Source organism: Salvia hispanica, chromosome 1, assembly GCF_029641045.1.
Source record: "Salvia hispanica isolate PSC_SH4W2 chromosome 1, Shi_PSC_v1, whole genome shotgun sequence".
Lineage (NCBI taxonomy): Eukaryota > Viridiplantae > Streptophyta > Magnoliopsida > Lamiales > Lamiaceae > Salvia > Salvia hispanica.
Genome location: NC_142692.1, coordinates 16234611 through 16354535, shown reverse-complemented (window position 1 = coordinate 16354535; position 119925 = coordinate 16234611). Strand labels below are relative to the sequence as shown.

The following is a 119925-nucleotide window of genomic DNA, read 5'->3' as shown; positions in this document are numbered from 1 at the left end:
TTTCTAAAAATAAATGGTCCAGATTTAATCCAGAGTTCATGTAATTTTTGTTTGTTACTCCTAGCATATAATTTCAGTGGTATTTTTATTGTGACAGGAAAAAAACATCAGCAACTATAATTATGTCAAAAATAAAAGTTAACTACTTTCAATCTTTTAAAAATTATTTTAAACTTTAAATTTTATATAACTTTTTCAATTGAAAATATATTTATAAATATCAAATTAAAGGTAATTTAATAAAGATTTTAACAATATTCTGATTAAATATGTTCATATGAAGTTTTTTCCTATAACTCATTTCAATCACATTTTATTATAAAACTATTATATGAAAGTAGACATCACATTCCACTAACCTTTTTTACCCACTTTATATTATAAAGTCAAACAATTTCTTAAAACTCGTGTCGATCAGATATGAAATATTTAATCATGCATCAATAACAAAAACACAATATTGTTTTCAACAGAATATCAATATTGTTGAAGTCGAGATCATTTTCTCTTCATCATAATTTCATTTTGTTAGTGTTTGTTTTTATTTTTGATCAAATTGAAAAAATAATCAGAATTCTGAAAATAAGGAAAGTAGTATAGTAAATTTTTTCATGATTCTGATTCTCAACTTTTTAAGATTCTTGCATATTTAACAATTTAATGGAGTACTTATAATTTTTATTTTATTTTATGCAATTATTATTGTTATTACTATTATTATATTATAAATTTAATAAATATTTCAATATATAATTTAAAATTATAAATCATACTGGTACTTAGTTATAATTATATATTTAATTATTATTATTATTATCATTATTATTATTATTATTGTATTAATAACAACTAATGTACTAAATAATTTTATTATAATTATTTAAATTATGAACATATAATATTAAATAAAATAATTATTGATGTTATTATTTTATTATAAATTAATAACTAATCAAATTAAATTGGAAATTATGTACTATTATATTCAATTATAATACCAATAAATACTAGTAGTATAATTTTAATAATAATCATGTTATTATTATAATATTATTTATTATTATGATGTTATTACTTATTAAGAAAATATTAATCTAATTATTTTAATTAGATTTACAAAATAAAATATAATAATGAATTATTATCATTTTATTTTTAATATTTAATTTATTAAAAAATCTTATCATAATTTTCAAATTATTGATTATATGATTATTATAATTAATTATTTTTTGAATGAAAAATTGAATTATATTTTAGATTAGTATTTAAAAGTATAAACTTTTTAATCTTGATAATTCCAAATATGGAAAAGTGAAGTTGTTAGGTTTCATATTCTCATGATTCATTTTTCTAGAAGTCATTTTCCCCAATAACTTTTTTTTTCATCAAACAAACATGATACTACTTTAAACTCAAATCTTTCCAATAGTATAAAAGCACTATGCAACACTTATCTTTTATGGGCACAAAAATTGGGACGCAATTACTAGCATCTGGAAATTTTATAAAATAACCATGATATAGAATGCAAAAGAATGCGTTCTTAAAGTTGAAACACTTATCTTTTATGGGCACAAAAATTGGGACGCAATTACTAGCATCTGGAAATTTTATAAAATAACCATGATATAGAATGCAAAAGAATGCGTTCTTAAAGTTGAAGGTAAATTATCTTAATCTTTTACTTTTTTTTACTATACTTCTATTTGTGTCCCCTAATTTTAGTTGGGACACTAACAATAAGGACACTTTATGAAGCGTTTGTAGTATGATTAGAAACACAATTAGCGTTCTTAACAGCAATAAAAAGTGTCCTTATCCGATTTTTTATTTTTTACTCCCTCCGTCCCACTTTTGGAGTCACTTATTGTTATGGCTTGAATTTTAAGAAAGAGTTGAAGTGTGTAATAAATGAAGTGAGATGGTGGAGTATGTAATAAATGAAGTGAGATGGTAGAGTGTGTAATAAATGAAGTGAAATGGTGGAGTTGGTTGAAGGTGGATCCCTTTTGACTTTTGATTTTTGTTTTGATTTATTTTAATGTAGATAATGACATTTTTATGTAATTTTGATGAAGAATGTGGTAAAATTATATGATCAAATATGGAAAATTCTAAAAGTGACTCTTAAACTGGGACAGACTTTTATGGCAAAATGTGACTCTTAATCTGGGACGAAGGGAGTATTTTTTATTTTTTTTTGTAGTGAAGTAAAGGTAAACATTACTTTGATGGTTTTCGTTAAATGAATATTAACAATAAGTTAATTAATAAGGTCAAAATAATCAATTGGGTTTTACTTGATAACAAGATCTAGTTAAGATTAGTGTGTCTCAGCTTTAGCTGGAAATGTAGAAATTACTAGGTTAAAGTATGGGAAATTTTGAGTCTTTTTACAAAGATGCATTGTTAAATGTATATATTGTGCTGCTCCATACTTTATTTCTTTTGTAACTCTGTCTACTACACCCAACACAATGAGTATAGTCAGAAACCTTGTTTTGGAAAGTAGGGACCTATATGCTCCACGGCTCCACCACCATACGATAAATTATATTAATAATAAAATGGCAATAATATATAGTCAAATTATTAAATATTAAGAACATTTTCTTGATGTCACCCTTTTAATCCCCAAAAGGTATTATTCCTAGTATTATACACGCATGTGGTCCTACTATACTGTAATTCTGTAAACTGCATCTTTCCTCCAACATACAAACACACCATTAGACTTCCAAATTAGATGACAATATATGAGTAATAATGTCAATAAAAATTGTCAATCAATTGTGTTAATATATATTTTTTTAATATTATTTGGCATCTGTTGACATTATATATGAAAATTCAATAATTTAGATTACTGTAATAAGAAAGATATTATTTGCAATTAATTACACCTCTATATGAATAATAATATGTGTAATCAATATATTTTCTATTTAGTAAAAAAAATACTATATCCTTTCAGTTTCCGGTTATATTATATTTTCTACTCTAATAATTTAATGTTAGACATGCTAATAAATAATAATTAATGTATTCTTTATTTTTAATGATTTATTTTATAAGTAAACAGATCTCATGTGATTAGATTATTAAAGATGAAATAAGTCGATTTCTTAAGTTTTACCGTATGTGTTGTTTTGCTTACAAATGTAGGACTACGGCTTGTTTGATCAATTAGCAAAGTTCTAGCATGAAGAAAAATATTTGACCGTCGGTTTTACTAAAGCTATAATTGTTATTATTATAACATAGTAGCATTTTGTTTAAATGATTAGGATTTCTTTTAATTGGGGGACGATAAAGCACGTCTGAAAATTTCAACTAATAAGATGTTCAATTCAATCATAAATTTGGGATTCGAATTTGAGACAGCTTGGATACGTGCCATTAAAATAAATTATGTGGCACATATATATAAGATTATAACACTGATATATTATCTACCTATTATTAGTTATTGGTTCGTATATAAGAAATAAAATCGTATCAGTGACGTCCTTTATTTGATCCAAGAACAAATTCTTCGATACGCTTCTCATCTCCCGATTGATTTCAAGTCGGGTCCATCAAATAACTCATGGCAAAATACTTTAGTGAAATATAGTAATCTTTTAACATTTAACTCTCTCTCTTTTATCGCGTAGAATAAAGTAGCTTTATTAACCTACACTTTAAAGGAAATACTAAATTTAAGAAAATATATACAGTATCCGAAGGAAAGCAAACTATTCTTGACGCTGTCACACCTTTTTCGCTTTTCTTACTTTATTTTGGGTAGCTTAAAATTATTTATACTAGTATACATAGGAATTTTTGAAAATATAAAAATTTTAATGCAAAATTAATTAAGTAAGAGAATAAAATGAAAAGTGTGTTAGTAGAAAAAATTTCATACCTCATTAAAGAGAAATAAATTTCCTAAAATAAAAAAGTTTTATTTTTGTGAATAGACAAAAAAAAAAAAAAATTCTGTTTTTGGAGAACGGATGGAGTAATTAATTTCTAAACACGAACAGATTATTCAATTATGCATATTTATTGCGAGTTTCTATGGACCACAATTCCATATTCGGCCCAAATTCAGTCAAGATTCATTTCGGCCCACAATTCCATTATTTTTAGCCATACCACCGACAAGCTAGTTTTTAATTGCACAAGTTATTTATTATTTTACAATTTTATTATAGTATTTATTTAAATCATGACATTTGTAAAATAAAACCTGTATATATATAAATGGGAGTTTTGAGAATATTTATAAAATTGACATTTTAAATTGAAAAATATCATTTAATAAAACTGAATTTTGTTTATGGATTTATACTCCCTCCGTTTCGTTATAGTTGGGGCGGAACTTTTGGGCATAGAGTTTTAGAAATGAATGTTGGGTGTGTTAAATAAATAGATAAAAAAGTAAGAGAGATGAAAACGTAGAGAGAATAAAGTATAAAATGAATAAAGTAGAGAGAATAAAGTAAGAGAGAGTAAAGTAAGAAAGAGAAAAAAGTTTCCAAATATGGAAATGACTCAACTATGAAGAAACTTCCCGAAATAGTAAAATGACTCAACTATGGCGATGGAGTACATTTCAACCGCCGGTTTCACATCTTTCGTTGAATGTGATGAATATTTAAGAATTGAGTTTATGATTCTTTATACATTTCAATCGGCTGTTTCGCATTTTTAATTGAATGCGATCGTCATTATGCCACGAGTATCAAACATCAATACAACTTGCAAAATATGTCAATATAATATATGGATAATATCAATATAAAATTGTATTTACATTTTCATGAATGTTGACATATTTAATACACTATACGATTTGCAAGATTGTATCCAGGATTAAATTTGTAGTGTGTTTGGTTCATGAGATTCAACCCCACAACTCAGTCTTAGATGGATAATCATGGGATAATTAGTCATAGCTAACCCCCCTATGACTAAAATAATCTAACAACTCAATCCTAGATTGTATCTTGGTATTATTTTATCTTGGAAACCGAACACCACTTATATTGAAAGAATGCTCCTCAACACTAAATTTGATAGTTATTCTTATCTTTTTAATATTAAAAAATAGAAAAATAATATTACACATGACAATTTATAGGCCATTAATTCTCCAAACTTCTATGGTCTTATATTAATTGTAGTTAGCAATTAAAGAGTGTGTTAGCAATTAATCACATCCCTAATGATATGATTTCTTATATCAAATAAATATTTCATATTTTGAGAAAAATAAAATGGGTCTTGCTATATACGGGAGTGATACTGGTTAGTAACTAAAACCGAAAACTACTTAATTAGAATTTGAAAATCACATTAATCAAATATTCAAACTGACATAATTTAAATTACTTAAAATTACATAATTAAAGACTAAATAAACTTCAGATTCAAAATGAGTTAAAGCGTGCCCAAATTTGTCCAATGAAAACTTATTGGAGCGGGCGTGAGTTCTTGCTGTTCAACCATCCCTTGCATGGCGTCCAACTGTCCTATCCACCATTTGCAACTTGATAGTAGTTGGCTTTAGTGGACCTATGTTCAACTGCTCAGAGAAAGATAGATGCATTAAATTCATTATTCGTAGTATCACATTAATCATGTATTTACATATGCAACTACAATATGGTGTCAAATAGACTTCCTCATATACATTTCCATGTTTCTTTTTGGTGACAACCTTTTTAAGAAGTTTTGCATATTAGAGAATTTGTTAGGGAGTTGCTAGTACTAAGATAATATTAATGCGAACTATTAGAAATGGACCACTCACCCCTTAAAAGGCTTTACAAGAGGGAGGATTATCTATCCTTATATAGATGAGATAGGATCATTACCAAGTTAATGTGAAACAAGATTTAATAGTTTTAAGACGAAAACATCGAGGAACTTTGTGACTTGGCCAAAATTCAACCACTTTGACTTCTTATTCAGAGGGAATGGAATTGGTGGTTGATAGGCGATTGCTACCTAATCATGCTTCTTCTTTCCCTTTCGATTTTCCTTTTTATCAATAATTTTAGTGACTTGAATTTTGGGTATCTTGGAATGGTCATGTATGCACCACACTAAAAAAACTCTGCAATTTAGTGATAGCACTAATCCGTGAAATTTAGGCACTTAACAGATTTAGTGATAGGTTAAGTATCAACAGATCCGTAAATACAAAGCTAGTCAGTAAAAATTATTAGTGACAGAAAAATCCGTCACTAAAGTTACAATGACGGAAATGCCATGGTAATTCGGATTAGTGACGAACGATTCTTTCACCAATTAGTGATTGAAGCTTTTCAGTCACTTATCCGTTACTACTTCTTGAAATTTCCGCTGCTGTCACTAATTCCGTCACTAATTTGAGTTTTTTTTGTAGTGGCACCTAAGATAAAGAGCATTCCAGTGCTCTTTATTTTTGCTCCAACTCTTGTTGAATTTGCACAGATGTCACATCTGATTGACTTGTGTCTCTATCATCTTTGAGACGTAATTACATTAACTGTTCAAGGTAAAACACACATCGAAGAAAAATATAAAATTGGACATAACATAAAACATCTGCTTCAAAAATATCCGAATCAAATCATTCACCACCATTCAAAACCAAAATTTCAAATGCCAAAATACAAAAGGAAACAAAAACAACATAGAATTGAAAAAAAAAAGAAACAATAAAAAACAACACCATTATTTGCAGTAGATTGAACACTAGATCAAAACTATCTCATCGTTCCATCTAGCTCACATAAACTTCTCACGCTCCTTCAATAGATGGATGATTTATCCGGCGACGATTCCGGCGACGTCAGGCCCCGGTTATTCTCTCCCGGAGGCTTGCCGCACACGCATTGGCACTCATATCCAAAAACATTCCCAAAGCACGTAAACATCCCGTCTTTATCTTTATCCCCCTTAGACCGCGTCGCCGACGACTTGTAGCTACTTGACGAGTAATCCGCGCCGGCGTTGTCGTACAACGGCGGCAGCTCCATCCGCCACCTCTCGAGCTTCGACCGGAGCCCTTCCACGCTCTCGTCCATGCTCCACCCGTCCAAAACCGAGCTCTCCTTGTCGTCCTGCAGCGGATACCGCCTCTCCGCCATCACCGCCGCCACCTCCGACGGCGACGGCCCCACCTCCGAGTCCGACCACTCCCCGTTGCCCTTGTTGATACTGACGAACATCTGTTGCTCTTGTGGCTCGATGGGATCCTCAACTGCTTTACCAATGTCGTCTTTAGGTTTTTCGTTGGCGGGAAGGTGCGCGATCGCGTCGTTGGCGTCGTACATTTTCGCTAGCTGTTTGACGTCGACGTGTTTCGTTGAATTATATTTCGTTGAAATAGATTCGGCTTTTTTTAAGCTCTTGACGGAATAGCTGACGACTGAGCTGGCCTTGGTTTTGGTGGAGACGGGTCTTCGCCTGTCGTCTCTGAGCTCTGCGCCACAGATGACGGAGCTGGCCTTGCCGACCTTGCGTACGCTCTCAACGGGAACCATGCACTCTGTGATGCTCAAAATCGAGGCCTCTTTAGTTTCGATTTTGGGCTTCACTATGATGATGGAGCTACCGGGAGAGAAATTGCCGAACCCTGTCATCTCGCTGCGTTCGCTTCTTGTCCTGCGCAGTGTAACCCCATCATCGGAATAATCTTCAAGCAACTCCGGATCCTCCATCAGGTCTTGGTAGCCCACGGCCGACATGGCAGGTTGCGTGTATAACGGCATGCTTCTCATTGAGCTATCCAGTAACGCCACTCCAATGTTCAGGATACCCTGTGGCCGCCCTGATGGGCGACGTATCTGTTGGAATATGAAAATTATGTGTGATTCAGAAAATTATATAAAGAGTTGGATGTATAATGTAGTTTTATGATTTCTAGTCTTTCATTTTCTGTATTCTATCGATATAACATAATCTGTTGGAATATGAGAAATATATAAGTACGACTCAAGAAAATAATCAAGGCTTAATAGATTGATTGAACTTTAAAACTATAATGTAGTCTTATGATTTTTCTAGTCTTTTATTGTCCGTATTATCTATTGGAATATGAGAAATATATGTGATTCAAGAAAGTAATCGGGCTATATAGATTAATTGAACTTTATACTATAATCTAGTCTTATGATTTTTCTAGTCTTTTATTTACGTATTATATTTATAACACATTATCAACTGAAATAAATATCGAAAATGAATGTACCTGAAGAGCAACAAAGCGCATGCCAATGTAAGGCTGGCCATTGTGAGAGCGGCCGGTCTGAGGGATGAGATTTCCGACGAGGCAGCGGACAGTGCCAACGAGGACGTCACGGAACCAATTGTTGGAATAGATTTCGATCATGATTGCAGAGTTGTCCTGCTTGAGAAACTCCTCCTCCACCCTAAACACAAACTTCTCATTCCACGTAGGATTATTCTTGCCAAGTTCGTCCACGCGCGACGTGAGCTTTCGCTTCGGGTTCATCCACGCCATGGCGTACGTCTTCATGGATTTCGACACCAGCTCGAGATCCTGGGCCGAGATGATGTTGATCTCCAGGAGCTGATGCGTTTTCGATGGCGGCGCCATTTCTGTTTTCTCTTCTAATCCCACCGTCGCCCTCAAAAGGGTCGACGAGGGCTGAGAGGATGAGGATGAGGATGAGGATGAGGATGGGGATGAGGAAGCTAGTACGGTGGAGAAGATTAATAATGGAATGAGGTGCAAAGGGGAGATAAGGAATCAAATTGGGATTGCTTTTCTTCTAATTTCACTAATTTTGGTACTTCTTCAATTAGTGGATCTCGACTATTCTTCATTAGGAAGCATTCATTTCACTGTCAACGTAAAATTTTGTGGTAATTAAGAGGTACATGTCTTTTAATAGTATATTAAAAAAATTCTATTTTCGGCTATTGAATTTTAAATGGTTAGTTTATAATTTGTTAATAATTAAGAATTGTTTATAAGGTTTATAATAGTACTACCGTACATGTCATTGGTTAAGGGATAATATTTTGGCTGTAGAGCCTTCTAATGATTCTAGCAATAGGACGAGAAAAAAAGCTTATAACATGTGGGTTCGCGATGGGAAGAAGCAACCTGGCTGTAGTTGGAACGAGTCGTTAGTGGATGTAGATTATAGATGCCCAATGTTTACGGTTTGGGTGGTTAACCGCGAAACCATCACTTTTGGAATTGTGGGCCGGTTCAGGTTCCAAAATTCTAGAATCGAAATCGTGTCAGAACCGCTGGTTCAGGGAAACTCCAAATTGGAACAGCAAAAAATTATCGAAAAACCGTAAAACTGTGCCATATCTGCAAAAAACCACTGGAAACTAGCGGTTCGGAATCGTAAAAAACCGCTGATTCGAAACCGAAACCGTAACCGCGAAAACACCCTTGCGGTTCAATTACGGTTCAAAGATTTCTAAAACCGTAAACCGATTCCGGAACCGTGGGCATCTCTAATGTGGATCACGAGTTTGAGATTGTCTTTATGTGTGTTTAGCTTGGTTCATGATAGGGCCCTCGACTTTCAGCCAGATGAGCCCCCAATATCATCCGATGAATACCACAATAGCCCAACCCACAATTCTTGAGCGCCAGTCAACCCAACACACATCAAAGAGGAGGATGAATCCCATCCCGCGTGATATGGGCCTCATGCTAGCAAATCTAGCTCAAGATCACATCTTAATAATCCCCAATATATCTTCTTAATTTTATTTGATTTAATATACTTCCTCGATCCCTGAAAAATTTGTCACTTATTTCCATTTTCGTCCGTCCCTAAAAATTTGTCACCTTTTACTTTTACAATATTTGGGAGTGGACCCCATATTCCACTAACTCATTATCACTCACATTTTATTATAAAACTAATATATAAAAGTAGGACTCACATGCCATTAACTTTTTCAACCCACTTTCTATTACATTTCTTAAAACCCGTGCCGGGTCAAAAACCTTATTCTCCAATTCACATTTAGGACATTTCATTTAGCGAACTTGTCTCCCTTCTGAATTGGAGCAATCCTTATAGAGAGATACTATTTGTTAAGATCATGTAACATACCCATGTCATTTGCAACAAGCAAAATATCATCAACATATAAGACTCACTTTATAAACTTGCTCCCACTGATTTTTACATAGATACATCGATCAATAATGATCTCTACAAAATCATATGACACAATGGTATAATTAAACTTTTAAAATACCATTCCCAGGAAGCTGGTTTTAGTCCATATATTGACTTACTCAGCTTACATACTAATTTTTCTTGTCATGTGGTCAAGAATCCTTTAGGTTGGCCCATATATATTTTCTCTACAATTTCTCCATTCAGAAAAGTGGTTTTTACATCCATTTGGTGAAGCTCGTGATCATAATGAGCCACCAAAGCCAAAATAATTCTTAAAGAATAGTCACTTTTCATGGCTCGTTGGAATGAGTAAATATTTATCACGGCTTATGTCACATTCACTTTTAATAGTGTAAACCACAGTAATTTGAAACGACATATTTTCTTTTCCTTACTGATCTTTTCAATATTTATTGTGGTTCACTATTCTCTTCTAGAATTGTGATAGGTTCATCTACTTCATTTTCGGTTAGTGGGTTTTACACATCATCATGTTGTTCTATTGTGTCTTTAGATTGTGTCACAATAAGAACGTCTTTCGATTGTGTCACAATAAGAACAACAGCCTAAGGTGCAACAACATGTGGATGAAACTTATCTTGGATTTCATGAACATCCACCTTTCACCACTCCCACAGTTTTCACCATTTTTAATGAACCTAGCATTTCTCGTTTAAAATATTCTCGTACTATGGTTAGAACAATAAAGTATATACCTCTTTGATTTTTCCGAATAGCCAATAAAAAAATTCACTGACAATTCTTAAATCAAAATCTTTTCATGTAGACTATATATAACATCACTTATGCTCGACAACACCAAATACGAATATGCCTTAAGCTAGGTTTCCTTTCCGTCCCCAGTTCAAAAGGAGTTTTAGGAACTGTCTTACTGGGAACCTAATTAAGCATATACATCGCAGTCTTTAAAGCATAAATCCACAATGAAAATGGTAAAGTATAACAACTTAACATACTTCTAACCATTTTCATTAATGTACGATTCCACATTTCTATTACATCATCCTGTACCGGAGTATTAAGCATTGCATACTGTGCACAAATGCCTCTACTTCGAGAAACTTTACAAATGAACATGGATATTATCCATAAATTTCCATAAAAACTCAACATCTTTATCCAACCTCACAATTTTAACTTTTCTATCTAACTGTCATTCCACCATGTCAATGAATACCTTTAGGACATTCAATGACTTAGATCTTTCATACAGTAGACATTTATTCCATAACGTGAGTAATCGTCCATAAAGATGATAAAGCATTTCTCACCAACCTAAGGAGTATCAAAAGAACCGAGTATATTAGTATGTATTAACTTAATAAGCCGAGTGCTTCTCGTGGCTGATTTCTTTATAATGTGTTTAGTTTGTTTCTCTTTAATACAATCTATACACATATTTAGGACACTAAATTCCAATTTTGAGGAAAACTTTCAGACTTTACCAACCTCATAATACTTTCTTTAGAAATAGGATCTTATCTTTAATGCCACAAGAACACCAAACTTTTACTTGACGAACAACGCTTAACGCCTCGACTTTCAATATTAAACAAGGATTCAGAAAACTTTGCATCAAGATTGTATCTATTATGTGAATCAAATAATGCACCATTACCATAATAGTTGGGTACGATGTGGATACACCATAACCAATCTTGTTATTAAAAAACTTAAGTTATCCAATCCACTTACAGAAACAATATTTATAGCACACTCAGACACATAGAGATAACCATTAAGATCTATATGACATCTTATGTCTAAGATCAATCTGTAAGTTGTAATGTCTTCGTTCCATGCCTTTATCATGTTTCTTATGAACAATTAATGTTCAAATCCTTTTGTAGATTGGATCGAATTGAATCCATGTTTAACATGAGACATATAAATTGTAGCACCACACTAAGTATTATAGGTTCTTCGATAAGGTTTAATTTAAAGTAAACAAAACTGTTATGTTCAACTTTCTTATCGAATCAAGCCTTCCTTTTAGGACAATCTTTTCTGAAGTGTTCTGTTTGCTTGCAAATGAAACACTTCTTTTCCTTATGGATGATAAGCCTTTCCAGACCTTTCAGAAAATATTTATCCTTCCTTTTGTCTTACTTACTTAGTATTCCTTTACTGGTGCCTACACTTCCAAGACCTCTGAGATTCACAACTTGATAATTTATCTTCTTTAATCTCCCTTCTTTTTATACCAACATAGCCTTTAATTCTTTAAATGTCCCATTTATCTTTAATGGTGTTTAATTTACCTGGAACTGGCTAAATTCAACATGTAGGGAGTTTATGATAAATTTTGGCCGACGATTGCTCATGGACCTCCATTCTTAAGGTCGTTAACTTTATTGTCTGTCAAGTTAGACATTTTTGTCACATGATCGTGAATCGGCTTACACCAGTCAAACTTCTTTGTAGTAAGCACATTCATTATGCTTCTACATTTAACTTATCAGTCAAACACGATTGTGAACACTCTTTAATTTTTCTTAATAAATTCCCTTGCTTTTTCTGTCATGAGCAAAGATGAACTCAAATTTTCTGTCATCGTCATACTCATACGGCTCAACCTGTTTGATCACTCCCAAGTCTCACATTGAAATTTTTAGTTATAGAGTTACATCTAATGGTTGAGGATTCCTCTTCCGTTAGTATGACATGGTCCAATATCTTTACACCCAGCGTAAGCCGGATCTATTCGGACCATTCTCCATAATTTTGCCCATTAATTTAATGACAAAGCCAGCATATGTATACAAATTTTATAAAACTGCAACATTCATACATGCTTATCGATACGTGCTTGAGTTCTTTAACACAAATTCATAAACAATAATAAAACTTTAAATAACATGCATTCAAGTAACCTTTGGGTAATACTTAATCACATGTACTTTCAGTGATGCTAAATATATACTTTAACAATTAATCAAACTAAACATATATCAAATAAGCATGTTGCCTTTGGGTGTACATACTAAATGACTCATGAATAAATGATTAATTCACTTCGTATTTATTAACTATATACAATGATCCACCTTTGGGTGATCTCCCAGTATATAGATAATAAAATAATTGATCAATCAAACTCTTATGTCATTTATAGCATCTCTATAATCATGATCATTTAATTAACATTTATTATTTTCAATAAATAAATGCAATATAACAAGACCACTTTAGTGATAAACAAGTTATATATTATTTAAATATTGAAATCTTTAATGGGTAGAATATCCTAATATTGTTTTAACATTTCATAAAACAATTACCCAACACAAGCGGAAGCATATTTACCAAAATCGAAAAATCCAAGACCATTCAAATTTCGATTTTGAAATCACATAAATGGTGAATTAACCAAATCTAGATTGACTCTGATACCAACTGTAAGCCATATCTCAACTTTAATGATTTCAATATTGAAATCTAATTCTAGATTTGAATTAATTCAACCACAACATTTATACTATAAAGTGGGGATAAAAACACCAACCTCCATCCATGCTTTCTTCATTTGATGTAGAGGTTGAAATCCACCAATTGATGTTAGTCCTTTCTTTGACTGGATTCTCCAATTGATTTTTATCTCTTCTTTCAACTCAAGCCTTTAATGATTATTTTGATGGATAAAGAATCAAAATACTTTATATACTATATATGTGTATATATACCGAGACAGGCGAGACTCTTATATGCGCATGTAGTTGTTATTGTTGGTGTATTTTCATACATGAGAGAACACATATATATAGGCGTGGAACGTCCCTTTATGAAAGATTGTGTCACTTCGCATACAATATGCTAGACCTGGCCACGGTTCAAAAACCGCTGGTTCCGGTTCGTCGAATGCTTGAACCGTAACCCGCCCGGATACCGGTTATCCGGTTTCCGATTTAACCGCCGGTTCCGGTTACTAACCGCCGGTTTTTTAGCGGTTCGGGCGGTTTTGGGCCGGTTCCGGTTCGGTTCCGGTTCTTTTTTCTTTTTTTTTTAAATCTTATAGTTAAAACTTTTAAATTCTATAGTAAAATCCAAAGAGACTTTGAAAACGGTCAAAAACCGCCGGTTTTCTGACCGAACCGCCAGTTTGTGTCAGAAAACCGGCGGTTTCTGACCGAAAACCGGCGGTTTCCGACACCTTTTCAGACCCTACGCTGCAACCCTACGCCTACGCCTGCAACCCTAGCCCTGAACCGTCAGGAACCGGCGGTTTTGTGTCAGAAACCGGCGGTTTTCCGATGCAAACCGGCATTTTTCCGACCGTTTTCAGCCGTACGCCTGCAACCCTAGGAACCTACCGACGACGGCTACATTTTCCCGGTTAACCGCCGGTTCCGGTTTCATATTTTTTTGAACCGTAACCGACCCGTTATAAACCCTAAACCGGATTTCGAACCGGAACCGTCCCGCCGGTTAACCGCCGGTCCGGTTGGGTTTGGCCACCTCTACAATATGCTATGCCACAACCGTTTCTAATATGGCGATAGGTATTTAATGGAATAACTTAGATTAATAAATAATCATTTTACGTTATCCATAAATAACCACCTCACACATGCACTGCAACCGATTTCAACTACCATCGGTTTCTAATTTTAATTAGTTTACAAACTATAATTAGCATTCTCACAATTCCACTGTCACATACATGCATACTAACATATGTGTATATCAATTCCATAAGTCACATATATGCACATTAAGTGCTAATGCATTTCACAGTACACATATATATAAATACACATATAAATATTCACATGTAGAATTCATACATATGTATACATGAATCCTTTCGTATACATATTTATACATTTATACGTTTATAATTAGAGGTAAGAGAAGAGGAGGTAAGAGAAGAGGGTTATCAATATATTCAATTCTAATTATATAATTGAAACCAATCCATCATGGTATCATCTTTTATATTAGAATTCTTTGAATTTAGTATAAACTTGATCCTTATAATTAAATCAATAGATATATAGGTAACATAAAAATATAAATATTCTTAAGGACGGAGGGAGTATCTTTTATTTAGGAATCATATGTTTATGTAATATTTATCTTAATCGAGTCATTAGTTAGTACTAGACTACTAGTAGTATTCTATATGTTCATTGAGAGATACTCCAAGTAAACATATTTCATAAACTTTGCTTAATAGTTTTAAAATTTTGTTTCAGACTTGGAACTCCTAAAATGGCATGGATAGAGTAGTAGTATAAAACATTTAAATAACTAGTAGGTATATGATTAATCAAGTACATTAATTATGTGGAGGATTTGCACACAGCTGGATTACAATCCCTGTGGTTGGACTAGTGACGTTAATGCACTTAAGCCCGCAATGTGGGTCCCAACAGTCTAAATCCACGTCGCACGACCATAACCCACATGGTATATATTCCATTGTTCCTGAAATACATTAAATTCCAAATGTCACCATCGCATCGAGTTACTATATGCAGCAATTCACATGAATACTAGTCGATTTATTCTCTAGTAGAAAATTATACTGAAATTATAGTTTGTCTATAGAGGTATGCTAAATATATTACTTACTATTCCAAAAATATGTGCATCTCTTTAGATTGAAAAATAAGGCACATTAATAATCAATTAATTTTTTAATTTTCGATTTTTGGACATACCCATTTTCGGTTCTGCAATTAGTGATGCCAATTAAAAAGATGCGTGGAAATTGTGCTAAAATTTTCCATCAAAATTATAGTTGCCATATCATAAAAGAATCCGTTTTAGATATGAAAGAAAAGTTAATAATATTGGTATTAATCCGCCAAAAACGAAACTATTAGATTAAATTAATAAAGAAACGAATTATACTTTGCTCTAGAATACACAACATGAATTCGTTGACATATATAACTCGGTTTCGATATGAATAAAACATATTAGTTGACAATCAACGTAGAAATATGACTTACCAGACGCAGTCAGAAAATACAAAGCTAAAAAAATTAAGATTCCAACACCGGTGTTCCCCATGTTTAAGAAATATGATCGATAAGTTATGGTTGGTTTGTATTGGGGATATGTTTATTAATTCCACAATCATGTATATGGTGCTATACAGACGGTTGAGAAGTGTAATAATCATTGATCTTTTGTGCTGATCATATAATATACATGGAGTTATAACTTTTTGACACGCTCATTTATTTAAGAATTGAATAATAGTTAAGTTGATGTTCGACAAATGTTTCAAAAAATGGACAACTGAGTGAGTCAACACACAATTGGTTCATGATTTGATCGGTTGGACCGATTCGATTAAGAACTAGTCTGGACCACTAATTTTAAAATTTGAAGGATGCAGATAGAGTAAAAAGTTATTAGCCCGGACATATTTTCATGTGGTATCGTTCTATGCCTTCACGATTGTAAATGAAGCAATGTCTATATTCCTATAGATTTTCCCTACTATGAATCATGGATGTTACAAACTTACAGTAATCTTATGAAGATACCATAGTAAAATGAAATAAATAAGTTGGAGATGCGGGGTATCGATCCCCGTACCTCTCGCATGCTAAGCGAGCGCTCTACCATCTGAGCTACATCCCCAATTTACAACCCGCAGACTTAGGTTCATATTTTATTTAATTTAATCAGTGCAGAATATATTTCTTTTTAGGTGAAATGAACAAAATTCATTAGGCCTATATATTAAACTTAGTTGGGACCTTTCACCTTAAAATGTTGATGGACTTATTTAATTAAATAAGTTGGGTCCATTATAGAGTAATTAATGTTAAATAATTTCATAGTTTCCTTTTCGTGTAGTAAATAAATAAGATGACTTGTCAAGATTGTTGTGCAAATTAGCTCTTTAGAGATGAGAGGAGAGCATTTAGGAAAATATTAGAGATAAAATGGTATTAACACCGTGGCCTCCTACGTGAGAATTGTTCTTCAGTTTTCATTTCGTCTTTCAATCTCTTATAAATACGAGTTCTTCTTTCTTAAATTACAAAGTTCTTTTAATTGAGTTGGAATCCAGTATTTACTCTTACAGAAACTCTCTCAGAGGATCCTTTTTAATGTATTGAGTTTTAAAATAAGAGAGAGAGGGGAATTAACACAAAAGTGACAAAACTACATGCATAGAGACAAATAAGTAAAGGAGGGGAATTAATTATCAATAGAGCAACTCTTCAATCATGAAAGATAATGTTCGACATATAGTTCTAGCATCAAAATAATTGGCCCATGAATTGAGTGGATTAGCAGAATTATTAAAAACTCTAAGCCTCTTGCACGATAACCTCTACGATTGTCTTAAATCTTGATATACACATTAATATAGACATTAACTAAAATAAAATATAGAGAAATAGAAAGATACAAGCATCATTTTCATACTAAAAAAAGAAAAAAGAGTCCACGAAGAAGCCATAACTGGTAATTAATGGACGCCATGTCTTGCACATACAAAAATCATTGAATAAACAAGAGAAGCTTCTTTTTCACACTATATAAGGCCACATTCCCATCACAATTCATACAAACAAACCTTCATAGCTTCATTTTCCATTATTTAGCTCTATTTCAAGCTTAAAAACCAAAACCATGGTTGCCATCACTTATGATATGGAGGTCACTTCCTCAGTCCCAGCTGCAAAGATGTTCAAAGCCATGGTGCTCGACGCTGACACTCTCATTCCCAAGATCATGCCTCAGGCCATCAAGAACGTGGAGATCGTGGAAGGAGATGGTGGCGTTGGCACCGTGAAGATCATTCATTTCGGTGAAGGGAGCCAGTATAAGAGCGCTAAGCACCGTGTGGAGGCTATTGACAAGGAGAACTTGACACACACCTACAGCATCATCGATGGCGATGCTCTTGTAGGTGTCCTCGAATCCATCACTTATCATATCAAGATCGTCCCAACGGAGGACGGAGGATGCATCTGCAAGAACAGAAGCATTTACAACACCAAAGACGAGGTCGAGATTGATGAGGAGAAGATAAAGGAAGGGAAAGAGAAGGCCATGGCTATGTTCAAGGCCATTGAGGCATATGTTCAAGCCAATCCTGATGCCTAAGTGTCAACTGCAATTTTCCCTCATTTGTTTTATTCCCTTTTAATGCTGAAGTTTGTGTTTGTTCAATTTTTTTTGTTCTGTTTTTGTAATGTTTTTATTTTCTTGAATTTCAAGTTAATGAATTTGATTTTTATGATGCAGAATTGCAAGTTTGCAATAGAAAGTGATAATATCTCTCCATGTCATATTCTTCTGAAAAACAAAATAGCAGATTGGTAGTTAATGTACATGAAATCAACTATTGTTAGATAAGAAAATCGAGTGGCGGCTGCTACCATGCTTACGCTGCTGCAAGAGAGCGGCCATCAACGTAGACAGTGACATTGTTACGCCACTCAGAATCAATACATAACTCGGGACAACCTTTAATTTCTAACCAAACTAATTTAGTCAGGGGATTTAGTGCATCCACAGAGGGTAGATGACTCAGTTTTGTTGCAGCTATAGAGTGACAACCTTGTTAGAGATGAGAGGTTCCAAAACCATTCAGGCAATTCTACCAATCCTATGTTCTCTAACCTTAACCAATCAAGAGCACTGAGATGTTGAATTGATTGAGGTATCCACTCCACTTTTGCATTCCCTTCAAATTTAAGTGAGAAAGTGAGTTGCAACATCCTTCCAATAACACATCAACAGTACGTTTGATGGAAACACTCTTCTCTTCTGACCACTCCACACTCACATCTATCTTTTACTCCTTCAAGCTGCCTAAACCCGAACTCTCAAAACCAGGACTACTAGCCATAAAATTTGGAACACCAATTGTCATTTCAGCGAGACGAGGTGATGATTTGGACAGACAGTTGATTAGCTCCGGTAGATTATTTAAGCTTCTTAACCCCCTCAATTCAAGATATTCGACTGAGGGCGCCCACGACTCTAGCATTTCACGTGGAAATTCCTTCAGCTCTCCGCACCCTGAAACCCACAGCCTCAAACTAGTGAGGATTCCCTGTGACTGTACACTTGGATTCCCGATCGACTTCAGATTTGGACAATCCCTAATATATAATTGCTCTAGAGAATTGAGGGTGTCCAGTCCATCCGGCAACTCTCTCAACAGAGGGCATTCGTATATCATCAAGTTCGAGAGATTGCGACGCCGCCGTACTTTGTTTTCTATGCTATTTTGTCTTCCTTCTAAATATATTGCTTCCTTCATGACTTAATTAGTGTAAATGTTAACAGAAGTAGTTAATTAGCCATTTTAAACCACATTATTTGCAACAGAGAAATATAAGCCTACAATTGTTTTACTCCATTAACATATACCAAAAGAGTTGCACTACCAGTGCTGCAGCGCTCTCGGCACTGCACAGCTTTCCACCACCGCCGCCCTCTACTGCCCAACCGTCGCTGTCCATCACTGCTGCCCTCTACCACCGCTGCCCAATCGGGATTGGATGTCGAGTCCGGTTTCCGTATACCCGAAATCATTTTCGGATCGGGTATAAAGTATTAGTTTTTGGGATATTCGGGATCAGATACTCAAAATTTTCTGATTGGGTATCCTCGGGTACCCAATTTGCCGAGAGATTTCGAAAAAATGTTTCAATTAGCAAACCTTTTCGAAATTTAGGGACCTTTTGGAATATGAGATCGTGGCATGCGAATTTTTTCGGAATAAAGGATTTTCTAATTTTTATCCATTTCCTCTTTCTTTTTCTTAATATCTCTCTCATAATATTTATGACTTGACCAAATTACCCTTTAATATTTTCACAACAATTTTACTCCAATTCTACTAATTTTGCAAATCACTATGATGTAAAGTAATGATCAATTGATTTGTGTTTCATAATAATTGGAGCTTCCATATTCTATTTGGCAATGATCGTCGTCGTGTTCTCCTTCACGTTGTTCCTCCTCCTCTACGCCAAGTTCTGCCACCGCCTCCACCACCATTCTCCTCTCCCTATCCACTTCGAAAATAGCCCTCCCCTTCTTCCGCTTCAACTCCCTCCTCGACCTCAAATGCGCCGTTTGTCTTGCCAAATTCGACGAGCCGACGTCCTTCGCCTCATCCCCAAATGCAACCACACCTTCCACATCGGCTGCATCTACTAGTGGCTCGAGAAGAACTTCACCTGCTCCTTCTGCCGCAGCCACGTCACCACCGACAACCTCTCCGCCAGTCTCCGGTTTTGACACAATCCGTCGCCGGCGCCGGATTCCGATCTCGAGCTCTAGGTAGAGAAAGAGAGGAGAGCTGTCGTGGATCGTCCAGATTCTGCATTGGCGGAAGCGAGGAGGCGCCGATGCCAGAGAGCATGCCGCAACTGCACATACCGAATGATAGGGACCTGATATTCTATTTTATTATGGAATGGAGCTGATATTATCTCTGTATATTTATTTAGTTTATTTATGTTTTAGTATTATTTACTCCATCCGTCCCGCTTAAAATGACACGTTTTCCTTTTTAGTTTGTCCCAACTAAGATGACACATTTCCTTTTGTGGAAACTTTCTCTCTCCAATTAATACACTCAACCACTTTTTCCCACCTCTATTAAAATATTCACCTTTCTTTCTCTCTCTATTTTAATACTTCCCCCCACCTTTTCTCTCTTCAATTAAACACATTGACCAATTGCTCCTAAAACCCCGTGCCGGCTAAAGAATGTGTCATCTTAGCCGGGACGGAGGGAGTAGTTGTTATGATTTTATTTACTTTCCATAGTGGTTAGGATTTGATTTGCTTTTGATTTACTTTCCTAGTTTATAGGAGATCTTTTTGTACCACTGATGCACTTTTTATTAGCACTAAAAATACCTGCAAATATACATGGTAGATCTAGTATAGCTAAAGGTTAGTACCGGGATATCGAATACGGAGAATAGAATCACAGATTGGCTACCTTCTACTAAGCTTCTTTCACTATTTGGAAGAACAAGCATTTTTTGAAAACTTTTTGAAAACAAGGATTTTTTGAAAACTTTTTGAAAATAAGAACACTGAAAGCGATAAACAACTAATTGCAACAAATTATAGAGATAAAAATAAAAGAGATAAGAGAATTCCAGGGATGTGCGTTCACAGTTATGGTTATACAAGTTCCAACTACAATACCCTAGCACAGTTTATACTTCGATAGAACGAGTCACACAAGTTATGCCCATGCGGTACAAGCGTAGATTACTAACACTAAGGTTGTCAAGCCTAGATTCGTAACTCCTAAAAGCTCCTAAGATCCTTGAAAAGATCTCACTCTCAATTAACAGTGCCGTTTTAAGGGAAGCTAATTGTAGTGTCTATTAAGTGGATCTAACTCGCCAACCTCCTTACGATTATCTAGCGAGTTATATTAAATCTTCATCGAATGTGTCACTCAAGCATAAAGTATTACGGAACAACTTAAGGAAAAAATGAAGTGAAAAGAAAATGGATATTAAATAGAAAAATGAATTGTATAACCAAAGTCGTTACTAACACATCCCTAGAATCCTATGAGTTTAGTTAGACATGATAGAATAAGCTAAAAACATAGAATGAAGGGAAAACAAAGTGAACATAAGAACTAAAGCAATAAAACTCAAAGGTTGAATCCTTGTAGCCTTAATTTTCTCTTGATCCCGTCTTCAACCTCTTGCACAATGAAAAACTCTCTCAATTTTATGCTCTAGAATTATGAGGCAAAAAGAAGATCCTAATGAAGAGATTTGATGGGGTATTTATAGGGGAAAAGTCGAGCCCTATGAGAATAAGGTAAAAGGTGGCTAAATTTGGTAAATTTTGGAGAGAAAGTAGGTCAAATCGTGCGCTGCATTTTCGCAGCGGACCGCTGCACCATGGCCAGCGGTCACTGTGCGTTGTCTGTAGCTTCTGCCCTTTTGGATAGCGGTCACTGCACGATGTTGTAGTGGTCGCTGCAAATATTCCAGTAACTTCGGGAGCTTCTCGAGCGGTCGCTGCACGCTCCACAACGGTCGCTAGGCGTCTTCTGATTTTTAGCACAACTTTCTCCGGAATGGACCGCTATAGATGTAGCGGTCGCTACGTATGTTGCAGCGGACCGCTGGACGACATGATCGCTCCAGATTTCTAACTTCGACTTTTACTGTCTTTTTAGGCTCAAATATGCAAAAATCTCACAAAACGTGTCAAAATACCAAAATAGAGAAAATATGCAAAATATGAACATCAATTGTGATTTAGACATTAAAAACAGACCAAATAAATGCCTTAAAACAGTGTCAAAATCCGAGCGTATCAACCACACATATTATAAATATGTGTGGAGTCTTTTATTATTATTAAGTAGAATGTAAAATTATACTCCCTCCGTCCCAAGATAAGTGACTCATATTCCTTTTTGGGACGTCCCAAGATAAGTGACTCATTTTCTTTTTTGGTACTCTCTCTTCTCTCTACTTTATTAACTCTCTTACTTTATTCACTTTACACTTTACTAACAAAACCTCATTTCCTTAAATCCTGTGCCAAAAAGTTTGTGGTCACTTATCTTGGGACGAAGGGAGTATTAATAATCTCGTTCTCTCCTTCGGTTCTCCCTCTTGGAGAAACCGCCAGTTCTCTACAAATGTCACGCTATTTTCCTCTTCTTCAATATTTTCTTATTTAATTTCTTCCATAGGAATTAACCTCACGTTAATTCCTATCAAATTGGTGCTTTCATTAGGTTATCATCCTCTTATTGATTTCTACCACCATGTCCGTCTTGCTGTCAAACTCTCCTCCTCGGTTTTCTGGTGTTAACCCAGTGAGGTGGATTTTGGATATTCAGGAATATTTTGACTATCACTTGTTTTCTGATGCTAATCGTCTATTTTTTGTGAGTTTTTTTTTTACCACCCAGCATCCGTATGGCTCCACGAGTATCGATGCTCGAATCCTGATTGCTCATGGCAAGAATTTATGGATGCTGTTTATCATAATTTTGTTGAGGATGCCATTTACTTTGCCGAGACGAATAAACTTCTCAACAAAATTACGGAGGCAATTGCATATTTAGCCAAAAAGGAGGCCACATCTGATTCTATCATCGAGCCTGTCACAAAAAACAATATGAGCCAACAACAAATGTAAAGTCTGATCCCTTCATCGAAGAGATGATAAAAAAATGATGATGAATCGTCTTAAAAGCTAGATGAGCCAATGGATTTGGTGGAAACCAAATTTCCTCCAAAATCCCATAGCCTAAAAATCAATGTTGTCATCATTGGTTATGTCAATGAAGTCGCGGAAGAGATCTCGTGCCAAAGATAGTTTCTCCATCACTCGTTGCGATCCCAAAAGATACAATTTTGTTTGCAGACGAAGATCCAAACAAAGACAACGCCAACGAGATGGAAGATTATTTTTCTGACTTCCACCTTGAGGGCAAGGTGGTTTTCATCGATGTGGGAGTTGATAGGGACCTGATATTCTATTTTATTCCGGAAAAGAGCTGATATTCACTCCGTATATTTATTTAGTTTAATTATGTTTTAGTATTATTTAGTTGTTATGATTTTATTTACTTTCCATAGTGGTTAGGATTTGATTTGCCTTCCTAGTTTATAGGTAATCTTTGTGTACCACACATATTTATAATATGTGTGGAGTCTTTTATTATTATTAAGCAGAATGAAGAATTAAATTATTAATCTCGTTCTCTCCTTCGGTTCTCCTTCTTGTAGAAACCGTCAGTTCTCTACAAAAGTCACGTTATTTTCCCCTTCTTCAGTATTTTCTTAAATAAATTCTTCCATAGGAATTAACCTCACGTTAATTCCTATCACCGAACCACAAGATCTTGGTACTGAAGAGCCGGTGAGGAGGAGGATAGGAAATTTGGGTTTGAATCGGGCTCGCAGAATCCCAACGAGAAGAGACCCATGTCGGAAATCGTGGTTCATCTAAGATTCCATGATCATAGGAATGAAGATTCTTGGATTGAAGAAATGAATGTGACGAGGGAGAGAAAGAGAAGGGTATTTCCGGTTGCGGAAAAAAGTGCAGTAGTAATGGTGATTAATTGATTTTAGTATCAAAAGATTGGGTGAAAATAGGATCGGAGTGAATAAATAAAAAATTTTGTGAAAATGTTAATGGTATTTTGGTCAATTCATCAATATTATGAGATAAATAAAAATAAAGAAGAAGATAAAATAAATAAAAATTAGAAAATCCCTTATTCGGAAAAATTTGCATGCCACGATCTCATATTCCGAAACGTCAACGAATTTAATCCTAAATTTCGAAAGGCTTGCGAATTGAGACCATTTTTTACGAAATCTCTCCAATTTGATAGGCTTGTTTGGTAATGAGTTGAAAACGTAAATAATATTATTAATTAAAAGATGTAGTAGAAACCAAAACAATGTTATTTCAAAGCACTTAAAAAAATCCTAGGGCTTCAAAAGGTAAAAAAATGAAAACTAGAATATTACAATTAAAATTAAACCAAAGAAACTGTAAATTATCTTTTCTCCCTCTAGACGATGTCATATGGCCAAAATCAATCGTTCATCTCCACTGACTAATTTTTAAGCTCGATTCTCAAGCACCGTGCGAATTTCTAAGCGTCGTGCGAATTTCTAAACACCGTGCGAATTTCTAGTCATTCCGATACCAAAATATTTTTGACGCGTTTTCGGCGTCGCTGACGTCTACTACTAGGACTGCATCACTATGCACCCCGAAACACCTTTATGTATCCTTCTCCAAGTAATAGTACGTAATCTTCTCCTAATTCACTATATTTTTTCCTCTTCTTGAATATTTTCTTAAATAATTTCTTCCATAGGAATTAACCTCACGTTAATTCCTATCACTGAACCACAAGATCTTGGTACTGAAGAGCCGGTGAGGAGGAGGATAGGAAATTTGGGTTTGAATCGGGCTCGCAGAATCCCGACGAGAAGAGACCCATGTCGGAAATCGTGGTTCATCTAAGATTCCATGATCAGAGGAACGGAGATTCTTGGATTGAAGAAATGAATGTGACGGGGGAGAGAAAGAGAAGGGTGCTTCCGGTTGCGGAAAAAAATGTAGTAGTAATGGTGATTAATTGATTTTTGTATCAAAAGATTGGGTGAAAATAGGATTGGAGTAAATAAATAAAAAAATTTGTGAAAATGTTAATGGTAATTTGGTCAATTCATCAATATTATGAAATAAATAAAAATAAAGAAGAAGAGAAAATAAATAAAAATTAGAAAATCCCTTATTCAGAAAAATTCGCATGCCACGATCTCATATTCCGAAAGGTCAACGAATTTATTCCTAAATTTTGAAGAGTTGAGACCATTTTTCTGCAATCTCTCCAATTTGACAGGCTTGTTTGGTAATGAGTTGAAAACCTAAATAATATTATTAATTAAAAAATGTAGTAGAAACAAAAACAATGCTATTTCAAAGCGTTTAAAAAAATCATAGGGCCTCAAAAGGTAATAAAATGAAAACTAGAAAATTATAATTAAAATTAAACCAAAGAAACTGTAAATTATCTTTTTGCCCTCTAAATGATGTCATATGGCCAAAATCAATCGTTCTTCTCCGCTGACGAATTTTTAAACTTGATTCTCAAGCACAGTGCGAATTTCTAAACACCGTGCGAATTTCTAGTCATTCCGATACCAAAATGTTTTTGACGCGTTTTCGGCGTCGCAGACATCTACTACTAGAACTACGTCACTATGCACCCTGAAACACCTTTATGTATCCGTTTCCAAGTAATAGTACATAATCTTCTCCTAATTCACTATATTTTTTTCTTTTTTCACAATAAATTATTTAATTGAAATAATAATATTTCATATTTTTGCAGTGGCAATATGGGATCCAAAACTACATGCTTGACCCGTATAACGGAGTCTTTGGTATCAGGATTGTAATAGCATGAGTATATAATAGTTACTAGAATAGTTGGGAAAAGGAAACTTGAACTATAGATCCAGAGAGACTTACGAGTACTTTGCTAAAGATTCTACTTACCTAAGGATTGTAAGTATATTCAATATTTTTTGGATTTTTAATTTCAATTCAATTTTCTTTGTAGAAGTTAATTATGATCTCACATTTCCTTTTGGTTTGTGGCAGAAATGTTTTTTCCGGCAATTCTTCCGGTCTGTGACAAAGGATCACTACTTCACTCTGCGCCAGGTTAGATTTTTATTTATTTGCCGTCTGAATTTCTTTTCGTGATTGTGTAATAATTAATAAATGCATATGATTTACCTAAATTTGATCGTGGCGGGCAAGAAATGACTTCTTCAATTTTCGAAAGCATATGCAACAATCGTTGGAAGATGATTTCAAAGCTATCGTTGGCATTTTAAAATATGTACTCAATTTCCATTTTAATTTTTCCCTACAATAATATTTTATTTATTTGTGAACAGTCCAATCATGTATATGTTGGTGGTCATATTCCATTTTGATAATATACTCGGTAAGTTCAATACATCATCAGTATTTATAATTTAAATGATCATTACTTATATTTAATTTATCTATTTATTTGCAAGTATATAGTAATAGTATATCATTAGCATTTATTGCTAATCAAATTTATTGTTATAGGATGACATGTTTTATATGGTTGTGGTTTCCATTTCTACCTCTGCTCGTGGGTATATTAGTTATTTTCTCAAGAGAAATTTTCTATTTTTGGAATAGAAATGATGACAAGTACTAATATTATACTAGTATTATGTTTATAATCATGTAGGCAATGCTACTTGTGGGAGCAAAACTGGAAATAATAGTGGCAAAAATGGCTCCAGCTCATCTCGATTCTTCTTCATACAACAATCTCTTCTGGTTCAAATGTCCCAAGCTTGTCTTGACTCTTCTGTTTCATTCTCTTTATGGTAAATATAGATTGAACTTTCTTAGTTAATGGCTTCAGCTCATCTCGACTCTTCTTCATACAACAATCTCTTTATATTTTGAATTATGTGATGCAGTTCCATACATTTTGTGTTAGAATGACTTGAAATTCGCTCGGTTTGCAAATCGAGCTGAGAAGGCATACCATAAATATAAGGCTAAACCCAAATAATTAATAATTAATGTATGTTAATTTGCATTGCGTCTATGAAAGAATAACTTGAAATTTACACGGTGACTTGCATGATGACTTGAAATTCGCACGATGACTTTGAAATTTGCACGGTACCATATGTACAAACAAAACTTTTAGATGTGGACTACAATAGTATTCGTTTTAAGCTAACGTAGTACTCCCTCCGTCCCTAAAATATAGACAACATTTGAAACAGCTCGAGTTAATGAACAATTGGTAAAGTAAGAAAGATATAAAGAAAAAATGATTGAAGTATTGCTAGTGAAGAATAAGATTTCCTTATCAGATAGAAAAAAAAATTCTTAAATAGGATTGGTCTATTTTTACAAATGGCAATTATAATATATTTTTAAGGGATATTTGAATATTTTTTGGCTGAAAAAAATAATAAGAAGTCCATTAATTTGACTGTATGAATACTATGAAGCAGTTAGGCGTGGATATTCAGATTTTAGATTTAATTTTGCTAAATTCAAATCGAACTAAAGATATGAAATTTGAGACTATAAATTCAAACAGGTTCAAGTTATCCATTAGTTTAACACTTGAAATTCTGTAAATTAATATGAACTGAATCGAACAAATTTAATTTGTTTTCTGAAAAGTCAAAAATAAAAATTTAGTTATGGAGCATATATACTCCCTCCATTCTCGGTTCACTTTTACCATAAATGGTAATAGAGTCTCACATTTCACTAGCTCATTCCATGCACGTTTCATTTAAAATTAATATATACAAGTGAGACCATTGTTCTACTTACTTTTTCCATCCACTTTTCTTAACATTTCTTAAAACCCGTGCCGCTAAGATATGAGATTCCTAATGGCGGACAGAGGGAGTATTTACGGAGGGAGTATTAAACAAATACTCCCTCCGTCCGACTTTAGGAGTCCCGAATTACTATTTTTGGATGTCCCACTCTAGAAGTCCCGGTTGGAATATTACATAAATGGTAATAGGCCACACATTCCACTAACTTTTTTTTACTCACATTTTATTATAAAACTATTTTATAACAGTAAGACTCACATTCCTTTATATTTTTTCACCAACTTTCTTTTACATTTTTTAAAACTCGTGACGAACTCCAATGGGACTCCTAAAGTGGGACGAAAAGAGTAATATTTAAATAAAATAATATTTCAATAAAGTAGTATTTATTTAAATATGATTTTAAATAAAGTGTTGTAAAAATAGTTTGAAATTTTAATTTTTTTTAGAAAAATCATTCTAAACCAAAAATGCGAACAAAATTTTATAACATTAGTTTGATTTGATTATGGATTTTTTGCTCACCCTAATAAAATGAATATTAAAAATAAGATCTTCTATTTATGATAAAATTTTATATAATATGAGATGGTAATTTTATAAACATTTATCAAGATTAATTCAATTTCACGATCCATCTCAAATATATTTCAAATCGATATATTTTTTAAAACAATAAATCTTTAATAATACTTTTAAGAAAACAAGAAAACTTCAAGCTCGTGGCATTTCAAAAAAAATATAATCATAAACCACATGTTCACATACTTCTATCAAATTATTGGAAAATGGGAAAAGAAAACAGTAAAATACGCAAATGGTCTCTAAACTATAAAAATATTATGAGTAGTTCCTGGACTAAAATGTAATCACATTTATGATATTTTTTTACTGTTCATCATTAAAGATATTTTTAGACTTTCCTATCTAGATACCGGATATAATTCTCTTTATCTCTCTCTAGCATTAGATATGATATATTCTTATATTTTGAGTGTCAAAACTAATACTTTCCTCTTTCACTTTTTCAATCCATTTATTTCAGATTCTTAATTTTAATTTTGATTGTAATTTTATTATTTATTTAATATTAAAAGTTAAATTTTATAAATTTAATTATTAAAATAAGTTGTAGCTAACTTTAATTTTGATTGTATATTTATATTTTTATAAATATAAAAAAGTAAAAATTTTTAATCAACCCTAAATTTTTTATTTGTCATTAATCTCAAATTTTTAATTTTAATATTAAAAAAACAATCGAGCCGTAATCAAAATTAAATTTAGCTACAAGTTATTTGACATTTAAATTTATAATTTATTTTTTATAATTAATATATTTAAGTCATTTACGAACTTGATGATATACGAATGCCCTCTGTTGAGAGAGTTGCCGGATGGACTGGACACCCTCAATTCTCTAGAGCAATTATATATTAGGGATTGTCCAAATCTGAAGTCGATCGGGAATCCAAGTGTACAGTCACAGGGAATCCTCACTAGTTTGAGGCTGTGGGTTTCAGGGTGCGGAGAGCTGAAGGAATTTCCACGTGAAATGCTAGAGTCGTGGGCGCCCTCAGTCGAATATCTTGAATTGAGGGGGTTAAGAAGCTTAAATAATCTACCGGAGCTAATCAACTGTCTGTCCAAATCATCACCTCGTCTCGCTGAAATGACAATTGGTGTTCCAAATTTTATGGCTAGTAGTCCTGGTTTTGAGAGTTCGGGTTTAGGCAGCTTGAAGGAGTAAAAGATAGATGTGAGTGTGGAGTGGTCAGAAGAGAAGAGTGTTTCCATCAAACGTACTGTTGATGTGTTATTGGAAGGATGTTGCAACTCACTTTCTCACTTAAATTTGAAGGGAATGCAAAAGTGGAGTGGATACCTCAATCAATTCAACATCTCAGTGCTCTTGATTGGTTAAGGTTAGAGAACATAGGATTGGTAGAATTGCCTGAATGGTTTTGGAACCTCTCATCTCTAACAAGGTTGTCACTCTATAGCTGCAACAAAACTGAGTCATCTACCCTCTGTGGATGCACTAAATCCCCTGACTAAATTAGTTTGGTTAGAAATTAAAGGTTGTCCCGAGTTATGTATTGATTCTGAGTGGCGTAACAATGTCACTGTCTACGTTGATGGCCGCTCTCTTGCAGCAGCGTAAGCATGGTAGCAGCCGCCACTCGATTTTCTTATCTAACAATAGTTGATTTCATGTACATTAACTACCAATCTGCTATTTTGTTTTTCAGAAGAATATGACATGGAGAGATATTATCACTTTCTATTGCAAACTTGCAATTCTGCATCATAAAAATCAAATTCATTAACTTGAAATTCAAGAAAATAAAAACATTACAAAAACAGAACAAAAAAAATTGAACAAACACAAACTTCAGCATTAAAAGGGAATAAAACAAATGAGGGAAAATTGCAGTTGACACTTAGGCATCAGGATTGGCTTGAACATATGCCTCAATGGCCTTGAACATAGCCATGGCCTTCTCTTTCCCTTCCTTTATCTTCTCCTCATCAATCTCGACCTCGTCTTTGGTGTTGTAAATGCTTCTGTTCTTGCAGATGCATCCTCCGTCCTCCGTTGGGACGATCTTGATATGATAAGTGATGGATTCGAGGACACCTACAAGAGCATCGCCATCGATGATGCTGTAGGTGTGTGTCAAGTTCTCCTTGTCAATAGCCTCCACACGGTGCTTAGCGCTCTTATACTGGCTCCCTTCACCGAAATGAATGATCTTCACGGTGCCAACGCCACCATCTCCTTCCACGATCTCCACGTTCTTGATGGCCTGAGGCATGATCTTGGGAATGAGAGTGTCAGCGTCGAGCACCATGGCTTTGAACATCTTTGCAGCTGGGACTGAGGAAGTGACCTCCATATCATAAGTGATGGCAACCATGGTTTTGGTTTTTAAGCTTGAAATAGAGCTAAATAATGGAAAATGAAGCTATGAAGGTTTGTTTGTATGAATTGTGATGGGAATGTGGCCTTATATAGTGTGAAAAAGAAGCTTCTCTTGTTTATTCAATGATTTTTGTATGTGCAAGACATGGCGTCCATTAATTACCAGTTATGGCTTCTTCGTGGACTCTTTTTTCTTTTTTTAGTATGAAAATGATGCTTGTATCTTTCTATTTCTCTATATTTTATTTTAGTTAATGTCTATATTAATGTGTATATCAAGATTTAAGACAATCGTAGAGGTTATCGTGCAAGAGGCTTAGAGTTTTTAATAATTCTGCTAATCCACTCAATTCATGGGCCAATTATTTTGATGCTAGAACTATATGTCGAACATTATCTTTCATGATTGAAGTATACAATAATTCAAGCCAATCACACATTAATTAATTTTAAAATTTGAAATTCCATCCTTCAAATAGTTAAGTTTGTATCAACCTATATTATCACTCAAAAGTAAATTAGATTTATGGCACACCAAGATTGTTGACGGTTTGTAAGCAATCATATATATTTATCCTTATAGTTGCTTCTATCATGGATTTGACATAAACAGTAGATGTCTTTTTCTGGCTAGGGTCATTTGAGAATGAAATTTGTGAAAAAATAAAAATAGTCTAGAAATAAGTTAGGATGAGATATAATTGTCATCAAGTTGATGTGTGGGACAAAAATATGGTTTTCAACACACCCTACTCACATGGGCTGAAATTCACATTGAAATTCATACGCACAGATTAAAAAATCCACATCGGCCTGAGCAGAATCATTACCAAATCAATATAGCAAGAATGGTGATTTTCAACACGCAACTATACATTTGGACCGAAATAGTCTTATATTTCTCTTGTTTATAGTTGTCACCAACGTATATACAAGTTTCGACTACTCCAGTTTTGAGATTTATGGATTAGCAATTTATTAGTTCTTTCTTTCCAATTAATTTTCTACTCCCCTTACAAAAGACTTCAATTTAGTTTAACCCTTTTTTTAAATCCTATCCCTAATCAATCAAATAATATATCATCAGTACAACGGGACTCACCCCTTATAATTACATATTTATCTCTTATGACCATGATTCCATGAAAAAATATTCATCTTTTCAGGTTTTAAATTAACCTATATAAATCTATATAGTCATCTATTGATTGTATACAGAATAACTAAGTACTCTTATCTTAAAAAATCAATATACTTCGTGAACTGGATTAAAAGTTGTACACAAATTCTTGATTGCTCTATAAATAATCCCTGCTATATAAAAGAATTGATAACCAAAGATTGTTTCACGAAATCAGACGTGCAATATTATGCATCCTTATTTAGTACTACAACACAAATTCAATACAAACAATATTATTCACTCAACACAAGTTCAAAAAACCACACACGTAAAACCAATATCATTTTAGCTAGGCAATTAAGCCATAGTCTCACACACAATTTATATTTCAAATTACAACCCCTCATCGATCCACAACACAATACCACGTGTATAAAATGACATCATCATCGAAAAAAAAGTATATTACTAAAATAAAATACGCAACCCGTCTCGTCTCTTCTAGTAGTCGGGGTTTGCCACGATGTAAGCCTCAATAGCCTTGAACAAACCAAGGGCCTTCTCTTTCCCCTCCTTGATCTTCTCCTCACTAACATCAGCACCCTCCTTGACGTTGTAAATGCTTCTATTCTTGCAAATGCTTCCTCCGTCTTCGGTTGGGACAATCTTGATATGATAGGTGATGGATTCGATGAGCCCTGAAATGGCATCATCGCCCTCGATGATGCTGTAGGTGTAGGTGAAGTTGTCCTTGTCAATGGCATCCACGCGTTGCTTGACGCTCTTGTACTCACTCCCTTCGCCAAAATGGACAACCTTGATGGTTCCAACGCCGCCATCCCCTTCCAAGATCTCCACGTTCTTGATGGCCTGAGGCAAGATCTTCGGGATGAGGGTGTCAGAGTCGATCACCAAGGCCTTGAACAGCTTGGCAGCCGAGATGGACGAAGGGCTCTCTACGTCGTAAGTGATCACTCCCATTGTTGTATTAAAATCTTTTTGAAGAAAAGTGAGGATTTATACAAATGATGAGAAAATGTAGGAGTAGAAGGTGCTGTTTTATAGTGTGGGATAGAAGGTTCTCTGCCTTAGATTTTTTTTTTTTTTTTTTTGATAGCCTTAGTTAGTTGAAGGTTAAGTCAATCATTCATCACACATTTATTGAATAATTGAATAATTGAAAGTTAAGTCTATGTGGAATATTGAAAAAATTGGCAAGAGCATCTCATTATGGACTCTTTCTTTTACCATATTGAGTACGATGGTTTTATCTGATAGCTATGCTTTAGATTTTATGTGCTTCATTAATGTCAAATGAAGATAGTGAAGATAGTGATTTGTGATCTAAGTATTAAAATGAAAAAAAAAATCCTATGTTTTTGGCTTCATCACCTTGTGTACCATGACAAAAAAATAGTACTATTAATTAATACACCCTCCGTCTCTTAAATTTTGTCACAATTTGATTGGGCATGAGTTTTAAGAAATCTAATAGAAATTGAGTGAAAAAGTTAATTGAATATGGGTCCTACTTTTTAATACTCCCTATGTCCCACTCTAAGTGGAGAAAATAAAGTAAGAGAGATGGAAAAGGTAGAGAGAGTGATGTTTCTATTTTTTTTTAAATTTGTTATTTAGAGTGGGATGTTTCTATTTTTTTTTAAATGTGTTATTTAGAGTGGGACATTCCAAAAAAGAAAATGGTTTACTTAAAGTGAGACAGAAGGAGTATTAGTTTTAAAACAAAATGTGAAGAGAATGAATTAATGGAATATAGGGTCAACTACCAAAAATGATAAAAAGTGAAATGTAACAAATTTAGTGAGATAGACAGATATGGAAATATGTGACAAATTTTCAGGGACGGAGGGGGTGTGGTATATTGACTGAAAACAGTACTGATGCAAGTTAATTGCAATTTGATAGTGGTTAATAGTAATATCTATAACTGATTTGATGTAACAAGTTTGGCATTCTGGTAGGGTCAGTTGAGAGCTATTTCAATTATAGAAAGTGAATTAGAAGAAAAAGTCACAGTTGCATTAATTTGGAGATAGCACTCCATGGTAGACCGGTCTACACTTTCTCTTGTTTGTATTGAGCACTCAAATGTGAACAAAAACTGAGGACCAAGTCTCCATGAACTAATATGTCTGTTCCACCTTTTGTTCACACAACAAACATCGTGAGTTCGAATTTCACCAATATCCGGCCTCGTACACACGAGGTGCTCGATACCAAATTCTGTTACATTTCATCGTGTTAGCCAATCACCCATGCGTGTGCACGATGTATACTCCCTCCATCAACAAAAAAATAGTCCCATTTGTGGACGGTATGTGTTTTAATGATAAATTGGTAAGTAAGAAAGATAATGAGAATAAGTAGGTAAAGTATGAGAAAAGGTAGAAAAAGTAAGAGAGTGCATAAAGTGGGAGAAAAAGTTTCCATTTTTGAAATGGGACTATTTCTTATGGACCCTCCAAAATGGTAAAATGGGACTATTTTTCATGGACGAAGAGAGTATTTCATATCACTAAAATAAAATACATGTGGCATGTCCATTTGTAACTCCATATGTACACAAACAAAGCCTTCTGTTTGTTCCAGAACATCAAAAAAAATACACATTCTACCTTATCTGAAATACTTATATCTCCCGAACTCAAAAACTTTTACTCGAACTCCTGGAAATAGTGCGTAAGCTCCAAACCAGTTCATCAGAACTCAGAAAAGTTAAAATGGAGCTATCTTTTTCCTCTGTGGAGCTGCTCTTATTCTTGAATCACCCAGTACTGTCACTCTCCCTTTTGCTATAACGTCGTTTTTCAGCTCAGATGATTCCTTGGCGTGTGTTTTTCTAGGCGTAAGACCCTCAGCAGTAGTGGATTTTGGAAAGATCTTACACAGTGTGTGTCTGTTCTGAATTGCATGGCGACTTTTATGGCCGGGGAAAGGTTGTGTTGGTGTTCGTGTTGGTGTTCTTTGTCCTATGATTTCATCGTTGTCTGAGTAAGACCAGAGAAGCAGAGGTGGTTATGTTCTTAGTAGAGAAGCCTTAACTCAATATAGAAATCCAATGTCTGATCAGAATTCAGACACCAAACATATTTAAATTCGATCACAAGAAAAATGAGTGTCAATTTTGGAAACTAATCAGCAAGAAATTCATGTTAAGTTACCTGGACTTGACAAGACCGCACGTGGGCGTGGGGCAGAAGTCGCTCTAAGACTTTTTTGGCCATCTTTCACATCTGCATTCTTTTTGTTTGTTTCCTCTGTTGAGCAAGAGAGTAGTATCATTTTGTGCTTGTCTAGACTAGAACTCGGTACAAAGTTGTTACGATCCAACGAGTAAAATGCCAAACCTTTGGATCTGTAGAAGCTCGGAGGAGGGGATAGAGGGACATAAGACTGAGGAACTCTCACAACAGGCCTTGAGGAATCATCTGCACATCCAAAATAAAGTTGTAAAATAACCAATGCAGCTTACTGTGAAGAATTGCGCGCTAATCTTGAATGTTTCTATGTAGCAAACGCCCGAATAACACCATTGCAATGAACTTGTTCCATGAGCACTAAATATATGCAGTATATTGATCTTTACTAGCTATGAAACAGTGGTTCTGAGATTGATTAGGGCTGCTTACATTCTAGCTACCAAAAATACTCTGAATCTTAGGGAAAATACGAGTTCAAGTTTAATACTCGCTTTGTCCATCTGTAGCTAAGTCATATTCCTATCTCACTGTTGAGTCATTTCCTTTTTCGGCAAGAAGCAGTACATTTCTTCTCTGTTACTTTATTCTTTCTTCAATACTCTACCTTTTCTTTCCTTTCTACTTTATCACTTTACCTTTTTTTTCCTTTCTACTTTATTCTCACCTGTCAAAAGAAATGCCTCTACTACATAGTGACGGAGGGAGGATTTCATTGGAATAGTAAGTCAGTCATCAAAATCACATGATCAGAGTTTAGAGCATTTTTACATATTGCTCATCAGCAATTAATCAAATTCAATAAATCATCACCTTTAAAAGGGATTATTCAAGCAGAACCAAAAATCCTAGTACATATCAAAATTGATTACCAAAAATACATACACAACCAATTATAGAACCAAAAAATAAGAGTCTAATAAAATATGATAGAATTGCAAGAAAAGTTACAGAAAAGGCAAATATCAAGAGATAAAAAACAAAATCAATTAAAAAATTAGTAAATAAAATAAAAAAAATAACCTGAAGAAGAGGAATGATTTAGAGAGAGCCATTCAAAAGCCTTCAAAGACTGCAAGGAATTCTTCTCATAAGCATATTGGTCAGCATCTTCTCTCTGAACCCTCACCTTCACTTTTGGATACACTTTTCAAAACCAAAATAAACCCAGTTGAGAAAAGACAAATTAACAGTTTAAACCGTGATTAGTAAACATAGGAAAATCCGAAAAACTTACTGTTTGCCGGCAGAGGCTTCTTCCCAGATTGAGTCATAACCATAGAAATCTTGCGGTTTTATAAGAGAATCGTGAAATCAGAGGTGAAAATGGAACATGTGTTAAAGATGTGATAAAGATTCTTCCCTGAAAAGGAGGAGAGAGATGGCAAATTGAATTGAATGTCGCGTGCCTTTTCGAAGATTTGAATGTTTATTCTGCCAAGAGTCGATTGGTACACGACAAATCAACGTGCGTTTTATTAAATTTATCAGAAATCTTATTTTTATTTCATAAATTAGTCTTTCTCTATTTCTAAAATATTGGAATTTATCTACTCCATTTTGAATGAATTTTCAGTTTACTTGATTACCCACGTATTAAATTAGAACGAAATAATAAATACACCATCACTTCCATATTACTCCCTTCATCCCGCTTTAGTAGTCCCGGTTAATCAATTTTGAGCGTCCCGCTTTAAGAGTCCTGGTTGAGATAAATTAATAAAAAATTACTACAAAGTGTTAAAAGTGAGTCTCAACATCCACTACATATAATAAAAATGTATTAAAAGTGGATCTCAACATCCACTACTATATTTATTTATTGGACACTCAATTAAAAGTGGGTCCCAACATCCACTACAATATTTATTTATTACACACTCAAACACTTTTTTCTTAAAACATGTGTCCGACTACTCCTAAAGCGGGATGGAGGGAGTATGAGTTTTGATTTTTCATTTTAGTCTATTCCATATTAGGAGTCTCAATTAATATAAATTTAATAGATCTCACATTCCACTAGCCTTATTTCACTAATATTTTGTTATAAAACTAATACTTCTTTCGTCCATCAATACAAGGCCAATTTGACCGGACAAAAGTTTTAAGAAATACAATAGAAAGTGAATTTTTATAATTAGTGGAAGATGAATCATACTTTTATTATGAGTGAATAAAGTGAAAAGTGAGGTCCATTACCAATAGTAAAAAAAATGAGATATTTATTGAAGGACATGTGAAAATGGCAAAATAAAACACTTATTGATGGAGGGAGTATATAAATACGGAACCCATATTTCACTATCTTTTTATCGAGTTACTTTTACATTTTCTCAAGGAGATATGTATCATTTCTTCCCCTCGTCTTCTTCTTCTCATCATCCTTTTTTTCTCCTAATTATGCAGATCGGTAAAAGGGGGTTGTTATAGATATTTTGGGGATCGTAGGGATATTTAGCTATGAACAAATATTCAGAACAATATACTTGAAAAACTTTATCATCTCAACTCAAAATTCATACAGAATATTGAGATAGACTAATTTAATATTCTCTTCATTCCACTGTAAGTCAGTCTGTATTTTCATTAGACTGTCCCATTTTAATCTCTTTTCAGTTAACCCAATAAATATTATTTTTCTTTAATATTGTGCCCAAAAGAATACAGGACTGAAATTTCATGAAAACAAGCCTAATTTACAACAAAAATTGGTCGATTGATATTTAACTAAAAATTAATTATTTTAAAAAATGTATAAAAGTATCATTCGGAAATTTTGTGTCATGAGTTTCATTATTTATTTTAGGGGGGGGGGGGGTTGAATTTTGTTATATGAATATCATCGTTTCATTAATTTTTCAATTTTAAAAATATAAGCATTATTCGAAAATTTTGTTTCATGAATTTTGTTAATTTTTTTTTGGGGGGAGGGTGGGGGTGTGTGACTTCATCGATTTATATTTCCTCCGTCCTCGATTAAGAGTCACACTTTGACCGGACATGAGTTTTAAGAAATGTAAAGAAATGTTGGTTGAAAAAGTTAGTGGAATATGAGACCCATTTTTCTATATTGGTTTTATAATAAAATGTGAGTGAATTGAGTTAGTGGAATGTGTGACCTACTTACTATTTATAATTTAAATGAAGTGTGACTTTTAATTGGGGATGGATCAAAATGAAAAAGTGTGACTTTTGATCGGTGCAATAATTAGTTCCATAAATTGTCAAACTACACACGGTCTCAGCAAATTTTGTTTGTTTCCCTAAATAGATTTATGATGGAATAGAAGTGGCACCTGTGCAGCTAGTGGGTCCCACATCAAGCTTTTCGGAAAGTTCTTGGAGTAACTTACGTATGAAAGTCATGCATATAATTTGGTCGGCTGCTCGAGAATTTATCGAGGCAAGAGTAGGCACAGTCCAAAATAGTTTGATTTTCTGTTAGAGCATTCATAATGGTTTATCTCTCGTCCGCTCAATTCATGTTTTTCGTCCTCGTCTGTGATGGGCCGCCTATTTGCAAGACGGCCGGCGATCTCGCGGACAAGTGATACTCAGTCGTGTAGGTCGTCCGCCCATTGCAAAACGGCGGATGAGGACGACCGAGGACGAGTGAGACACATTTTTTTAAATTATTTCTTTTTAATCCAAACTTTATAAATACTCCCTTCCTCGTTCACTTCTTTCACACAGAATTATCACTCCTCTACTCTCTTCCTCTTCTCTTTTCTCTATCAAGTATGGATCCCAGCAATTTCTCAAACCCGAATAGTGCCGACGACGATATGCCGATGTTTAGCGCTAGCGGTGGCAGCGCCCGTTGGACCGGCCACGAAGACTAACAGGTCGATACTCCTGGATCTATAGGGTCCACCTTCGTTTCCGAGTCTGAGTTCGATTCTTTCTTCAAGACCGACGCATACCGGGTTGAGGACATGGAGCCGAACTGTGGGCAACCTTCCGCTCCTGAAGCGACGAGGAGGAAGAAGAGCACAGCGTGGAAGGGAAAGGAGCCAGCCGTCCCACTCCCATCCAACGATCCCAACAACGAGTACGCCGTGGGGGGTACAGACTACACTATGGACGAGTACATTAAGGTGGCTCAGTGTCGGGTCGATATATCAGAGGATTCGATATACGCCAACCACCAGACTTCAGCCAGGATGTGGGATCTCATTGAGGCCAGATACAACACGGTGAAGCCGAGTTGGGCGTACAAGCGGAACAGGGAGCAACCCCGCAAGGGTTAGGACCGGCTCAAGCTCCACGTTACCAACTTCAGAGATATCTACACGAAGTTCAGGTACGGAACGAACAGCGATGAGAGCATAGAGGATGTCATCCAGAAGTTTGTTCCGTATCAGGAGTCTTAATTAATATATTCCATAAATATATTCCATAAATTTAATAGATCTCACATTTTACTAGCCTTATTTCAGTCACAGTTATAAAACTAATACTCCTTTCATCCATCAATACAAGGCCAATTTGATCGGATAAGGGTTTTAAAAAATATAGTAGTAAAAAGTGAATGGAATCCATTAGTAAAAGATGAGTCCTACTTAATTTAAACGTTACGAAAACAAGCCTAATTTGCAACAAAATTGAATGATTGATGTTTAATTTAAATTTTAATTATTTTTAAGAATATATAAAAGTATTATTCGGAAATTTTTGTGTCATGAATTTAATTATATTTTGGCCGCGGGAATGAATTTTGTTATATAAATATCATAGTTTTATAAATTTATAATTTAAAAATATAAGTATTATTCGGAAATTTTGTTTCATAAATTTTGTTTTTTTTTAAGTATTGTTAGTGGAGAATGGGTCTCACCTCATTAGAGAGAAGAGGGTTTCCAAAATTGGAATGTTCATACTCTTTTAGGATGGACGAAAAAGGAAATGGTGCATACTCTTCAGGGACGAAGGGAGTAAATTTTTTCATATCTCCGACGTATGTAAGTCATGCATATAAACTTGGTCGGCTGCTCGACCTAATCTACAATTTATCGAGGTATGAGTAGGCAGAATCCAAAATACTCACTCCGTCTAATTAAATATGAAACATTTGAGAATCAGCACAAAATTTTATGTAATGTTGTTTTGTGAGTTAATGAAGATAATAAAGTAAGAGAAATGAAAAAGTAGAGATAAAGTTGTTTCCATTGTAAATTTTAATAGGACAATTAAAAAAAATAATGTTTCATTTTTAATGGAACAAAAGAGTAGTATAATAGATCACATAATAACATAAATTCATGGCCTATTGTTATATCTTTGTTACATCAAAGTATTTATAATGCACTCTGAAAAACCTAGCCCGAATTAAGCTTTTCTCATTTCAGACGCAACCCGATCTAGAGTTGTCAACTGGACAGAGCCGGCCCAGACATGTCAAGGCCCGCTTAAATTGAGACCCAGCCCGGCCAAGTCCATGTCTACGACGGGCCGGGCTGGGCTTTTATTAATTTTGCTAGGCCCATTCTAGCCTATGCCCACTTGACAAGTGGGCAGCCTGGGTTGGGCTTTGTTTGAATTTTTTTATTTATGCATTTCAAAGAGAGGCTAAAAATATTACTCTCTTTGTCCCCAATAGGAGTCACATTTGGAATGAGCACGAGTTTTAAGAAATGTAAAGAATAATGGGTTGGAAAAAGTGGAATATGGGGTCCACTTATTTGTATTGGTTTTATAATAAAATGTGAGTGATGTGAGTTAGTGGAATGTATGACCTACTTACCATTTATGGTAAAAGTGAAATCTAACTTTTATTGTGGGACAGACCAAAATGACAATATGTGACCCTTATTGTGGACGGAGGGAGTATATGCAAAATAAAACATGTACTTGGGTAGTTAACATCATTTTTCATGTTTTTTACGGACTTTGTATTAACATCATTTTTCATGTTTTTTATTCTATCTAAAAGTAAATGCATAACTAAAGGATGAACCAATATTGTTAATTTTGTTAGTAGATGATGGCATATAAGTTAATGTTGTATTTTTAAAACTAGAAATATATGAACTAACTAACAAATTGAAAAAATTCTATAATTATTCATCAAATATTGATGTTTGAATACGTCATATTTTAAAGATAAAAAAATTGGGTAGTTAACAATGAATGTAGCATTCGTTATTTTGATAAGAACTTGTATAGATATTAGACTATTAGTGTTTGAGTTCACTCGAAAACATCCAATAAATTGGACGATATAGAGAAGATTAATATGTCTCATACACAAGATGGCATGCATAAATAGAGAAATATACAATTATTAGTGGTTAGGCCATCTGCATCCGTGTCTCAATACCGTCTCATCACTTAACTATTCATGGGCCCCACTGCACTTTTTACCCCATCTCTTATCTAAGAGACAACACCTGCATCCCTCCATCTCTTAACCATCTCATCCCATAACTATTCATTCAATTTCATTTTTTATTTTTATTTTCAAAAAAATACAATTAATAAAAATACACTTCATTAAATAAAAGAAAATTACAATTTAAAATCCTAAAAAATAATAAAAAAAACACATAATTAAAATCCTAAGAAAAAAAAGAGACATAATTTAAAATACTAGAAATTAATGTGAGAGTGTAGTGTTTTGCGTGGAAAAAATGGTGAGGGAATTGGATTATTTATAGATGAATGTGGGAAAAAAAATTAAAAAAAAACGGTAAAAAAAAGGGTAAAGAAAAAAAAGGGTAAAAAATTATTATTATTTATTATTATTATTATTCAGATTTAAAAAAAATTAAAAATATCAAAAAATCGACGCCTACTCGCGTGCCGGCGAGGAGGCGTCACGCCACGCGCCAGAGCTCACCACGTGGCGCTGGCGCGTGGCGGGCTGTCTTGCGCCCCACCCCTCCCCCACTAGCTAAGTGACGAGACGGACGATGCACAACGGCGTCTCTCTGTGGTCTCGTCTCGCCGGGACGAGACCGAGCCCGCAGCGAGATGCTGCTGCGGATGCTCTTAATTACCTAATTATATTTAAAAAAACTAATTATATAATTTGGGCCTCTAGGACTATTTCCATCTGTAACATTGGAAGCAAGGTCACACATAAAAAGACAAAATAGCAAAAATAAAAATAATTTTAAAATCAATTACTCCTATCCCCTCCTTCATTGTTTGGTGTTACCCTGTCGACCCATAAAAAAGTGGGGGTTAAGTCAACATGTCCTACCAATAACATTAAAATGTTTTATTACATTAATTTATTGATTTGTTTTATTCAATGATTATTATTCTTTAAAAAAAATCATGTGAATTATTATTCCAAAAAAATCATGTGAACCGCTCTTCCAAAAAATGACGTAAACTACTTCATTTTTTTTTTATTTATGTTTAATTTATTATTTTTTATTATTTGCTACTATATTGTGCTTCATTTTTCTATATATTCCACTTAACATGTAGAAATCATCATAAGCAAACCAAATTTATCAAACAAAATTTTCTGTCATTATTGTTTTGATAAATTTGGTTTTATAGATCCAAATCATCCAAATTATCGGCCTTGTTTTCCAACCTATCAAAATTCCCAAATTATCAACAATCATATATCCAAGTTCGCAAAATTTTTCAAATTTTGCGCCACCTTATCAGAATCCCCAATTTTTTTTAAATCTAAGCCAAATTCCCAGAAAATATCACCCGCAACTTGTTCGGAGATGCCCAACAAGCGAACAAAAAGAAGAGGAGCTCAAAAAATGTAGGTTGGGTTGTGAAAGAAGATTTTGCACTTATGTCTTCTTGGGTCTATGCAAGCGCAGATAGTGTGCGTGGTAAAAATCAAAAGGGAGAAGCACTATGGTTACGTGTGCAAAATTTGTATCACGTAAGTCAAGCATAAAATCTAGGTGAAATTAACAAAAGAAACGTGGAGTCTATGAAGTGTCGATTGAAACGACTTAAAGAAAATGCAAATGGGTGGTTGTTTGCAGCAAAGCAAACGCGCGAAGGACGAGTGGAATGAGCGACCAAGATGTTGAGAATGAAGCTCATAGCATCTACCAAGCAGCAGGCGGCAACAAATTTCATTATGTGATAGTGTTTAATGAAGTTATGAGAAAACATCCGAAGTGGAGTATTCACGATACAACATAGGTATTTCCTGACAATGAAAATGTTGCTTATGAACAGGATGATAGCAACTCAAAGAGGACAAAGACTTCTGATTCTGGCGAGTATATTATCCCTTCAAATCTGGAAACTCCTACATGTGGACATTCAACTAGTTCTCGGCCTATAGGCAGAGACAAGGCAAAAAGAAAAGGAAAAAGTATGGTAACACAATTTGATTCTACTAATGCTCAAGTTGTTGCAGACTTCATGCACTAAGGCTAACTAAAGATGATGAGAACGAACTAATGAAGACTCGACTGCGGATAGAGCGTTAAAAGCTGGAAAATCCCTCTATGAAGATGTACCAAAAAAGATTGATTAAGTTGTTGGACAAAGAGCACTTGTCCCCAGAAGATCAAGAGATGAAACACCGACTAATGGAGATTGTGTTTGGAAAATGAATGATTTTAGTTTGATATGAGTTTGGTGTGACAATAAGTTATGTAATATTAGTTTGGTGTGACATTAGTTTATGTAATACTCACTCCGTCCCCAAAGAATATGCACTTTGGGGATGGCACGGGAGGCCAATAATTAGCTATAGTAAACTCTTCTTACAAAATATATAAAAAATGTCTCTATGAAAAGTTACACTCGTGACATTCAAGTTTACTTTGACTTAAGCACTTATCAACCTAGCTATATAAGTTGTTTTGAATTTTATCTGACATAAACTTATACATAAAAAATAGTCCAAAATCCAACCCATTTCAACCCACTTATCAAGAAAGCCCGACTCACTTCCGACATGGCCCGACTTGAGTCTCAATCCAAGCAACCCTTGCTAGCCATGGTGTGGGTTGAGCATTATGTCTAAGAGCAAATGCAACACTATTGCAAGTGATGTCGAACATTGCAACCGCAAGTGAGGCTGGACCACATGGAGTCATGTGTGGTCTTATGTGGTTGCATTGCACGTAAAAGGAATGGTGCAACACCAGTTGATGAGGTGCCAAATCGGGCATAGAGCGTGGTCCGACATAAAGTGTGGTTGCGTCGTGGTCTACGTTTTGCACTATAATTAAAATTTTAAAAATATTTTTTATTTATAAAAACAAATCATTATAAAATATAATAGATATACATTTAATTACTCCCTCCGTCCTGTTTTGTAAAAATCATAATAAATAATTAAAGTGGGGCTCTCTTACTTTATCATTACAAAACGGGTATGCAAAAGTGACCGTGATTCCTAAAGTGGGACGGAGGGAGTAATATTATTAAAAATTAATAAAGTGTTAGAACTAATCAAAATTAAAGTTAGACTCATAAAACTAATAAAATATACTCCCCCCCGCCCCATATTAGGAGTCGCAGTTGTCCATTTTAGTTTGTCTCATGTTAGGAGTATCAATTCACTTTTTCCAAAATAGTAACAGGCCCTACATTTCACTAACCTCATTTCACTCACATTTTATTGTAAAACCTGTGTAAAATAGGACCAACATTCCACTATCTTTTTTCACTAGCTTTCATTTACATTACTTAAAAAACTCGTGCCAGATTCAATTGAGACTCCTAATGTGGAACAGAGGGAGTATATTCTTAAAATGACTTAATGGTTCATTTAGACCATCTTCAATCATACACCAAACCGCCTTGATTGCGGCTGAAATGCCGGCCGCCACGAGGAGCCTCATGGCAGTCGCGTGCGATTAAAATTACCTTTTTGTTTATTTTTTATATTATTTTTTTAAAAACCCAATTCCATCTATAAATACTTCTTTTTTTCATTTTCACATCTAAAACTTATACACTTATCTATTTTTATAATTTTTATTATTATTTTCCATATTTCTTTTTGCATTTAAATTATTGCATTTTCTTCTATGAGTATATATTATCAATGTCCATTAATATGACTTTCAATTAAAATTTAATTATTTCAGTAACTAGAAGTCACACTAAAAATGAAGGCTGGAAATGAGACTAAAATTGGAACGGAGCGATCTAGAGTTGTCAATTTGGTCGGGCCAGCCAGGCCAGCTCAGCCCAGGCCAGGCCTATCAGTTAAACAAAGCAAGCTGGGCTGGGCTCATTGGTTGAAATGTGCTCCAATTGAGCCATTTTGTAAATCCTGGCCCAGGTCCATTAGACTATCCTCATCAGTGACCCTCACCCAACCCAACCCCAATCAACTTCTTAAGAAAATTTTCATTTCTCTTTCATCCACATATACAACCCCCAACTTATTAAAACTTTACTTCCATCAATGACCCCAACTCAACCCAAATATATACTTTCATTTTCATATATTTTTAATCAATATAAACTTTATAATTTTATTCAAATATATTAAAAAACTCATATAAAAGTTATGTATAAATTATTTTATAATTCAAATTTATAACAAAAATTATTACACATTTATATATAATTGAAGTACAACATAATAAAAATACACTAATAAAAGAAATACGGTACAATAATAGAAAATTAATAAATCAAACTACAAGCTAAAGTGAAAAATAAGAAAAATAAATAAAAAAGATAAACATTATACATTCAACTATTTGCCAAAAAAATTTCAAATGTGCTCAATCAAATCATCTCGAAGGGAAACATGAGCTTCTCTATTGCGATGTTGATCTCGATTTGTTATATAAGAAAATAAACTCTCAATCTGTTGAGTAGAGTAGCAAAAAACTTCAACATTTCCTTCTTGTGCTCTTGTAGGTGTATCTTCAAAAAACTCAGTAGGATCATAATAATTTTGATATGTATCACGTTCATCTTCTACTATCATATTATGCATGATGATACAAGCAATCATAATTTTTCCCATCAACATCTTGTCCCAGACAAGGCATGGCCTTCGCAAAAATGCGAAACGCGCTTGTAAGACTCCAAATGCTTTTGAGTTTGTGGAGAAGTAATTGACTTGACAAATGCAGCCCATGCAGGGTATATGTCATAATTAAGATAATATGCCCTATTATACTAATGACTATTTACTACGTAATTAACATATGGTGCTCGATCTTCTAAGACAACATAAAAAATATGAGACAAATGGAGTACATTAATATCATTGCACAAACCTGGAGTTCCAAAGAATGCATGACATATCCATAAGTCGTATGATGCAACAACTTCTAAAATGATCGTTGGTTTTCCACTTCTCCATGTATATTGTCCAGCCCATGCGTTAGGAGTTTTCACTGGAAGACATTGTTTTGGAGGTGGAATGTGTAGTTGGTGTTATCTTTAAAAAAATTCCACAAGCTATTTATAAACTAAATATATTTACATGTGACACTAAACCAAGACATGTGAGACACACTTGCAGTAAAGCATGTGACATATCAATAATTTTTACAAGAAGATGCATGCGATACGGAAATCATATTTTCACCAAAACATGTGATAGACCCTTACAGTGAAGCATGCGACATTTCAAAAACTTTTGTAAGGTAATGCATGTAGCACCAAACTCATATCTTCAAATGCATGCAATAAAGAACTAATGCTTGTGACATCTCGATTACTTTTGCAGGAAAATGCATGTGACTAAATTTATATCTGCAAATACATGTGATAAAGAAACTGATGTTTATGACATCTCAATTACTTTTGCAAGAAAATGCATGTGATACTAAAACTCAGATCTGCAAATGCATGTGATAAAGAAATGATGCTTGTAACATCTCAATTACTTTTGCAGGAAAATGCATGTGTCACGAAAATCATATCTACAAATGCATATGATAAAGAAATAATGTTTGTGACATCTCAATTGCTTTTGCAAAAAAATGCATGTGACCAAATTTATATCTGCAAATACATGTGATAAAGAACTTATGTTTGTGACATCTCAATTACTTTTGCAGGAAAATGCATGTGACACTTAACGCATATCTTCAAATGCATGTGATAAAAAAATGATGCTTGTGACATCTCAATTACTTTTGCAGGAAAATGCATGTGTCACAAAAACCATATCCACAAATGCATGTGATAAAGAAATAATGTTTATGACATCTCAATTGCTTGCGGAAAAATGCATGTGACATCAATTTATATCACACAAACTTAATATTACACAAATATATACTCCCTGTATCCCGCTTTAGGAGTCCCGCTTGATCAATTTTGGGCGTCCCGCTTTAGGAGTCCCGGTTGAGATAAATTAATAAAAAATACCTACAAAGTGTTAAAAGTGGGTCCCAACATCCACTACAACTAATAAAAAAGTGTTAAAAGTGGGTCCCAACATCCACTATAACATTTATTTATTGGACACTCAATTAAAAGTGGATCCCAACATCCACTTCAATATTTATTTATTACACACTCAAACACTTTTTTCTTAAAAACATGTGTCCGACTCAACCGAGACTCCTAAAGCAGAACGGAGGGAGTATTACATAAAGTACAAACAAAGATCACACCAACATAAGCAAATTAAGATCACACAAAACCAACATTACATAATTAAAAGCACACCAAACTAATACTCCATCCGTCCCACAAGAATATGCACTTTCTAATTTTGGAAAGTCTCTTCTCTCTAATGAAGTGGGACCCATTCTCCCATAACAATATTTTACTTACTTTTTTCTCTCTACATCTCTCTACTTTACCAATTTTACATCCTAGGTCTGGGTGACTCCTTGCGGGCCTAAGTTTGAACTGGGCGTGGGGTTACAAACATGCTTAATTGGGGTCTATTACAATCAATAAGATCAATCCAGGCCTGTTCCATTTCTCTGATATCCAATCTTGTGGCTGACCATATCTGGCATGGACCATATCTGGCATGGGCCAATCCAGGCCTCATGAATTACTTCATGCTTTTTGTAACATAAGTGTCTAATGGAATGTGAGTTAGATTTTTATTATTAAATATGAGCGAAACGAAGTAGTGGAATGTGAGAATTACTCACTAAATATAATAAAAGTAAAATGAGACATGTATCAACGCATATTCCAAAGTGAAAAAATGGTATGTGTAGTGGCGAACGAGGGGTGCTCTATGATTCTATTCCCTCTATTGCACAAACCGTTGATTCCTATGTTTCTCATAATGTCGCACCTTCTTCCAAGCTAGATAGTATTTAAAGGACTTCTACATTTCATCTCTGATGATATCCAATGTCTTTTGGAGTATATTTGCCTGGCTCGACCCCCTCCTCAGTTTGGCTTCAACATTTTTGTAGATAGTGCAGAACTTCGAAGTGGGCTTGGAGCATATGGCTAGTAAGCTCAATAATACAATCGAGCCATATCTCACTGTAGCGATCAATAACTTTTTCTCAGAACGTTGTTACATATTAGGAGTTGGCAACAACTGGATTTTCAAAAATATCGATATATCACTTGAATATTCTTTTGGTATCTTCCACTAAACATACTAGCGAGCTTCAGATTTTGGTGCCTCCGGTCCATCTATGAGTTAGGGAGTTGATGACGAACCAATTCTCGGAGAGGAGGTGTGCTCAGATTGAGAATCAATTGGATGGGCAGATGGACGGATTGTGGTTGTGTGTATCAAAGTTAAGTTTATGTAGATGACTTCGAAGACAAAATCAAGTTGTTTTTTAGAATCCATTGAAAGAGAAATTTAAAATTTCGAACGACGAAAATGATTGAAGAAATGAATAATGAAATAAGGAAGTGTGAATGAATATGTATGAAATGTAGGAGTGCAAAAATATGTATATATTAAACACTTAAAAATAAACTTTATTCCCTTTTTTTTATCTCTTTTCTTTTCTTTTCTTATACTTTATTAGTAGATTTTTAAAAAATTTGGTGCAAAAATAATTGAACACTTGGTGTGAATATAGGGGGAGAGGAGTAAATAAAATGCAAATTGAATTTAAACAAAAACTATTTATGAAGATTAGGCACGTGCAAGTCAAAGGTCCTGCTTATATCTCTATCTCTCTCACACATACAAACACACACCGAACTGGGCCATTAAAGCTATCTTATGTAATTGCAGCAGCAACAGTCAGTGGAAGTAATTGCAAGTTAGAAGTGACAAACAAGGTAAGACAGCGACGTCTGCCCCATTCTATTTACCAATTTGCGGCTCCCATAACTCTCCTCTCATCAATTTTATCAATAGATCGATGCTGGTTTCAACTCCACCACCACCATCCTCATCTTCTTTCTCGCTTGGTAATTCTACTGCACCTCAATTCATCTTTTCCCAATTCTGTCTTTACTAATTTCTTGCCTCTTTTCGCTCTTCTTATCTCATCGCCAAGTTTGTTCCTTTTTCTTTTCCCTTTCGAGAAATTAAAGCAATTGGCTTCTTTATTGAATTGAATTAAAAAATGTTGAAGTTTTCAATTAAGGCTCAATTCGTGATGGCTCAGTTCCCTTTCGTCCTTTCCTAATTGTGAGGCATAGGTTTAGACTAAATCTGTTATTGGTTGGTGGAAAGAAATGCCTGATTGTTTCTGTTGTTTATTGAGAAAAAGATAAAAAGTAGTAAAACAAAATAGAAATAAGTATTTCTATGACTCTTTTTTTCAGAAGATGCAAATGTTTCACACCATAGTAAGGTTTTGTCATGTAATTTGCTTCACCGGCTACTGTTGATCTGTAACTTCATTGACTTCTTGAAGGTGGATTTGATGTTTCTACGATTTCATCGTTCGTATGTCGTTAATATGTGAATCTTTCAATGGCTTCTGAATCATCATTTTCTTGATTCTTCCCTCATCTAGGATGCTCCAACTGCCTAAGATGTCATGTTGAACCCATGATCTGCTCAATGTCACATGGATTATCTTGCAGTTCGATTAAGACACCGTTTGAGTTTCAACGAGTTTCGCAGCATTCAGGCTTGAGGTGCAGCCTTGTTACATTTCTTCAGTTGCCACCATCTTCACCTGTTTACACTTTGTGCACAAGTGTGCCCTGCTTCTGTAATACTATTACTTTTGCTGCTTTCTCGTTTTCAAATAAAAATTGAACTGCTATGGGAATAAGAGGGTTTCGAATTCAAATTGTTTTTAGGAAATGATGTTAGAATGCCAACTACTTTAAAAACTAGAAAATATACAGTACTATACTGAAAAAATTCATGACAACTCCTGGTTTACTTTGTAAGAGTAGAGATCGGGGTATGTGCTTACTGAATTTGTAAGATAGTCTTACGGACTTGCCAACTAATGAGACAGGTAACATAACAATGATAATTCTTACCTGCTATTAATTGAAGAAACATAGAAGCTTTCATTGTTTCCATCTTTGTAGATTCCTCTTTTGGATTTAGTTCTGATGAAACAACTGAAAATTTTCTGTTTCAGAAGGGAACATCTCTTTGGGAGTGCTCAGTTTCATTGGTCGCTTCAGGGGCGTGATATCTGTGTTTCACAAGTTTCGGTAGCTGCTGATTATTCAGATTCAGTCCCAGACTCGTCTAGTTATGCTACCGGTTATCATCCACTTGAAGAGTTGAGAGATAATGGGCGTGCTCGTGATGCAATGCCTACATCTGCTGAGATTGCCAGGACTGCCGTCGAGGTTTTCCCATTAATATATGATATATTTAAGCTTCAAGTCAGATATCCTGTGTTATAATATTAACATGTACAATACTAGAATAGTATGCTCATTTATCTAGTCAGGAACTTGTATTATATCATGTAATTTCGGTTCTTTGCTTAGGCTAACAGCAAGGCATTGTTGATATTCCCTAGTAGTGTGCACTATGAGCCACATGAACAAATCTCATGGGCTGAATTCGACTACGTTATTGATGACTTTGGAGGTTTGGCTCTCCCATTTATAGAGTCTGACAATCTTTTAATATGCTGCTTTTTTATACCTACAGTCATTTCCTTAAAGTGCTTTCCACTTATCTTCAGATATATTTGTTGAGGTTCATGACAGTCAAAACATCTTGCAAGATCATGGAGCTAGTAATCCTGTGGTGAGATTTTAATGCTGCACTTTAGCTTTATTCCTTATCCCCATATTTCTCTTAGTAGGGAAGAAACTGTAGACGATATTACTCATTTTGTGTTGAAACCATAATTCACTACTGTCAATTGTTTTGTTCTTTTGAAAGATATAGAGTTATATCACTTCTTAGTATGGAGATGAAGAGAGAATTTGATGAAAGTTCAATCAGAAACATTTATTGATGTCACACTGTCATTACTGAAATTCCAATTGATTTCTGGAAATTAAAGGGGTTTGTCCATTTTCACCAAGTATAAACATATCTTAAACAAATACATTTGAAAAAACCCCTTGTTCTGTTTATATTATGTCCTGACAATGTATCAATTTGTATGCCCTTAGACCGCTTTAATTGGAATGGACATCTCATACTACGAGAGCAGGAAAATGGATCTTTTAGATGACATCTTGGACTTTGATAGTGGAGATGATGATTTATTTGCTGATGACTACTTTGAAGTGAGAAAAAGTTCTATCGCACAAATTTTAATATTTGTCCTTTGGTTCGGTAATCCACTCTTTTAAACATACATTTTTTCTAAACCAGGTAGATGAACCTAATAAGGCTGGCATTTGGAATGATTGGGGGATGTCTGAGAATTCCAACTGGACGCATCCAGTTTACTTTGCCAAGTGCTTGTCAAAGGTTGTTCAGTTTATTACAACACAAAATGTTTCAGGTACTTTTAAGATCTGTGATTTATATATTAAAACCATTTTTCGGTTGTTTCTTCACCATTGTAGGCTATTAATGTTGAACATACTAAAAATATGGATCGCCCGTCAAATGGTGTTGCTGTATGGGGGTTTCTCAAGCCTACTTTCATAGATGAAGAGTTTTACCTCCGACGTCTCTTCCATGATGAAGAAAGTGATAGTGACACCTCAGACTGCAAAGGTAACTGATCCGTGTAGTGTATTTCTCAATCCCGTCGGATCTAGCCTTACTTTTCTTTTCCTCTAATCCCATTGTTGGTCTTAATATGATTATGTTACAACAAGTGCACTTTATTTGTCTTGCCTTGTTCTCCTCTTTTTATTCCATATCTCATTTTGATGTTTCATAGTTAGTTTGCCAGCTTTATTCCGCATTTTAATTTCTCTGAAGCTGGTTTTCTCAGATGGAGATATCATGAGCTACAGTACAAAGGATGATGGAAGATGTGGTAGATCAACCATCTATAGATTGGATATCGCAAAAATTGAACTATTCTCGGTCTACGGTATTCAGGTATGTAATGTATATATGTGTAGAAATGAAGTTTTACTGTTTTAGGGATGAAAGAGCAGAAAGTGTCCGGATTATTGACTAGGATTGGTTATGAGTCTTTATTCACTCTCAATTCACTTTAGCCTTAGTTTAGAATCAATTTTTGTTTTTTGTTATCCGCATGGAAAGAGCATACTTGAGTGGGGTAACATTGATTTCTGACTTCTGTCACGGTTCTTTTGCAGTCAATGATTGGTGTTCAGGATTTTCAGTATGCTGAACCTGACATTCTTGTGCACTCAAACCCATCAATTCTAGAGCGATTTGTTCAGACCGGAACAAGGTGCAGTGTTGCTCTTAAAGCACTTTGCAAAAAGAAAGGGCTACACGTTGAGGTTCGTGCTGTGCATACCAACAACTATTGCTCCTAAAATCATTTATATTTACAGCACCGAAGGAGTTTTAGAAACGATGGTGTACATAACAACTTAGATTGTCTAACTACTTGCCGTTTTGTAGGGTGCAAATCTAATTGGAGTTGACAGCCTTGGCATGGATGTTAGAGTGTATTCAGGAACAGAAGTACGGACACATCGTTTCTCCTTCAAAACCCGGGTCAGTGTCCCATGAGGCAACTCTTATGAACAGATAGATCAAATTACCCCATTGCAACGACATTGATTTTCTCCGTTTCATTTTGTGTAGGCGACTTCAGAGTGTGCTGCAGATAAACAGATTCAGCAGCTCTTGTTTCCGAGGGCGAGGCGAAAAAAGCTAAAGACTCTAGATAAACCTAGAGATGATCCATATTAATACATGGTAGTACTTATTTATTTTTAGTTTTCAATTTTGAGGCTGGAATAAAGCTGATGCAAAAGCTTATTAATTAACATATTTTGGTTTGAGAGTCTATGTAATCTTAATTCTTGTTGCTTATGCTTGTACAATTTTCTTGGATACTAATCTCAATAATGATGTACATACACTGACATGATACAAAATAAAATGTCTGAGTTGAATTGTTTTTACTCCAATTTGGTAATAGTGTGCACTTCATTCATATTTTCTAAGTTTGGTTTTGAAAGAGGTGTTAGGAATGTTAAATCAGAAAATAAATTGTTGAATTTGATTTATTTATTGAGACAGTGTTTAATCGCGTACAAATGATGATTATAACAAACAAAATTTAATAGGACATTGATGGCCGCCCGACACGGGTCATGTGGAGGTGCGAGGACAGGCGGTGGCGAGAAAGACGCACGGCCCATGCACGAGCCCGAGAAGAGGCACGACCCATGCGCCGATCCGGGTACGGGGCAGAGGTTCGACAAGTTAAAGTACTAAAATTGAGTTTGAAATGAAGGAATTTGGAGATATCTGTTGACATGGATTTTGTGAGAGAAACAAAGAGAAACTATGATTAGTTTACATGATTACATCAATACAAATATTACTTTTTTTATTAGCAACTTGATATTTTTTAATTTGGAATTAGTTAAGTCTTATTTTTATCAAAATGGTTTTAACTCATCAAATTTTATTTCCGTATTTTCTTCTTATACCAGTTTTATCAACTGTTGTATATCTTCGCATTCACTTATTCTATTTAGCAAAATTTATCTCACAAGAGTCTGCTTGAGTGAATGATAAAATTTATAAAACTGAAAGAGATTCAAATAGAATTGATCAAATGAAATATAATTAATACAATCGGTAAAGTTAAAATTAAATTAATACTATAATTTATAGAGTTGATCTAACTAGTGTACAATTCAAAAACACAACTACAAATAAAATAAATATAATATCTATTTATTTTTCTTTTAAAAACAAGTGAAAGTCTAGGAAAAAAATTGATATAGAAAAAAACAACAGGAAAAAAACTTCATTAACATTAGAGAGAGATGATATTGAGAAAAAAAGAGAATAAAGTGGAAAGGGGAATGAGAAAATATACGTTATGCCTAAAAAATCCATCAAATACAATACAATCTTAAAATATTTACACATACGAATATGTCCTCGTTAAATCGACCTAATTAAGTTAATTTGTGCAGAAATTTCAACTTAAACACCAACGGCAATTGGCTTAAAAACATTACATAGTGATCAAATTAATTCATCTATCGAAGACAAATAATTAGGAATCGTAATCTACTTTCCTTCAACAATAGCATGCTCTATCAATTTCAAATAGATGCATTTAAGAATAACTATACTTATCATAATTCTCCTCCCTTATGAAACCCATGATTTCTCCCTACTTTTCGACTCCGTACCGCCTTCACCGGTCGTGGAACTCGAACTACCATAGCCATGTCCAGCTTTCGAGCTCCCAACTGCGTCTCTGTTTTCCGAGCAACCTGCACCAGCCTCCTCGTCCGCCACCTCAGCAGTATTTTGATCGATTTTATCGCCCCTGTGATGGCAATGGAAAAGGAGTGATTATAGCAACTAATTAGCTCAAAACACATAAAATTAACATAGTCTAATCCACCACATGATTTTCCCAATCGTTCGTACGTATTCTCGCCTAATCTATCACTCGCCCTTCGGGGAATACCAAAACTATAGATAAACGTGTCCATTCAAAACGAGATTCAAGTCCAAAAACACGTCTATGCAGATACAAATGTAGCCAATGCCTTTTGACAGAAGACGAGCTGAGTCAAGTCAAAATAACTGTTTAGTTGAAAAGATCGCCCCTACTTCCGGAGACGCTTAAGTTCAGCTTCATATTCATGCTAATAGTGATCACCGGTAATAGGATTGCACAACATCAACTAGCAAATGAAGTAAAAACGGCTAGGATAGCTTTTCGTGCGTTTGATTTTAGACTCGTATTAATATAACTGAGCAAATGCAGGGCAACGAGAGAGATAAGTTAAATGAGTGAGAGAGAAAAACACACCCTGAATATACGATGAGGCCAAACGTGACAGCAGCAAAGGCTACAAAGTACATCCAATCGACCTAGAGGGGAAAAAATGGATTTCAAAATAAAATCACAGGGAGCAGAATGAGTGTAATAATCAGTGTTCTTTTCTCGATCATTATGTTCTTCCACACCTTTTCCTGGTAGGCGAAGATACGAATCAGAACCGCCCACATATCGGAGGTTAGGAGTGACAAATTAAGCATTGTTGATCCACTTATCTGCGTATTATAAGTTGGAAGAGAATGATTCACCAGAAATATTATATACCAGATTATTTCAAAGATGAGGCGATAGGAAGTTCGAGATCGGAGACTGTTTTAACCGTCCATACAGACTTACCTAATAGTAAACCATATTACCTTTAGTAAGATGGGGACTCCAGAGTAAAACAGAAACATCGCAACGGAGAATCCAACAAAAGGAAACGTCTGTAACCGAAAAAAAGCAATGCTATTAGTTTGATTTAGATTGGAAATTATTGCTTATTATAGCAGTAGCACGAGGATCGCCAAATCATATAAAACCACAAAGAGAGCTTATTTAGTTTATGTTTATCAAAGGAGACAAATCAAAACAAAAATAACTTTCGATCCGACTTAAAACGAGGTAATAGATATTCAAGCAACTTATTTTCATTAGCAATCATCAGCTATCCCTGAAAGGAAATTGATGGCAAGAGAGAAAGAGAGACGGAGACAGAGAGATAGGGAGGGGATTGAGAGAAGTACCGCTCCTGCTGTCCAGTGAATAGATCGGAGTTCATCACGTTCGAGTATGACACTGCAGCACATTGTCAAGGAAATTGCAGTAAAAACCAGTACTTAGAAGCTCTGAAATAAAGAACTGCAATGGATGGAAATAATAATACATTTGGATCGCACTGATAATTGCACCAAAAAACCCCAAGAAAGCCATAAGCTCGACCCTGTCGGCACTTTTAACAAAATATTCCTGCATACAACAATGATACAAGAATTTAACCTCCACAAACAAAGAAAGATCTGAGAATATCAACTGAAGAATCACAAATTGGCAGCTGAAAACAGTAAAATAAAGTGAAGAGATATAGCAAAATACAAAAGAGAAGAAATAGGACAGAAAAAAATGAATTCTATAACGATTTGAGGATTGAAGAGTTAGACAAACAACAAACTTTGTTTACCTGAGAAGGAAAGGAAAAGGAAACACATTTACGAATAAGAGTCTTCTGAATCCCAGACGGGTCCAAAAGAGCATAAAAATAGATTGTTCTCGACAGTTACGTACCTCACCAACATTAGTTACACCGTAAAGTGTGGCCCCAGCAAGAACAAGCAGATCGCCCTTGATAGGGTTGCTACCACCTAAACAACAATAAGCATATCATCACAGTTCGAAAGGGCTAAGCAAAGATGAGAGAGATAAGCACATGTATAGAAAATACAACTTACTTGATCTATCTGCAGAATGAACATCTGAGAAAACAACCACTACGAGACCAGCAACACATATTACGACACCCGCCAACTTCTTGAATCTGTACTTCGTCTTCAAAAAGAACCAGGTGAGGAATAGGACACATGGGATCGTCCAACAGTCCAGCAGCATAACGCTTGTAATCGACGTATACTGATATGCCTTCACCACTGTGACGCCAAAAGTTACTTAGTTTATTCTTCAGTAAGCATGAATTAGGATTATATGCATCCATTATATTCAAGGAAAACAGAAAAGGATGTGTGTGTATATCCACTCCCAACCTAACAATGTGGCATCCGAGGATGTTCTGAAGGCAGTCAAAGCACTTAAGATCGTTATGTTGTTTTATGTCTAGTCTTGAAACATATCTCAAACGACAAACACATGTTTGATGGATACTTACCGAGAAAATTGGCTTCCACATCAACTGCTCCGAGCAAGATGTAGTAGTACCATTTTGCCTGCTTATAGAAAAGAGTCCGGAAAACATGTAAGACATTGAAATTTTACACTACATAACCACAATGCAAACATGTTGGAAACAACCATACATTTCTAAAAAAGTCAATAACTCTTGGAAATTTTTACAGCAAGAACAACACACACATCATTAATAACAAAGCTGAAAGAGCAATTGATAAACGAAATGTAACTATCTCTATATAGAACACTAAAAGCCTAAGAGTAACTGACCTTGAGAGCTTGCCTTCTATAGAGCATAATGCTCCCATACACCAAAGCCAAGAGCACATAGTTGAGGAAAGACTGAGAAGTTGGAGCATTAATTCCTAGTTGGAGAAATCGGATTTATTAGCCAAATCAAAAAATGTTTCCAAATACAGCTAAAAGTAACAATTTTTAAATATCCATGATGCTAAAGAAAAGCAGCTAATACCTAGGAAATGGATCTAATTCAAGCCCACAACATGAAACCAAGAAATCTCAGAAGAAAACAACAGAATCGATGGAGATGGAAAAACTATGATTATCTTTAAAATGAAAAATAAAAAAAGGGGGAGAGACAGGAAGCAACCTTTTTTGGCAAGTTCGGAAGATGAGAATCCGGTGGAGGTCACCAAAAGAGAAAGCAACTGTCCTAATCCAAGTCCCACCAGTGTATTCTTTGTCCAAAAATCATCCAAATTAACCACCATTTTCTTATGTAAAATTGTGGATTTTATGAAATTTTCTCAAAAGGTGAAGTAATTGCTTCACATAAGAAAGAGCGATTGGTTCTGAGCAAAGCACTAAAAATTGGCTCAGAACCATTAACAACTGATATTCACATAGCTCGATTACATATACTTATATAGAATTAGATGCAATGATTGGTTTCAGCATTGATAAAATTCATGTGGAAAAACTGAACGGCTGTCACAAATTCCCAGATGCCTACTGCTCTAAGCAGTCAATTCTAAAAATAATTACAATTTCGAAAATGGAAAAAGTTCCAAACCAGAAAGTTTTGATTTTTAAACTGCTTATGTACTGTAATTTCGTAATAATTGAAATAGGGATTCAAAGATTCTTGTTTTACTTGTTCTACCGTTAATTAGGCTGGATTTGGAATACGAATAAGTAAAGGAGGTTTAACAAACATTGGGTCCAGCTCGAGATGCCCAATGTTTACTGTTCGAGCGGTTAACGGCTGACCGGAACCGTGAGTTTTTAATAGAACTGAAATCATCACTTTTGGAACCGTGGTTCGTTTCAGGTTTTAAAATTCCAGAACCAAAACATGTTGGGATCGCCGGTTTCGGACGGTTCCAGACCGGAATTGTGAAAAACCGCCGGATAACCGTGCAACATGAGCCGGAACCAAAAAAAAACACCGGAAACCAATGATTCGGAACCGTGAAAACCCTAAAAAACTGCCGGAAAACTGACCGTTCCGAAACAAAACCGTAACCGCCAAACACTCTCGCAGTTCGGTTCCGATTTGACAATTTCCAAGACTAAAACCAATGGTTCTAAACCGTAACTGCCGGTTCCGAAAGTGTAGGCATCTAGGTCCAGCTCATACTATTTTATTATCAAAACGGCATTTGAGTTTCTTGTGAAGACACAATTTTGGAAAAAGACAGCCAACTACTTTTTCATGGAACAAATTCATCTTTTCACTATTATTCATAATAGATCAATATTCTCTTTGAAAGGGATTTTAGAACAAGGGATTTTAGAACAATATTGGTGTTAATAATAGCATCCACAACTGGAAAATAAGCAAATTGTCTCGTCCCTTTTTTTTATTTCTTTATTAGAGTCCTACATATTTATTATCAACTTTTTAAAAATAATTTAGATAAAAATCCCTTCAACCCATAAAGAGTAATTTTGTCCATTTCAAATATAATTATCAGAATTGAAATACTAAGAGCACTCCCAATGGAGTTCCCTAAAAACTCCCTTATTTCTCCCTAACTCCTGCCACATCAGCGCCACATCAGCACCAAAATTTATCCCCAGTTTTTAGCCAAGTGCTACATTGGTTTCTCCCTTATTTCTCCCTTATTTCTCCCTAACTCAACATTTCATTTTTACATCATTATTTTTTATATTATTTAATTTTCCCTACAAATGTATTTAATAAATAGACTAATAATGAACAATTCATCGTTGTATTAATCATTGGAAAATATAATACAACGAGAAAAAAAAAACTACAAATAAAAAACGCAAATAAACAAAGATTTAAAAAAAAAAAATCTAAGACGGAGGGGCCGGAGGGGCGTCGGGATCGAGCCCCAGCGTACTCTGCAGGTGTTGGATGCATTTCCAGAGGGCCGCCTTTTCTTCAGGGGTCCCGCCGCCGGTGAAGTACAGCGTGTACATCTGGGTCAGATTGGCGACATTGCTCGAATAAGTGGCTTTTTCTAAGTCGATGACGGATTCCGACGCGACTTCCGACGTTGCGCCCTTCCCCTTCCGCCTCCCCTTCGCCTTCTTCACTCCCTCCGGGCGCTCGTGCGGACCATCCCCACTCAAGTCGATGTGGGCCGCGCTCCCCTCGCTCTCCGAAACGCTAAGTCGCGAGCGCACCGATTTCCCGTGCAGCGCGTCGTGCATTCCCGTCCGGAATTTGGGGAGATCCTTCAGCTTATCGTAGATGTTCCAATACTTGAAGCCCTTCGTCGACAAGTACTGGCTACTATACATCCGGATGGCCTCATCTCGGACCATGTGCTCGTTCTGGCCACTCGTCATGTGAGTCATCAAGTTAGAATAAATACCGTTGAAGTGCCCGCAGTCCCTCATGAGGCGCTCCCAATGCCGACGGATCGCCTCGCTGCCATGGTCCTTCATTGAGGCAGTCTTGTGGCTCCTGTACTTCGCGGCAATCCGCTCCCAGAATATGATCTCAGTCTGGTAGTTGCTGCGCTCCGCGTCCTGTGACGTGTCCGCCCAGCAGTCGGCTATCAGCTCGGACTCTTGCAGAGTGTAAGTAGTCCTTACCCGCTTCGGCCTCTCATCGGAACCCGTATCAGTCGCAGCCGACGACGCCGGCGCCTTCCCCCTCCCGCTCCTAGAAGGCGGCTCGGTGGGCGTTTCTTCCACCTCGAAGTCCTCCGCGCTCAGTGTCGCGGCCTGAGATTCTTGGTCGCCTGGGGTTGATCCGGGGGTGTCGAACTGGGGCCGATACACATCGTCGGCTGGAAAGGGCATTCTGCCGGCAGAGTTGAAGTACGGAGAAAGTCTCCGCGCCGGAGGAGTCTGCAAAGGAGACGGACCCCCGTATGGAAGTTGGCCGGGAGGAGAACCCATCGCCAACAACGACTGCATCCACTGCTCGTTTGCTTCATCCGTGTTGGGAATTTGTGAACTCGACTCTTTCCCCTTACCCTTATCCTTACCCGATCGGGAACTTTTCTTCCAAAAGCTCATAATTTTGATGAAAATTGAAGATTGGGAGAAGAGATTGAAAATGGAGAGAATGAAGATTGTGGGTGATGAATGGAGGAAGTGGAGGAAATATTTATAGGGGTGGAATGTAAAATAGCCGTTGGGTTCAAAAAAAAAAAAAAAAAATTTTAATTATCGCCGATTATCGCCGAGCGTCGCCACAGTGGCCGGCGATCGCTCGGCGATAATCCGGCGTTAGAACGCCACTCGGCGAAGCAACGGCAACATTATCGCCGAATTATCGCCGACTTCGCCACAATGGCCGGCGATAATTCGGCGATAACCGGCGATTTATCGCCGAGAATTCGCCACCTCCATTGGGAATGCTCTAATAAAGTTATTGTATGGATAATATTTATGACGTTGGAAATTTTTAAGTTCAAGATTTTAATGACATTCGTTATTGTTCGAGTTAGTAAAATAAAATTAGAAAGAAAATAGTGGCATTATTTTATAATGGAGTCAAAAAGCAGAGAGGCCTTCCACCACTACAAGCCGCATAATGTGGACCTTTTTAGGGGTTGTGGCTTTTTTTATTTACCTCTTTTTTAGTTTTATTTATGTTTTATGCTTCTAACACTTGACATACATCGAACCAAATCGTATTATTTAGCATCACAAACAACACTTTATCCTAAATTTGTTCATCTTTGACTTACCTTAATTAACAACATCTTATAGTGGGTGCCTAGATTTTTTCTTTTTTTATTTGATTAAATGCTACTGTTAGGCACATTAATATCCTGCACTTTCATGCCTTTGAATGGAAACTATTATATGTATTTTAAAGTCCATATTCATATATGTTCAAGTCAAAATGGAAAATACTAATTAAGTGTTCAATTAGTTGGCACAGAATAATACTAAATAGTAATACTGCTATATCACTCATCCATCATACTTAAGTTTAAATCAAAAACTCCAGTATACAAATAACAAATCATTGAAGTCTGTAATTGTAGATATTCCATCATAAATGAGGATTTTTTCTAACTCGAAAAATAAAAATAAAAAACTAGACAATTTCTCAAGCAATATATTAATAATTTCAAACTATAAGAAACAAAAGTATGTATAATTTGATGAATATGAGTGAAGAAAGTGAGAGAAATATCTGACCTTTCTTAGCCAATTCAGAAGATGCAAATCCAGTGGCAGTGATAAGAAGAGAGAGAAGCTGTCCCAATCCAAGGGCTCTTAAAAATGCATTCTTCCTCCAAATCTTGTCCAAATTCTCCTTTATACCTCTCATTTTACTTTCTTGTTTTTCTCTTCAATCGTCGTTATTAGATCAAATCATCATCTCTCACTTCTCAAGAATGCTGGAAGAGAAGAAAGAGAGACAGAACTATAAACCTTGAAAACATCTACTAATATGATTTCAAAGAGAAATGTTAAATGAATAGTATATTATTCTATAGTTGAAAGTGATTGGAAGTTGACAATGTATTTTCGTTTTGTCAATCGGCAAACTAAAAAATTCGCTTATATAATTAAATATTAACCAAATCCGTTCACTTAAAAATTCAGATTAGCTAGGAAGTTTAATTAGCAATATCCTCCTTTACAATAATTTTTTTGGTTGTGTATATGAAATACTCATATTTTAGTTATGTAATACGTTCACATGTTGTTAATTTTGGAATAATCCATTCATTATTAACTTCTTTAGACATAGTTGTAATTTATTCTTTTGCTTATGATTATTGTTATTGTTGGATGAAAACAACAGCCTCACCAACCACCGCAATGCTCATTTTTCACACCTCTATTTTTTCGTGTTATTTTTATTTATTTATTTTTGAGGCGATAAACATAATAATCTTGATGTTTTATATTGAAGCAACCCCAGAGTCTGAGTACTAGTATAATTGAATAGAGAGAAAAATCATTAAGAACATATGCATAGAGGCATTGAGTATAATATGTATAATTATGGATGTAAGATACTTTGAGATAATTGATAGTGACTGGAAAGTTGACCATGGATCGGATCGGTATACAGATTTATTAAAATGGAATACAATGACAAAGTGAACAAAAATATTACGTATGTTACATGAAAACGGAACCAAAAGAATAAATTAATTAAGCAATTTTATCAGGTGATGTAATCATAATAATTTATAGGTTTATATTTTAAATAATAGGGAGTAGTAACTAATAACTTGATTTGGACACAAAATCTATAAATGTTGGTCCCTAGTCCCTATTGATTCCAAAAACAATAATTTTTAGACTAAAATATGTCCATCGGCCAAGTTTGATTGGACACCGATTTTAATACTCTCTCCGTCCCAAAAAAATATCACTTCCTTGTTTAAAAATGATCACTTCCTTAAACAGCACGAAATTTTATACTCCCTCCGTCCCCGATTAAGAGTCACCCTTTGACCGGACACGGTTTTTAAAAAATATTAAGAAAAATTGGTTGAAAAAGTTAGTGGAATGTGAGACCCACTTTTTATATTGGTTTAATAATAAAATGTGAGTGAAGTGAGTTAGTGGAATGTGGGACCTACTTACCATTTATGGTAAAAATGAAGTGTGACTCTTAATTGGGGACGAACCGAAATGGAAAAATGTGACTCTTAATCAGGGACGGATGGAGTATAATTTTATTTTGTGTTAAGTGGAAAGATGAATAAAGTAGAGATAAAGGTGTTTCTATCATTAATAATTGATCATCTTGGTTGGGACTAGGGGTGCTTAAACGGTTCTCCGGTTCTCGGTTAACCGGAATCGGAACCGGAACCGACCGGTTAATTGAGGAACCGGAACCGGAAAATCCGGTACCGGTTCCAACTTTTTAAATAACACCGGTTCCGGTTCGGAACCGGAACCGACCGGTTCCTAACCGGGAACCGGATTATAATTCAATTTTATTTTTTTATAATTTAATATGCTAAAAAATCTAATTTATTGAATTAATTTTGAATTAAAGTAAAATAGTTTGAAACATTGAGTAATTTTTAGATTTAAATGTTTAATCTGTGATACTTGGAATCTATAATTATTTTCCTAATCCATTTTTTATGAACTAACTACAATGAGTAGAACATCATAAGTTTGTTTTTAGTTTTCAAAAGAACTTATACAAATACAATATCATTTCATATGATATATTTATTACAAATTTATGTAACAATTCATTTAACATACAATTTTAACATATTTGTGAATAATTTATTAAGTGTTCCAGTATAAACCAAATAGTCACAACAATATCAATTAGTATTGGAAATTCCAATGAATACTATGTTTAGCCAAAAAAGGGAAAATGAAATTCAATTTTAAAACTCATTTTTTTAAAAAAAAATTGCTAAAGTTTAGAACTCCTATTTTTGTATTAGTAAAAAATTGCTAACATAAAATAGTCCGACCCGACCTACTACACTTGGCATCACTCTTATCCATATATGAATATTATTGTATTGTTGGTTTGTATTTTGTGTATTTATTTTAATTTTTAGGTATTATTTGTTATAATTCTAGATGTTGGATTATTATTTTTTTAGTATTGAACTATTTAAAATTATAAATAAATTCGGATTAAAATTACACATCGGTTCCGGTTCGGAACCGGAATCGACCGGTTCTTAACCGGCCGGTTCCAAACCGGAACCGATCAGTTCCGGTTCTTGAATTTATGAAAATTTAAAACCGGTTAACCGGTCAACCGGTCCGGTTAGAACCGGAACCGCCCGAATAAGCAGGCCTAGTTGGGACAAACCAAAAATAAAAGTGAGTCATTTTTATTAAGACGAAGAATGTATTAGTTTTATAGTACTAATAAAATATGAGTGGAATGAACTAGTAAATTTGGAATCTAACTACCATTTATAATAAAAATTAACCAGGATTCTTAATGGCAGACGAACAAAAATGACAAATATGAACTCCTAACAGAGGACTAGGAAGCATTGATTAATCAATCATAGGCCACCACGCACCCTTCTATGATGATGAATTTGTACTCACTTCATGCAAGCGTAAATCGATAGAAACTAGTAATTAAATGAAGAGTAAAGGCCAAAACTGATTCTGAACATATGCCCATTTTACGATTTTGGTCCTAAAGATTATCTTTTGAATTTTTCGGTCCCAAACATTTCAATTCGAATCACAATTGGTCCAAAGTTAACTATTCCGTCAAATTTTAACGGTCAACGTTTTTAATCCCGATTTTGACCAAATTAAGATGCTAAACAACACAACAAAATTTAGCGACGGATTAACAAATCCGTCACTAATTGAGAGATTGGGAGGATCGCCCCTCTTCTCTCCCACACGCTACTTCGCCAAATTTCCCCCAAATTGAGAGGGACTTCAATCGCCGCCGATTCTCAATTCCTCACCGCCTCCTCCGATTCAAACGACGCCCGGTTACTCTCCACCGCCGATTACACTCCTCACACCGGCCGCCGCCTCTCCTCTCTCTCGATTTCAACACTACTCTAGCCCTTGAGGAGTTCGTCGTCGTCGCCGTTGACAGCCGCCGCCACCGCTACAGCTGTGATTTCCGCGACCACCGCGCTGCCTCAAACGCCGTCCCGGTTTCAGACCAGCATCGCCGCCGTCTCGCCCAAAATCTGTTGCTGTTCGCCGATGAAATCAGAGTAGCCCTCCCCTGCTGTCTCAATCAGTTCGCTCCGCAGCTGCCGTCTACACTCGCCGTCGCTGCTGCTGCCTGCGCGAAGCCGGCAGCCAGCTACCGTCGTCCAGCCTTGTCAATCAGTCCCCGAACGGTTCCGAAATGAACCCGGACATCCCCGAAACAACCCCGACTAACCCCGTAGAACTTATGTTCTCAAAGCGATTTCGATTAGTTACAAAGGGGTGTTGAATTGCTGAAGTTTGATTGCTTGTTTCGTTATTTGTTCGCGTTAAATTTGTGAGAGTCCAAGATGACAGCAAGTGGTGTTTGAAAGCATAAGTTGGATGCTAAAATGTATGCGTGCATTGCTGTGTGTAAAGTGCGAATTTGGAAGGCATTATACCTCGGTGAATTGAACTTGGTGGTGCTAGGACTTGGGGGAACAACTATGGTGATTTTTGTCAAAAGAAATTGTTGTTGTTTGATTTCTACAAGTAGTATGAAATTGAAATATGAATTGATGAAAGGATTACCACGTTTGGCTAGCTGGTTCTTCAACCTTCATGTTTATGCCGTGAATTTTATGAGAATAAATCCATCAAATCCGTCACTAAATTTTGTTGTATTATTTAGCATCTTAATTTGGTCAAAATTGGGAATAAAAACATTGACCGTTAAAATTTGACGGAATAGTTAACTTTGGACCAATTGTGATCCGAGTTGAAATGTTTGGGACCGAAAAATTCAAAAAATAATGTTTAAGACCAAAATCGTAAAATGGACATATGTTCAGGACCAGTTTTGGTCTTTACTCTTAAATGAAACTATAAATGATACGTTCACATATTCTAACAAAAAAAAACTGCATGATATATGGTAAGTATAATGTACTAATATCACTTGGGCAAGTCGTATCAAAGTTGAATATAACACCCATAAATGTACTCACTAATATACAGACCAAAAATGGAAGAGAGAAAGGGAAGGGGGGGGGGGGGGGAAGAAAAGGAGAGGATGATGCTCAATGAACTAAGAACTAGAACTCATCAATTTACATATCATCATAAAAGAATATATTGGGAATTCGAGTAAAAAGCCTGCATCTATACTCTTCAAGGTTGAGTCCTCCATAGTCAATACAGTATATTTCCCACTATTCCAGTGTGTCGAAAAGAAGAAGAAGAAGAAGAAGAAGAAGAAGAAGAAGAAGAAGAAGAAGAAGAAGAACAGCTAACCATATTTCATGGAAGCGGCCACCATGCTAGTGGCAATCAACATAGCGTTATCTTCTCTTCTACGCTTTACTGTGGCCGTGCGATAAGTGCTAAGGAGACAACCTACAGTGAAATTCATTCATATTAGAATCACAGTGTATTGGAAGGAGAGCACGCAATTGTGATACGTCAAAACAGACATGGAACATTATTATGATCCCTCCCAGCTTATCAGATAATAATTCAAGATCTTTATTTCAAAGGTTGTGTGAAATTGACAATATTTTGTCAACGCCGTTTGGACTGGTTAAGAGCCATACATAAAATGTTGTTAATGCACATCAAACGCTTCATATTTAATGTTGCAATTAATAAAAGATAGTATAATATAATACTATAAGTTTTGCCAACATACCAATGGACTAGATTTTCATTTGGGAAGAAGAGGTTGTCTTTCATCAGGTCCAACATGGTGAGTAGCCTGGAGAAAGCATGCAGAACTATGAGGAAAAACATGCTTCAGAAGAAAAAATCAAATGTGTAATTGACATATATGCTAATATTCTACCTCTTCATTAGCTCCTGCAGCCATATTTATGAAGGATGAATCCCTTGACCTGAAGTATGGAGATTATCCAGTTGTCAATTAATGTTGGGAGAGGAGGAACATGCTATTATCGTAGAAATGATGTGAGAATTACTAGTTAAATAAAAGTTGAACAAAAATAACGAAAAACTAGCCAAAAGTAAAGATTCAGTGAATTCTGAGATATCTTGGAGATATGATGATTGGCTAATGGCTAATGCTTGCAGAATTGGTTGAGTTTAAGGATTAATTATCAAATACTGTAAAGAAAATGATAAAGTATCCATTAAATTAAAATCTAGTTGGCATGGTCCACTCCCCCATCATTAATGTACTACTACTAGTTTGAGGGTGTATTGGCATGAAAGAAGATGTGTGAACTGAGCCATAACTACTCAAAAGGCTGTTCTGCCATTAATAATTCAAAACAGACCCAACAACATATAGTACATAATAATATGGAGCCTTCAACTACTGCATGAAGTAAAGAGCCGTCACTGGAAAAATAGAAAGATTTTATGTTCGAAGCATGTGAGCATTCTAGAACAGAATGAATACCTATGTTTATCTTGTACATCAGTTCTTTCTACCATCCCATTTTGTTCTTCATCTTTGGGTTTTGCAAAAGGTGAAAAGAACTGAAACCAGAATATATTACTATAAGCCTCGATATTTTATGCAATATACATGAGAAAAAAGTTACTTTAGTTCAGTTTTGTACCTGATGCATTGAAATGAAAACAACTGAAATCCCTAACAAAAAGTTTATGGTCAAAGTATGACCAAACAAAGCAGCAGATGCTATGCCTGTAAATATTGTTGCAACAGTCGATGAATACTTCTTCAAGATCGTGTCTGGGAACATGAAAATACACATATGTAAGCATGTAGCACAAGAAGTTAAGTACTAAGCAATCCTATTGGACTGCACAGATGAGAAGTAGATAACATGAGATTGGTAAAGCCAATGTGTTACTATCCCGTGCAAAGGAGATAATCTGTAAAAGTAGCTACTAAAAAATTCTCTCACCAGCATATTTGAAGAAAAAGGAGGATAGAATTCCTTGTGCAGCATTGTTACATATCAAAAACATAGTAGCTTTTGAATGTCCTTCAAATATATTGAAATTGTCGGGACCTGAAACATTTATTGCAATATATTTTATATACAAAAACAGTAAAAACAAATCCCCTTCTGAGCTACGAATGGCATGCTGACAGTCAGATACAGGCAAAGCCTAAAATCTGATTATCTCCCAATACACTACAAAATGAGCCTTATCCAAACTGTTAATGCTAATCTGCAGGCTGGAGAAGCACAATTAAGCACTGATACCTTTAAAAACAACGGTTCCGAGGATTCCAAGAAAGTTGAAGATAGCTCCGTATCCATACAAAAATAAGTTCTGCAAATTCCAGTAGAGAAAAAAGTAACGAACTAAGAACACATATATACTATCGACCAGGTTATCAACTAAGTTAAATCTCAAGTGTATCATGAAAACCAAATTTGTTTCAATTATAATACTCAACGAACAAATAAATTTTAGGATCACTGTCACAAACATGAAAAATCAGAGGAGAACATTCTAATAAATTAATAATCATAATCTGCTTTCACAACTGTATAGTCTTGGGGCTACAACTGAGGCAGTAAAAATCAGCATTTGCCACTTCAATAATACAACTCTATTTGCCACAATGATATGATGTGAACATTAAATGACTGGAATGTGGCTTCATGCATGACAAAACATCATAATACACGTACAGTTGAACCAAAAATAGACTATAAATGATATGGAACACTTTTTCAACATTTGATTATGTTAAACCACCTGAAGATATATGCTCGTGTCATATTGGCTTTTGAGGGCATATTCATTGAAGACAGAGGCCATAGAAGGAACTGTTACCTGCATTCAAAAAACCGAAGTCATTTATGCCTGCAAAGAACAAATCAATGAAAATTTTGGAAAGGCAAGATGAAAAAGAAGAAGGTTGTTCTGTACACCCATGCAACTCACAGATACTATCATTGTCAAGATGCCCTGAATAACTTACAAATATCAGTGTGCACACATATGCAGCAGTTGTAATGGGGAGATCCAAAGTAGTGGTACCCTCTGGCATGGATTTTAGTTGATTTATACTAATCCCAATCAGCAGCAAAGCAAGAGCCTCCCACTGGGACATAACAACAAAATTTTCCAAATGTTTAAAAACTAGATTGCACTGGTAGCTTATCTTGCAACAAACTCATTAAATTCTTGTATAATGAAACAGAAAATTTCAGAATACACAATAGCATGTGTATGATCTTATCCAGTCATTAAAAGAAACTAACCTGAATTATTGAAAATCGGCGTTTCATGATGAACTTGAGAAGTACAGCAATTACCAAAACCTAAGAAGAGAGAGATGATCATGAGACAAAAAGTAAAACAAAGGCAAACATCAGCTCTCTATGGTTTTCCTCCTATCTCAAGATGGTATTCGACCATCTTTATTATTCTCAGATCATGTTAGAACACCAATAAGACAAGGGATTAACAAACTAATTAATCAGATAAAAGAAAAGATGAATATTGCCAAGCAAGCATTCCCAGCGCACCTTTAAATTGCTCAACATTTTTACTGTCGCGGGGTTGAAATATAGCTGAGATAAGAGTAAGGAAACATGAAGAGTTGTTAGTTACTTTAAGAGTAGAAAGAAGTTGCAGCCACTATCTCCTATAAAAGAATCAGTTAGTATTTAGAAAAGGTCCTAAGGAGCATATGCAGTGAAGTACCCCCAAATAAGGACTTCAAAATATTATAATTTCATAAGTGTATCAAAAAGCTTTCTGTAAACACTTAAGATTCTGCCTATCATCTAAAGAGGCGTTCGGTTTCCATAATTACTTGTGATTAAAGGTCATGACTAATCATATCTATTGTTTGGGTTGCGTTTTTCTCAAAAGCTCGGCCCGTGACAATGTATCTTGGCCCACCTCCATAATGCCAAGATAAGATTGTAACTCACGATTAACCATCTCACCTTCACTTCTATGACTAATTTAATCCTAGACAAATCCTATTATGGCTCATCCCATATTGTATCTCATCATTACATTCTCTAACAAACCGAACGTCACCTAAATATAGAAGCAGAAATTATGTAATATGAGTAATCATGTTGTCTAAGACATTGATATATAATTATGCTACACTACCGTCTAGGAGAGAACTAAGAAGAGCAACATATGAAAAGTACATAACATGAGATTTTTCATATGGATGGTACAAGTATTGATGGAACATGGAAAGCATAATGGATAGTGCATACAATATATAAAGAAAAATTATACATATATGTGTGTGTGTGCTGATGTAGACAGATAAATGTAACTATTTATATGTGTGTGTTTGTTGCATGACACATGTCAATCATATTTATGTGAACACAGGCATCCCTCAAGCTTTCCTTGTTAAAGCAGTTGAAGAATATTTTTGTTTGATATGATCTTACATCATACCATAGTATAAGGGTTTTAAAACAAACTAACTTTCTAGTTCTTGCACACATTCGTATAGGATCTGAAACCTACATTTAGATGTGCTTAACACTTTAACGATAGAATTCTATCAGGAAGATAGACTTAATGTACAGAATACATGACATGCAGACATACTCAAGAGTTAAGAATTACATTTGACACCTCAATGTAACCACATCAAATCGCATAAGCAGTAATGAAGAGAAATGTTTTATATCACTAACGTGTAATTTCAGAAATGTAGGTGTAAACCGGGACTCCTAATAAAACTTAATATACCTGCATAGTAAACTTCAGGTAGTTATTTATAGCATAAAGTAGGGCTGGAACTGCGAGAAGTTTATTGTTGCGAGCAGCCTGCAAATATCATCAGAAGCAGGGGAGTAATTCATAAGAATATCATCAGAGAGGATTTTGCGCAGCTGAGGGTGGAATAACTTTTCTGAAGGATGCAAATATACACCCTCATACCATGATTCATGTAAGAAAGAAAAAGTATGCTTGTCTTGTAGTTGTAACCTAAGGATTTAAGAACATATCCCAGGGCCAAAATCATGGTGAGCAACACGATAGCAATCACACGTTCTGATAATATATCACAAAAGTCACTGGACCTTACTACTTTAAGAACATCACCAGGCAGCTGTATATTAAACTATTTTAAAAATAAAACAGAAATTAAGTTTGGCTGCAACCTGGCCTGAGTAGTTGCTTCAAGATTTGCTCTTACCACAAAACCAAAGTATAATACTTACAATATTACTACTAGTTACTCGCATGTTTTAGCTTATAGGAAATAGGAACCATGATGAAGCTGGATAGTAATAATGCTTATTGCCAATCACTCAAGTACTGGTCCAATTAATAAATTTTTAATTATGATGAAATGGCCGCCGAGAAAGCTTCCTATCAGGAATTGTGAGCTTCTGGATTGTTAAACTGACCTGAAGGACATGTGTGGACTGTGGATCACATATAATATACATAGCAAGGGAACAAGTTGCCAATCATTACAGGTCTTATATGCGAGAAATAGAATATTCCTCTTAGCAAATGGAAGGGAATCACTTGGCAACTTGTGGAAACTCTATATGACATGCTGGATACAAAACTAACATAACAATTAACAAACATAATTCTTTCTGGTAATATGAACTCTAAATGGTGAATTGAAATGCCATTGGATACCAACTTCTTAAATTCCAAGAGAAAAGTGCACCTGCATAAATGTTGAAAGTGAGAGAAGCGGCTTTTCACCAACTTTCTGCCGCCTAGCCTGCATGGAAAGATCCACACAGTAAATATCATGAGGCATGGATTTGGTTTGGATGTTCAATGGTGTATAAACAAAGTAGTTGCTTTAGCCCTTAATGATCATAGGTTCCGTTCGGTTGGCATGACTAATTATCAATCCATCTAGGATTAAGTTGTGAGATTATTTTAGTTGGAGTGGCTATGAGTAAATATCACATGATTATCCATCTAGGATTAAGTTGTGAGATTCAATCCATCTAGGATTAAGTTATGAGATTCAATCTCATGAACCAAACAGAATACATATTTAATCATGAGATATAATCTTGCAAACCGAACAGCCCCATAATATATAAGGCTATAGCATTTTCCATTAAAGTTCCATTTTTCTATGTGCTAGTGCAATGCATACAAACACATGCATGCAGTCACAAAATTCAAAGATTGAAATGTTACATCTATATTGGCTCACTACACTTCGAATTAAATGTACATACAGCTATGGAGTTCCAAGAGCACCCAATTTTAAATCTTCAAAATTTGTTAAGGCCTGCAAGTACACAGAGCACTTTATCTAATTTGATTAGACGGCCTAATGTTTCTATCACATCTAGTTTCTCATCACTATATCTCTTTCTCCCTGATACATTTAAAATCAATTTTACCATAAGGAAACATCCGAGCACTCAGAAGTAAACAAACTATAGAGTCAAATCCATAATCTAAACAGTCTATAAATGTGCTACTTAATACTTATATTATGTAAGTATGTAACATCTCAAATATTTCTATATCTTTATTATAATACTCCCTCCGTCCCATAAAAATAGAGAATTTGGGAACGTCACGTGTTTTAATGTGAAATTGGTTAAATATGAGAGAGATAGAAAGAAAACGTGATTGAAATATTGCTAATGGAGAACGGGGCACATATCATTAGAAAGAAATACTTACTAAAAGCTGAAGTGGGTTATTTTGGGGGACGGCCTAAAATGGCAAAAGTGGACATTTTTCGGGGACGGAGGGAGTAGATTAACAATATTGTTTACTGAAAGTGCATGAGATTCTTCTTTTTTCATTTCTAAAATTGACATATAGATGTGAAAAAGATTACCTGGAACAAAAGCATTGTGATTGCAAAAAGAACTTTTGCAAGCTCTGTCAAAAAGTTGACACTAATCGGACTAAACTTGAAGCGGCCATCCACCTTTGACATATAAACCAAAATAGGCTGGAAAGAGGAAAATCAGACATTCAGAGCAGACATAGCAGCAACAGTAAGAAGTATATAGCAACTGGGAACAACTACAATATATGGGGATGTGTATTGCACATTTGCAAGTTACCAGACAAAAAAAGGAAAAAAGAGGGGGGGGGGGGGGGGGGGACAAAGAAGAGAATCATACCTGGAAACCAACAAGTACACAATCACCGCCAACTAATAAGAAGTTAAGCGCACGCTGCTTTGATGATACCTTGCTCCTATGTCGGTCATAAGCTCGTGCAACAGCCTTACTGGATGGATTAGCTATTTTGGAATGACAGGCACTGCACTCTATCATCCCGTTCTTCATTAGCCAACCCCAAAGGCCAGCTATGAAAATTCAACCTGAATAACAAAACCAGAAACCCATCAATCATTTCCACAGATGCTACCTAACTACACAATCAAACAGCATATCAAACTCAGTATCCTCAGCCAAAAGAACATCACGATCTTACCACAAGCCGCTATTCAGATCAACGAACACATTAATGCAAAATAGCAAAACGTGATGAAACAGCGCTATAATTTCCCCACAACCAGATCTTATCACAGATAACAAATCTCCCAAATTCTAAATCGAGGACAGTAATTGAATTGCATTTATACACAATGTTGCGCGTTGGCTGGACAAATAAAAGTCAATTAGAATCCACCTTTTTTGGTGGATCAAACCAAACGGAAAGATAACATCAGTGATGCAGCCTATGCAGGCTCGATCAATCGAAATTGAGCTCCAGCTAATGAAATCAAGCACAATGAAACACGTACCTGTGACTACAGCTACAAGATGGTTCTGATTCGGGCGGAGATCAAAAGCGGCTTAGATCTGGCCGAGGCTCCGCTAACAGATCCAATTGCCGGATCAAAAACACCGCGGAAATGCGCACAAAAGTAAATTTGCGTTTGAATGTAGCAAAAGAGGCTTCAATTCAAAGGATTTCGGAGAGAGCCCCTTTGCGTCTGGATCTCAAGTTATGTTCAAACTATGCTGGCGATTGGGAGAAAAACTATTTATACATGGTAAACGGTTGCAGGTGGAAGGAAGTATAGCGGTCAAATATATATTACTACCTCTCCAATTACCGAACATAGAAATTAATAATTGTAGTACTAATGGAATTGGATCGCAAAATTGAATTGAAATTGTAATTAGAATTGGAGCTTTTAATTTTAAATTTAATATTAGGTAGTATTATATAAAATATTTGGATTTGTCAAATTTTATATGTGAATCTATATACTCCCTCCGTCTCCGATTAAGAGTCACACTTTGATCGGACACGTGTTTTAAGAAATATAAAGAAAAGTTAGTTGAAAAAGTTAGTGGAATGTGGGACCCATTTTTTTTATATTAGTTTTATAATAAAATGTAAGTGAAATGAGTTAGTGGAATGTGGGACCTACTTACTATTTATGGTAAAAATGAATTGTGACTCTTAATTGGGGACGAACCGAAATGGAAAAGTGTGACTCTTAATCGATGACAAAGAGAGTATAAATTAGATAATTGAATTTTAAAATAATTATAGTAAAGTAGGAGTATATATTTATGGCATATATTCATAGTATATATTTATGGCATATATTCATAGCACACACATACGCACACTTCATACACATTGCACACATCATACACACTATGCACGAAATACACATATATTGCACGGGTAGTGACAAAATGTAAACTCTACTTAATGTATAAACTTCAAACTCTTCAACACAGTACCAACACAGTTTCAACACAATGTCAACACAGTATATCAAGATTTTGATGTCAACACAATATCAACACAGTGTCAATACAACATCAACCGTTGACACTGTGTTGACATTTTTTGTTGCTATTATTTTGTCATCTGTTGAAATTTTTTAACGGTCTAGATCATAGTTGGAAGTTTGTACAATATTTATAGTTTATATTTAATTACAAAAATACATCTATATTGCACACACTATACACAAAATATACATACTATAAATATTGATTGTGTATGCAATTTGTACTATGTGTCTGTGCAAAGTGTGATGTGTGGGTGCACACAAATTCTTCAAATTCAATTTCATATACAAACTATATGATTTGAAAAGGAATTTGAATCAATTTTTTTAATTCAATTTCATAGAATTCAAATTTAAATTTTGTGTACTAAACAGACACTTATTCTTATTTAATACGACAAAAATGTAAAGTTTAGAATTTTTTTTAATCATAGATGCACTGAACTCGGCTTCGGCTGAATTCGACTTATCCTTAACGGATGGCGGGGTTTGAATCCGTGACCTCAAGGTGACCATAGCTCCGCTGCCAACTGCGCTACAACTCATTGCTACGGAATATATATTTTAATATATGACGTATTTAAATTTTCACAAATTTAATCTAGAATAATGAAATTGTAGTATAAACATATCTATTTGACCCAAGAAAGTTATGTTAAGTGAGAATAAAATAGGATAAAAATAATATTGTTTTTCACTAAAAGAGTAAATGACTAAAATTATAGTAGTACAACAAAAAATAAATAGTTAAGACTCAACTACAATGAATGGGGATAGTAAACTAGTACTTAATTTAACGTATTTTTCAAATCTAACTATGAAATATTTTCAAAAACTGAACTTTCACTTTTTGGATACTACGTTCTGTTCAAATCAGACCATCAGTATATAATATCATTTCAGGTTATGTTATTGATATACTAAATTTATGCTCTCTCAATTTTTTTTAAAATAGTAGTCTTTTTTATTAGTATTATTTTAGTCTATCCTATAAAAATTGTCTATTTTTTATTTTAAAAAAATCACCACGCATTTTACTGTCCAATTCAATAATAATATTTCAAAAAAAAAATTCTATTTCATAGTATTTTATTAATTTTAAATTAAAATTTGTATCAAGCCTCAAAATCTCTATTTTAAAGAAAGGTATATAGACATGGAGTATATTGTAAAATTGCTAAAAATGAGGTGGTTGAATTTGGTTGACAAGGCGGTAGTTTGAGTGTCAATTTTAGACTTAAAACCAAAACTATCTTGGTCAATTGAAAGCTTAAAATAAAAATATTTGTGCTTTGCTGTTGAAATTTTGTTTTATCTTGTTCCCTTATTTTTGCCAAATTTTATGATAAGTCGATAACTATGAGAGCCGTGTTTCAATATTTTCTGCAAGAAAGTGTGCAATTTTACTTTTATTATCTTTAATTGTTGTAAGGAAAATGAATTTTTAAAATTGACAGACACAAGTAAAATGAATTATTTTATTAAGATTTTTAAAATAAGAGGCATATATTTATAAAATCCATTTCCAAATAAGACACTTATTTAAAAGTGGACAACTCACAATCTTGCATATATATGAGATCAAAAATCCATTTGCTGGGATTAGAAGTTTCAAATTCCAATAAAATGATCGCTCTTAAAAATAAAAAATGAAAAGAAAACGATGAAGATTTTCATTCAACTTATATTGAAAGATGTAATTAACATTCCAAATTGGCCCACTATTAAGTGATAGAACAGGTTAAGTTTGACAGTCAAATCATAATCACGCCAGTGTGAACATTAATTAATTAATTTATATGAGTGTACACAATAAGGACAATAAGGAAGCCCCGGCGACCGCGGACTCCGCGGTGGCACCGCAACTCCCTATTGCGGTGAACGGATGAGCCGGGGGCAGGGAGGGGCGGACAGCCCACAGCCGAGTAGTCGGCATGGACTGGGCGGGGATAGTAGCCGCGCGGGGTTATTGTGCGACCCAGTGAGCCGCAGCGCCGCCGGATTTCATTTTTATTTTCTTTTTTATTTTCTTTTATTTTTTTATTTGAGTGAACTACAAAAATGGTCCCTGGACTATGGGTTTATCTCGCCCATAGTCCCTGGACTTTAAAAATATCGCCAGTAGTCCCTGGACTAAGGGTTTATCTCGAAATTGGTCATTTTGGCTTTTTTTGTACGAAAATACCCTTTGATATTATTTTGGGGGGTTTGGGCAATTTGGTCTTTTTACACTTTTAACATTTTAAATCTGATATTATTTTAGTTATGTCTAACTTTGATATTATTTCAAAATTATCATTCTTCTTCCATTTTGTTATCCTTCACTGAATTTGTTTTTTTTTATTTATTTCAATATTATATTTAATTTTATAAAATTAAATTTAATATTTAGATTTTTAAATATCAATAAATTTTTTTAATGAAAACTATTAATTCATGGACACTATAAATATTGATTAAAACTATTAATTTTTGTTATTTAATATAATATTCAATTGAATTGAAGAAGTACAGAAAAATAATATTAATCATGATGGAAAAATAAGAGTTATTCTATTTAGCCTCCGTTCGGTTGTTATAATTGCTTGTGATTAAATATTATGAAGTTGACTAAAAATTTGATCCTACTTAAAATTTTATATAGGAGTATTTTTGTTGAAATTTTCTAGTAAATTTTGATTGTTTTCAAATTAATAAACGAAAATCATATTAGTCTTACATTAGATGCATATTTATTTCAGAATAAATTGTGTTATATAATCTATTTATGATTAAAGCTACTATTAAATATTGATTAAAACTAAGGCGCTGTCATACCTTATTGATTACATAGTACTATACACTATCAAATATTGATTATAATTATTAATTTTCGCTATTTAATAATTTTTATAATTAAAAAAATTTATTGATATTTAAAAATTAAAATTTAAAATTTTGTAAAATTAAATCTAATATTGAAATAAAGAAACAAAGTGAAGGATGACAAAAGGGAAAAAGGATGATAAATTTGAAATAATATCAAAGTTAGTAAATAATTAATATAATATCAGATTTAAAATGTTAAAAGTGTAAAAAGACCAAATTGCCCAAACCCCCCAAAATAATATTAAAGGGTATTTTCGTACCAAAAAAAGCCAAAAGGACCAATTTTGAAATAAACCCTTAGTCCAGAGACTACTGGCGATATTTTTAAAGTCCAGGGACTATGAGCGAGATAAACCCATAGTCCAAGGACCATTTTTGTAGTTCACTCTTTTTATTTTTTCCCTATAAAGGGTTGAGAGAATGCAGAAAATTGCAGAGTGGTTTGAAGAAAAAATGAAAGTGGTATTTGGGTGCGTGAGAGAATATAAAAAAGGTGGAATTAAAATTGGACTTTGACTTGAAAAAGGGAGCTGAGTTAATTCAATTAAAATTTTTATTCTAACTTAAAATATGCCAACAATTGATAAAATAATTTGATGCCTTGGTAGGGGTTGGTGCGGCAAAACTGCGCACTGTAGCGCACTTCACTGCACCAGACGGTGGGTTGAAGAGTGGGTGGGACACGATTTGTTTTGATTTAAAAATTATATTATTAAAAATACATGTAGAATTCATTTTTAATTTTATTCTAAACAATTGATACATATCACTATACTCATCTAGAAAAAAAAATTGTTTCTATATTTTAACGAATCCCTACAGTGAAAATGACAATTCTAATGTCAAAGATGATGTTATTCGGTTGATTATGAAAAGTGGTCCATTGGTACGAAATATGGTTCCAACAGTAGGTGCTGCTGCATGACAGACACATATTCCACAACCTAGGAGATATGTGTATGAAGAACATAAACAAGCTGATGCACGTTGTCTAAGATTATTTTTCTAAAGAGCTCTGATGGGTCCAATTGTATTTAGGAGTCGATTCCACATGCACATAAAATCTTTAACAAAATCTCATCTAAGAAGTTTGGTCATGTATCAATACATTTAATTATTGAAATTTGAATTATGATTTTTTTTTTGTAATTAATGTAATTTTTTATGAGAAAAAAGGATGTAATAAAAGAAATTAAATTGTGGTATGATTTGGGTTGAGATAGAGATAGTTTTTTGCTTTAAGAATAAGTAAGTATATATATGTATGTATGTATGGATATTGTATGTGCAGAAGTTCAATTCGTAATTATGCTTCTTATTTACCTTGTTTTGAATGCATAATGATGTGTAAATAGTTTATGAAATTTACTTATATAGAAAAAAGTCATGTGGCATTTTAATTGGCTTATTATGTAATAAAATGATTAATTAAATCGATACATAAGTTTTGGAGATATTTACAATAACATTATTTTAGTTAAAAAATTATTTATTAATTAAAAATTATTTATGAATCATAATTTGGAAGGTTAAAAAATTACAAAACGTATTTACTCATTAATTTAGAATAAACAATTTTGGACTCAAAAAGTCGTTCAAAATGATTGCCAAACACCCTCCAAACTTTTATAAATGTGGTTTGTATAATGAAGGTTTTGCTGAAATAGGAACATGAAATTGGCATTTGGAGCAGAGAGTGTTCCGACTTAGATAGCCGATGCACAATCCACGAGAATCCGGAGTTGGCCTTCGAGGAGCACGAGACCAGCCTCATATGTCGTGAATTGGGCGGGCGGGATGTCGGCTGCTGCTTTCCATCATAGCAACTTCAACTTAATTTTAGTGTTAAAATTGCATCCAATAGTATGCATAACCCAACTTATTTTGTCCTCTGCGTTTTGCTACCATATTACTAGTATGCATTTGCACTGTAGATACTACAAATATCTTCAGTGAATTGCAACGTCCATCAGTGATTGGTGAATCGGCGGATCCGTTTGCAACCCCTTTGGAAATATTACCAAGCCATTTCATGAAAAATGTGACCAATTAACCAACCAACAAACTACTCATTGTTACAAATAACATCTTTTTGTATTGAAACATATAAACGTTGACTAATCTGACTAACACTGTACTTGGTAAAATAAAACATACATCTAGTCTCAGTGTGCCAAGGAGAAAAGAGGCTCGACGTGTAAGGGTAGGGGGAACTTGTTCCCTGTCTTTGTTTCTATCTCATTGTATCTCATTATGTTCAGCAAGATTTGAAAATGATCGTCATTGCCTCGGTGTAGGTCCCGGATAGTCGTTTGCTCCATAGGCCTGAGGCTAATCAATTAAGAATCACATATGAATTAGATGAATTAATTTCAAGATATAAGGCTTTCCTATTATAACGGGTTGTTCAAATGGGTTCCCTGTCCTTCCATCATATGTTCAGCTTTTTCCTGGATATTCGGGTTCAAATATCCATGGATTAATCCATAAGAGCATTCCCAATGGAGGTGGCGAATTCTCGGCGATAAATCGCCGGTTATCGCCGAATTATCGCCGGCCATTGTGGCGAAGTCGGCGATAATTCGGCGATAATGTTGCCGTTGCTTCGCCGAGTGGCGTTCTAACGCCGGATTATCGCCGAGCGATCGCCGGCCACTGTGGCGACGCTCGGCGATAATCGGCGATAATTAAAATTTTTTTTTTTTTTTTTTGAACCCAACGGCTATTTTACATTCCACCCCTATAAATATTTCCTCCACTTCCTCCATTCATCACCCACAATCTTCATTCTCTCCATTTTCAATCTCTTCTCCCAATCTTCAATTTTCATCAAAATTATGAGCTTTTGGAAGAAAAGTTCCCGATCGGGTAAGGATAAGGGTAAGGGGAAAGAGTCGAGTTCACAAATTCCCAACACGGATGAAGCAAACGAGCAGTGGATGCAGTCGTTGTTGGCGATGGGTTCTCCTCCCGGCCAACTTCCATACGGGGGTCCGTCTCCTTTGCAGACTCCTCCGGCGCGGAGACTTTCTCCGTACTTCAACTCTGCCGGCAGAATGCCCTTTCCAGCCGACGATGTGTATCGGCCCCAGTTCGACACCCCCGGATCAACCCCAGGCGACCAAGAATCTCAGGCCGCGACACTGAGCGCGGAGGACTTCGAGGTGGAAGAAACGCCCACCGAGCCGCCTTCTAGGAGCGGGAGGGGGAAGGCGCCGGCGTCGTCGGCTGCGACTGATACGGGTTCCGATGAGAGGCCGAAGCGGGTAAGGACTACTTACACTCTGCAAGAGTCCGAGCTGATAGCCGACTGCTGGGCGGACACGTCACAGGACGCGGAGCGCAGCAACTACCAGACTGAGATCATATTCTGGGAGCGGATTGCCGCGAAGTACAGGAGCCACAAGACTGCCTCAATGAAGGACCATGGCAGCGAGGCGATCCGTCGGCATTGGGAGCGCCTCATGAGGGACTGCGGGCACTTCAACGGTATTTATTCTAACTTGATGACTCACATGACGAGTGGCCAGAACGAGCACATGGTCCGAGATGAGGCCATCCGGATGTATAGTAGCCAGTACTTGTCGACGAAGGGCTTCAAGTATTGGAACATCTACGATAAGCTGAAGGATCTCCCCAAATTCCGGACGGGAATGCACGACGCGCTGCACGGGAAATCGGTGCGCTCGCGACTTAGCGTTTCGGAGAGCGAGGGGAGCGCGGCCCACATCGACTTGAGTGGGGATGGTCCGCACGAGCGCCCGGAGGGAGTGAAGAAGGCGAAGGGGAGGCGGAAGGGGAAGGGCGCAACGTCGGAAGTCGCGTCGGAATCCGTCATCGACTTAGAAAAAGCCACTTATTCGAGCAATGTCGCCAATCTGACCCAGATGTACACGCTGTACTTCACCGGCGGCGGGACCCCTGAAGAAAAGGCGGCCCTCTGGAAATGCATCCAACACCTGCAGAGTACGCTGGGGCTCGATCCCGACGCCCCTCCGGCCCCTCCGTCTTAGATTTTTTTTTTTTAAATCTTTGTTTATTTGCGTTTTTTATTTGTAGTTTTTTTTTTCTCGTTGTATTATATTTTCCAATGATTAATACAACGATGAATTGTTCATTATTAGTCTATTTATTAAATACATTTGTAGGGAAAATTAAATAATATAAAAAATAATGATGTAAAAATGAAATGTTGAGTTAGGGAGAAATAAGGGAGAAATAAGGGAGAAACCAATGTAGCACTTGGCTAAAAACTGGGGATAAATTTTGGTGCTGATGTGGCGCTGATGTGGCAGGAGTTAGGGAGAAATAAGGGAGTTTTTAGGGAACTCCATTGGGAGTGCTCTAATTGTTATGTATTTTCATATTTCTGGGGGTGGAATATGCACTTGTGATGAGATACATACTTGGATGAGGAACTTACGACTGTGGCATATTATGGAGAAGAAAATCAGAAGACATGTATTGGGTGTAGAGGCGTCGGAAAGACGAAGACCAAGGCTTCCTATTTATTATTATTATTATTATTATTATTATTATTATTATTATTATTATTTTAACTGTAGGTATAACTTCATTAGATGTATTAAATGGGCCTGTCTCCAAATTTATAATCATGGTTACTTTAATCGTGGGCTAACGCAATTAAGTTGATTGTGGGTTCAAACATTAGTCATTTTTGGATATTTTTAGTTATTTAATTCAATTTTAATGGAGTACTATTTTTTATTTAAATCCAGTCAATTAAGTTTAAGTTTAATTTTAATTTTAATTTTAATTTCAAGTTATAATTTAATTATTTTTCAAGGTCCTACTATATTGCAAAATGCAAACTACTCCTTCATTTGCATAGTAATGAAGTCATTATGCCATTTTGATATGTTTCATAGTAATGGAGTCGATTCCCTTTTTTAGTAAAAATTAACACATTTTTTCTCACTTACTTTACTCTCTTTTACTTTAATTCTTTCTTCATCTCTCCACCTTTTTTCTTTCCTACTTTATTGTTATTTTTCTTAACCCACTTAATACAATTTTTCTTAATTTCCGTACCGGAAAAAATGCTTCAACTACTATAAAGCGGAGGGAGTACTAGTACATCTTTCCTAACGTCAATAAAAAAATATCAATATAATGTTAACCGATTGATATAGTGTTGACATTTTATTTTGGCACCATTAACATCAAATCTTAAAATTTAATGGTCTAGATTTTAGTTTGTTGGAGTAATTTGCAGAAAAGACATAGCTTGCAATGTACTCCCTCCATCCATCATAAGAAGTCCCATTTATTGACATTTTTAAGAAATGTTTACAAAAGTGAGTGGAAAAAAGTTATGGAATAGAAGTCTCGCTTGTATATATTGGTTTTAAATGAAATGTGAGTGGAATGAATTATAAGAAGGTGGAACTCTATTACCATCTATAGTAAAAGTGAATGAGAACTCTTATGCGCAGACGAACTATATGGAAAAATGAGACTCTTATTTGTGGACGGAGAGAGTCAAATGCAGAAAACGTTGACTGCTTTTGCATAATCAACAGTGCTGCCGAACTTGTGAATCAAGTAATTTGCTTTATTTAATCTTCAAAGTATTGAACAATCATTATCTAAAAATCGAAGATGGCAAAACAAGTGGAATTGATCTTCATCTCCTCATCTCTTGTTTGCAGCAGCAGTCCTGCTTCATTCTCAAAATTAGAGCTGAATTCATGGGATTTACGAGCACTCAAAATCGTCCCCATTCAAAGAGCCCTCATATTTCCCAACCCTCTCGCTCAACCCAAACAGTTCCTAATCCAAGCCCTCAAAACCTCACTCTCCCGCGCACTTCACTTTTTCCCTCCGCTCGCCGGCCGTCTCACCTCCACCGCGCACGGCGGCGACATGGCTAGTTTTCTGCTCGATTGCAACAACGCAGGAGCCGACTTCACTCACGCAGTCGCCTCCGCCGTCTCCATCTCCGACATCATCCATCCGACCTACATCCCCGAAATCGTATCGCTCCTGTTCCCGTCCAGCGTCGCCGTCACCAATTACGCCGGAATCGCGAAGCCTCTGCTGGCGGTGCAAGTCACGGAGCTCGCCGACGGCATCTTCATCGCCTTCTCCGCTAACCACGCCGTCGTGGACGGCAATTCCTTCTGGCATTTCGTCAAATCCTGGTCAGAGATCTCTCGCGGTGCAGAATCGATCTCGAAATCCCCTGTATTCAACCTCGCCGCTGGCGATGATACGCTCATCCATCTCCCAACACTGGAGAAAAACCTAGTTTCTCCATCTCAATCGCCGCAGAGAGTGTTCAATTTCAGCAGAGAAAAGCTAGATCGGTTGAAGGAGAAGGCAAATTCCGAAGCCGGCACAGACAAAATATCTACTCTGCAAGCACTCATGGCTCATCTATGGCGGAGCACAGTCAGATCTCAAAACACAAACGGATCAAGCAGCTGCGTTTTGGTAATCGCGATCGGCGCGAGAGCGAGGATGCGGTCTTCGCCGGATGCCTACTTCGGGAACGCATCTTACGCAGCAACGTTGGCGATTAGCGCGAGCGATCTATTGGAGGGGGGATTGGGAGGCGCCGCGGTGAAGATCAATGAGTTGATTTCTGAGCAAGGCGATGAAACGGCGAGACGCGCGGCGGAAGAGGAGGTGAGATTTGACGAGGTAGGGCGGAAGGGGAGTGGTCCGCCGCCTCTTATCATAGGGAGTTCGCCGCGACATGACGTGTACGGGTGTGATTTTGGGTGGGGGAAGCCGGTGGGAGTGAGAAGCGGGAAAGTGCATAAAGTAGAGGGTTTGGTGTTTGTATTTCCGGCGGCGGAAGGCGGTGGTATCGATTTGGAAGTTTGTTTGGCGGAGGAGACGCTACGTGCAATGGAGATTGATGCAGAGTTCGTTACAGTGTAGATGAGTTTCTTTGTAATCCTCATTTGTATGCTTCGGCCGTTGTCATTTATTGTGACCTCCCTTTTTAATCCAGATATAGATATGTTTATATTTCAAGATAAAATAATAAAGTAGTAAGATACAATCTAAAATTGAGTTACTGAAATTAATTTAGTCATAGATGTTTAGTTATAATTAATTATTTCATGATTATCCATCTAGGATTAAATTGTGAGATTGAATATCATGAACCAAACACATAACAAATTTAATATCAAATACAATCTTGCAAACTGATTACCTTATTCTATCTCAAAAATTCTCACTTCTAAGTTCCAACCCAGCTGGGTTTCATCCTTTTCCCTTATTGGCACAAATGGTACCACAAAATGAAAACAACTTGAATTACTCCCTCCGTCTGCGTATAGGAATGTGGGGCCTTTTTATTATTTATGGTAATTATGAACCGAGACTCCTATTTATAGATGGACCAAAATGAAAAAACAACACTCACGACAGATGAATATATAAATAGCATTGACATTACTCCTAACTTTTTCTATGACTTTTATTTACAAAGTCAATAGCTTCTTAAACCTGCACTGATCGAAAATGCAACTTTTTATGGGGACAGAAGGAAGCAACAAAATACAGTAATTCAATATGTGAAATAAAACAATAATACAGTAGTAGGAGTATAAAATTTGCAAGAACATTTACTTCTATAACAGCACTTGATAAATAAATTTCGCAACTTCAAATCAATAAGTCATCCATTTACATTCAACGTATACATTAATTACATTATTATTACACACAATGGACAATAATTGTCCAACAAATTATTATCCTTACAATTTTGATAGCACACAACAATCTGGCTTCACTCGAATCTATAGCAAAGGTTCTCTCTTATCAGGAACATCACCTACACCTCGATTCCCCTTAGCCCTCTCCTGCCATATTCTCTCCACTTCTTCAAACGATAAACCCTTTGTCTCCGGAATGAAAACAGCCACAAATATGAATGCGGCCACAGCTATGCCAGCAAGGATCAAGAAAGTCGGGCCGACGCCTGTGGCCTCTGCTATCGACAGGAAACTTTGAGCTACAATGAGATTTGATATCCAGTTCACAGTAGCTGACATGCCTCCACAGAGTCCTCGATAGGCTTCTGGATATATTTCCGAGTTCACGGTCCATGGAACTGGACCCATCCCCGGTGCAAAGAAAGCTATATAAAGAGCCAAACCTAAAACCGCGAGCCAACCATAGACACCGGTGACAGAATCAGACGGTTGGAGGAGAAATGCCATAGCGAGGATTATGAGGGATATGGTTACTCCAAACAAACTGCTGAGTGCCAGCTTCTTACGACCAAAATGATCGATGAGGTATATCCCGAGTACTGTACCCAGGGCGTTCATGAATGCTACAATGAGGGATAGGAGGAGTGCTAGTTGGTTGGACTGGAATCCAGCCATTTGAACTATAGTTGGGCTGTAATACATCACTGTGTTGATGCCGGTGAACTGTTGGAATGCCTGTATAATTGGAAATGCAAGATATTCATAACTTGCCTTATTGTTGTAAATCAATCATACCCTCTAAAAGTATTTCAAATTAGAATGGCTGATTACGGAGTAATAATTTGTAGGCCAGCATAGCAGTTTTCTTATTACCTGCATTCCAGCTCCAGCCAAAAAGGCAAGTCTTAGCGGCTTTATTCTGATGACATCAAAGTAACTGACTCGAGTCTTCCGCTGGCCCTCTTCTTCAAGCGCTGCAGCAAGCTGATCAATTTCCTCTTCCAAGCGAAATGGATCATAGATTTTTGATAGCACAGCAACGGCGTCAGATTTCTCTTTCTGTGAGGATGTTCGTATGATGTCAAAGAAGTATAAGTAGACTAATAACACCTCAAGGATTTACAAATGCTATAGAAAAAAGAATCGTCACCTTCATGTAAAGCCAGCGTGGAGACTCTGGCAAAAATAACATAAGAAAGAATTGGATAATAGCAGGCAAACCAGATACCCCAAGCATCCACCGCCATGTACCCGGAACCTATTTTACCATCACAAAGACGATATATCAGTTAATAAAAATATTTGTATCAAATCATTCACATAGAACAATTGTTAGAAAGATCAAACATCTCCAGTAATTCAGCAGTTTCCAGCTTCTTAACTTTACTTGCATCATTGCATAATCTGCTATCCTTATCTTTAAATAAAACAAACTTATGACCTACTGAATCACCCAACCAAATGAACAGAAAATTTGGGCCAGAAAGAGAAACACACAATAAAATGCCGAGTGCCACAAAATGTAAGCGTGGGAAGTTTAACAATGAAAAGTTATGCAAGGAGTGCCATATCAAACTATCATAAGTTTCCATTAAGCATCCAGAAATGAAGCCAACGATCAATCAATGATGCACGACTCTTATGAACTCAACTAATACCGATCTTTCAAATTACTGCCCACTTCAACCCCAAACAACCATATAGTAGTAGTGTACTGTACAGGCTCCAATTTTTTTATGGTTAGTCAATCAACAACTGCAGGACTTGAAATCTAGTGTTTATGCCTTAGCACACTGCTTATGTATTCAGTGAGGTATAATTGTCTTTAGAAATCAAAAAGAGAAGTGCTTTGTTTCTTATAGACCGACAAGCAATATTCTCGGATATATCACATCATTTAGTCCCAAAACCATTATCAGTTAAACCGCATTTCTGGCCATCAATGTTAAGTGGTGAGTTAAAATCCTAAGTGCTCGATCTGGTATTAAGCCAATGAGAATTTAGAAAAATGAGGAATGCGAAAAATGTGTCCAGGACAAGCTAATAAAGTTTTATGCCGAAAGGAGAACAGATTATACATGATGAGCTGGCCGATGAGATATCACTAACAGAGTTCAGATAAAGAATCAAGTTATTAGCAACTACAGAAGAGAAAGCATCTGAGTTACCAACATGAATTATCACAAACAGAACAAGGACCCAAGAGGAACTACAGTTTCTCCTTTGAAATTACTCTTAGAGAAAACTTAAATGCAGGCCCCGAGTTCTATCTTGGAGGTGAAACTTCAGATCAGAAAGATGGCACCTTTCAGAACAACAAAGCAGATGAGTATGGCTAAATATAATCTCATTATCATAATCAAGAAATGGTTTTTAAATGGATAAATTAGGCAGTTTAGGATGTGTGATCCCCCCACAGGCCACAGCAGTTTGTCACTTATAAAAACCCTATAGAAAATAATTAATGAATTCAAAAGCCTTGTCCACTATAATGCAGCTGTTACAATTTCAAAATTCTACTTGAACTAGAGATCATGCTGTCTGCTAGAAAATGATACTCCTACAAGAGATTGCCCTTTAATGACAGGCAATGCAACAAAGTAATGGTTTAGGCAAACACGTAGAGACCAGACACATCACAAATTCACTCAGCATGATTCCTACTCCAAGTTCAGAAAATCTGGCCATTGCTTCGACTATACAATCTCTCTAATGTTAAATCCCTCAAAAAGTCGACTCCAAGTATAAGTAAGGATGATTCCAAATAGTCATCTAATGCACCATAGACTTTGCCCACACAATGACCATCAGGACATATGTGAGTCAAGAGACAGTGACTATTTATACCATGGGAAGGAATACCCTAACTCAAGTACTCACCTGTACCTCAGAAATAATAAGAATAACAATATGAACATTTATTTAAAGATGGCCCTACGAGGAGATACACAGCAAATGCAAAAGATCTGACCTCAGTAAAAGCAAGGTTCACAAGGTAAGAGAGAAACTGTCCACCAGTAATCATGAGGACATTTGTGCTCACTAGGCCACCCCTAATTTCTGAAGGAGCGGCCTCTGCAATATATACAGGAGCAGTGATTGATGCAATACCTACTCCCAGGCCAACAAGGAACCTTCCAACGATAAGAACGTAGGGGTTTGGAGCTGCGGCCATGACAATGGCTCCAAGTGCGAATACAACATCAGCGGACAGAGTAGCTTTCTTACGCCCAAAAGCATCACTAAACCAACCCCCTACTGCAGCTCCAATCATGGCACCGACCAAAGCCATGCTGACGATTGTTTCCTGTATTAGGAGATTAATTATCGAAAAAGAAAGCCCTAATGGAGTACAAGAAATTAGTAACCACTATAAGTGAAGATATAGTCAATTGACCATAGCTCCACAATCTAAACATAGAAGCATTCCATTTGGCAAGTCACCTCCGGGATAATATTCTCTCCATGTATAACGCACATACCACACTCACGGAACACAGTTGCATACCTGTAAAAAGCTACTTTGATCGACTTCCTCAAATTCATCACGGATATATAGAAGTGCTCCCGATATAACTCCTGTCACCAAAACAGAAACTTTCAGAAGATGCGGGGGGAAACATGCCAATATTTTGATATTTCTGATGTGGTATGGGTTTGCATCCAACACACCAGATACAGTAGCTCCGATGAGTATGATGATTATACGAACAATATATACTCTAAATTATAAGTTTCGTTTGATGGATTGGGACGCTATTAACAAAGAAATGTTGCCATGACACAGAAACAAATTATTAGTCATTATTAGTATTAGTATTAGTATTAGTATTAGTATTAGTATTAGTATTTTATTATTATTATTATTATCATCATCGCAATTCAGGATAATAGAGCCTTGCAAATGGTCCCAACAAAAATTTAATAGTAATATATCTATACTTTATACGTATGCAAACAAATAGTATTCCATCTCTCTCTGTGTCTGCCCTAGCGTCCGATTTGTGGCTCTGTAGAAATTTATGTCGTTATCACTCTAATACAAAAAAAACAGGGAGAGCTTCTAGTGCACGATTTCTGGTTCTGTAATTCACGATTTCTAGCTATGTAGAAATGTGTGTCGTTATTGCTCTGACTTTAACCGGAACGCTGCAGTGCAGCAGATTCCAATTAAATTTAAAACGTGAACTCCACCTACTAGCTACAATTGACCATCAAACCAAAAAAAACTGGAATTCCGACTAAATATAGACTTGTTAATTAAATTATTTCTAAAAGAAATCAGTTCAAAAAAACGGAAAACCTCAGAAAAGGTGCAATTCAGAAAAATGCATTTCCACAAACTAAAGTTGCGAGAGAAAGCAAATTACCAGTATCATAGCCGAAAAGCAGACCGCCGATACCAGCAACTACAGTCAATCCAAGCACGTACGAATTGCTGAAATACGTGATCTTCCGACGACTCTCACTCAAGTAACCAGAACTCTCCCCGAATGACTGAATCGTCATCTCCCGTCGCCAATTTTTACTGAGAAATCAGCCACAACCGCAATTAAAAACGAAACGGATTGGCTGATTCTGAGATACTGCGAGGTTTTTGAAGCAGCGATTAAATTAGAAAACGATCAGATTTACAAACAATGAAATGAAATCAACTCGGCCGCGAAATTGGAGCCCGGGCAGCTGTGGAAGGGGAAATGGATTGTTATATTTATGCGTGTTTATCGAATTGGATAAGAGCCCTAAAATAAATAAATAAATAAAATTTAATATTAGTGTTAGTGGAATGATGTGTAGAGTTATTATTTGTTTAATTTTTTTTATAAATTAATGTACTCTATTTTTTTTATGGCCAAAAATGATAATTATGCTCTATTTTATATGGACGAAAAGAATATCCCCTTTCTCCACCCATTTAAAATGTTATTTTATCATTTTAAGTTGTTTATGATTTATACTCTTCTACTTCATTCAGCCGTTAATATGGGTAATTCACATTCTACTAATTTTTTAGTTTCACGATTTATTACTCTCTTTGTCCTATAATAGATGGCATACTTGAGAATTATCACGAGTTTAAGGAGATATTATTCTATGTGTGAGGTGGAGAGAAAATAGTATATTTATATTAATGTGAGAGATAGTTTTTTCCAAAAAGGAAAATGTTTTTTGTGACATCTTTTATGTGACAAACTAAAAAAAAATGTGACATCTATTATGGAACGGAAGGAGTATAAAATCAGTACTCCCTTCGTTTCAAAGAAGATAGACCCTTCCTTGAATTTTATGTAGCTTAATTTTGTATGTTAAGTGCAGAGAATAAAATAAAGATAAAAAGGTGTTTTTATTTTTAGTAATGATTTATCTTGGTTGAGACAAACCAAAAAGAAAAGTAGGTCATTTTCAGTAATATAAGGGAGTACTAAAAATGAGTCATATTCCACTCACATTCTTCATTTACTTTTCTTTATAAAATAAACAATTTTTTACAACTATTACCCAGTTAAAAAGAGCTCTTTAAATGGTTGGCAGAGATAATACTAGCAAGTAATTCCTCCGTTCGAAGAAAGATAACTCATATTCATTGAACATTAGGTAATTTTATATATTATTTTATATGTTAAGTAGAGAAAATAAATTTTTTAAAAAATTATTTTTTCGAATTTGGCTATGAAAAATTGAAAGTGAGTCATTTTAATTTAAATGGTGAGTAATTCAAGTTGTAGTGTGCAGTCTGTGCCACTCAGTTTATGGACGACCAAACAAAATCGTTTCTCAGAATATTTTGGGAAAAGGGATTAATTATTTATTCGAAACTTCTTCTCCTACCCTTATAGTTTTTTTTTTCTTTTTCTTGCGTTATTTTAAATAACAGGATAATCAAAAAATTTACTACTCCATAATTTCAAGCTTATTCGTTCGATTTCCAATAAATACAGTCTTTAGTCTTTACCAACAACGCAATTTCCTTGATCGACATGACAATTAGGTGCTGATGTATAATTTATATTTTCAGACAAAAGAATACTACTATAATGTATTGAAATCAAATGTAATTTTTGATTAAGTTACACTTTCTACACAACTAAGAACGTATGATTAATTAGAGATTAAAAGAGTAAGCGCATGCTAACACTCTACAGTAGTATCTTTATTTGTAGAAAAAAGTCTTATTTTTAAGTCTTATTTTTTTCACACCAAAATTAATTTATGGCAAGTTTCTATCTTTAGTGAGATGGTCTAAATTTTTTCACTACCAACATTGTTTATGTGAATGGATATAATATATTATTTCCTTAGGGCACTGATAATGGTGGCCTTAAATCCGAAGCTTATCTCAACATGTCTTCATTTTCTCCTACCACGTCAGCAACCCATCTCCCTGCAATAGGAATCCATCTCACATGGCCTATCTCAGTCCACATCAACACTATTTAATTTTTTTGTTTTTAATGTCAATGGCTAAATAATTTAAATTAAAATACATAATAAATTAATTCTTCGATAAAATTACAATAAAACATTAGTGCTTGATTGGGTTGTTCTAGTCGGCGTCGGAATCAAAATCCGAATCGGAAGTGAAATTGAAAGACATTTCTAGTGAGAAAAAAATGTGAGTAGAGAAGGATGTGGGTGTGTGAAATGAATGGGATTGTGAGGGCCCCACAATGGCGGCCTATCTCGGTACCTGATGGGGGGAGGGGGGTGTGTTTGGATGGTGGATCAGTTGAGGCTCTAGCTTGACCTTGGGCGGAGCCCTTGGTGAGTGGAGATCGACTCCCTCTCCATTGTGAGTGGCATGAAAAATGATGTCGTTCTTTTTAGATTTATATGCGTCTGGGAAGGCTTAAATTTTTTTACTACATCTGTTTATAAAAAAATAGTCTTCGTTGTATTGATTTTAGTGCAAAATTGGTAAAGTAAGATAAATGAAGAAAAATTTAATGCAAAAAATAGTACTCCCTCTGTCCCCAAAGAGTATGTACTATTTGCTTTTTCGTCCGTCCTTAAAGACTATGAACTTTCTAATTTTTAAAATTTCAAACAACATACTACGTCTACACATCATTTTATTTACAACTTATAGTACCATTAAACACTTATACCGTTATTATAATGTGGACCCCACTCTCCACTAACATTATTTCCACTACCCTTTCTCTCTCTCTCTCACTTTTCCCCTTATATCTATTAAAATCCGTGCCGAACCCAAAGTTCATACTCGTTGGGGACGAATGAAGTATTACTATTAATCTTGTCAAAAGTATTCGTCACTATTCGTATTTTCTTGGGTTGGATTCTTATTTAACCAAACTAATGTTGAAATGCATGCCTTAAGCCATCCCTAACGCTAGGGGCCAAATCGGTCCGGCTCGGGGCCTGGCGGTTTGGAGGTGGAAAGGGAGGGGCTTGGCCGCAACTCGAGATGGCGGCGAGGCCTGGGGCCGCGCCTGTTTGTGGCTCGTCCTGGCGTTGCGGGAGCACGAGTCGGATCTTAATTCCATTTTTTTTAAATCAATTTTTTTTCTATAAATACCATATTCCTATCCCCTCAATTCCTGTAGCATGGAGTGTGTTAAGCTACGACCAACAAGAGATGGATGACTGCCGAGCCTATTGCTCCTAGTCCGGCCACGGGGTCCACCATCGCGCCGACTGGGATACAGTTGCCGGCTAGTAATGATGAATATGACATCAGTGAGATGGAGCCCATTGCCCAACGGAAGGACAAGGGCAAGGCTGCGGCAGCAATTATGATAGCGGGCCGAAGGAGTACAACGTCGAGGAGACCTTGTTTTTGTCCAAGATCTTCATTGATGTTTCTGAGGACCCCCATCATCGGCAACCAACAGGTGAGTAAAGTATTTGGAGCGGGCCGCCGAGAAGTTTAACGCTGGTCAACCAAGAGGGACGGCCGAGCGTGACTACGTGAAGCTTTGGAAGCACTAGCAACGAGTTCAAAGGGACATATCGAAGTGGAATGGCAAGTGGACGAACGTGGTCCGGCTGTGGCGAGATGGACCTTGTGTCGAAGGGCAACGAGGAGTTCTACATGGCTGGGAAGAAGCACTTCAAGTACTACGATGTCTGGAAACTACCCTACAAGCGATGGAGGGCCTACAATCGACCTCAACATGCCCGACGAGGTCCCAGACTTCTCAGCCCCCAACATTGAAAGTCTTCCGATGGGGACTAAAGCGGTGAAGAGGAAAGTAAAGAAGAAGACCGCTACGAGTCAGTATAGTATGCTCATGCCGCTACCCAACCCTTGCTAGGTAAGATGCCTGACTCTATGACAAGAATGAGTATTTCATTGCAGTTAGGCCATCTGAAGGACTTGGCGCAAAAGGATATGTCGGCAATGTCGGAGTTTAAACTCGAGTTGCATAATGAGATGATCGACTGCATTCGCTCAAGTATGAGAAAGAAATAGTAGTTTTTTTTTCTTTAATTTTTTCATAATTAAAATTTTAAAATTTTTAGGACTTGTTATTTTTAATTTCCAAGGTTTGTAGTTTTCAGTTTATAAATAAATAATGAATTTTCAATATTATAATTGTTCAACGTTTTTAATTTTATGACTAAAATAGTTTATAGTTGTGAATAATGCAATTTATTACTCCCTCTGTCCTATAGTAGATGTCACACTTGGTGATTGGCACGAGATTTTAGGAGGTATAAGAGAAAACTTTTTCAAAAAAGGAAATGTTACATTTTTTGTGAGACAAACTAAAAAGGAAAGTGTGACATCGGTACGAAGGGAGTATTTATGATCAACGCAGAAAATAAAGGGAATGTTGATATGGCAGAGACTTAGGGCCTAGCCCCATAGGGTTCCGGATGCCCTTAATACCTTCACAAATTATGTCCACAAATCCAACGAACAATTGGAAAGGAGAACGTACCATATTTAATTTATGCAATTGAAAATGACTTATTGTATCAAAATGCCGAACTTTGACAGGTTTTGGTTTTGTTTAAATTAGGTAAGTTTCACAATAACAACAACTTGTTAATTTGTTTTAGTGGTTGATTAAGTCTGTGGTTTAAATTTCCCTTTCTCTCCAAATTCATGTTTTTCCCAAACTCCTAAGCTAAGCACACCTACTTAATGAAATTGATAGAGTACTTTATTATGTTATAACAACCCAATGATTGACGCACTCTATAGTTAATTAAGAATATTGAACACACGACAACTGCTTTACTAAATTATTGTCGTGCGTAACACCTATTTATATTTCATTAACACATAGGCACACCGTACATATTTAATACTCCCTCCGTTCAACAATAGAAATCCCATTTTTCCATTTTGGGACGTCCGGGAATAGGAGTCCCGAATCTACTTACCATATTTAGACAATTTAATTACCCTCCCCCTTCTCACTAATTTACACAATTGCCATAAAAAAAACACCCCCCACCCCCATCTAATTTCACTCACTCTCTCAAACCCTCATTATCTCTCACTGTCGCTCTCACTCGCTCGCCCTCCTCTTCCTACGCGAAACCCTAATTCACCGTCGCCGACTCGCCTCCATTTTGTTCTTGGTTTTTTCTCCAGATTATGACTGCAATTTAGTCGATTTCGAAAACCAAGATTGAATCAAAACGTTGGGAATTCGCTGGGCATTTTGTTTAATTTGAGGGTTCTTTTTAAATTCAGTTTTTTAATTTATTACCGTGAATATATTGGCAGCTTGAAATTAAACTTTTCATTATGTGTGGGCTTCATTGAAACGGTATGTGATGAAAAAAATTAAAATTTGGCAGCTTCTTTTTCAATGCAAGATGAAGCAAAAAAGTTTAACACAATTAGGGTGGATCCCAAAATCTACTATCGCATACCATTTATTACACACTTCAAAACTTTCTTAAAATCTGTGCCCTTTAGAAATGAGACTGCTATTGCTGGACGGATTGCTGGACGGAAGGAAAAGTAAATTAATACTACTAGTATTTTATAAGTATGAAGGACACCTCATGCACTATCCACATAATTTAGCCTGCGAGTTCCCAAACAGATGTCGGAGTTATTTCCGTAAAAGGTTTATGTCTAATGTGGCATGTTTTAGAGCTTAACAATATGTCATCTATATACTTACTAAATATAAAATTTAATCCTAATAAACTAGTCTACTAGAAGAAAAGACTCATATATTTTGTAAATTCAAATTTTATAGTATTTTACATTCAATTGATGTCGGACAACACTTAAATCCATAACAAAAAAACTATATTTTCATTTATCATTTGATCAATTAAATTATACTCCCTCCGTTTTATAGTAATGGAGGCAATACTTTTCGACACAGAGATTAAGAAAAATTGTGTTAGGTGAATTAAGTAAAGAGAGAATAAAGTGGAAAATGAAAATGGTAGAGAGATGAAGATAGAAAAAAGTAAGAGAGAGTAAAATAGATGTGGAAAAATGTGTTGACTTTTACTAAAAAGGGAAATGACTCTATTACAATGAAACGGATGGAAATGGAAAAACGTCTCTATTACTATAGAATGGAGGGAGTAGTACGTACGGAGTACTACTTATTTTCACCTTAATTTATATTGGTAGGATTCCGCAAAAATACCGGCGTTTAATGATACTACCTTAAGTTATTAATTTGTGAATTATCACAATGTTATTCTCACTACTTTCACATTATGTTTTATTAACCCACTTTTTGGTACTAGTACTAAATTTGGTGATGGAACGGATATAGAATAAATAAACGACCATGCTGCAACAAATTTATTTATTTATTCACAAAATATGTAGACCACAATTTAGATCATCAAGTCATCATGTACGTGTTTTGTCTTTTTTATGTCAATGTTCTTTATCGTGAATCCACGTGTATGGCTGAAAATTAGTGTATTTAAATATTTCGTAAATCTAACTGTTCACTCCGTCCCACAAGAATATGCACATTTTTTCTTTTTAATCCGCTCCATATAAAATATGCACTTTCTAATTTTGAAGCTTCTAATAAGGTGGAAGTAATTTCCCACTAACAATATTTTAATTATTTTTTCTCTCTACATCTCTCTTACTTATCAATTTTACACTAAAACACTCATGTTGAACTTAAAATTTATATTCTTTGAAAACGGAGGGAGTATAATATATACACTCCTTATGTCGAAATGGAGTTTTATCGAATAAATTTAAGAATTTATTTGATTGAATAAAATTGCATGAGATCAATTCACATATTAAAAAATGATACCGACTTTAAATTTGTACTTAGAGATTTTCTTTGTAAAGAGATTTTCTTCGTAAGTATTCCCTCCGTTCCATAGTAATAGCGTCATTTCTTTTTTTAGTAAAATTTAACACATTTTTTCACACTTATTTTATTCTCTCTTACTTTTTTTTTCTATTCATCTCTTTACTTTTTTCATGTTTCACTTTATTCTCTCTTTACTTAACTCACCTAACACAATTTTTCTTAATCTCTGTGCCGAAAAGAAACGCCTCCATTACTATGGAACGGAATAGTACATAGTATACCTGGATGTTAATCGTGCCGGTCTAAGGGGTTTCGGGCAATTTTGTTTGAATTATGAGCTGATTTGACTGAAATTTTATCGGATTAAAATTACAACTCTAATTCTAAACGCTCGGATTTCAGGTTAGCCTAGCAGGCTAAAAAGTATTAATCATATTATTATTCCCTCCGTCCCAGTTTAAAAGTTACATTTTATCATTTAAGTCCGTCCCAATTTAAGAGTCACATTTAGAATCTACCATATTTGGACATAAAATTTAACCTCATTATTTATCAAATTTACACTCAAATACCATTACTTTCTTAAAAATAAAACAAAATAAAATTCTAAACATACAAAAAGTCAAAAGGGTCCCACTTTTCCTACCTCATTTCAATTATTACACACTACAACAACCACGGCCTCACTTCATTTATTACACACTCCACCAATTTCTTAAAGAGTAGTGATTTAGAGACATAATGTCTCTAAGCCATAATACCCCTATGTCACTTTTTCCATAATCTTATTTAAATATGTACTAATATACCCTTATTTTAGATAAAAGGAAAATAACTATTTATTAAGGAAGGAAAGCTAATCAAATGAACTATCTATAATTAATTAATTAATACATGGTAAGTACTATCAATTAAGATTCACATTTTTTAGTTAAAATTTTAACCAATTCTCAACTATTTTCGCTACTTGATGAGTATTTATATATAATTATTTTATTATTAAATAATTCTTAAAATTCTAAACAACTAAATTTAATTTATAAAAATAAAAAGTAAATTATAATTATAATATTCATTGTCATCTAATTATTTTATTATCAAATAGTTATAAAATTTGTAAGTTATAAAAAATACTTGATGTCTAATATTAAATAAATTAAAATGATATTAAATAGTAATATTTAAATTTTAAGTTATATAAATGATTATATATATTTAGTGTTATCATTCAACAAAAAATAATCATTCAAATCAAATTGTTTTATTAGTCATAAATAATCATTTAAATTATAAGTTATGGAATTAACTACATGTATTTACACTCAATTTCTTAGTGTTATCATTCAACGAAATAATAAATTTGCATTCAAATTTCTTAGTATTATCATTTAAAAGCTATTAAATTTTTAAGTTGTATAAATAGCCACATGTATATATTAAGATATATGTTACTATTGTTTCCAAAATAAAGAAGAAGATTAGATTCCATAACTTAGGAATTATTTAAAATAAAAATAATTGATGAGACTTCTATTCACATTTTAATTCATTTTAGTGTACTACTATTATATATCAACTACTAATTGATGTTAAAATTTAAGAATATAAACAATCACATGTTTTAAAAAATTTAAAAATAAGTGATTGATTGATTTAGTTGGGCATTTAAAAAGTTAAGAATTTAAAGTAATTAAAATTTTGGAATGCAAAAGAATTAAAAATTAAAATTATGAAATTTTTTAAATCAAAACTGCGAACTCAACTAATATTAGTACTATCATATATATCAAAATTTAGTTGTTTGCATGATATAGTGAACCGAGCAAGAATTATAATATTTTATACTAGCAAAAAGAGAATATAACTCAAATAGTAATTATATGAGTTAAGAACATGTGATTATTTTTTTATAGATATTCAATTATAGCATTCTAAATAAGAATTAAAAAAATTAAAATTTGAACATAAAGAATTAAAATTATATCCAGAAACTCAATCAGTATGATTATTATATATTATATATCAAATTTTAATTTATTGCATAATATAGTAAATGATCTTATAACTCTAATAATTTATAAAGAAAAAGAGAAAACATTAACTCTATATTTTTAGAATATTACATAGATGAATTAAGAATATGTGATTTTTTTTATTAAGTATGTGATTATTTTTATTGAAACGGTACAATTCAAAACAGTATACCCAATTAGTATTAACACATATAGTAGTGAATTGATTTAAGAACTTTAATGTTTTATTAAGAAAAACAAAAAATATAATTCACATGTCTTTAACATATTAAAGAGATGAGTTCAGAACATGTAAATATTTTTTTGATTAAGGCTCGAATTTAATGTTCCAAATTTTAAGAATATAAAGAAAATAAAAAATTAATATTAATATTATTAAATTTTTTAAAATCAAAATATTAAATTCAATTAGTATTAATACATTATATATCAAATTTTAATGCATACCATGTTATCGTGAATTGAGCTAAAAGCTTTAATACTCCTTATAAAGAATCTTCTAAATAAAAAAGTGATAAAATCAAATTTATCAATATTAAAAATTACAGTTTAATTATAAAATAATTATTTTTGGCCATAGTAAATCTAATTCTTTACTATTTATAAAATAAGATAACAAATTTTAATACTTTGTAGAGCTAATTATTTTATTAAATTATTTAAATTAAAACTTGGAAAAATTAATTTGATGGGAACAGTTGATGGGAACACCACCAGAGACCCCGGTGTCCGGTACTCAAGGCGGTCGCGGGCGAAATCAAGGCGTTGGGGGGCGAAACGGCGGCGGAGGTGGGCGAAATGGCGGAAATGGTGGGGGGCGAAGCCGCGGCGGTGGTCGAGGCGCCGACCGCGAAGGAGAGCAGGGGACTGGAGGAGGTGGCGGCCGAAGTGGTGGGCGAGGTGGCAAGGGCGGACGCGGCGGCGGTGGCGGCGGCGGCGGGGATGGCGATGGCGGTGGAGACCGGCGATCGACCTACTACAGCAATGAAGAATCCATTGCTATAGCCAGAGCCTGGTATGCGGTCACGACCGATTCTATAATCTGTACGGATCAGACCGACGTTTGCTTTTGGAATCGCATTCTCGATGTGTACAAGAAATTCAAACCAGATGGGAGCGTCGAGCGTACAGCTAGCCAGATCCGGAAGAAGTTCGGAAGGATTACTAAAGCATTGAAGAAGTTCAGTGGCATATACGAGACCCAACTTCGCCTTGCTGAGAGCAGCCGCACCGAAGCCGACGTACGAGCGTTGTCGTATCAGTTGTACAATACTGAATCGTGGCCGAAGTTTACCTACTGGGACGAATACCTCGTTCTGCGTGACTGCCCGAAATTCAGGAGCATCATCGACAAAGATCCCGTCTCTGGGCCGAAGCGGACTAGACTGGGCGTCACCGGCAACTACAACAGTAGTAGTGACTCACGCGCCTTCGATCTGAACGACGATGCTTCCCCTTCCAGACTCTCTGGGCGCCCACGTCCGCAGGGCCAGCGTGCCGCAAATCCGGGAACTAGAACCGGCTCTCAATTCTCCGCTGCGACCTCTACAGCAGTGCCCTCAACACTGAGGGCGGCTTTGACTCATACCCTAGAGGTCCAGATGATGAAGCAACTTTCGGAGAATTTGGCCTTGTACGAGAAGTCAACTGATCCGGAGATCAAGAGATTCTACTATGACCTCATTATTCGACTGAGGTCGAAGTTGGGATGGGGCGAAGGGTCGCAAACGGGCGGTGCCAGCGGCAGTGGGGCCGGTGCAAGTGGCAGTGGTGGCGGTGGAGGCGGTGAAGATGATGTGATGGATGACGATGACGACACCGAGTAGTCAGGCGGTGTGCGTCATTTTTTTTATTGTATTTAAAATATTGGCGTTGTATAATTTTACCCTATCTATAATACGACGACAATTTGGTTTCAATTTTTTTTAGTAATTTTTAAAGTATGCATTTTTTTAAAGTATGCATTTTTTAATTATTATAGGCATATAATTTTTATTCTAGTAATATTAAAATATAACAAAAATGTATGAAAATAATTTTAATTGTTGAAATATAAAAAGAAATGGTGGCCCGAAGGGCCACCATTGTGGTGGCCAAGTTTTCATGAGCAAGGCCAAGTTTGTTGAGCATGCCCAAGAAATGGTGGCTTGGGCATGCCCAAGAGGGCCACCATTGTGGATACCCTTAGCTCCACAAAATGACCTATATATATGGCTCCAAATAATACTGATCACATGGCAATGAGCATGGGTAGATTCTCAAATGGATTTTTAGATAATTGAATATAAAATTTTTATGAGATTGGGAAAGGATGCTTTTTGTTATTCCCTTCGTCTCCCAAATTTTGTCACAGTTTGACCCAAGCACGGATTTTAAGAAATGTAACAGAAAGTGGATCGAAAAAGTTGGTAGCATGTTGGTCCTACTTTTAAAGTACTTCCTCCGTCCCACTTTAGGAGTCCGATTTACCACTTTTAGGTGTCCCACTTTAGAAGTCCCGGTTGGAATATTTCATAATTGGTAATAGGCCCCACATTCCACTCACCTTTTCCACTCACATTTTATTATAAAACTAATATATAAAAGTATGACCCACATTCCACTATCTTTTTTCACTAACTTTCTTTTACATTTCTTAAAACCCGTACCCAACTCAACCGGGACTCCTAAAGTGGGACGGATGGAGTATTAGTTTTATAATAAAATGTGAGTAAGAATTAGTTAGTGGAATATGGGGTCTATTATGAAAAATGGTAAAAATTGAAATGTGACAAATTTTGTAGGACATACGAAAATGATAAAATGTAACAAAATTTCAAGGACAGAGTGATGCACTAATTTGTAGCACTAAATAAACCTGCAAGTATACAGAGTATATATAGTATAGCTAAAGGTCAGTACCAGATATCGAACACGGGGAAGGCAAACACAAAGTGTCTATCCTCTACTAAGACTCAATTACTATTTGGAAGAACGGAAGGTTTTTGAAAACTTTTGGAAATAGAAAATAATAAAAAGCAATAAACAACTAAATGCAGATAAAACACGGAGACAATCTATAGAGATAAGGGAATCCCAGGGATGTGTGTTCACAGTTATGGTTATACAAATTCCAAACTACATTACCCTAGCACAGTTATTACTTTGATAGGACGAGTCGCCTAGCTTATGCTCATGCAATGCAAACGTTGATTACAAAATTAGGGTTGTCAATCCTAACACGTAACTCCATAAAGCTTCTAAGACTCTTGAAAAGTCCTCACTCTCAATTAACAGTGCCGTTTTAAGGGAAGCTAACTGTAGCGTCTACTAAGTGAATCTAACTAGCTAGAACTCTCTCACAGTTATGAAGCAAGCTATATTAAATCATACAAGTTTGTGTCACTCAATCATGCAGCATCAAAACTACTTAGGGAAGAAACAAAGTAAAAACAAAATGGATATTAAATAGAAAAAAGGAATTGTAAAACCAAAGTCGTTACTAACACATCCCTAGAATCCTATGAGCTTAGTTACGCATGATGAAATAAGCTAAACACATAGATTGAAGGGAAGACAATTTGAACATAAAACTAAAGCAAATAAAACCCGTAGGTTGAATCCTTGTCATTCTTGATGTTCTTGAAATCCTTCTCCAACTCCTTGCACAAGTGAAGTACTCTAGCTCTTGATCTCTATGAAATATTTTGCAAGTAGAAGCTCTCTCTTTTTGATAAAGCTTGAGGTCTTATTTATAGGGGAAAGCCAATCCTTGTTGTAGAAGGAAAAGATCTTCAAAATATGGTAAATCTTGGAGCAAATCTAGGGCTTCTTGGATTCGCTGCCTTTCTCCGGCGGGCCGCCGCAACTTGGCCGGCGGTCGCCACGTTGGAGTCTGATAAGGCTAATTTCATGCATTGGTTATAGGGATAAATTCTGTGATTTCCCGAGTCTAATAAACATTTTTGAGCCAGGTGTGTAGAGAAAATCGCCAGCCCCAGGAAGAAGACAGAGATCGCCTAGTGGAGGAAGCTGGCAGGAAAAATAAGCTGAACAAGGAAGAGCGCTAGACAAAAGAGCATCGAATCGAAGGGCAAAATGGGCATTACAAGAACAGTCTAGAAGCTCTATCCATTATAAAAAGGTGCACGCAATCAACATGAGGAACACTTTTTTCCAGCTCCTAGCTTAGTTTTCTACTTTTTCTATACACTCACACACTTGGGGGAAATCGTAGGGGGGGTTCTCATTTCATCGGAAATTTGGATGCAACACCGTCTCCACAGAGGCGAAGAAACAATTGTCTTTTATTTTTCTGTCTACTTTTGGTATTCGCCGAGCCCTCGCTGTTCGAGGCTCGGCCTTGTCTATTACTATCGTTGGATAATTCATATTTTGCTATGAATATCACTACTTTTGTTTGGTTTATCTTATCGTGATGTTTGGGTTTGATTTGCTGATTATTGTTGGTTGATCTGAGTTTGGAGTTGTTTTGCAAGAAATCTGTTGTTGATCGGTTGAATCTACGTAAACTTGTGAGGATTGGAGATGGAAATGATGTTTGGTTGTTGCGGATGGCTTGGATCCGGAGTGGATTAAGCATCTCGTGAACGGATCTGATTGTTTTCTCTTGATTTTGTTGTTTAAATTCTGCATTCTTGTTTTACCTCATCTAGTAGCCGTAGATCTGCTTTAGTTTGAACTGTTCTTCAATTTGTTGGTTTAAATTTTGTTTACTTTGTTTCGATCTTCGTTTTACTCTGTTTTAGCTGGTTGTTTCGTGAAATATATTGGAGAAGATGATGTCGCTGTTAGTTAGTCCTTTAGTTAGTTATTTTGCAGCTTTTTAGTCGTACTCTACCTTTTCAGAAAATGGTCCCCACATCTAGTTTCTTTCCCAGGTCTAGGTTAATTTAGGAAATTGTTCGTTCGATCTAGCAATTGTCTCGCTCTATTTTGGTTAATATGCATGCTTTTATGTCTCTGCCTAGATCTATCTGTTAGAGTAGAATATTTCAATTACCAAGTCTAGGAATTAAAGCTCAACCCCAAAAGTTGCGTGGCAGCAGCAAAAAAAAATAGTCCTCGAGTCTTCGAACATGTTTACTTGCGCATTCATCTCTGTGGATTCGATCCCTACTTCCATGTACTAGTTTTCCTAGCTAAAGCGGGTTGAGGGTTTTGAAGAGGGAGTTAAGGGAGTGATTGTGTGCCCAACGACAGGTAGCTCAAGGTTCTCTGAGTTCCTAGACCCATTGTCTAGTGGATTTCCTGGACCGAGGGTTTTCTTCATTATTTTTTAGAACACGCTTTCGCTAACCATCATTAGCTTCTAAGTCAGCTCTTCAAATGGCGCCGTTGCCGGGGATGGATGGCGTAGTTTATTTACGTGTTTGAGGATTTGGTGTATATAGTTTTAATTTCTGTTATTTTTTTTTCTTGACAGTTTATGAGCAAGGGCTCACGATTTGGGAACTGGAGTAACCCGTCTGGGTCAAGGGACGCTCAAGTCAGGTGGCAGGTTAAGGAATCAACGTCTACCATCACCACTAGATCAGGGTTTACGACAGTAGACCCATTCCCATTCGAGTCAGAAAGTGAAAAGGAGTGGAACTCATCAGGGGGAGAAGACCCGAAGTCGTCTACAGATACAGAGCACTTCGAAACCGAGGAAGAGGAAGACGTGGATATGGCACACTTGGAGGATCCCAATCCGGAGATAGGATCACTCACCGCACATCTGGACGGTGAGACCGCCCATGTCATAGTCTCGAACTAGCGCCAGAGGTCTATTGATATCAAGACAAATGTGCTGGGTGTTTTACCTACATTCTCTGGACGAAGGAATGGATGTCCTTTCGAATTCCTAAACGAGTTTAGTAAGTTGTGCAGTATCCAAAAGCGACCCAACGAGGCTATTGAGGAGGACTACTGTTTGCGTGCAGTCTCGTTTGCCCTTAAGGGGGGGGGGGGGGCTAATACTTGGCTGCTGAGGCTCCCACCAGACTCGATCAACACATGGAAAGATTTCAAGCTGGAATTCCTGGATTATTTCTTCCCGTCCAACAAAACAAATACCCTGAAGAAGGAGATTCAGGAATGCAAGCAGGATTACGATGAGTCCCTGAGTCAATACTGGTCTCGATTTAAGGGGCTGCTCGACGCCTGTCCCAACCATAGGATGATGGAGGCTGAGACCTTTTACCCGTTCTATGAAGGAGCTAATCCTGAGTCAAAGGACTTAATGAATTCCTCGAGCGGGGGGAATTTTACAAAGAACAAGGCAAGTGAAGCACGAGAGATTTTGGGAAGGCTGATCGACGCAAAGAAGGCATATGATCACCCGCGTATCATGAGGAGAGGTTCATCAAACGCAATCAAGGAACAAGAAGGAGAAGGAGTTGGGGACAGGATAGATCGGATGGAGAAGACACTTCTTAGTGCGATTGAGAAAAAGAATTCCCCGACCTCGAAGGAGAAAGAGAAACCGCCAGGTCCAGAGGAAAATCAACTCCAGCTCTATTACGGTCCATGACTCAACTTATTTTAACACAAATGATACCCGCAAGTGTACGGGGCTAGTGTAGCAATTAGCAAGCAAGAGTATCGTATCCCACAGAGACAAATTCGTATCAACTTAACTACCACGAACAAATGTTGACTACTATCTAGAGAATCAGGAAATGTTTGGTTTTGTTCTAACACTATGAAAAACATATAATGAACAAAGAGATAAATAAAAACAAATAAACACGGAGTGAAAAGATAATATGGAGAAAATTGTAGAACTCAAGGATCCGATGCACAATTCCAAGCTCTTATTCAATCAAATTGTCTTACCTTTTGGTGTCTCTAGAATTACTAAGTCGACCACAATTATAGATTAAACCCCCTCCCGAGGTGAGAAACCTGTAGATTAAGTGCTAGGATTGAAGTCCCCTTCTAATCCTAAAACCCCTAACTCCCAAAAGCTCGATTAGGTCAAAGACCTCACTCAAAACCTCAATTCTCCCGAGTTTTATTGCATTAAGGTGTGAACTATTCCTATTTCCAGATTAATTATTTCATCTCCCGATTAATCTAATTAATCCTACACAATCAAGTGGTGATCAAGCAATTGAAAGGAATAAACCCAAGAATAATCAAATAACTACAAGAGCAAGGTAAGAACCAAATCAATTGGATAAAAACTATGAATTTAATGCATCTTCACCAAGAATTCTACAAAAGGTGTTTAGCTACTCATGTTCATGGAGAAAACTAAGTTTAACACAAAGAATCCGAACAAAAACATGAAAGATGGATACTAAGAACTCTTGTGGAACGAATCTATGGAGTGAAGTATTCAATCTTCCGATTTGGAGTCTTCAATCTTCAATTCTCTCTCTAGAAGTGTTCTTGGAGGTGTATGTGAGTGTTGGAGGCGGTAAGGTAGAATCAATCTTTGAGCCCTAGGCGTTCTTCCTTTTAATCCTCCTTAGAAAATCGTGTTTTTGGCAAGAGAATACGCCAAAATAGTGGTCATTTTCGACCACTTTCTGACCCTTTTCGCGCAGAATCGTTGTGCCCGGCCGGGTGAATTTATAGTGTAATAATTCACCCGGCCGCGTGAAAGTTTCTAGACAGCGCAGTATTCTTGTAACGGCCATAACTTCTTCTACCGAACTCCGATTAAGGTGTGCGAGATACCCACGCGAAGCTCTTTCGAAGACGAAGAGATTGATATGCATTAGGAGCTGATTTGACTTCAAAATCTCCAGTAAATATTGTCTCAAACCAAGGCTGCTGCACATCCACATATTTTGTACCTTTTCTACACATTCTTAACAAAATGGTCAACATACCAATATAATAGAGAAGTAGATATAAACATGTTCAATAATAGACAAAATATGATCAAATTCATACATAACCACCCTCTAAAACCATGTAAAATCCAAGTATGTCAGTCCACCGCCCGATGGAGAGTTCCAAGCCCAGGTAAATGCAGTAGGGAATTGGAATGAAAATAATCAGAATACAAGCTGAAATCAATGGAAGATCAAGGAGGCACCATGGAGAGAAAACCCTTGTTTTAGATGGGCATACGGAAACCAACAGCTCCAGCTACAGGTCCAGCAGAGGCCCAGCAGAACTGGCCTAGCCGTGGTCAGGACGGACCCCAGCATAATTCGAACTGGTCAGGGAAAAACCAGGAAGGACCAAATAACTGGAGTTATAGCAATCAAGGGGACCAATCCAATTGGAACAACATGAACCAGAGTAATCAAGGGAGCTCTTATGTGCCGCCACATCAGAGGAACGCCACCGGAAACAATCATAATTTCCAGCATGCACACCAAGGAAATCAAGGGTCAGGGAACCAGTTCAGCAACAATCAAGGAGGTCAGGGTAAATATCGCCCAAATCAGGGGAGCGGACCGAGCCACAATCAGGGGTCAAGTTCAAATCAATCGAACTACAAGCCTCCGAGGAATCTGGATGAGATGGTACATGACCTAGTCAGCTCTCAACAACACATGCAGAACAATATGCAGGCAAACAATGATGTGGTACACAAAATCCAAGATGCTCAACAAGAGCATAAGTGTGCTATGGATATGTTGGCCAAGCAAATGTCGCAATTGGCCACTTCGTTGAATGAGATGAGGGGACACGAAGGAAGGATACCAGCTTCAGTGAAACCACCTGACCGGGCAAATATTAGTCAGATAACTTTGAGGTCAGGACGGGGCTATGAGGGTCCGAAGATGAGAAAAGATGAGAATACACCTCTATTAACGAGCAAGGAAGGCAAGACCCCTGACCTAGAGGGCCCTGAGGTAACCAATGTCAGAGTAGAAGACAGTCTTCAAAAAGGGGATTTGGAGAAACCACTACCTCGGATGGCCGATCCATTTTTCTTAGACCCGGAGCCTGAAGTGGAGATTGAGGAATGAAGGAAAGAAGTCGGTGAATCATCCATCTCAGGTCTGGCAGGGACGTTGAAGCGTACGAAGCCATTCCCTCATCGAGGGGAAGCCAAAAAGAAGAAGGACGACACCGAAGACTTCATGGAGATTTTCGGCAAGCTGGATATCAACCTGCCCTTCCTACAAGCTTTGAAGCTGCCTACATTCAGTAAATTCATCAAGGAGTTCATAGTAGGAAAAACCAAGCCCGACAGGAAGATAGTAATTGGAGAAAATGTGTCAGCTGTGATACAGAAGAGGAGGATGCCATCAAAATGCACAGACCCAGGTATGTTCACTTTGCCTATTTCTCTGGGTGACATAAAAATTGAGCATGCTATATGTGATCTAGTAGCTTCGATAAATGTGTTACCACTTTCGATATATAAGAAGTTGATAGGAATGAGTCTGGTGGATACGAAAGTGGTAATTCAGTTAGCCGATAGAACATGCATTTCACCCGAAGGTGTGTTGGAGAACGTGATAGTGAAAGTGCATGATTTCCTGTACCCAGCTAATTTTCATGTGATAAAAATGAGTGATAATGAATCTGCTGAGTCCGGCGGAGTGCTATTAGGGAGGCCATTCTTACGCACCGCTAAGATTATAATAGATGTGTTTGATGGAACAATATGCCTGGATTATCATGGGGAAAAATACACGTTTAACATCGATGAAGCCATGAAAAAACCATTGGATGTTGAGAATTCGCATTCTGTCGATGTCATTAACCCCCTGGTCCAGGAATATCTTGAGACTGAATTAATGCAGGAACAGTTTAACAATTCGGAGTTGAGCCAGACTGTTGTTAAGGAGGTGGCAGGATGGTGTGAAACCCTATTAACTCGGAACCTGACAGATGAACAAATCAATGAGGCGATCATGGCATTCTGCCACCAACCACTGCCATTCGAGTCTACGGGGTCTGTTCAGGTGAAAGGTCCAGACGAGGGAACAAACTTGGATGAGATAGCAACAAAGAGTATGGAGAAAAACCCCCTGCCCCAGGAAGCCATCACACCAAAGAAGGAGTTGAAGAAACTACCTGAGACCCTGAAGTATGCCTACCTTGGGGAAGATGAAATATTCCCCGTGATAATCAACAGCCACTTGACAGCGGAACATGAGAATGATCTATTGGAAGTAATCCGGAGGAACAAGAAGGCCATAGGGTGGACGCTCTCCGACCTGGTGGGAATCAGCCCTGATCTCTGCATGCACCACATCCGACTGGAAGAGGGGGCGAAGGCGCGTAGAGACCCACAGCGCAAGCTAAACCCAAACATGAGGGAAGAAGAACTGAAGGAAGCTAGACCCACAGCCCAGTTCACATGGTACCAAAGAAGTCAGGAATACAAATTGTGGAAAATGATAAGAATGAATTGGTGCCTACTAGATTGGTGACTGGATGGAGAATGTGCATTGATTACAGGAAGCTTAATGAAGCCACTAAAAAGGATCATTTTCCTTTGCCGTTCATTGACCAGATGTTGGAAAGGTTGGCTGGAAAGCAATATTTTTGCTTCCTAGACGAATACAGTGGATACTTCCAGATATATGTGGATCCGGAAGGTCAAGAGAAGACAACTTTTACCTGCCCGTTTGGTACTTATGCGTATAGAAGAATGCCGTTTGGACTATGCAATGCACGGGGAACATTCTAGCGTTGTATGATAAGTATCTTCTCAGACTTGTTGGAGGTATGTGTTGAAATTTTTATGGATGATTTCACGGTGTATGGAAATTCCTTCGATGCATGCTTGGCCAATTTAGATCTAGTGTTGAGAAGGTGTCAAGAGAAGAATTTAGTCCTAAACTTCGAAAAATGTCATTTCATGGTACCTGAAGGAATAGTCCTCGGCCATGTAGTCTCTGAGAGAGGGATTCAAGTGGATAAAGCCAAGGTGGATGTAATCTCGAAACTACCCTACCCCACGAATCAGAAGGAGGTCAGAGGGTTCCTGGGTCACGCAGGTTTCTATAGGAGGTTCATCAGGAATTTTGCAAAAAATGCCCAACCGCTAACGCATCTCTTGCACAATGATGTGGAATTTGATTTTGATGAAGGATACAAGAAGGCGTTCCAGATGCTGAAGGATAGACTTGTCTCCGCCCCGACAATCCGCGCACCAGACTGGAATTACCCCTTCGAAGTAATGTGTGATGCGAGTGATTTTGCAGTAGGAGCAGTCCTAGGTCAAAGGATTGACGGGAGAAGCTATGTCATTTTTTATGTCTCGAAGACCCTCAACCAGGCTCAGAAGAACTATGATACCAATGAGAAAGAGATGCGGGCAGGGGTGTACTCATTCGAGAAATTTCGACCGTATCTGTTAGAGTCGAAAGTAATAGTCCACTGATCATGTTGCGATTAAGTATCTCCTGGCCAAGAGGGAGTCTAAGCCAAGGTTGATTAGATGGGTGTTGTTGCTACAAGAATTTGATTGGGAGGTAAAAGACAAGAAAGGGACGGAGAACAAAGTTGCAGATCATCTGAGCCGAATATTCAAAGGGGATACGGATGAAGCTATACCGGATGCCTTCCCCGAGGAACATCTTTATTATATATGGAAGTCTGCTAGGTCTATTGACTAGGAAGCAGTGTTCACAGCAACAGGTCTAGGAACATCAGACAGGGGGAAGCGTCCGATGAATGCAGAGCCATAGTTCGTTGACCTGGCCAATTACTTAGTCACTGGAGAACTACCAGGGTCCCACGAAATTTTCCGGGCCTAGAGAATGAAGCTGAAGAGTGAAGCCAAATACTACTTCTGGGATGACCCTACCTCTGGAAGATGTGCTCAGACCAGGTTATCCGACGATGCATCCCGGAGTGGGAACAGAAAGATGTTTTGAACCACTGCCATACTTTAGCCTGTGGGGGGGCATTTTGGGCCTAGGAAAACTGCCAGGAATGTTTTGGACGGTAGATTTTATTGGCCGACTCTGAACAATGACTCTTTTGAATTTTTTCAAGTCTGTGAGAGAAGTCAACTGACCGGGGGAATTTCTAGAAGAGATGAGATGCCGCAAAATCCGATAATAGTTTGTGAGATCTTCGATGTTTGGGGCATGGAATTTATGGGCCCTTTCCCATCTTCATATGGGAATACATACATTTTGGTTGCGGTAGATTACGTATCCAAGTGGATAGAAGCAAAGGCTACAACCACCTGCGAGTCAAAGGAGGTAGCTAAATTTCTGTGGGCCAATATTTTCAACAGGTATGGGGTGCTCAGAGCCATCATCTTGGATCAAGGTACGCATTTTTGTAACCGCACAATAGAAGCTTTGATGAGAAAGTATGGTGTACTGCTAGGGATTGGTGCCTCTTGCACAGCGGAAGTCATGCATACACAAATAAATCAGATCTACAGATCTATTTGACCGATCATGGGATTCATTATCTACATATTAAACAATCAAATTGCATTCAAGAACACAAATAATTCATATAAAAGGAATTAAAAACCCCAATTCATGAATTTCCTACGGTTTAGAATTACCGATCTGATTCTCCAAAGAATCGACGATTGCTTGCGCCTTCTCCACGTGATGTTCTTCATACTCAACCACGAATCTTCTAATCTGTATCCCGAACCCATATAATGACCTTTGGGTGGGCAAAGCTTGTCAGAATCGAAAGGGCTTGATTAGAAAGAAGATAGAACTTCAGTTCTATGAAGAACTGAGAAAACCGTTCACTCCAGAGAGGGGAGAACGAAATTTATGTGTTGAATAACATTAAATCTCCTTTCTAATCTCCTTTTATATTGAGTTATGATGGGCCACTGTTGGACTTTTACTAATTAAATTGAGCCCCAATTTAATATAGGTCCAAACAGAATATTATTATAATCCACTATAGTATAATAATATTGACTGTCCGTCCAATCCCAAATTACGAGTAATCCGGGCTTTACCCCTTTAATTTATTATCTCCCGTATTTAAGATATAAATACCAATTAATTAATTTAAGTCTGCTATTTGACTTTAATTAATTAATATCTTTTTCCAAGAGTTGTCTAGTTCAAAATCTTTATTTATTATTCTGGAATAAATTCCAACCGGCCGAGTTTCTGAATAATAAAACCTTTTTCGAACACATCTGAGGATATTATCAAACTGGACTCACCCAGCACACGATTCATTGCAATAACAATACTAGCACCTCTAGACATTGATCACCACCACCCAAAATATCAGGATTCTTGGATTGCGAAGAATCCGCACCATTTGATAAATCAAAGTAGTGCATAATCAATATCGTATGCTCAATGCTATATCAACAATGATTAAGAAATAACAATCACCGAGACCTCGTCTTTCAGTAAATAGCAAGAAAGACTTATCTCAACTGTTAGATCCTTCAGTGTTATACCACACCAGTGTCGTTTATTTCCTAAGGTAAGGAAACATGCGGACTGACACTGCAACCTTTCATGATAGGTAGCCAAAGCCTATCTAGGTTGTGAAATTCTATTTCTCTTCTACAAAGAACTGACTGCGTCACCTTCTGTGAACGTCGTTCACGACCAGTCTACTATGTAGAAGAATTAGACTTATTTGCTTCTTATACATTTAAATGTTTGAGAAACATCTTATAAATGCACAAGCAAACATCAATGCGATAAAATTACTTCTTCTCGCCTTGGGTTAAAAGTGGATTGTAGAATTTATTGTATACAAGCAATTCTATCCGTGCAACATGCTCGAAATATGCTTTTCAGTATACCAATCCTAACATGTACATCATCGGTTATCCACACCCTATCATCCCTAGTCGAATGGTCAAGCAGAGATTTCGAACAGAGAAATCAAAAACATCTTGGAAAAGACGGTGAACACCACAAGGAAAGATTGGAGTAAGCACCTCGACGATGCTCTCTGGGCATATAGGAATGCTTACAAATCGTCAATCGGGATGTCACCGTACAGATTGGTGTTCGGGAAGATGTGCCATTTGCCCGTGGAAGTGGAGCATAGGGCTTACTGGGCTGTGAAAGAGATGAATATGAAGGCACATGACTGTGAAGAGGAACGGAAACTGCAGCTACAGGAATTAGAGGAACTAAAACTGGAGGCATTCGTCTCGGCCATGTGGTATAAAGAAAGAACAAAGCTCTGGCATGATAAGAATCTCCGAGTCAAGGAACTTCGCGTAGGGCAGAAAGTACTCCTTTTTTCAATCCCGGCTGAAGCTAATGCCTGGTAAGTTGAAATCCATGTGGATAGGGCCATACACGATCATTGGCCTTCGAGCAAATGGAGCTGTAGAGATTCAAGGAAGCGCCCCAAACTCAGTTCCTTTCCTGTTGAATGGGCACAGAGTGAAGGTATACAGAGATAATACAGATATGCATGTGGTGGAAGAGACGCCACTACATGCATCTGCCATTGTTTCTTAGGATGGTCAGGCAAGTGGATATCCTTAATGAATTCCTAGGTCAGGTAAAGTGGGAAACAAAAATTTATTTTTGCACTGACCTATGAAATCTTGAGGATACTCATTTACTATGTAAATAATTCAGTTGCTTTCTAAAAACAAGAAAATCCAAACAAATTAAAATTTTAATCTTCTAAAAATATTTTTCGAAGCACCAAACTCATTGGGGAAATTGCTTTGTCACTCATGATCTCCGGCCCAGGAATTTGGTGTTTCATTTCTTTTGAAATTCGAATTCCGCTTTTCGAGGAACGTACGGTTGCTTACATCATATTGCAACCGTCCGCCTGCCATACTGAAAAGGGCTGGAGATATTTGATTTTCAATCAGAATCAATCGTTCACTTTTCCTTATACTCTCACAATTCTCTCTCTAAATAATTTTCCCTAAAATCGTTTCTAACCCTAACCAAATCTACCCCAGAAAATTGTGAGTCTGCAGGTAACCATGAAGAAAACACAGGCAACCACAGCGAAGAAGGGAGACCCAGCCGCCAAACAACTGCCGGCTCAGCCGACTTTCTCGGCACTCGATATAGGTTCAGAATGGAACCCGACTTCTGTGCCAGATTCCTCTACCGTCAAAAGTCCCGATGAGGAGGCATTCTTGAAGGAACTGGAGGAGAAGTTCGGGAGTAAGGAAGAGGCCGAGAAGCTTTTCTCCTATTTCTCGATGTTCCGCCATGAACCGCCGGAAATTCCTGAAGAATCAGTGGCCCAACAACCGAGTTCAAACCCAGAGGACTCCAAAACCCCAGATCCGACTCGTGCAGAAACTGGGCCGAACCCAGACATTGCAGAACAGGGTAAAGGCGGCAGCGGACTCGAGGAGGAAAGCGTCAGCGGATTTGCAGACGAAATTGACAGGATGGCGGTGGATCACTCTTTAGATGGAGTCGCAAGGGAAGGTAACGCATCTGATTTACAGTTGATGGAGGGGGAAATCCCTGTGGTTGAAATTGTGGGAGGGGGGGGAACCCCTGTTTCTAAGAATGTAGAGGGGGAAACCCCGAGTTTATATGTGGAGGGGAGAACCCCGTTTGATTCTGAGGGGGCAACCCCAACTTTGCTTGTTGAGGGGGAAACTCCAGTTGTGTCCGAGGGAGAAATCCCTAACAAACCTGAGGAGGAGACTCCGATTAAATCTACGGGGGAAACCCCAGTTACGTGTGCTGAGGGAGAAATCCCTAAGAATTCTAGAGGGGACGAGTTCCCCGTTGATGTTGCAGGACGGAAACCCGAAGAGGGCGGGCCGTTGGATGTAGTGGATCTAGAGGAGGTACCAGAGGACTCACCCGCTGATCTGCGAGCGTCAAGGAAGATGGTACGGCGAAGCTTGCTGGACGAGGTCGATGAGGATGACCAGACGAAGGGATCAGGATTCCTGGCCCCGGGGGCGACGAGCATGCAGGAGGGAGAGACTCCTGACTCTGAAGATGAGGTAGACGCCGCGGAAGAGCGTGGAGTGGCCAGGGAGCACAAGAGGAAGGGAAAGACAACTGTCGTCCCTCAACCCAGGAAATCTCAGAGACTCATCTCGGTCGGGAAATCTCCCCGCCCGCTCCCCAAGGCCTCTGGACTTGGTGATGAAAGTAGCGAGACCGAGGAAGAGCTCGAGGAAGAGGAGGAGACCCCAAACTTCGAGCGAGAGGAGATCTGGATCATGAAGAAGCTCTTGGGATCTATGTCTAAGTTCAACGACTAGAAAAGGACACAGACATACAAGGATCGAAGTGCAGTCGGGAAACTGGCTAAATCAGGGAAGAGATACGACAGGGACTCGCTGAGGGAGATAGAGTGCGAGGAATAATTCCTTGGTCACATCAAGGGAACTTTGAGTGGCTCTTGAACATAGTGAACAGGAGGTACCAGTGGAAGCGGCCCGGGAATTTTTCTCCACCTTTAAATTCAAGGCAACTACCGATCCAGATGCGAACTCTATCTCTTTCCGTCTTTTCACCATCGAGCATACCATGAGTGTGAGGGAGTGGTCTTTGAGGATGGGGCTATTTACTAAGCAGAGGATGACGAAGGAATTTGGGATGACAGAGTATACGGCCCACCAAGAGACACCCATGGATTCTCATCACAAGCTGCCTGGGAATACTTGACACACGCTAGGAGCGGAATTTTCAAAACCAGCATATCAAAAGGGATCCACCTCACCGACCATCTTCTCCGCTTCGCCCAGGAATTCATCGGGTACAATCTGATAGGCACGGCCAGCTCCAGCATCACCACCACCGAGCTATACTTTACTTGGTGCATGTCTAAACGCATCAAGGTTCAGCTTGGATATTGGTTAGCCCAGGCCTGCCATCAGATGACTGCCAACCCCTCCCGCCACATGTACACTTGCCACCTTCTAGGCGCCTACATAGAGCGCAACTTCGTCATGAAGATTGGGAAGGCAGGGCCGAGTGTTACAATGTATGAGCCCCCGGAGTTATTCAGCATGGAGTACTTTTTCAACAAAGGGCTCTTACATATGGAAGGGAAGGAGTTGTGCTTCTACAACATAGGGGCCAACGTGGACAAGGTAAAGCGTGAACCGGAGCTGGTGGAAGACGTGGTGAATGAGGACGTGTCGGAGCTGCGGAAAGAAATGGCCGTGGTGAGATGAGATATTGGGGAAGTCAAGAAGGCGCTACAGGAGATCAAAGGGAGTTTGGATACCCTGGCTGGACGCTCATCTGCCCAGAATGAGAGGATGACCGAGGCGGTCAAGCTTATGCAGAAAATGGCAGTATGATTGGGAGAGATGTTTCCCCACATCAAGGAGAAGCGGCAGCCCGGTCCGGGAACTTCCTCCCAACAGCAGCTTCCACCCTCTCCAAGCCTTCGGTAGCCCCACTCGTGCCTCCATCCTTGGCGTCTGTCTCTGTGAAGAAACCCCTGTCGAGACCCCCCGTTATTACTGAAGAGGAAGCGTCGGCGTCGCTGGCAAAGAAGAAAGAGAAAGTGAACCGCCCCAGCATACCATCCAAGTCTGGCTCCCAAGGGAGCCGGACCCAGAATTGAATCCCCCCGTTGACCAAGTAAATTTTACATTTCAGTCATTTCATTTTGTTTTCTGTTTTTGTATATCCGTGTTGTTTGTGCTGAGCATGTTTAATTGTTTTCTTATGTTCTCCCACTTAGCCCAATCTTTGGTCTAAGTGTGAGAAGTTTATATGTTTCTTCAGCATGTTTTTTTTGTGATTAGGTGTTCATCTCCCACTTAGCCCAATTCTTGGTCTAAGTGTGAGAAGTTGTGTATATATTCAGTATGTTTGTTCCTGTTATGTCTTTGTTGTCTCCCACTTAGCCCGTTGTTCGGTCTAAGTGTGAGAAGTTTTATTATGTTTTATTTTGATTGTGTGCACCAACTCCCTCATTTCCCCCCTTCACTAGGATAGCTTGGGAACAAGCTGGAGTGAAGTGAGAGGGGGTGGGAGAGTTAGTGCAGTATGTGCTCAGCATGTGAAGAAGTTCTTAGGTCTAGGAGTTCTAGTTTTTTTTTAGGTTATGTGTTTAAGCATGAATTAACAAGGATAATAAGGCAAGATTCCCTTAAGGAGAGTAATTGAAGATAGGATGCACTACAACTTTGAGGTCTCTTTCCTTGATAAGCTAAAATCGGTTTGAAGGAGGCAAGAACGATAGAAGGTGCGTTAGCTGACCTAATTGTGAAGCCCCACTATTAATGTGAGTTAGAAGCCTTAACATTGAGTGCTAACATAATAAAAGGGGTTGCTACCTGATGCTTAGGGAGAAAAATTTAGAGAGGAGATATTAAGAAAATAAAAAAAGAGAAAGAGAAAGAATTTCAAACCTGGAGGCATAAGCTGGACAAAATCCAGAGGAGGAAAATATAAAAAAAAATAAAAAAATGAGGATAGAAAGAGAAAATTATCATAACCCGAAGCATCAGTAGCAAGAACTAACTATGAGCGATTGATCCTAACATCCCTGGTAAGGAATGAGTGATCGAGCGAATCTAACAATTAGCAGGCTAATGGCTATCTGGACGAGCTGACAAACCAATTAGGTGGAAGAAGGAAAGGGGAGGATTTGGAGAGTGTAGACTATTGGATTGACCTTAAACTTGTGGGGACAGCTGCCCAAAATCTGAACTAATTCATGCCTATGTGCTTTATTAAGTGTTATTGTCTTTTCTTTTTCTTTCATGATTAGTGTCTAGGTCTAGGAGTTCTCTTTGGTCAGGGAATAACCATGCATTGAAATTCGCCTTATTTTTCTTTTCTTGTCTTTATACTTGAGGACAAGTATGTTTTAAGTGTGAGCAGTTTGATAAGGCTAATTTCATGCATTGGTTATAGGGATAAATTCTGTGATTTCCCGGGTCTAACAAACCTTTTTGAGCCAGGTGTGTAGAGAAAATCATCTTTTATTTTTCTGTCTACTTTTGGTATTCGCCGAGCCCTCGTTGTTCGAGGCTCGGCCTTGTCTATTACTATCGTTGGATACTTCGTATTTTGCTATGAATATCACTGCTTTTGTTTCATTTATCTTATCGTGATGTTTGGGTTTGATTTGTTGATTATTGTTGGTTGATCTGAGTTTGGAGTTGTTTTGCAAGAAATCTGTTGTTGATCGGTTGAATCTACGTAAACTTGTGAGGATTGGAGATGGAAACGATGTTTGGTTGTTGCGGATGGCTTGGATCCGGAGTGGATTAAGCATCCCGTGAACGGATCTGATTGTTTTCTCTTGATTTTGTTGTTTAAATTCTGCATTCTTGTTTTACCTCGTCTAGTAGCCGTAGATCTGCTTTAGTTTGAACTGTTCTTCAATTTGTCGGTTTAAATTTTGTTTACTTTGTTTCGATCTTCGTTTTACTCTATTTTAGCTGGTTGTTTCGTGAAGTATATTGGAGAAGACGATGTCGCTGTTAGTTAGTCCTTTAGTTAGTTATTTTGCAGCTTTTTAGTCGTACTCTACCTTTTCAGAAAATGGTCCCCACGTCTAGTTTCTTTCCCAGGTCTAGGTTAATTTAGGAAATTGTTCGTTCGATCTAGCAATTGTCTCACTCTATTTCGGTTAATATGCATGATTTTATGTCTCTGCCTAGATCTATCTGTTAGAGTAGAATATTTCAATTACCAAGTCTAGGAATTAAAGCTCAACCCCAAAAGTTGCATGGCAGCAGCCAAAAATAATAGTCCCCGAGTCTTCGAACATGTTTACTTGCGCATTCATCTCTGTGGATTCGATCCCTACTTCCATGTACTAGTTTTTCTAGCTAAAGCGGGTTGAGGGTTTTGAAGAGGGAGTTAAGGGAGTGATTGTGTGCCCAACGACAGGTAGCTCAAGGTTCTCTGAGTTCCTAGACCCAGTGTCTAGCGGATTTCCTGGACCAAGGGTTTTCTTCATTATTTTTTAGAACACGCTTTCGCTAACCATCATTAGCTTCTAAGTCAGCTCTTCAGAGTCCAGAGAGTCTGTTTCTCCGGCGGCGGACCGCCGCATGGCTTCCGGCGGTCGCCGGACGAGACTTCTCTTCCAAGCGTATTTTTCCGAGGCGGACCGCTGCATTGATCTGCCCGCCGAGCGCCGGCGGTCGCCGTCTGACTCCAGATTTCCAGACTTTGCGTTTTGGCTCTCTTTTTCGGCTCAATTATGCACATTTCTCACAAAACACGTCAAAATACCAAAATAGACAAAATATGCAAATAATGGACGTGTAGAGTGACTTTGACATCGAAAACAGACCAAATAATGGCCTTAAAATAGTGCAAAATCCGAGCGTATCACGGAGGGAAGTATATGTTTGGTAATAGCATGACCATTGTGAGCTTTGACTAGGTGGAGTCATTCGGAACTTACTAATTTTTGTGCTTTATCAGGTTGCATAGTTTTTGTATTTCTAGCTGATTCTCTTAGATTAAGTTGTTCCAACTGACAATGAGGCAGGTAAATATTATCTGAGTACGTGGGAATTGTTAAAAAAAAAAAGGGTAAATTAATAGCTACATTTGAATGAATGCCTTCGTTTGAAAATTATTTCTGATCCATATGTTGATATGTTTGGCTTCTTTCAATTATTTATGCTCACATTTGTTACTTTCCTAGTTTGCAAAGGCTACACAGATTTAGTTTTAGTCAAAATTGATTAAGGAAGAACTGTTTAGCAACTATCTATGTTCTTGATTAGAAAACAAACTGACTCTACTAGTATTTGGAAAATATAGCCCCTATACTAGTTTTTTTTTCTGTGTCCGCCCATATCAATACTACACAATGTACTATACTAAAATATCGCTAGCCGCTTTGAATCCTCCTTTCAAGGTTATTGTCTTTTTTGTTTGTCTCATTTTTGGCAAGCGCGGGTTCCAATTCTCTCTCGATGTTGAACTTATCTTCTCTCCCTTTCTTTTTCTCGCTCTCTATTTCTCTCTATCTACATCATAGAATCATTCCATACCTTGCTCAATGATCTGAAGATTTCCATATTATATTTGATTGTCGAAGGTCATTGTGGTCGTGTTTATGAAATTGTTGTTCCGCGAAACAAAACGAATGTCATCAGTGTGGAATGTGTTTTTCGATCATGACAGTATAGAATACT

General features: G+C 36.4%; 7 protein-coding genes, 1 long non-coding RNA gene, 2 other non-coding genes and 3 pseudogenes across 14 annotated transcripts; 4 read left to right on the top strand and 9 right to left on the bottom strand.

The window, feature by feature from the left end:
* Positions 1-6583: 6583 nt before the first annotated feature.
* On the bottom strand, positions 6584-8733 carry LOC125185390 (uncharacterized). The gene is made up of 2 exons (XM_048081914.2): positions 8231-8733; positions 6584-7826 (listed from the first exon to the last, which is right to left on the bottom strand). Exons 1-2 carry the CDS (start codon positions 8597-8599, stop codon positions 6789-6791), a joined length of 1407 nt encoding a protein of 468 aa, XP_047937871.1. The 5' UTR covers positions 8600-8733; the 3' UTR covers positions 6584-6788.
* Positions 8734-15441: 6708 nt separating this feature from the next.
* LOC148933335 (uncharacterized) lies at positions 15442-16226 on the bottom strand. Its single transcript, XR_016137410.1, has 2 exons — positions 16139-16226; positions 15442-15608 (listed from the first exon to the last, which is right to left on the bottom strand). It is a non-coding gene; the product is annotated as an uncharacterized LOC148933335 (long non-coding RNA).
* A 479-nt stretch (positions 16227-16705) lies between these two features.
* On the bottom strand, positions 16706-16778 carry TRNAA-AGC (transfer RNA alanine (anticodon AGC)). The gene has a single exon. It is a non-coding gene; the product is annotated as a tRNA-Ala (tRNA).
* Positions 16779-17607: 829 nt separating this feature from the next.
* LOC125223352 (major allergen Pru ar 1 pseudogene) lies at positions 17608-18403 on the top strand (annotated as a pseudogene).
* An 11967-nt stretch (positions 18404-30370) lies between these two features.
* Positions 30371-31165, bottom strand: LOC125223409 (major allergen Pru ar 1 pseudogene; annotated as a pseudogene).
* Positions 31166-32395: 1230 nt separating this feature from the next.
* LOC125219152 (major allergen Pru ar 1 pseudogene) lies at positions 32396-33159 on the bottom strand (annotated as a pseudogene).
* A 1463-nt stretch (positions 33160-34622) lies between these two features.
* Positions 34623-36766, bottom strand: LOC125219229 (uncharacterized). The gene is made up of 5 exons (XM_048121144.2): positions 36574-36766; positions 36360-36482; positions 35487-35567; positions 35301-35396; positions 34623-35126 (listed from the first exon to the last, which is right to left on the bottom strand). The coding sequence occupies exons 1-5, from the start codon at positions 36614-36616 to the stop codon at positions 34855-34857; spliced, it is 615 nt and encodes a 204-aa protein (XP_047977101.1). The 5' UTR covers positions 36617-36766; the 3' UTR covers positions 34623-34854.
* A 4751-nt stretch (positions 36767-41517) lies between these two features.
* Positions 41518-41623, top strand: LOC148933334 (U6 spliceosomal RNA). The gene has a single exon (XR_016134835.1). It is a non-coding gene; the product is annotated as a U6 spliceosomal RNA (small nuclear RNA).
* Positions 41624-49382: 7759 nt separating this feature from the next.
* On the top strand, positions 49383-54079 carry LOC125221919 (Pentatricopeptide repeat (PPR) superfamily protein). Of its 3 annotated transcripts, XM_048124252.2 has the most exons (14): positions 49383-49475; positions 49555-49607; positions 50162-50285; positions 50747-50963; positions 51108-51210; positions 51308-51372; positions 51747-51863; positions 51952-52050; positions 52149-52302; positions 52526-52635; positions 52860-53009; positions 53134-53229; positions 53320-53433; positions 53808-54079. In XM_048124252.2, exons 2-13 carry the CDS (start codon positions 49559-49561, stop codon positions 53425-53427), a joined length of 1392 nt encoding a protein of 463 aa, XP_047980209.1. In that variant the 5' UTR covers positions 49383-49475; positions 49555-49558; the 3' UTR covers positions 53428-53433; positions 53808-54079. The 3 variants fall into 3 exon arrangements, with proteins under 3 accessions (XP_047980209.1, XP_047980208.1, XP_047980210.1); XM_048124251.2 differs by lacking the exon at positions 53808-54079 and having other exon boundaries at positions 53320-53642; XM_048124253.2 differs by lacking the exons at positions 49383-49475; positions 49555-49607; positions 53808-54079 and adding an exon at positions 49946-50059 and having other exon boundaries at positions 53320-53642.
* A 619-nt stretch (positions 54080-54698) lies between these two features.
* Positions 54699-62254, bottom strand: LOC125221920 (uncharacterized). Of its 3 annotated transcripts, none has more exons than XM_048124254.2 (11): positions 62030-62254; positions 57704-57798; positions 57414-57471; positions 56983-57177; positions 56819-56895; positions 56421-56503; positions 56281-56332; positions 55912-55980; positions 55684-55770; positions 55526-55587; positions 54699-55033 (listed from the first exon to the last, which is right to left on the bottom strand). In XM_048124254.2, the coding sequence occupies exons 1-11, from the start codon at positions 62160-62162 to the stop codon at positions 54853-54855; spliced, it is 1092 nt and encodes a 363-aa protein (XP_047980211.1). In that variant the 5' UTR covers positions 62163-62254; the 3' UTR covers positions 54699-54852. The 3 variants fall into 3 exon arrangements, with proteins under 3 accessions (XP_047980211.1, XP_047980212.1, XP_047980213.1); XM_048124255.2 differs by lacking the exon at positions 62030-62254 and adding an exon at positions 58044-58511; XM_048124256.2 differs by lacking the exon at positions 62030-62254 and adding an exon at positions 57906-58034.
* A 4268-nt stretch (positions 62255-66522) lies between these two features.
* On the bottom strand, positions 66523-74394 carry LOC125224227 (CMP-sialic acid transporter 2-like). The gene is made up of 16 exons (XM_048127591.2): positions 74136-74394; positions 73507-73709; positions 73215-73331; positions 72066-72122; positions 71126-71203; positions 69922-69966; positions 69655-69714; positions 69372-69494; positions 69146-69223; positions 68644-68713; positions 68338-68445; positions 68029-68162; positions 67866-67945; positions 67290-67338; positions 67137-67202; positions 66523-66844 (listed from the first exon to the last, which is right to left on the bottom strand). The coding sequence occupies exons 2-15, from the start codon at positions 73672-73674 to the stop codon at positions 67152-67154; spliced, it is 1218 nt and encodes a 405-aa protein (XP_047983548.1). The 5' UTR covers positions 73675-73709; positions 74136-74394; the 3' UTR covers positions 66523-66844; positions 67137-67151.
* A 9196-nt stretch (positions 74395-83590) lies between these two features.
* Positions 83591-84995, top strand: LOC125200046 (putative acetyltransferase At3g50280). Its single transcript, XM_048097845.2, has one exon. The coding sequence runs from the start codon at positions 83637-83639 to the stop codon at positions 84921-84923; it is 1287 nt and encodes a 428-aa protein (XP_047953802.1). The 5' UTR covers positions 83591-83636; the 3' UTR covers positions 84924-84995.
* Positions 84996-85657: 662 nt separating this feature from the next.
* INT1 (inositol transporter 1) lies at positions 85658-90423 on the bottom strand. The gene is made up of 6 exons (XM_089062583.1): positions 90082-90423; positions 89220-89290; positions 88683-89018; positions 86862-86969; positions 86585-86770; positions 85658-86446 (listed from the first exon to the last, which is right to left on the bottom strand). The coding sequence occupies exons 1-6, from the start codon at positions 90218-90220 to the stop codon at positions 85796-85798; spliced, it is 1491 nt and encodes a 496-aa protein (XP_088918709.1). The 5' UTR covers positions 90221-90423; the 3' UTR covers positions 85658-85795.
* Between the last annotated feature and the right edge of the window lie 29502 nt (positions 90424-119925).

Coding starts and splice junctions, on each gene's coding strand:
- LOC125185390 (XM_048081914.2), bottom strand. CDS start 8,599: ATGGCGCCGCCATCGAAAACGCATCAGCTCCTGGAGATCAACATCATC. Junction 7,827..8,230: donor TGCGCTTTGTTGCTCTTCAG/GTACATTCATTT, acceptor ATATTCCAACAG/ATACGTCGCCCATCAGGGCG.
- LOC125219229 (XM_048121144.2), bottom strand. CDS start 36,616: ATGGTTATGACTCAATCTGGGAAGAAGCCTCTGCCGGCAAACA. Junction 35,568..36,359: donor AAATCATTCCTCTTCTTCAG/GTTATTTTTTTT, acceptor TTGGATGTGCAG/ATGATTCCTCAAGGCCTGTT. Junction 35,127..35,300: donor TGCGGTCTTGTCAAGTCCAG/GTAACTTAACAT, acceptor GGTCTTACTCAG/ACAACGATGAAATCATAGGA.
- LOC125221919 (XM_048124252.2), top strand. CDS start 49,559: ATGCTGGTTTCAACTCCACCACCACCATCCTCATCTTCTTTCTCGCTT. Junction 51,211..51,307: donor CGTTATTGATGACTTTGGAG/GTTTGGCTCTCC, acceptor ACTTATCTTCAG/ATATATTTGTTGAGGTTCAT. Junction 53,230..53,319: donor GTTTCTCCTTCAAAACCCGG/GTCAGTGTCCCA, acceptor CATTTTGTGTAG/GCGACTTCAGAGTGTGCTGC.
- LOC125221920 (XM_048124254.2), bottom strand. CDS start 62,162: ATGAGAGGTATAAAGGAGAATTTGGACAAGATTTGGAGGAAGAATGCA. Junction 55,981..56,280: donor TTCACTGGACAGCAGGAGCG/GTACTTCTCTCA, acceptor TTTCGGTTACAG/ACGTTTCCTTTTGTTGGATT. Junction 55,588..55,683: donor TCTTCGCCTACCAGGAAAAG/GTGTGGAAGAAC, acceptor TTTCCCCTCTAG/GTCGATTGGATGTACTTTGT.
- LOC125224227 (XM_048127591.2), bottom strand. CDS start 73,674: ATGAAGAACGGGATGATAGAGTGCAGTGCCTGTCATTCCAAAATAGCT. Junction 73,332..73,506: donor GTGTACTTGTTGGTTTCCAG/GTATGATTCTCT, acceptor TCCTCTTTCCAG/CCTATTTTGGTTTATATGTC. Junction 71,204..72,065: donor CACTTTCAACATTTATGCAG/GTGCACTTTTCT, acceptor TGATATTTGCAG/GCTGCTCGCAACAATAAACT.
- LOC125200046 (XM_048097845.2), top strand. CDS start 83,637: ATGGCAAAACAAGTGGAATTGATCTTCATCTCCTCATCTCTTGTTTGC.
- INT1 (XM_089062583.1), bottom strand. CDS start 90,220: ATGACGATTCAGTCATTCGGGGAGAGTTCTGGTTACTTGAGTGAGAGT. Junction 89,291..90,081: donor GCTTTTCGGCTATGATACTG/GTAATTTGCTTT, acceptor TTTTGGTGACAG/GAGTTATATCGGGAGCACTT. Junction 86,771..86,861: donor CACGCTGGCTTTACATGAAG/GTGACGATTCTT, acceptor ACATCCTCACAG/AAAGAGAAATCTGACGCCGT.